Here is a 144,179-nt window from a genome sequence, read left to right as displayed (position 1 = left end):
GTGGTTTATCATTCATGTAACCAAAGTTCCAGAAGAAGAGGAGAGAGAAAGAGAAGCATCAAAAGTGTTTATAGACATACTGGCCAAAAATGAACAAGTTTTCAAATTTGTTGAAAAGTAAAACTCACAGAGACATGACCTTAATAAATCCCAAGCAGAATAAAAACCCAGGAAATGATATCAGGGTATGTCCTAACTAAATTGCTTAAAATCAGTGGTAAAGAGCACACAGATGACAGAAAAAAAACATATTATCAAAGCACACAGGTGAGAGAAAAAAACATTATATCCAAAGGAACAAAAAGAAAATGAGTGTTTAGTCTTCATTATAAACAATGCAAGAGGGAAGACAATGAATTGACCATTTTAACCTTTTTAAAGGAAGAAAAAACCATCAACCAAGAAATCTACATTCAGGGACAATATCCTTCAAAAACGAAGCCAAAATTAAGACCTTTTGAGACCAAAAAAACTGGGATAATTCATCATCAAAAGAAATATTAGAGAAGTCTTTAGGCTGAAGGTAAAATGGTATTGATAGAAACTTAAATCAATAAGAAGGAATGGCAAGGATCATAAATAGCAAATATGAGGTTAAATACAAAAGCATATGATCTAATGGTTAATTTCTTTGAAGACATTTGTTTAAAATAAAAATAATGTCAGTGTGCTGTGTGATGTATAATACACATAGAAGCCCAGTCTGTGAAAACAATTGCATGCAGCACTGAAGAGGTGGAATGCTGGAGTGTTTTTGCAGTATGAGCATTACATGAAAAATAGCACGCTATTTTTTATGTGAAGGTATACTGCAAAATATCAAACTCTAGAGCAACAAGTAAATCATTTTTTGAAATGACATGTAGCTAATAAACCAGCAGAGAGATAAAATGCATTACTAAAAATATACATTAATTCAGAGAAACCAGAAAAAGACTGAGGAAAGTAACAAATAAGACAAACTAAAAGAAACAGTAGGATGGTAGGTAAAACCCAATTTCTCTAGCTCTTTATCTACATGTTTACATAGATACAATGTAAGTCATCCAAACCGTCCAAACAAAAGCAGAGCATGAGGCTCTATCCTAGTAGAGCAGATAAGTTTATATTTTAAAATCAAATAATATAATATATTAGACTAACAGAAGAAAAAATAATATAATACTATCAAACAATAGATACAGAAAAATCATTTTATAAAATTTAATGCATTAATGATAAAAAGTAAATAATTCTGGAAATTTTAGGTATAAGAGTGATAATATTCTCCCAATTTCATTATGTTTGTATATTCATGAGAAAACATCAGACAAATCCAAAGTCTCAAAGTAGTTTACCCCCATGCTCCAAAAACATCAGGTCATCAACAGTAAGAAAGACTGAGACACTTTCGGATCCGATGGAACTAAAGAGATGACTGACTGTATGCGTGAAGTATGTAATGCTAATTGAAGCCTATTTAGAAAAGGGGGATATGTGAGGAAAATCAGGTAAATCATAACTAAGTCTCCAGGATAGTGGGTAGTAGTGTACCAAGGTTAATTTATTTTGATAAATGTATTATGGACATAAGATGATAAAATTAGAAGAAGATGGGTGAGAGATAAATAAATTTTTGCAACCATTCTGTAAATCTAAAATTATTTTTTAAATTAGAGGTGTCCAGATTGAAAAGAAAGGTAGAAACTCTTTTTTTTTTTATTTTAATCATTGTTCAAGTACAGTTTTCTCCCACTTACTCCCATTCCAGCCCACCCACCCAACCCTCCCCTCTCCCCACCATTACCCCCCACCCCTGGTTTTTGTCCATGTGTCCTCCAAATTTGTTCCTGTAAACCCTACCCATCCCCCCCTGAAATTCCCTCTTCTCTCCCCTCTGGTCACTGCCAGTCTGTCCCCTATTTCAGTGTCTTTGGTTATATTTTGCTTGTTTCTTTGTTTTGTTGTTTAGGTTCCTGTTAAAGGTGATGACATGTGGTATTTGTCTTTCACTGCCTGGCTTGTTTCACTTAGCATAATGCTTTCCAGCTCCATCCATGCTGTTGCAAAGGGTAGGAGCTCCTTCTTTCTTTCTGCTGCATAGAATTCCATTGTGTAAATGTACCATAGTTTTTTGATCCATTCATTTACTGATGGGCATCTAGGTTGCTTCCAGCACCTAGCTATTGTAAATTGTGCTGCTATGAACATCGGGGTGCAAAGGTTCTTTTGTATTGGTGTTTCAGTGTTCTTAGGATATAGTTCCAGCAGTGGAATTGCAGGGTCAAAAGGCAGATCCATTTTTAGTTTGAAAGGTAGAAACTCTTTAATCACAGATGACATGATTGACTTTGAAGAAAAACCTCAAGAATGTACAAAAAACCTTACTAGAACTAATGTGCAAAATTAGCAAGTTTGCAGGATCAATATCAATATATTAAAAGTATCTAATATAGCTGGCTGGTATGGCTTAGTGGATTGACCACCAGCCTGCAAACTAAAGGGTCACCAGATTGATTTCCAGTCAAGCTACATGCCTGGGTTGTGGGCCAGGTTTCCAGTATGGGGTGCTTGAGAGGCAGCCACACATTGATGTTTCTCTCTCTCTTATTCCCTCTCTTCTGCTCTGTAAAAATAAATAAATAAAATCTGTTTTTAAAAAGTATTTAATATATACTTGCAGTGAACAAGCTGGAATTGAAATTTAAAAATACCATTTGCAGCAGCATCAATGTGTAAAATATAGATGCATTTGATAAAAAAAATATGCAAGAACTATACAGTGAATAATACAAAACATTGCTGGAAGTAAATAAAGGAGACCCAAATAAATGCAAGGATATATACTGTTCATGAATAAAAAGACTTAATACATTAAAATGTCATTTTTCCTCAAGGTTGTCTAGAGATTCAATGTAATAATAAGCAATTCCTGGACATTTTTTATAGAAATTGACAAGCTGATTCTATTATTCATTTGAAAATGGCAAAGGATCTAGGTTAGTTAAAACAACTTTGAAAAAAATGAACAAAGTTGGAAAGGTTGCACTACATGATTTCAAGATGTAAGACATAGCTACAAAAATCAAGACAGTAAGATATTGGCATAAATTTAGATGAATAAATCAATAGAACAGAACATAAAATCCAGAAGTAGACTCACACATTATGGTTGATTGATTTTTGACAAAGGTGCAAAATGCAGTTCAGTGAAGAAAGGATAAGATTTTTAAAAAATGTGCTTTGAACAATTCTGTATCCAAAAATGCAAAAAAAACCCCACACTATATTTCTGTTATAAAATGAATGAGTCATAAGGATGTAATATACAGTATAGTGACTACTGTTAATAATACCAAATTGCATATTTTAATGTTGCTTAAAAAGTAGATCTTCAAAGTTTTTTCTTATCACAAGGGAAAAAAAGCCTGTAACTATGGATGGTGATGATGCTAACTAGATTTATAATGGTGATTAGTTTGTAAAATATGCAAATATTGAATCATCATGTAGCATATTTGAAACTAACATAATGTATGTCAGTTACATGTGTTATAAGCCATTGAGTCAGCTCTGACTCTTAGCAACCCTGTGAATGAGTGATGTCCACAATGTCCTGCTCTCAGCAGCCTGCTCAGCTCCTGTAGGCTCATGCCCATGGCTTCTTTAATGGAGTCAATTTATCTCATATTTCATCTTCCTCTTTCCCTGCTGCCTTAGATTTTCCCCAGCATGACTGTCTTTTCCAAAGAACCCTGCCTTCTCATGATGTGGCCAAAGTAAGACTGCTTCAGTTTTATCATTTCTGCTTCCAGAATGTTTCAGGCTTCATTTGCTCTAAGACTGACTTGTTTGTCTTCCTGGCAGTCCAAGCTGTCTGTAGGGCTTTCCTTACACACTATATTTCAAGTAAATGAGTTTCTTATCTACTAACCTTCTTCATTCCTAATTAAAACACTTCAATGAAATATGTCAATAAAGAATTTAATATCCAAAGAAGCAAATGATAAGCTTTGATATGCATATATTAAACTGTACAAAAATAACTCAAATAGATGACAGGCTAAATGTAAAATCAAAAAGTATAGAACTTACAAAAAGAAACATGGAAAAAAGTCTCTATGACTTTAGATTAGATAAATGTCTCTTATATGCACTGAAATCACAATCCCTAAAAATAAATTATGAAGTGGATTTTATCAAAATTAAGAATTTTCTATGAAAGATGCTTTTAGGAGAGTTAAAAGATATATATTTGCAAATTGCATATCTATTAAAAGAATTTTAACCAGAATATGTAAAGAACTCTCAAAACTAAATGATAAGAAAACAAAATACCCAATCAACAAATGGGCAAAGAAGGAGAAGGGTCATCAACAAATATGTATCGTGGCAGATACTGGCCAGCAGTATACATCTCTGCTGTGGATGCTCGTTGAAACACGAGAAAAACATACACAGAGACAACCAGGTCCTGTGGGGAAATAGAGAGAACAGCCACTCTCTCTAGTGGAGAGCGCCCCGTATCCATTCCCAAACAGATTTTTATTGAGAATACAGACTTAGTTTGTGGATTCACAGTCTGGCAGAAAAGATCATAAGAAGTAGGTGACTTACAAAGGTGCTGACAGAACCCCCACTGTGATTCTGGGCAGAGTTTGGAGTTTTTAACATATGAAAAGACTACATGGCTCAAAAGGCTAGTTTAGGTTTCCTGTCTGTGCCTTCAAATTGTAATCTAATAACATCCTCCAGCAAACAGATCTCACAGGATCTTGCATATTCTATGTCCCAGGCCTGATTACCCCGGGGGTCCACTGTCTCTGGTCTGGGCTGCACCGCCCCTGCTATTTCTGCAGGCCTAAGTCGGGAAGAGGAGACAAAGGCAGCCAGGAGACTTGGATTTCTCACATCTAAGAACAAAACTCAGGCTTTGACAAAGCCAAGGGGGTAGGGGTTGATGTCCATCACCCCTTCATTTCCATAGCCCCAAGTCTCTTCCAAGAAGCTTCCTCGTGATCATGCCTGTCTTAGGCGATTCCCTCTGAGGGAAATCTTGCCCGTCATTGGCTAACTGATCAAGCCTAGGAGGTCAGGCACAGAACAGGCAGTGTTCATGCCAGGGAAATAAGTTTTGTCTCCTTAGCGGCTCCTGGTCTGGAGGTCTTTCACTCAGCCTAAGTCATGGGGGATTACAACTTCCTGAGATCAGGCAGGGCAGTCCCCAATAATGTATAAAGGACCCAAGGACAAAGACAATAGGGTGTGGGGGAGGATTGAATGTGGGAGGTGGGGGTGGGCAGAGTGGGGAGAGTAATGGGGGGAAAATGGGCCAATTGTAATTGAACAACAATTAAAAAAGGAAAAAATATTAAAAATAAAAAAATACCAGCCAAAAAAAATGAGCCAAAGATTTCAATATATACAAATGCAGATAGGCATCCAAATGTGTTCACCATCATTAGTTATTAGAGAAATGAAAATTAAAACAACAGTGAGACACTGATAATATCTATTAGAATGTCTAAAATTAAAATGACTGGATCATACTAATTGTTGATAAAAGTGTGGAGCAACTGGAATGTTTATACGCTCCTGATGAGAGTGTAAAATGGTGCAATAAACTTGGAAAATGGTTTGGCAATTTCTTTAAACATTAAGCATACACCATCATATGACTCAGCCATTTCTCCCCTCAAATTTACCCAAGAGAACTGATGGCGTATGTTCATGTAAGGAAATGCACAGAAATGTGCACAGCGGTTTTATTTGTAACAATAAAATCCTGAAAACAAACTGTCCATCAACAGCTGAAAACAAAATTGTGTTGTACCTGTAGAACAGAACACTCTTCAACAAGAAAAAGGGACAAACTATGGCCTACATGCAGGCATGCAAAGAAAACCCAGATGAATCTCAAAATAATTATGCCTAGTGACAGAAGCCAGGTCACAGGAATGCGTAGTATTTGTACATGACTCTACTTATGCAATACAGTGGAAAACACAAACTAAGTCTAGTAATAGAAAGTAAATGTGTTGTTGCTTTTAGACAGAGGATGAGTTGGTGGGGAGGAGCAGAGGTAAGAATTACAAAACAAGATTTTGAGTGTGAAGAATATATTCATTAGATTTGTTGGGGTAATTATTTCAGTTGTGTATGTGAGTCAGCACATCAAACTGTATAATAATTAAGCTTTGGGCAGTCAAAAGTTTTATGGGGATTTTCAGCTACACAGGGCTTTGCATCCCTAACCCTTGCATTGTTCAAGGGTCAACCTCCCTGGAAATGTTTTCAACTAGCATATGTCAAATATACCTTTAAGAAGCTATAAACATGACACATAAAAAATTAGCCTAGTGGCATAGAAAAACTGTTAAAATGTCTGACTTGGAGATACTGATTGATCATCATCAGATTGCATACACACCACCTAAAACTGCACACTACACAGATGTGTGTATTTCATTAGTATCATATAATTAAAAAAAGTATTTGGATAGAAAAATGCAGGTAAAAGAAACCAGAAAAAAAGAGAAAGACTTTGGTAATTTAAAGAAAAAAATGGTGATACTTGAGCTCAATTCAGACATTATATTTCCCAAAGTGGGAAATGAAAGAAGTATATAACTTGAAAAAAATAGACACTAGACAGATTAGGGTTTTTTATGGCTTCACCATTAACCCTGTATTCAGGGAGGACAAAGTAGCCTGAGGAAATGAACAGCAGAGCCTCAGCTTCTGTGCTTGCAAAAGCTCAGCTCTGACAGTGCTCTTGAGTTTTCAGAATATTACACTGGGGCCTCATGACTATGATCATCGTCCTCATACAAATAACAGGCATTACTGTTATTCGTGCCTATTTGTGCGGAGCCAACCCTGAGTGGAGAGCATGTTGAGGACTGCACAAAATTATTCCCATGCTCTAGGGATTTACTGCTTCTGAGGAAATATATAAAGTAAAAATTGAGTAGTGTTTTCAAGAAAACACCCAGCACTGCACTAGATGTGTGGCAGTGTCTTATGTTTTCCCTGGTGCCATTAGGTCAACGTGGAGCATCGGTCCAAGACAGATTCACTGGTTTTTAACAAAATGCTGTGTTTCTGTGCATTTGGTTAGAGAACCTGCCTTCATTTTAACATTTTCTGGTTTTGCTCAGGCTTTTAGCTAGGTGTGCAAATAGCTTTTGCAATCAGCTTTGTGTTTTCTATGAATATTGAGAGTAGTGGCTGGTAAACCTGAGGCAAACCCAAGGATTTTCAGGACATTGGTAGCCTATAGATAGAGCACCTAGAGGGCTGCAACGATGACCTCTAGTACCCAGTACATTTCACCAGGGTTCATGGTGAACACTCCATAAATGAGTAAGTGGATGAATGGATGGGTGATTGAAATAAGAAAATGCTAGGTTGGCACTGATAAGAACCAAAGGAAGTGGATGCTATGAAACTGTTTATCCAGCCCTGGCTGGTGTGGCTCAGTGGATTGAGTGCCAGCCGGCGAACTGAAGGGTCACCAGTTCAATTCCCCATCTAGGGCACATGCCTGGCTTGTGGGCCAGGTTGCCAGTAGAGGGTGCACAAGAGGCAACCACACATTTGTGTTTTCCTCTCTTTCTCCCTCCCTCCCTCTAAAAATAAAAATATAATAATAATAATAATAATAATAATAATAATAATAATAATAATAGAAGGTATTTATCCAGGCTAGTGTGAGGTGTGATGAATCTCCTCCAATAGAGATTCTCTTATTAGGGACTCTCTCTGCCATAGTGGTGGACTGTCAAGTTGGCATCTTTTAGCCCAACTTTCTATACATTACTTCCTTCAACTAAAACATTCCTTCTCCAGATGAAACACACAGTCTATCACCATAGTCTCTGGGACATGCTGTGTCCCCTCCACATTGTGGGCTCCCTTTATTTTTACTCCTGGAGGACAATCTTATTTCCAAGTGTTGAGTAGATCCCTTAGTACTGCCTACAAATGATTTGTTCTAATGTTTTTAGACATCATTCTCTTCCAAAAGCAACTTAAGGTGGCTCACAACAATGCACAAAGTACCATAAGAGAATAGAAATTAGAAAAAGTGAGGGGAAATACAGGTAAAATCTAGGAAACTATCACAAAATGAGTATAAAACCAATGTTAAAAATCAATGCAACAGTAGAGACAGACTTATGGCTAGAGAGCAGGCTGACAGCTCTGGGGGGAGGGACGGGGTTGGGGAGTGGCGATCTGACTGAGCAAACAAGAAAAAGGACTCATGGACACAAACAACCATGTGGTGATTGTGGGGAGGGGGATAGAGGTGGAGGAGGGCATAAGGCAGATAAGTGATCATTTAAAAAATACAAGAAAAATCAATGCAATGGGGCATTTTAATTCTAATTTCTCTTAACAACACAAGCGATGAAGTCTACAAATAACGAACCCACTAGTGGGAGTCCCAGTCTTCCTGTCTCCTAGAGAGCAACGTCTATTCTCTACCCCGGACACAAGGTCTTTTGCTTGTTCACATAGGACGCTCCTTCTACTTAAAGGGAACACATGTTCAAAGGCCTTACCAGCTTTCCTGCCACCTCGAATTCAGACAGCCATAAGCACAGCTGTTGTCCCTCCTTCCCTTCCCAATCCAAGAAACAGAGTCAGAGAAGTGCTGGGAGAATAAAGGGACTCAGCGCTCTCTCTGTTTTCAAAGGCCCCCACCTCTGACAAAACAGTTGCTGAGGCCCTTTTTCATTTGAAAAGAATTAAGCTGAAAAAATATAAATGGCTTTGCTGTTATTCAAACAAATGCAGGCACTTCCACCTGCCTCCCTCTCCACCACCCCTCTTCCCATTTATTTTCGTGAGGACAATTTCCAGAGCTTTTCTCTTTGATTCTCTTATAATGAAATTCACTAAGGGCAGTACAGAAAGGTTTTCAAGGAGAGTTATAAGCTTGACAGGCTATGGCTGTTTAAACTATTTTAATTAAATCCTAAATGCTTCAAGAGAAGATAGCGCACCAACAACAATGATGAGGAGAAGGGACTCAGCTTTACCGCCAGCAAAATAGATAAAGCGAAGTAATGCCATTCTGTCCGGTATGAATCTTCCTTCCTTTATTTCTCCTGCTGTGCTCATAATGGGTATGTCCTGGGTGTTGTTTTGTTAGGTGGACTGCTACAGAGCTACCCGAGAAGCAGCATCTTCTTCTATTCTCTTCTTTGGGATAGGTCTTTACAGGCTGAAATGCTGTCTTCAGCATTTTTGTTGTTGCTGCTACAAAAGATAACTGTGTTTTCAGAGATGCCCAGAAATCTTACCTTGCAGGGTGAGCTGAAAGCTTCCTGGGTCCTTTGCAATTAAAACCACACAGTCTGCTCAGAGACTGCAGTGGCCTGGGGGCTACTGTTTGACATTTCACATTAACCGTTGTTCTGCTAAAGCAGCCATTATCAAAACTGTATCAGTCCCTGAAGTTTAGAAAAAATGCAAAATAGGGAATATTTTTCTGCATGATTTGTTTAAAAGCGCCCAAGCCCTTCTGAGGAGTTTTGAGATGTAGAAAAGTGTTTCTTTAATGAGCCTCAGTTTTCTTAGTAGTTTCTCAGTTTCCACATCTCAGTGGTAGCGGTTAGGCCATCACCTTATAAGACTGGGATGAGAGTTTAAAAAGAAAATAAATGTAAGGTGACATGGACAGTATGTCATACAAAGTAAGCAGTCACTTAGTAATATTTATTAATAGCCTGTTTTAAATGGTCATATATTATGCACATATTCTGATTCATGCACTGTAATCAATACTTTTTTGTGTACAATTACCTCTTCACAAGTCCTGAAAAATGGGTCTTATCAAATTTGCCTTTTTTTTATTTTATAGTAATACATACTTTGTAGAAAAATTTTCAAGTGAAGAACATATACATGAGAAAATAGAAATTATTATTCCACCACCCAGAATTAATCTTCATCTTAATTCCTACCATGCTTAATCTTTGAGTATGTTTTGTCCCACGGATTGCTCTTACGTATAAAATATGTACACTTTACAAAATTGAACTCGTGTTGCAACTAAAAGGGACTTCTTATATTCGTTGAACTCTGTAGCATGAACTTTTCTCAGAACACTCTGCATTTTTGAATTACACTAGCTACTGTATGTGCCATAAAAAGGACGCATAATAATATAACATTCTGCCAGGTAGCTGTTACTGTTCTCCATTTACAGCTGGGGAAACTAAAGCTAGAAGCTGAGGAATGTGCTGAGGTAGAAGAGTTTATGGCGAGCAGACCCAGGACTCACAACCACCTTTGTCTGGCTACAAAGTAGATACTCAGAGCCACTCCCACATGGCCTTGGCCCACCCTGTAGCTCACCTGCAGACCCCTGTACGTGCCTGTGGTTTCTTGCAACCCTGCCTGAGGGTGCGCTCTAGCCAGAGGGAATATTCTTACCTCTGCAGAGGAGGAAAAATTTTTCCTCTGCCCCTCTTAGTGTCTCCACTGGGTTCCCATAACAAAGGACAGATAGAACATCAAACACTTTTATTAACTTGTGTGTTACATATGTAACATATGGGGGTACCCAGAAATGAGTAACTCCAATTAGATGGCTTGGAACTCAGTATTATACAGTATCTTCAACGAAGAGCAACAAGTTTGTAGATAAATGACAAGGCAAAGAAAAATCGTTTTTGGCTTCCGAGGGTGGTTGACTGAGAAGGTAAATATATGGGAGGAAACTAATGGAGTAAGATTTGTTTGTAGATTCCTCTGGTATCCTCCCCGGTAAAAGAGAGCTTATACCCTGCCTTTAGGCAGAAGAGGGGGAGAGTAGAGAGTTTTTCCTGCATTTGCTGCTTGATAATTGCTTTCAAGTAAAAGTAGATTTTTTTATGTCAAAGATGTATATATTGGGGTGACATAGTCTGGTTTTCTTCAGCTTCTACATGTCAAAGCATGGGAGTGGGAGGAGTTAAGACTTCCCGTGTCATCCTCCTGGATGGGGTGGGAATTGGTGACCAAATGCCTGAACTCCCTCACCCACAGTGGACAATTCTGAGGAGGGCTGCAGTGAGTCCCTCAGAGGCTGTCCCTGGCAAAGAGCCCCTGGGGCTCACAGTGGCACAGGGCTAATTTGCATCCTTGACTGCTGTCCTTCCTCCCCGTCTCCCTTCCCCACTCCCTCACAACACTTTCCAAGTCTCTTGCCTTAGTGCATCCTTTTGGTGATATTCAAACCCAGGCAACCTCAGACATGCTCACAGCCGGCATCCCTGGGATTTGTTTGGCGATCTGCCCACTGAACGTTCCTTTGTCCTCCTTACCATTACACTGACAGAGGATCAGCTTCGTGGCGATCATAATATTTACCACAGTGATAACTTTCATGACTACAGGCTTAATGGCTTAGAAAGTTCTTTCATATGTTATTACATTTTTTAGTGTTATTCTTTATGAAAACCTATTAGGTGAGCATGTCAGTTCACATTAGGCCCATTTTAAAGATGAAGTGAAATGGCCCCACATAGGCTAGTTATATTATTCAGATTCTGAGAGAGAGAGAGAGAGAAAGAGAGAATGATTATTTCATACAATTGCCTGTGGAACCCCAGTACATGCTGACTGTCTGCGAAGTACCATGGACTGCCCCATATTTCAGTCTGGAATGAAAAGGAGCTGTGAATGACTGGCAGTTGGAGGGGAAAAAAGTAAATAATAATTAGCCAATTAAAACTAAGTAAAATGTGTAAAATCCTTAACACTCTTGAGTTTTAATAGTTTCCTCATGAATTCAATGGATTAGTAATGCAGTTTAAATAACAACGAGTTTAACCTCACCTGCTCAAAAACAATGAATAAAACATGAAAAATGAAAGGTCATGTTTTTAAAAGGTAATGATCTCTTCTTTTTTTAGGTACATTTTTTTTCTCTGCCTGACAAAGTGTCCTGGTGGAGCTAATTGGTCATCACAAGGAAATGCATGTGGGGCCAGGCCAGGCTGTCTCAAGATACCCCACAACGGAATGTTGCTTGTTTCCTATTAAAATCACACGAGAAGCAGAAGGAAGGGGTAAGAGGAACTCTCTGACTCTCCTCTGTCTCTCTAAATGCAGGAAACCAATGTCCCTGTGAGAAGGGCCCTCTCTGCTCCTGAGGACTGAAAGGGAGCCTTGTCACAGGAGTTAAAAATCCAAAGGCCTGCATAAACCCTCCTTGTCATGCCTTGACTAAGTTACTGCACAAGCCCGGACCTAGCTTCGATTCCTTTCTCATAAGCGCTCACTTTCTTTGTCCTGTCAATTTCTCATAAATTTATTGTTTCTTTCTCTAAAAAGTATAAAAAGAAGATGTCCAATTTGATCATTTCTTTGAGCCCCATTTTATGATCTGAGCACTGTGCAAGCATTATGATTCTCCCCTGAACATGTATGAAATTAGTTTCTCTCCTGTTTATCTAGTCTTCTGTCAGTTTCATTTTATTACCAATCCAGTTATGAGAACTAAAGAAAAATAGAATGAGGAATTCAACCCCTCTTCAGCATGTGCAAAAGGAACTTCATCTTCTATGAACATTTGTGTGAACTGATCATGTAGGATGGAGTTGCTTTGGGCAAAAGTCTAAACAAAGCCACACCGGAGGTGTTTACACATTTAAGAAACTACACGAGCATGTCCCCTACAAACGCAGAGCTCTCTTTTCCTCTTGAGGCTGTTTCCCAGGCTCTGTGTGCTCTCCACGTTTTTCCCATAGGTTCCCAACCTTAGAGTACCCATCATTCCCAACATTTCAACTAACCTTTTTTGTAGATCTTCCCTCGATCTAAAACTCAATGTCCCTTTTTATTCTGACTCAACCTCTGATCTTCAAGGACCCACTGGAGACTTTTATTCAGCTGTCCTAGGATGTCTTCAGCCTCAAAGTGTTCCAAGCAAAGTGCGTTCTTTCCCAGCATCACTATGTCTATATCCTCACTTACCCTAGAAATTTGCATCTCCTCTGACTCATTCTTTTTCTTTGTTTTCCAAAACCAAAAACTAATTCTTATCATTTTCCCCTCCAAAAGTGAAATCCTGTTGCCATAAAGTCAGGTAATCACACCTGCTGGAGTTACCCCAACAGCCTCCCTCAGTCCACACCGCCCACCCCCCTTCTCTGCTTGGACCGCTGCTGGGTCCAAGCACGTTCAGAGCATTTCTTGGCACCAGATCCAGGTGGAATTTCCTCTGTTGGATTCTCAGGATTCTTCCAGTCCCCATTCTGGTACAACTCTATTCTTTTTTAGTCTTTCTGTATCGGTCAGTGTTTAAAATTCCAAAGATGACTGGTCTTTCAATTCACAGGGGTTTTTTTTTCCAGGTACACAAGATAGATGCTGAAGGCAGGATTTAGTTTCTATACTCTGTTGACTACAGTTCATGGTGCAATATTAAGCACAATAAAATATGAAAAATCATTCATTGACTCATTAAGTTTAAAGTCTACAACCTTATTTTGAGAGTCTGGAGTACATGTCATAGGTGCCAATGAACAAATCTATTATATCAATATCCTAAAACTAGAGTCAGTTTTAATGTATATGAATTCACTTTCTTTGTGCTTTGGCTCTTGTAACTATTATAGCTGATACATTGCCTTGGGGCTTATCAGATGAGTGGGGTCCTTGCAGCCCACTCCCCAGGAAGAAGTACAGCATCACGTTGTTGCTCAAGTCCGGGCTGTAGCAGCCAGAGAGTACAAAGCCCAGGCTACAGTGAGTTGTTGACACAGGGTCTCGTTAGCTGCCTGCTGTCTGCCCCAGATGGCTTCACCAGATGTTGTTGGTAGAACTTTGAAGAAGAGAGGGAAACTCACTATTTTCTCTAAGGGGTAGTTGTGGGGACTACCTCCAGTCTCTTCTTTCACTCAACCAAAATCTCATCCTTTTCTTGGCTAGAGAAGAAAGAAAAAACTCATTTTGGACCTAGAAAGAGAAAAACAAATGCTGAATCAGGGCTCATTTTATAAGTTAAACCCCTTATACATGAATCAATTGTTGCTTGAATTGGACCATGTAGAAGCAAGTTCTAAAGAGTAGGGAAAGGTGAATTTAATTTCCAAGTCAGTGCTTCCCAACTCTAGCTGTTCATCAGGGCCAGGGAGGTCATGTTAAAAATTCCAATGCCGGAGCCAACAGGTAGCTCAGAAGTGTGATGCAGGCGTGTGCATGGTTTTAGAAAGCTCCCCAGGGAGTTCTGGTCATCCAGAGATGAAAAATACATTATTTTTGATGTAGCAGCACAGGGTATATGTACATTTAAGTTTCCTTCTGTCTTAGGAAGTCTACAATTTTACTGAATAAATCAAGTACTGTGTCAAAGAAGGTACTTCTGGGCTAGAAAAACACATCTCAGTAGAGAAAAATATCTTCCATAGACCATATTATTAATTTTGATTGTTCCACAGAGCAGTTCATAATACTGCCTAAGCTACATAATATGCCTAAGCTACTCTCCTTCCAAAGCTTAAAGGAGACAGACCGGTTTGGCTGATGTTGACCTTATGGAGACTGAATAGCCACCATTTATAACATCGATTGACCTCCCAACCAAGGCTAAGAAGTATTTTAAACCTAATTAGAAACATCTTCTTGAATCTTTTTTAAGTAGGAAAAGTTCAAAGTCAAGTTAACAAATAGGAAAAGTTCAAGTAGGAAATTTGTCAAGAAGAACAAATTCAATAGCTATCCACTTCAAGGAAATTGACATATTTATAAATGAAAGAAGGAGAAACCACTACTTTCTCAAAATAATGAATACCATAGGTTCCCTTTAATCCCTGAGATGTTTATCACTTTCTCCTGTGTTCCTTTCCATTCTTCTGTCCAGATAATGTTTGAATTTCAATATGAAATGTTTACATCACTAGTCCATCTACTAATAAAGGTACTAAATGGAAACATTTTGATCTTCCACAGAAAGTCTTTATGCATTTTTCCCACTCTCTTTAGGATGCTTTCAACTGAAAGCATCACTAGTAAGTTTTCACTTTGAAATAGATGTGATCATTCTTAAAATAAGAGAAAGTATTTATTTCAGAATTTAGTTGACTCTCCTGCTGGATTTGAAAGTACACGCTAATAACACTTTTAAGAGTGTTTTTTATAGACCACTTGACCAAATCAATGGAACTTTAGTGCCTTGTGGCTGTGGATGTAGGGAAGGAAAAGATACAGTTTCCACTTCAAAATAAAACCCCAAGGATCTGAAGATCCTGCACATGGAGTATTCATGCTTTGGATTAGTTTGTGGCTAAATGTTACACAGTTAACCTGTTTGTAGTCATTTATACCATAGTGTGAGCTAGTTTGTTAGCCACTTTCTGGTGTGACTGCCAGCTGCTATTTTCATTTGGATTGAAAGAATAAGATGGATACTGTCATTTCCAGGGTGTACCAAATTGATGTGGTGACCTCTGGCCACTCAGAGGAAAGGGCAGAAATTCCACTGTAGCAATTAAAGATAATCTGTCTGAGCAGTGAAGAAGGACAGCCTGAAGCCCAGAAAGCTGTTCCTCCAGCGGTATTAAGAAATGATCTGGGACACAAATGCATATACTTAGCCTCTAAGTTTCTCTGCCCCACTTTGCCACCAATTGGAAACAGAAAATTGGTCAGTTGCTGAATCCACACCTGGATGTGTGGGATTCTCTGGGTGTATTGGTAGGCCCTCCCCACCCGCTGTGCTTCATTTTCCTTTTAACCAGCCCTTAACTATACAATAGCAGTGAAGTGGGGATGGTGAGCTGTAGAGGGATTTGTCTTCAGCCTGCCCCTTACCTTGGGATGGGTTTGGACTGTGCACTCTCCCCCAGGTGTGAGTAGGAGCATCCTGAGGTCTGAGTGTCCTGAAAATCCACAGAAAGAGTCTGGGAGGCTGGGAGCAGATGACCAGACAAGTTAAAAAAGGAGAAGTGGCAACAGCCCATGCAGAATTCTCCCTCTCACTGTGGTACCCTCATTCTCCCTCTCACCCAAGTTGACCCCTTGGGAGTAATCAGATTCTTTCTTTGCATAGTCAGCCACCAAGCACAATCCATGTTCCCTGAATAGTCCTTGTGTAGCCTCTCTCCTTCCCAGCCCAACAACCCTTCTTAATCAGACATGCATCCTCTCTCACCCGGGCTTGGGCAGTTTTCATCTCCCTGATCTCTGGGCTACCACTCAGTTTCCATAAATCCATACCACAACACTATGTCCAGAATGATGCTCTAAAAGGGTCAGTGTCCTCCCTAAAACCCTTCAGAGATTGTTCCCATCACCCCTAAGAGAGTTTCCCTAACTCTGGCAGCCTTGTCACTGACAGCTCTGAAGATGCTTTTAGAGGCTGGTGGTGACATTGCTACCTCATCCAATTCCACAGCAGCAAGCCCGCTCCCTTCCCAGCTTGTCTCCCTCCTTCTAAATGAAAGGCTGGCCATATGTGCTCGAAGGCTTTCACACTCCTCGAAAACCTACTGATTTCCCTTTTTAGCCAAGAGACAGTCGGCAAAGAGCCTCTGCAGGGAAAACTATCTGGCAAGAGTTTGCTGGTGTAGTTTGTTTTTACTACTTGTTTCACCATTAGCTTATATTTATGGCACAATTCTATGGGTTATTTGTGACAGTAAATGGTAAATCAAGTTGAGGAAAACATTAAGAAGTTAAGTAAAAGATACTGCACGAATCACATCAGATGGCAATTGTGAAGGCAATACCCACCAGAGTTTAGAAAACACTGACCAGATCAGGCTACTTGCCACACCCCTTGAGGCCTCCAGGATCCGTTCCCACCTCCCTCTCCAGCCCTGTTCATTGCTCACCACCTCTTCCACCCCTTGCTGACATCTGTCACCTTGAAGTTGCCTGGAGCCCTGCCGTCCTGTCAGTCACTGTGCCTGTCCCTGGAGTGACTGCCACACTCCCCTCGCAATGACTTCTGCATTCTGTGAGGCTCAGCTCATTTTCTGCTCTTCCAAGTACTTCTCCTGCCATGCTCACTCCCCACTCATGGCCAGTGGGCCAGTTGATCTTCCTGGATTCATTTATTCTTCATCTACCATATGCCAGGCCCCCTCCTCCTGCCCAGTTCCCATGGACAGGCAGTCTGGTGGGGCTGAGACCCCTGTGTAAAGGAATGATATGATTGCACTGGGGTGCAGTAATCACAATGCTAACAGTAGTGAATATTTATTGCATGCATAGTATGTGCCAAGGACTCTCCTTATACGTAGTATCTTAAGTCTTCTTTACAATAACTAAGGAGGTACTTATCAGGATTGCCATTTTACACATGAGAAAACTGAAGCATGGAGCATAACTAACTTTCTCAAGGCCATAGAAGTGCAAACGTAGTAACTAATCACACCAGGGAAGAAGTGGAGAGGGAGACTTTTTAAATCAGAAACCTTGCATGAAGTGGGAGCCATTAATGCCCACAGTCCTGCTGTCTTCTGCCCCATCTTTGGGAGGAAGCAGCTACTGTCCTTGGGAGGGACCAAGCAGAGCAGGGCCTAGAACAGTGTGTGTGAGCGCTGCACTTGGGCGCCCAGGGGTCACAGCTGTAGAGGCAGATTACACTTTCCTCAGATTCTGCAATGGCTTTGTGATCTCTCCTGCAGCCTAAGTGCTCACTGCTTTGACACAGCGGCATGCTTTCATGCATATTATCTCCTTTCTGCCCATGTCCATCTTGTGAAATAGGCTTTCGGAGTCCCATTTTACAGTTAGGAAAACTGAGGCTCAGGAAAGGCAAGCGCTCTGTCCAAAATCGCAGAGCTGCTTAACGCTAAGAGCTGGCACTTGCATCTGAATCATTAGTTACAAAACCAATGAATGTTTCGGTGTTTTTTAATTCTATTTTTCAGTTACAGTTTACATTCAGTATTATTTTGTGTTAGTTTCAGGCATACAGCATTGTAGTTTGGCAATCGTATACTTTACAAAGTGTTCCTCCTGATATTTCCAGCACCTACCTGGCACCATACAGTTATTACAATATTTTTTACTACATTCCCTGTGCTGTACTTTACATCACCATGACTATTTTGTAATTACTAATTTGTACTGCTTCATTCCTTCACATTGCAATACTATTGACTGTATTCCCTGTATAGTACTTTATATCCCCATGACTATTTTGTAAGTACTAATTTGTAACACTTAATCCCTTCACATTTTTTACCAGTCTCCGAAGTCCCCTCCCCTGTGGCAACCATCAGTCTGTCCTCTGTATCTGTGAATCTGTTTCAATTTTGTTTGCTCATTTATTTTGTTCTTTAGATTCCACATGTAAGTAAAATCACAGGGTATTTTTCTTTCTCTGACTGACTCATTTCACTGTGCATAATACCCTCTAGGTCCATCCATACTGTTGCAAATGGTAATCTGTGACATTCTTTTTTACAGCTGAATGATATTCCATTGTATATATGTACCACAGCTTTTTATCCCCTTGTCTGTGGACAGTCACTTGGGTAGCTTGCATATCCTGGCTGCAATGGTTTTATTGCCATTGCATATCTGTTCCTCTAAGGAATAGATCAAAGTTTGGTTGTTTTGGATTCACATTACCTCTGAAAATGCCAAGCCAGCTGACTGGGGATGATTTCTAGTTTAGAATGGTATGGGGAAAGAATAGAATCATTGAAAACAAACCCTGGACTTGATATCTCCAGGAACCACCATTCAAGGAAACATCGGCTCTCTGTGGAATGTCTGTGTCCAGTTTGGCATTGCTGTGGGACGTCATCAGTGTTGTCTACAGGAGAGAGAAGGGATTTCTTCCTGCGCAAGCTGGTATCCTGTCTGCTTCATGATCCACCAGGCTCCTGTCTGAAGTTCAGCTCCTTACTGGTTTCTTTTCTGCCCTCATTTCCCATCATCAAGTTCAATCCAGACGTCTGTGCCACTTGCAGTGTGTCTAGAGTCCCAGCAGCTGGGCTCCGTGCCACTGTCCTCAGACAGTGATGCAGAAACTGAGTATTGACCATGGGCAAAAGGCTGGGGGGATAGAATACGCTTGTGTGTGGTGCATCATCTGACACTTAGCCAGTCCCTCCATTCTTCCTGTCCATCACCTCCCTAGTGGTGCTTGCATTTCCATTAAATTGAGGGAACACATGGCTCTCCTTGACCTTGACCCCACATCTCAATGCTTTAGCCACACTAGGCTCTTCCCGACTCTCAGGTCCTCAGAAGCTTCAGAAGCCCTTGGCTGAAAATGATGTGTTCTACCTTTTCCACTTGTACACGTTGCCCATCTTTGATCCTCAACTCAAACAACCATCTCTCTGAAGGAGTCATCATTGACCCCTCTCTCCCTTCACTGAAGCTCCATAGCTCCTCAGTTCTGATACCACGTATCACAGAAGTTACAAACACTGGCTATGGAGTCATATAGATCTAGACTCAAAACCCAGGTCTTCCAATAGCTAATAATAACATTGGGAAAGCTATTAATTGCTCTGAATGTCTCAACACTCATCCTAAAGTGAGAATGATAATAATAGCTTCATCAGGAAACCAGTTTGGAACTAAATGACATGGAACTACACATATACATCATGGTACCATAATATCAACAAAATATTGTGACATTTAATGCTATTTCTTTTGCTACAAATAAGATTTCCCCACTCCATACTTTGTGAACCACTTACTTGGATACATGTATGACATGTATCCAAATTTGACTGCAGCCTAAATTTCTCCAGTGGGTTCAGTCTTTGGGCCACCAGAAGGGGAAGAGTGGGGAAGGAGAGAAACAATGAGAAGATGCAGATTGAAGTCAGAATACGTTTTTATCTGCCCTCTTCTTCCCAGCAGAAGGCCGCTGCAGGCACACCAGAGCGTTCTTGTGGGCTGTGGTTATATATGCAAGAACATCCAGGAATTTGTCAGTACAACAGCTTCCTCCTAAGGCTTCTGATACTGGGAGGAATCCGAGATGCCCAGCCCCTATCCCTGCTGCCTGGGAAAACATTTGCAACTCTGGCTTTCCCACCTTATCTGTTGGAACCCCTCTCAACATCGCACCTTGGGCTTTACTTTTATGGGCCCTCATTTTAATTTCCAAGACTCAGTAAAAAATTTTAGTATCTCTCTCTATAGGTAGAAATAGCTAGTATCTACATAGAGCATATTGGGGCTAGGTATTCTTTTAAGCACTTCACAAATATTAGCCCACTTTGTTCTCATAAGGATCATAGGAAATAATCTCTATCATTATTCTCATTTTACGGATGAGAAAACTGAGACATTAAGAGGGTCATTTACCTGAGGTTGCACAGCTCACATCAGAGCTGGGATTCAAACCAGAGCAGGTGATTATAATCTCTAAGCCACATACTCTTAATGAACAGACAGATAGAAAGTCAGTTACACAGATGTAGATCTAAAGATTGATTCAAAATTTTCTCTTTGAGACTCAGCTGCAGTATCACTTCCTGTTAGAAATTTCTCCTAACACCTGCACATCCTCTCCCCCAAACTGAATCAGGTGTTCCCTTTTTCCTTCTTCTCTTATTCTGGATCCACTTCAGTCTAGACCCTTCACTAGGCTGTGGGCTCTGGAGAACTGACAACTTCTTCTATTTATCTTTGCCGCACCAGCATCCAGCACAAAGCCTGACCCAGCAAAATCTGATTACTGAATGAATAAGTGATTGAGGCTGTGTCTGTCTATTATGGGAATCAATCGATAATATTCCACTTACAGAAAGCAGGGCCTGTGCTTTGCACATTTTTATATGCCTTCAAATGCTTAGGAGCCCTCTCATAATAAAGGCTGCCTAAATGCTAGTTGACAGAGTGAACGAACAAACAACCCTTTTCTGGAACCTCCAATAAAATCTGCCTGTGCACCTCTCTCTGCTCTGAGTGTCTTTTGTCTAACGCTTTAGCCCCCACAGGCTTCGTCTGTGTAGCTTATTCATGTTTAAAAATGAAGATGACACTCTACTCTCTTAGAAATACTCTTGACTCCAATTGCTATTTTTAAAAGGGACAAGTGCAATTGTGGTTAGAGATCTATGAGAAGAACGGCGGGAATTTATCATTTGTTGGTGCTGTGGAGTAATTCTAACATTTATGGTTCATTTCTCCCCTTCTCTCCCCATCAGGTTTTCTCAGTTCCTGAGCAAGATTATGTCCTGTCCTGATACGACAAAAACAGTAAAACAATACTAATGTTGATGGTGAATCTGTGCACAGGGAGTTTGGAAAAGTAGTATCTGTCTCTTTCTCTCTTTCTCTCTCTGTCTCTCTGTCTCTCTCTCATGTACGCACACATATATACATACACACGCCTATGTGTGTGTGTGTGTGTCCTGAAAAGGGTTAACTACCCTCAATATATCATACTCAATGTAACCCAAAGCACTGTGAAGGATGCAAAAATAATAACTTATTTATATAACTCTTCTTGTCCCCTTTTCCTGGTCTTCTACATTCCCCTTGCTGATATGCAGCTGGCAGGGAAACTCAAGCCACGTGGTCTGTTGGGCTCCTTTCATGTGGTAACGCCAGCTCTGGTAGGCACTGATGTGCAACCTCCAAGGTTGTCTACCGGAGTGTCTGCTTCCTGGGAGTCACACGCTTGTGCAGTGCCCTCCACATTCTACTAGGGTCGGCCTCTGTGACCAATAGCCTTTTATGACAAATGTGATGGCATATCACTTCTGAGCTTAGGTTAAATGTCTCCTAGAACTTTTATCTTGGTGTAGATCTCTCTCTCTTTCAGATATCAGTCACTCTGGGGAAGCCGGCTGTTGGTCATAGTGTAAGCAGCCCTATGAACTTCCCTATATGGTGAGGAGCTTCAGCTTCCCTCCAACATTCTTGCAATTGGGTTCAGATGTCTAATCCAGTGCAGCATTGGGAGGACCGCAGACCCAGGGCACATCTCGACTGGAACTTGAAGAGAGACCCTTCGTGGGAACCATCAATCTCAGATGCTCCCTGATTCCTGACCCTCAGATGGGTGAGATTACCCATATTGGTTATTTCACACTGCTAAGCTTTGAGGGTTGGGGGGTGCAGATAATTGTAGAGAAGTATTTAACTAGTACAGCTTGGTAGTTAGAATGGAGAGTTGAAATCAAACAGACTGAGCTGGCATTGCCACTTGCTAGCTGCATGACCTCTTGGGTTATTTAGCTTTCTGAGCCCCAGGTTTCCCAACTAAAAAACTTCAACTTTATCTCATAAGTTCAACCTTAAAGAGATATATGCTTAAGTAGGGAAAAAAGGCATGTGGCACATTTAATCCTGGGATTGCCCAGTATTACTGATAGTTCGATGTTCATTAGTTTTTAACTTAAAGAAACACCAATATAAATCTAAATATTTTTTTAAAATACCATTTCATCTACATTTGGGGTACAACTAGTTTCTAAGGAAAGCAGTTAGAGAAAAATATATTTGTTAGTAAACATACAATGAGCAGTACGGATGACATGTGTGGGAAGCTGGTGAAAATGCTGGACATCTGGTGGTCCGGAGAGAGGCCATGGTCTGACTCATTTGCATGTTAATATGAATCCCCACAGAGAAATTTAATGGGAGGACCTGGGAGTTTTTTGCATGACAGCCCACACTCTGGTGAAATGTCCTGCTCAGGTAGACATGACCAGCATCTTTTCTCTCTTCTTAGTATATGTTATAAATTTTAAAACTGCATATTTTCCTGCCACCTCAACTGCCCTGCAAATGGGCTATGTGCACCTTGCTCAGGTGACAGGTGCACTAGTATGATACCAGGTTCACAATAGCTCATGGTTTCAAAGCGTATTTCTACAGGCAAACTTCAGGTCTTTTTCAAGGGAGAGTGCCATATTTGTTGTAGCATTTGTGTATTTCTTAACCATTCAACATTGCAAATTGTAACATTGATTTACTTCCATTACTATCTTTTTCTGTGTCTCAGATAGAATTTTTGAATGTTGCTTCCTGAATCACATTTTTTCTCATTAAGGCCTGTTGTTTTTATTGTGTAATCATGCATAAAGCCGCATAACATGGCCCTTGAGCAGAGGTCAGAAAATTATGGCCCATATGCCAAATTTGAGCCATGACCTATTTGGGGGAATATAATATTTTTGGAACACAGTCATACCCATGTGTTTATTATATATCGCTTATGATTTCTTTTGAACTCTACTGGCAGAGTTGAGTGTCCATGACAGAGATGCCACGGCCCACAAAGACTCATATATTTACTATCTGGCCCTTTGCCGGAGTTTGCTGGTGCCTCCCCTAGACCAAAAGAAACCTGGGGGATCCAAGTGAGGCTGTCTAACCAAGGTTACAAGAGTGGAGCTAAGTTTTTCAATCCAAGGTCATGAACCATTTATTCCAAGGTCATGAATCCTTCATTCTAAGGTTAAAGTCACTGATTCAAAATCAAGACATTTGCAGAAGGATGATAAAACTCCAAGTTGTCATACTGGATGCCCAATAGAAGAGCTAAATATGAGGGAAATATCACTGAAAAATATTATTAGATGTTTCTAAAAAATTAATGTATTCATCATAGAAAAAATAGAGCCTTTTTGTTGTTCCTTAAATTGTATGCATTTTTTATTATTTTAATTTGAACAGCATATGGCATGTGGAGGCAACTCTTCCATGCACAGGGTCTGTATAATCTAATTCAAGGAAGAATTGTGGCTACTGGACTAGACTTTAAAGCAGGTCATCAAAGGGTTGTCAGATCATCACAGCTGTACCTCTTGGTGCATTCCTCTTCCCAAACCACTGTCCACTTGTCAACAGACAACTTCAGAGTAAATTCCAGCCCCATCATTTTCTGCTATTTGGGGAGTTACTTAACCTTTCCCTGCTTCTATTTCTCATCTATGAATTGGAGATAATAGTAACTACTCAAGACATATTCCACATGAAGTGCTTTTCACAGTATTTGCTATGCAATTAAGAATTCAGAAAATGTTATTTTAAATTCTTATTTAAGTTTCCAATATACTTTCCCCAAAGAATATTTAGTAAAAACTGAGAGGGAACACGTAGGAGTGACATCTTTTCCAATTAGGAGGAATTAGGTTTTTTTCTCTATCAACTTTAGATCTTTGAAGTAGAAACGTGCTTCATGTCCTAGTTTGTACCCAATGGTCCTTTAATTGCTATTTTACCCATAAGAAGACAAACCACTTTTGAAAGGTTTTTAGTTCAGAAAAAAGAGAAGGGAGCCAGCACACGCACATACACTGACTTACGCACCAGGTTCAAAGTTGCACAAATGTTCTCTGTTTAAACCATTACAACAGTCGTGTAAGGTAGACGTTATTTGTGTCTCACATATGAGAAAGCCAACCTTGGGAAGGACTTTCAGCTTGCTCAAGACACATAGCTGGTCAATGGCCCTGCCGTGGCTACAAAAATTATCCTGGGTTCCTTTTGCTTTATCAGTGGTTCTCAACCAGTGTGGGTTTTGTCCTTTATGAGACATTTGGCAATATGAGGGGAGAAAGGTAGGGCCTGGGTACCACTAACATCTAGTAGATAGAGAGGACAGGGATGCTGGTAAACATCCTATGATGCAGAGAACAGACACGAATGTGTTGTCCCCAAAATAAATATGCTGCTGAGGTTGAGAGCCCTGGGCTGTATCATGCTGTTTCAGAGATTTCTTTTTCTTAAAGAAAATAAATGCAAATAAGGTTTCTAAAAGACTTGCTCAAATGGTTTCAGTTGATTATTATTCAAAGTTGCTGATAAAATGGACTCCGTTTTAAAATCTTTCAGTGGCTTTAACATCTATTTTTAACCTCTTCCACTGCTCTCTGAGACTTGTTAATATGGCTCGAAACATTTCAAGGAGAAAAGGAAATGTTACTTGGTGTTGCAAACACCATGTTGACATTGCCCTACATTAGCAGAATTCCCTTAGAAGAAAGTCAAGATGCCAGACATGATTCTCAAGGCCACTCTGAATAATGCTGTGTCAAGCAAAGAACTTAAAGAAAGTGCTCTTGGGTATTTTTTTTGAAGCTATGATTCATGTCTCTTTGGGACTGACAGATAGGAAGCAAATGCTATTGGTGCCTTATTCAAATGCTCTTTACAGGATAGGAGCACCCCATGCCCAGCTTCTGTGATCATCGCTGTTGAGAGTACACAGTTGCCCCACTCTGGGAAGTCATGCTTGATCCTATTGAGCAAAGACTCAAGACAGAAAAAAAGGGGGGTATAAAAAGCCGGTCTTCTTGCCTTAAGGAGGACCAGTTCCATGGTACACTTTGTATTCTAGAACTCCCCACTAGATCAAGCTGAAACTAGACTCCAATTAAGATTACACCCTTGCTTAGATTTCTTTCTCTGCTCTGTGAGGCCTCCTACAGTCCCCTGCTCCTGAGAGCATCCCCCGATACATCACTTTCACAAGAATGCCCACTAGGGCTCTGGGCCTAGGGAACCTGACCCAAAACACATGGCTCAACACATCCCAATGACGCTGAGCCTTCAGAGTTGCCATTCTCCCTCACCCCACTCCATCACTATTGTCCTTTAGCCAGGGGGGTAAAGGAGATGCAGGGATGATCAAAGCTCAGAAAAGTGTGGGCAGAGAGGATGCCAAGTTCTAGTCTACTGATCAGAAAACTGCTGGGAGTTTGTCTTTCCAAGCTCAAGCTTTTCCCTGAGAGGAGCAGTTTCTTGCCTTGGCTTGGAGTCAGGCCTCAAGGCAATTGCAGTGTCACCACATTTCCAGCTCCCATCAAAGTTAATGGAGAGAAATTTTTCTCACTTCACCATTTCTATTGAATTTAAACATTTAAGACTGTCAGCATAAAAGAGTCCATGAAACTTTGCATCTCTTAATAAGACTATTAATTATACCTTAAGGGAATTGATTGGTTTCTGGGTTTTTTTTCCATGGTTCTTGAAGTTCTTGAAACATATCTTGACCTATTTCTACTACTCAGTCCACAAAGACAGATTTTAGTCAGCAAATAATTAAAATGACAATTAAGACTATTTCCTAAGTATAATTTTCTAAGCAGTAGCTGGTGAATATAGAAAATTTCCCCCCAGAAATGTTAGCGGTTTTCTTAACATACAGCCATCAAGTTAAAGGGAAATTTATGATTTTTTGTACTTTGACCACACATTTCTAGAGGGATTCTTTTTGATTCAAGTGAAGACATACATTTCTGTATTAATTCCACCTGTATTTGTTTAATATCTTCCATGTGCCAAGCACCGTTTTGCCACTGAAAATACAAGGATGAACAAAACAGACAAAATCTCTCCCCTCTTGGAGCTCACTTTATAATGGGGAAACAGCTAAGAAAACAAATAACACCTCACCTTAATGAAGGGGATACTAACTTAGATAAAACTATAACAGTGTCTCTTACATCAGATGACAATTCAGCTAAGACTTGAATAAAATCAAGGAGCAAGGCACAGATATATTTGGGGAAGACCTTTTGGGTAGGGAGCAACCAGTGCCTAATCCTTGAGACTGAAATATGATTAATAAAGGAGCATCAGCGTCACTGGCAGGAGCACAGAGAACAAGGAGAAGAGCAAGGTAGGCAATAAGGCTATTGCATCTTACCAGAGGTGCTGAAGTTCTTACCAGAGGGCAAGAAGTTCTTTATAACCCCTATTCTTTCAGGACAAGTGGCTTCCTCTGGCCCCAGTTACCAAAGGCTAGTAACACCCCACTTATTATATAACCAAAAATAGGTCCTCCTCATTAAAATAGCACACAGGAAACAGAATTAGCCCCAATGGAGGATTAAGCTTTATAGCAAAAAAGTGACACGATCAGGTTAACATTGCTAAGGTCGCTGTGGCTGCTGAGAGAAAAACAGATTGAATGGGGGCAGAGCTGAAGAAGATAACGCCATGCAGAATGCTATTGCAGTGGCCCAGACGAAAGGCAATGATAGCCTGAGCTGGGAGCTCTCAGGGGAGGTGGTAAGAAGCAGCTGGTTTGGGAATATAATTTGAAAGTGGTGTTGACAGGAGGTGCTGATGTTGGTTGAGATGTGAGTGAAAGAGACATGCTGTGGGAAGCGCTAAGGTTTGCTGTTGTTACTGTCCCTGTTCAGCTTCTACGCCAGTGTTAGAAATAATGTAGACAACTACTTCATCCTTTTCTGATGACTTCTGGGTTAACACGAGTGTGTATGTGAAGCATGAGAGCTTTTCTATTTGAATGTTCCTTCTATCCCTTGTTCCTTGGCCTCCACTCTGTTGTACTGGAGAGCTGTTTTGTAAGTTGTAGGATGTGTAGCAGCACCCTGGCCTTTATCCCAACAGTATATGCAAGTAGTACCTTCCTCCTAGTGTGACAACGAAAAATGTCTCAAGACATTTTCCAATGTCTCTTGAGGAGCAAAGCCGCCACCAGTTAAGAATCACTACTCTGACAAAAGTGACAGTGAGACTGTGGTCTTTGTTCTTCCTCTAACGGAGTGACCTCGGGCAAGCCTGTGAAATTCTCTGGGTTCTATTTTTTTCCCAATGTGTTATCATACATGTAAGTAGAATGTCTGTTAACCCAACTTTGGAAACTCTAGAGATTAGTTAGCTAACTTCATTTTTCTGAGAAATTAACTTCCAATGAATTTCAAATAAATACAGTCTCAAAGACATCTTGCTAATACAAACATAAAATCAGTTTTCTCTCAGAGAGTGAAAAAATGCCTCCACCAATTATAGGACTAATATTTCTCAGTCTAGGCCATAATTTGAAGAGAAAAAAAATTTGCTAATAGGCATTCCCAGATTCTGAAATAGCTTTAGCAATTTCCCTATTTGCAGAGGACAATTGAAGAGTTACAACCACAGCTGTCTGTGTGTGGTCTTTTGTGAGCCTTACTGGGCAATTTGGTTCAGTAAAGTTAAGCTTTCAGTTGACAATATTGAATTATGGCAGGAACTGCTGGGGATTATTTTGCTACATCGAATCTGCTCCTTTGCCCAATTAGAGCTGTCCCAATCAGCTGTTGTCGAAACAGAAAAAAGAAGTCTCCCAGGATATTTGTGAAACTATTTCCTCTAAATAATGGTACCGTTTTTCTTATCCACCCCAAAATTTGACATGGAGGGAGCATTCAAAATCAAAATTATGGTACTCATTTAAATAAACTGAGGCCAACAGGAAGTAGGCTCCCCGCTCACCTCTAACCAGAGTGGAGCTGGGGCCTTGGTCTCTTCATTGTAGGTCTTGGGCTATGCTCATGGCATCTACAATGCCTGTTGCTTTGCCAGATATTGAGGAAGCAGGCCAGCAGACACATATATGGTTGGTTATGAAGGCATTTACAAAATCATGGATAAAACAGGAAGTCAACAATATTGCTATATATTTGTGTTTTGTGTTGCAAGGCGGCTAAAAGCTATTCCGTGTGTGTCTGGTGTGTATGCCCTCTATTTGGATGACCTATATGCAGCGCTTCTGCTTTATAAAACCTGTGAATGCTTTTTATTAAATGAAAAAGATAAATCAATTTTCTATATTTATCCCAGCATTCTAGCTTCACTAAGCTTGGCCACTGCCAGAGACTTTTAACAAAAGCTAAGTCAGCTGAATGTGCCAGCCCCTTCTTTGGCTTTTCCTGAATTCTAGATGGCCTGGGATTTCCTTCCTGGCCATATTCAAGGGTCAATGCTGGATGCTAAATGGTAATTGATTTGTGCTATTGATTACTTTAAATTAAACACCATATGTATAGAGTGACCCCAAGAGAGCTACAGCTGGTGATTTTGATAGGGGATACTTTGAGATGACTTTCATTATTCTAGTGACAATAAGGCAATTAAGCTTTGGGAAGACGGCAGTGATTTGTCCCACCATGCAAAAGGCCCAGGATTTTATGACCATCTCAACTTTGAAGAGCTCTGTGGAGTGGGGCTTCACCTAGAAAACTGGTTGGCTAAGAATATAGAACACAATTATGGCCTAAGGCAGATCACCAGCACACCTTAGAACCCATTATAGCTTTTTATAAGAGGGTCTAAAATTTTGATTGGCCAGAGGAATTACAAAGAAATTATTATTCATTTTATATTTTTGCTCAATAGATATTTGAGTATTTATTTTCACATAGATTAATGCTAGGCAAAAAGGGGAATGCAAAGGTCAATAGGACACAGGGCCTGCTCTTAAGAAATGTATGAAGTCATATGGGTCAGACTCTCAGAGCTATTCCTAACTCTACTACAAAAACATGGTGAAATAATAGAGGAGTGGTCAAATACTATAGAATAACAAAGAAAGTATAATTAATTCACTTATAAAAGCCCTGTATAGTAAGTATATGAATTAGGATGCTTACAACTCCAAGTAACAGAATACCTAATTAAAAGTGGCTTAAACTGGTGCTGGGGATCTTATTAAAATGAAGATTCTGATTCAGTACTTCTGGAATAGTAACCAAGATTTTGCAATTTTAACACATTGCAGGTTATTTTGATATAGTTGGTCCACTGACCACTCTTTTGAGTGGCAAACACTTTCAAAACAAGGCTTTCTTTGTATTATAACAAAAGTTTGAGGTAGGTGATTACAAGCCTCATCACAATGCAAATGACATCAGTAAGACCCAGTGTCTTTCCATTCTTTCTCTTCTCAACATGACAGCTTTTGTCTTCAGGCTTTTCCCTCATGGTCATGAATGGCTGCCATATTTCCAAGTATTATGCACAGGCATGGCAAAGTGCCTGACTAGCAGAAGAAGAAAAGTATTTTTTTCTCTTATGATTCTTTTTTAAAGGGAAAAAGGCCTTCACTAAAAAAATTACTAGTAGCAAGCTCCCCTTAGGTTCCATTGATTGGAATCATGTCTGATGCCCATACTTCACTGCAAAGGCTTCTGGGAAAGCAGGTTTTCAACCTCTATAGTGAGATATAGGCTCCATGGAAAATATTCTGGGGAGGAGAATGGTCATTTAGTTGGTTAGCCAATGGTATCTACCACAGTAGGGCCAGGGTTCTGTTGGCCATGGGCATTTCGAAGTGCTAATGATACTCCACTGAGTCAGCACAGGGAAAGGATGATTGGAATCCATCATAGTGTGGGTGCTTCAATAATGTCAGATGCCTTAATTTGCCTCATCACCATCTCCCCCTATTGGTCCATGACTTACCATCCCTTCCCCCCAACCTCCCATCTATAGTATTGATTTAGAGCACTAACATTTCTCACCTGGAGTATTGTAATAAAGTGCTAAACGATTTCACTATCTCCATCGCTGAATTTACACCACCCATTCATCTTGCATACAGCAGTCAGAGACTTCTAGCCTGCAAATGTGACTATGATATAGCTTGTTCAAGATTCTTTAATGGTCCTCCATACCGTTTGTGATAAAATATTAACTCCACAGTATAGTCTTTTAAGTCTCATTATAATTTCCTCTCTGCTACTTGTCCAGCCTCACCTCCCACTACTCCCTACCAAAGTCAAAGTCTTTGATTTAAAGAGAATGAGAGAGTAATTTTCCTAGGACTGACAGTTAAATTCTACAAGTATAAAGTAATCCATTTAAGAATTCTTTTAAATATCTTCACTGATCGTAATGAGTGATTACAAAGATTCCCCTGACTTGGAACATCTATAGTTTCTGATCTATTTCATATTGTAGATTCCCGATCATCAAGGTCATTCTCAACTATCCCAGGAGGATTTATTTTTATGTATTTTTGCCTTTTTTCTATGTTCATTTTTTAATTTTTATATTTATATGTTTATTTAGGAGGATTTAATACTGAGGTCTTGCAGGGCCTTTCCATTCACTGAGACACTGGAAGTCACTAGGAGTCCAATTTCTTATTTCCTTAATATTAACTTTAGTATGCCTTCCCTTCCATGATTTATTAAGTTCTACCCAAGAGTAGAGGACTTTCGGGCTTACTGAATTTTCAATATGCATGATTTTTTTATAGTTATATCTCTGCCCATCCTCTCATTCCTTTTATCATTGTGCCAGGTGGAGGTCAGAGATGGCCTACTTTCCCTTTCTGTCTACCACACAAAATAATAGTCATTGAGCCAGATATATATTAATAAGTGCTCAGTAAATTATTTTCCATTCTCTCCCTAACAGACCTATTGAGTACCTTTCCTCTGGTTTGGTGATAGAGTTGAAAATCCAACACAGAGTCCCAGCCTTTAAATGATCAGACCTGAGTTTACCTTGACAACGGTAGTTTTGATTATTGCCATATATTGGAAGTATGTACATAGAACATTGGGAATGAGGAGAAAATAGTCTTTAGCTTTTCCTGGTGAGTTTGGAAAGGCAATTCAGGGGCAATGTGGTGAGAGGCACCTAAACAGTGTGGAGAAGCTGGCTGCAGGAGTATAAGAGGCTGGGCAGCACCTCAGCGAGAGGCACAAGAGTGTGGTGAATTCGGGGTGAGTGTGAGCAGCTTAATTAGGCTGGACCCTAGAAGAAGGGGAAGGTGTAAGAGGCAGACAGAAGACAGAAGATTATAATGAGACTCTAGGCTGTAAAGTTAAGATGTAGCATGCACCACTAAAGAATTTTGAAGAGGGTACATCACAATCACATTTACAGGGGGTTGATAATGTGGTGTAGATGATTAGAGAGATATTCAGGAGGTAGACTTGGTGGTGCCTATGTTGAATAAGGGTGAATATGGCTTAGGGATGAATATGTAATGAGCAAAGAGGAGATTATGAGTTCCAGTTTCCTTCATCATGCAAAGACCCGCCCCCACCCTGCTGAAATTGTTGCACAGCTCATCGTGCACCAAGCTGCGTGCCAGTTATATCCGACAACCTGTAAACTGAACTCAGCCTTGATTCCTGGTAAAACTCGCTGGCAAGTGCCTCTCCTCATGCACTCTTGAGGAACTGAGTACTGTGGCTCATAAAAGCATAGCATTGACCACATGTGAATATTGCACTTTCCTCTCGAGTACGATCTCTATTTTTATTGAACAACTGTCAGTAGGCCATGTAGCATTGCCAACAACACACTGAAAATAGAAGGACGACAATTACCTCAGCAGAGATTAACACAGAAAGTAAAATTGCACTTATGTAACACTCATCTCCCAGGCATGAAGACCAGCCTTCCGTTGGTTTCTGTGTATCAGTTTCAGGGTCATGGCAAAGCAACACCATTCCTGTCCACGTTGGAGGGGCCCGCCCTCTCCTGAGTTCCCTCTTCCTGTGTTCTCTCACCCTTTGCTCAGAGCAGACACCAGCACACAGAGTTGTTCCCCGAGAGGATTTCCCTTCAAGATGCTGCAAACAGATGAGAGATAATATTAGCTAACAACATATCCACACTCTTCTGGTGTTTGGCAACTACTTGTCAGTAAACTTCAGCAAAAAAAAAAAAAAAGGCTTGCATTTGGGAGAAAGTCGGGACTGAGCAGAACTTTAGAGATGATCGAGGAAGGTCCTTTCAGTTTACAGAGGAGAACACTGAAGCCTGAGCATTAAATGGTTTGTCCATAGCTTCCTTGTCCCTCAAATTTGGAGAGAGAACTGAAAACCCCGCCTCCACTCCAACAAGGGCACTTCCTCCAGGCCGTGGCTTCTACCGTGAAACCGAGACAGGGAAAGCTTCTTTGTCACATGCCAAACAACCCCGGTAGGCGGAGAAAACTTCAATACAAAAGAAGAAAATCAACCCTATAATTACATACAGAACTGACTCCAGACCAACCGGCAGAAATACTGCGCTCCTTCCATAAGGGCCACTGAAGAAGGAAAGGGAAGCCTGCCTCAGCAACTAGACACGTAGTAGGTAGTAGGTAGATGTGGTGGGTCCGATGGAATGATACCATTTTCCTAAAACACACAAAAATAGAGAAAATGGCTAGGATGGGATGTAAAAAAAGTAATAGCAACTAATTGCTAAGGAGGACCACTGTGGCATCAATTGTTAATATCACTTTACCCTCCCCACCTCAAAAAAAATTATCTCTGGCATTGAAACTGAGCTGACTCATTGTATCTGTTAAATTGTAGTGATAAGAATATTAACTTTATTGCTTGACCTCTGACCATACCTTGTCAGGACAAATCTGACATCTGGAATTAACAGGGAAACATGGATGATAGTGGAGATCTCAGAAGGAAAGGAAATACCTGAGACACAGTGGTGATTCTGACTTATGAACCTACGTTCCTATTTTAGTAGAGAGAGAGAGACAGGGAGACAGAGAGAGACAGAGAGAGACAGAGAGAGAGAGAGAGAGACTATTCACCAGATACATTAGTGTCACATACATTATCTCAAAATATTCTGATAAACACCTTATGAGATGAGTATTTATTCCATGAGAGAGGTTCTGAACCTTCCCAAGTTTGGGCTTTCCCAAGTTTTGACCAAATTATAAAAACTGTTATCTCAAAATTGTTTTACATTTACAGAAGAATTACAAAGATGTTGCATAGCATTTTCATATACCTTTCACTCAACTTCCTCTGTTTTTAACATTTTGCATCACCATGTGGACCTAACTTTAAGAGTTTTTTTTGAGACAGAATTCACCTATTTTAAAGTGTACCTTTCAGTGGCTTTTAGTATATTCATAGATGTGAGCAACTATCACTTCAGTTAATTTTAGAACATTTTTATGACCTCAAAAAGAAACCCCATGCCATTTAGCTATCCCTTCCCTCTCCCCTCCCCCCACATCCCATCCCCATACAACCCCTCACTAATCTGCTTTATGTTTCTGTAAATCTCCTGGACATTGCATATGAACAGAATCTTATAATATGTGGGTTTTTGTAACTGAATTTTTTCACTTACCATAGTGTTTTCAAGGCCAATCCGTGCTTCAGCATGTATCAATACTTCACTTTTTCAATGGCCAAATAATATTCCACTTTATGGATATAACATATTTCATCTAACCATTTGTTAGTTGATGTAGAGTTGCATTGTATCCATCTGTTGGCTTTTAGGAATCACGTTGACCTAATCTTGGTGGAATCAAAATGTCCACTATGTTGCTGAAAACGCTGATTGAACAACATGATTTTAGAACAATAAGGACCTGAAGGGTGTCTTAATGTAGCACTTCTAAATTAAACTGACTTATTCATCCAATTGCTGACTAATGCCCTTCCCATGAGGGCAAGTCCTTAAGCACATGTCACAGGACAGTCCAAACATGCATGTCCTGTGGGCTTACCATTTCCCAGAGAGGAATGTAATAAATAATGCTCAGTTTCTTCTTTCGAACACATTGGTCTTCTCCCTCCGGAATCACAGTGAAGGGACCAGAAAGGTGATTGAGCTTGGGTTACCCTAGAAGCCAATCCTTGAGCTAAAGGTGAGAGTTTGAGTTGTTTATTTGGAAAGTTCTGGAAGAGGTCTAGAGAAGAGAGGCATGAAGGGGAAGGAAGGAAGCCAGTATAAAGCAAGTTAGTGTTGTGGGGACTTGGGGACCCCACAGAAACACCGAGGGCCTCTGGGAGACAGTGCAGAACATTCCTTGCAATCACACCAACAGAGAAGTAGTGTGTAGGGTATCTACCCATCAATCCTTATCTGTCATTGAGGGTAAGTCCCCTGGGTAGCCCTTCCAGGCTACCCCTCAAGCAACCAGGCATAGAGTAGCAGGCCCTTGCTGTGGAAGCTGTGGGACTGGGAATGGCGATGCCAAGGAGGTGTGGTGGCACCAACAGATACATGCACCAGGCAGTGTTACAATATCTCCCTATGAACAAGGCAGGAAGAAGAGGAGAAGGACTTCTATCCTGACAATGAGACTTTCCAAGGAAACATTGACTGGCAGCGGCTGGTGGTGGCACCATAGCCCTGAACTTACTCGTCTATCAAAATGAAAAGTCTGTGATCACTAAACCCTTGATAATTAGAACTGGAATCATATATGAAGCAATATTCCAGTCCAGCCCTACCCCTTTGCAGCTTAAAGAGATTTCTGTCCTTTAGAGAGAGACGGTAATATGTGATTGCAGTGTGGTAGAGAGCACACAGTGTGGAGACTGATGCCTCTGAGCTCAAATCCTGACCCCGATGTGTAGACTCTGTGTGCAAACTCTTGGAGCAAACTGTTTAATCTCTGAGAACAAGTTCTCTCAATCCACAGTTGCCTTCACTTCCACTCCACAGTCTGGTGACATAAAATGAGATGTCTGATGACCCTTATCACAGTGGCTGGCTTATGGTGTAAATTCAGTAAGTAGGAGGGGGGGTGTGTGTGTGTGTGTGTGTGTGTGTGTGTATTTCTTACTCAGAGTAAGAAAGAGATGCAACAAAAAATACATTAACTCATTCAACAAATATTTATTAAATTCCTACTATGTGCAGAATTCTCTTACAGTCATTGGCATAGAGGGGCAAAGAATTGAAATCTCTGTTCTCATGAATCCACCATTCTAGTTAATCACAATACTGGAATTCTGTTTGTACATGTCAGATCCTGTTTTCATTGTCTAGAAACACAAGGTTTAATTCGTGTCATTCGTTGGACTTTTAACTTCTCAAAATATAAGCTTCATCTCAAAATGTCCCTGAGTGCTCACTCGCCAACCTTTAATCAAACATATTCTGAGAAGCATTTCTCAAATCTTTCTTTGACATTGCATTAGTTGGAATTTGTTTGGTCCCCAGTGACAGAAGCCAAATCTGAACTATTTCAAAGAAAAAGATGAATTTATTGAAAGCAGAGGATGAATAAAAAGCTGGGGGGAAAGCAGACACAGGGCTGGCCCTCCAAACAGCTGGAACCAGGGCCTGAGACCCTTCGGAGAATCACCGTGCCTCTCGCATCTGTCCCTGCGTGGCAGCTCTATCACTCACACTGCGGTGTGGCTTCTGCCGCATGGAAGACAGCGTGCCTGCTCATGGCTCCGGCGATTTACATCTTGCAACTTCCGCCATGAAAGAGACTAACCCACCTCTCCCAGTCTTCTCATCTGCAATTCCCAGGGAACAGATTCTGATAGTCACAGCCTGAGACGGGGATTCTCTATTGGATCGTTCAGCTTTGTTATTTACACAGCGTTTCCCACACTAATTATAAGGCTGGGGGACTAGGGGTGCACTGCTAGAATCCCATAGCTACCCACACAACCTGTCAAGACAGGGAACCTCCAAAAGGCTAATTCTCCCATCATGGACACCTTTCTGGCAGGAAGCATGTATAACAGCAGCTCTGGAAGCTGAAGAAATGAACAAAACAATAGAGCTAGAAGAGGCCACATTTTATTCAGCCCACAGAGGTATCCATGAGTAGATTACTTCCTGCAAATTGGTCAAGTATATTCAAAGCAAACACATTAAAATGGATTATTCACCGTTTATGCATCAGAGAAGTAACAGTAATATTTTTATGGCACATATTAATGTTCTTGAGTGCTTCCAAAGTACTGCAGAACTTCAGAACATTTTCCAGTTTCATAGAATTAATTAGCTCCCCTGTGGAGCAGCTGAGGAGCAATATCGCTGTTTTGGAGATGAGATGGTTGAGATGGAAAGGCAAGAGATGTTGAGTTGTTCCTCTTTTTGATAGGCATTTATCAAGCACCTGCTCCATGCATGGCTCTGGGCAGATGGCTTTGGGGTTATAAATTGGTTGAAATAAAATCTCTTCTCTCATGGAACTTATAGTCTAGCAGGAAAGGAGAACTTGTCAATAGCCAGCTCTAATGCAAGTCAATATAAGACCCAGATAAGACAGATAAACATGACAAGCTAGAGGAAGCTATGGGATAGAGCTGGGAACAAAGTTAAATTGCCCAGGCCCATGAAAACCATAGGAATTTGGTCTTTAATATGTAAAGTCATCATTAAAATGTATATATATAAATTTGTTATAAATTCATTTAAATGGGTAGTTCTGTAATTATTTTTTAAATCAGTAATAAACCCACACCTCCTTCCCTCAACCCCTGCCTCTGGCAATCATCAGTCTGTACTCTGTATCTAAGAGTTTGTTGGTTTGGTTTTTAGATTCTACAAACGAGTGAGATCATATAATATTTATCTTTGTCTGACTTACTTCACTTAGCATAATGCTCTTGAAGTCCATTTATGTTGTCAAATGGTGGGATTCCTTTTTTTATGGCTGAATAACATTTCTCTGTGTGTGTATATGCCCCACATTTTCTTTATCCGTTCATCCATCCAGGGACAGTTAGGTTATTTCCATGTCTTGGCTAATGTAAATAATGCTGCAATGAACAGAGGGGTACAGACACATCATTATACATAATGACTTCATTTCCTTTGGATAAATACCCAGAAGTGGAATTGCTGGATTATATGGCAGGCCTATGTTTAATTTTTTGAAAAACCTCTATATTGGTTTCCATAGTGGCTGTACCTATTTACATTCCCAGCTACTCCTTCTATTCTTAATTAAATGATCTCAATAAGTGAAAGAAAAAATGATCTATTTGCCTAAATCACTCAAATGACTGGCTAGTTCCCTGGTTTACTTTGCCCTGTGAATTCTGGAGTAAAATGCGTAATTGTGAGTGAAGACTGGAGTGTTTATAAAATGGGCGACCATTAACTATGCAGGTTTTCATTACCCAGGGAGGGTCTGATTTCTGCTAGGGCTCTCTTTGTGAACCCCAACTTCCCTGAAGTGAGGAAATATATGAGAAGCTGTGGAGAGATGCACATGGAGAAGCCCACGTAGAGAGAAAGCGAGGTCCCTGGCCCTCAGCTCCTGTCGACTGCCGACAGTAGGCTCAGACTGCAAGGCATGCGAGCGAGCCATTTGGGAAGCAAATCCTCCAGATCTGAATTGAGTGCCCCAAGCTGACGCTGAGTGGGCCAGAAGTGAGCTCCCCTCTCTGAGCCTTGTCCAAATTCCAACCAGATTCAGGCTAATAAAAAATTGTTATAATTTGTAAGCCAAGAAGTTCTTGGGTGGTTTGGTCTTTAAAATAGTTAACTGGAACATCTTCCGTGAAGAATTCATGACAGTAGCATCTTTGTGCCTTGCTTCCATTCTTCATTAGACGGTGAGGTTTTAGAAACCCCAGCTATTCTGATTTTGGAAACAACTCGGGAGTTCAGAGGGATGCCTTTCCATTTTTCTATAGAGTTTCACAGGGAGAACGCAATTCAACACTTAAGTAATTTCCTTTACATGTGAAATTTCTAAAATATTAATTTTAAAATGATGCCCTCCTATTTCTAAAACAGGTTAAGCTAAAAACACCAATACATGGTATTTCCCTCCATGACATTTGCATCTGTAACATTTGTAATATTCATAGACAAGTGTTCACAAAATTTCCACCCCGGACCCAAAAGGGCCCCTACTGTATTTATGAAGGTCACTGAAGCTCACGCACCTTCAGGGCTGGGCTCTCTTCTCTAGTTCACTAATCAAAAGTTACAAATATAGCTTCTGATACCTCCTCTCTCCTCTTCTTTGTTATTGGCTGTCAAGACAAAGCAGGGCAGCAACCAATCAGCTCTTTATATTAAACAGTGTATTTTGCTGAGCTGGACTTGATTCCTGGTTGCTACAAAACAAATCTAAGTTTATATCAGAGGTGACAAACTCCATACCCTGTCATTTATCCTTTTTATAGCATGGGTGACACCAACAGTCAGCAAGTCTTCTAGATGACCATGTGCATCAACTAAAGCAGAAAACATCTAAGTCAACAGATTTCCTGTGTCGATTGTCAGAAATTGTACTCTTAAATAAAAAGTAAACTAAATTAAAAACAAATTCCACTGCTATTGATTACTGCACATATTTTTAAAAAGAAAGTCATAATCCCAGTACTAACAGCCATAAACACTATTAATACTAGAGTATATATTTTTCTATACGTGAGTCTAAATACACACATATGTAACCAAAAATGTGCTATATTATGAACTTACCCTTATACACTTTAATGATTGCCAAAACCCCAAAACATGTTGATATTTTATTATATAGAAAGGTACTGTACTAAGTGCTTCATAAATACTATTTCATTCAAAGCACAGCAACACTATGAGATAAAAAAAACATTAACACAATTATGCTCTGAGGTCCTGGAGGTTAAGATCACAGCTAGCAAGTAGAAATGTCTGACTCCAAACCTAGACCTGTCAACAGATTCTTACTGCTCTATTTCTCATCTTGTGCACTTGAATTTTTAAACTAAAATTATATTATAACCACCATTCATGATAATATTCTCCTGTTCGTTTACAACAATAGTCTAATGTCTGACTAGTATTTACAGGGTTTTGAAATAGTTCACCATTCTTCTCTTGTTAGTCATTTGAGTTTGGTTTTATTTGTTTTCAATTGTCTACCAGTCTAAACAACACTGCGATAAATATCCCTGCAGATCAATCTTGTTTGTACATCCTTATTATTTCCTGAGGATGAATTTCTAGAAGTTGAGTTGTTGGGACAATGGCATGCAAAAATTTTATGTTTTCAATAGTTATGCCAAATTCACCTTCAGAGAAATTATACCAAATTACCTAACTGCCATCCACATGTACCTGTGTTTGGATACTAAATCCTCATTTAAAAAAACAAATCAAAACAAAATAAAACTTTAAACCACGATCTTCCTAATCATGGAAATAGATGATATCTTAAGAGTTATTTTTTTCCAATCTCCTCCACATTATAGACCTTTTCATAGTACATCTCTGATCTAGATTATCCATCCTATATAATTAATAGGAAGTTCTGGGAACAGGGAAATTTTAAAAATTCATACTACAAAGCCCATTTTTTAAACCTCTCAGCAATAAAACACTTCCCAAGCTATCGTAAAATTCACCCAGAATAAGAGAGTATCACTGGAAATGAGGAAACTTTGGCCGGCTTTTAACATACTTAACACAAGTCACAAAATGATAAAGTTTTTTCTGTCAGTCTCCATCTTGAATGAGTTTGCTCCAGGTGTTGGCAGCTGAATCCATGTCCCTTGTTCTAGGCAGGTGAGCAACTGCTTGGTTCCTTTGCCTTTGGGAATTCAGCAAACAGAGGTGGATGGTCAGTGGGAGAAGAAGATTGCTTAGAAACAGAAATAAATGAGATCGTTTCACATTTCTAGGCCAAAGGGACTGTGAGTATACTTCTGTGAGTCCTCTCCCCACCCCAGGCTCTCAGAAAAGTCATCACCAAGTCCCTTTAATTTTAGAGACACTGAGATTCAACTCTGTTTAAAGGAGGAAACGACCTTCAACTGGTTAAGCTTTCCTTGAATGCCCATTACATACAAAACAATGCTGAATGCAGCAATGGAAACCAAAAAAAAAGAAAAAGAAAAAGGTAATAAATACTCACAGGTGAGTGAAGCAATAGAAGTCTACTTTAAAAATCTATAGATATGTAAATTCTGCAAGTGGTTGGCAAATACAACTACGACACTGAAGACAGAGGAAAGAGTAGTTCTGCATGGGGTTGGGGTGAGGTGTGTGGTTGGAAGAGGCTGTAAAAAAAAGGAGGTATTTATAATGGCCAGGAAGGACAGTTCCTTTGGCCCAAATTGGTTTTGTTTTTTGTTTTTGGCGCAAATCTGATAAATAAATTAAATCATGAAATAAGAACATTACTAAAACTAGTAATCGGCTTTAATCTGAAAACACACACTTTTCTTGTAAAGGGCCTGTGGACTCCATTTCAGCTCCACACTTCCAGTTATCCCTGGAAAGCAAGGAAAATTTGGTTGGGGTTATGGAACAGGCGTCATGACTCAACCCCGAAACTCTGGCCTTCAGGAACTTCAGGGGATCCTTCTGACATCTGACCACGGATCCTTCAGAGGGGCTATCTGGCCTTATTCATCTTCCCTCCAAATAGCCTAGTGGAGTACTTGGCACCTAGTAGGCAATCATTTGTCAAATGGATTTTAAGCATTCTCCTTTTTCTCCGTTAGAGGACAATCAACCAACCTATCACTATGCTATGCTTCTCTGCCAGCTTAATTTAGCTCTGATCTCAGTAGTTAGGAAAACAGGAGAAACAATGGGGCCATAGCATCCCTGAGAGTGAAGCTAGGCAAGAGGGTGTGAGTTAGGCAAGCGAGGGCTGCAGGGGGTGCTAAACACTCCCACCTCAGCTCCCCATCTCCGGTGGCAAAAGCTCAGCCCCCTCCCTCCCTCTCTATTTCGGACCGCACCGGGGAGGTGAGAGGGCAGCACCAGCGAGGCGGTGGCCAAGGCTCTACCACGTTCATTATTCCCTGCTGCTTTTTCCAGTCCCCAGCCTTCTCGCCCCTCCTTCCTCCTCCTCAGTCCAGGTTTGGAAGCGATTCCCCTCTAGTGACTGAGCCCCTTTGCATCTGGGTGAGAGGCGCTTCGCCTCCCTCACGTCTTTGTCTCCTCCTCCTGCGAGCTCCCGGCCCGGCGCAGGGGTTGCAGCGGCCGCTGCAGCAGCTGGAGCCGAGCCGTGCCTTGCACCGCCTCTTGGGGCCGTACTCCAGTGGTGTGAAGGCTCCGGAGGACACCAGCCGAGCCACTCACCGCCCGCCCGCATCCCGCGCTCCAGCCGCGGCGCACTAACGCCGTGGGCGCAGCGGGGGAGCCAGCCAGCCCAACCCGACCAGTCTGGAGTAGGCAGCCCGGCTAGCAGCCGCGTGTGGATAGCGGCGCTGCAGCTCTGGCAACGCGCACACCCCCCGGCATACATACCTAACGCCTTCTCCCTGCGCCACCAGGATGGAGCAACCACCCCAGTCCCGGACTGGCGCAAGGTAAGGTGCGGCCGCCTGTTGCTTTTCGCAAAGCGCGGTATCATCCCTCTGCCCAGGTGCCTAGGCCATTCCTCCACGAACAAGTAGAGGAGAACTATCGCACCACTTCTGAGCCACGTCCAAACCCCCTGCTCCCCTTAGCGCAGACCCTTGGAGAGACCACCCCTGGCCAGGGAGAGTCGACCCTATTTCCTCGCGTGCAGCCAGCTGCCACGCAATAGTCTGCAAACTTTTGTTCATCCCCTTCTCCGCGCGGTACTCACCCCGTGCCGTGCAAGTTGCACCTCTAGTTTTCGCGTGTGCCCTTCCCCCAATCCCCCTCCCTTGCCGAATACATCTGCCCATTTCTCTCTGTATTCTTGTCAGTCGACTTTTCACTCCCTGCAGCTCCCGCTAGAGAGGCGAGGGTTTGGGACCCAGCAGTACTCATCCTGCCTGTAGGGGCAGTTTGGGAGCCGAGATGGTGGAGTAGGAGAGGTGGGGAGTGGGAAAAGGCTGCGGCCACCCCTGGGGTTCTGTCCAGCGCAGCGGGAGTCGGTCCATCCTTGCGTTTGCCACCTCCAACTAGGTAACGAAACCCTTGGAGGGGCTTGCGGCTTTGCGCCTTGGGAACGCCAAGTGCAGATCCGGGTGGGTGAAGTAAGTGGTTTTGGGAGGGAAAAGCTTGCTTGGGGGTAGGGGAGGAAGCTGAGTGTCGAGGATAGATCTGATTGAGGGGGAAACCAAAAGGCTCTGCTAATGCGGGCGAGGGGCCAGTCCCGAGAAGGCTTCTGATGGGGAGGAAAAGGGATTTGAGTCCGGAGGTTGCTGGCCCGGTGTGTAAATACAGATGGGGGAGGCGCAGAGAGGAGAAATGGAGCCTTGGAATGCTGGGGCCACGGGGACCTTGGGAAGGCAGGCTTCTGGGTGACTGGGATGGGGCGATCTCCCTCTCCTGGAGAAACATACCTCCCGGTGAGATTCTGAATGCGTTGGTGTCTTGGGCGGTGACTGAGTGGTTTAGATCATGGACCAGGGATGCTTTTCCTGGCTCTAAGAGGACCTAAGTCCCCCTTCTTTCTCTGGCACCAGCTTCTGCACCCTTCCACCTCCTCGGCCAGGTTTGTAGACCTACGCCCACCTTCCCTACAGGGTGCTCTGGAGTTAAGGACGTCTCCATAGCCGCAGTGTGGGAAGGGGATTCCTGGCACCCGGGGAGGACTGTGTTCGGTAGGGGGAGACTCCCCAGCTCTGAGACAGTAGACTGGGGTCCGAACCGGTTGGAGCAGAGCGCAGGGGTGAAGGCTGCACTGGGAGCCACCACCCCCACCTCCCTCCGCAAATCGCACCTGGGCGGAGCAAGGGAGTGGGGGAGCCCCGTGCTGAGCCTGGGGAGGCTCCGGAGCGCAGAGCTGCAGGGAGTGCAGGGCGATGGGGTATGGACAGTGGATGAGGGAAGACCCAGCAGATCAGGGGCTCCGTGCGGAGGTGGGCTGTCTAGTTTGCTGCCCCAAAGTAGATCCTTCTGGTTGTTCCAGACCCTTTGGCCAATGCAGGAAGGGAAGGCTCTTTTCTCCTTTGCACCCCAGCAGTCTGGGATGGAAGAGCATTTGCGGGAGGGGGCTTAGACTGCTGTTGCAAAAAAGTGGGGCAGCCCCCGGAGCCCCATTTATCCTGGTGGGGCACACACTGAGCTGCTAAAGGCCTGGATGCACCCCGTTTAACCCTTCTCTCTTTGAGTTGGTTCACGCCCATCTCCTACCAGCGCCTTTGGCTTCGAGTTCGGTTCTCGTTCCCTACTGTACCTATGAGAGAAGAATTTGGAGGTTGCGTGGATCTGGAGACGTGTAAAACCCTCTGGTCCTCCCTGTTCAAACCTCCCACGTGCAGGCTTTTGGGGGTGCAACTGGCTCTGCACTTGCCCTGTAGACGTCTCCTGCTCTCCCGCACCAACTAGGAGAAAGCACAGCTCAACGCAGTCCCCTTTTTGGGCCCCACTCCTTGGCCAGACCCTTCCGGAAGAGACGTCGACTGGCAAGGGCTCCGGGGAGGAGTCCCGAGGTCGGCCCTCCCATCCCGGGACACCCCGGGAGCCGCGAGTTCCCTGTCGCCCAGCGGCAAGCTGCAGAGCCCCAAGGAGCGGGAACGGGGATTCCCTCCGCTCCGGCTCGGGGGCGCTGCGCTTGGGCACCAAGGCCACACCCTCACAGGCCAGGCACCGGGGAGAGAGCGTTGGCTTCTTCTGAATTACCTGGATACCTGAGGTAGGAGCCCAGAATTAAATCCCTCACTCGCAAGATTTAGTTTCCCATGTCCCGGGGTCCGCTTCTTCTTCTCCTCGCCCCCACCCCCCCATGCTTATCACCTGGATTTGTGCGCAGGTCACTTCCCATTGCACGTAGAAACAGCTTGGAACCTGTCCTTTGAGAACCCTTGAAGGAAGAAGACTTCAAATCCACACCAGGGTGTTTGTTTTGTTTTTCAGATTGCTGAACTATTCTGGGGAGACAGGTAGTAATAACAATAATCAGCGCTAGCATTTATTGAGCCCTTACCCTATGCCGGGTATTATTCTGGATGTTGTACGTGCGCTGTTTTAGTTTGAATCCTCACAACCAAGGAAAATAATTGAAGTTATTTTTCCCATTTTATTAGCGAGGAAACTAAGTCATGGAGAAATGATTTGCTCATAGTCATCCAGCCAGTAGGTGGTGGGGCAGGTTTCTCTGGTGAGCAGAGAACACTGGGTGTGTCCCACACTCCCTGCCTAGTTGGTCCTCAAGACCCTTGTCCGCAAGGAAGTGGGTGAGGCCTCCAGCCTGTTACTCCAAATCCCAGGGGCAGTACTGTAAGGGTCAGCCCTTGCCTAGGTGCCCCTGTAGCTGTGGCCCTGGGAACATCTCACTCCTCTGAGAGTCTGTTGGGGTGCATCTTGGTAGGATGGGATCCTGGTACTAGAAGCAGACTTAAGGAACTGGCTGCTGACATTGGACTTCTTTTCCCAACCTTTTGGTAGACATTCCCTTTTGAAATGTGAGCAGAAATGGAAGGAGGGATCCAAATGTGAACAGAGATTTGCTCTGAGGTCACAAACTGCAGACACTGGATTCTGCAAATGGGTCCCTTTCAAGTGATGGGATCACAGAATATTAGAGCTACAGGGACGTCAGCTATCACCCCTGTCCCTCCAGGGGTAGGGAGGAGATTCACGGACCGGCAAGGCCACTTGGTGTGTTTGTAGAGTAACTGCTGTTGGAACCTCTGTCTTCTGACCCTGGTCAAAATAAACTGTGTCCGTGCATAAATACATTATGTTCACTGCCGCTGTTTCTCAGCATCTTAAAATCAATTAGAGAAAATTAATTAACTGGTGAAAAAATTTTTGTTGAAAGTAGATCATTTTGCTAATTTTTTATAAATGCCTCAATTAGCGTAAACCAGAAAAAGTCACCACCACATAATGGATAAACCACCACAAATTGCCCGTTTTGCAGAAGATTGCAGTAGAATATTTATATTTCAAGTCAACAAAAATCAACCAACTATGCAACATTTTTAGATGATTCTAAGTAAAAACTAAATAGATTCTCAACCATTTTAGCCAAGTTCTTCCCTCAAGTTGAGTAGGTCTGTCCTGCCTGACTCCCAATTATTGTTGAAAATAAGAAAAAATGTAGTACTTCAAAGGGAAAAATCCTTTTGAATCCAATGAAATGATTTGTTATTGTTTCTTCTGGGTTTCTGACCCCGGGGTTAAACTTTAGGCCTATGTAAATACGAGGCAAAACATACTTGGGGCTCAGAAAGGGGAAAAAGTAGTGCATGGCCACTTCCTCACCCATTGAGCACCTTCACAAAGTGGAGTTTCTCCAGGAGCTTAGTGTTCCCGTGGACCCCTAGGCATTCTTATAGGGCAGAAACCTGGTTTCTGAGAACACCCCGTGCCTTTTCCCTGTAGCTGCATTACCGAGATGCCCTCCCCCTGGAGACAAACAGAGGTTTGGGCTGGGAGGTGTTATGGGAAAAAGCTGTTTATCAGAATCACATTGGGGGATAAGAAGTACAGACAGAGAGTAGACACTTGGTCCACTGATGTCACCTGGAACAAGCTTTTCACTCCTGATGCTGTGACAAGTGAGGACCAAGGCCCTCCAGCCATAATTAAGGTTGGGGGAGGAAAAGGTGAGGGTGAGGGAATAGCGCTGGTCAGGGGGCATGGGGTCAGGGAGGCGGGGCTTGGCGGATCAAGGACTTTGGTGTGACAGAAATGGCCCTGGAGAGCCTGCATGAAGAGCCACCCTCCACCCTTTCCTTCCTTTCCACCGCCTCAGTCTGCCATGGCTGGTGGGTTGGCTGATCTGAATCCCAGCATCCTCAGTTATCTCAAGGAAGGCATTCCCATTCTAGAGAACTCATTAGAAATGGACATTGTTTTTACACAAGCACGGGAAAATATGCACAGCTGTCCCGCTCCTCAGGAAGAACCACTGAACATCGTATCATCCCAGAAGGGTAACCCTCTGAGGGTGGGGATACTCATTAGTTGGATTACAGCAGTGTTAGAGGGAAAAAAGATACACCATTGAAATCAGGTGTGACAACATCTAAATGAAATGGTCTATCTTTTTAGGAACTCTACAGCAAGACAATTTTTTGCACCTTGGCATGCATCTTGATTCCCAATTCCTGGCTTTTCCAGAGGTAATAGTGGAATTAGCTGTCATCCAATTTATGGGGCCCACGCCCCCTCTGCTGATTTTACTCCTGTGTCATATAGTGTTAAAGGGCACACACAACACTGCTGGGCAAATCTTTGGGTGCACATTTACCTTAAATAAATAAATAAATATATATATACACACACACACACACACACACACACATACACACACTTATCATATGTATATATACACATACACATATTCACAGTTGAAATAACAGTTACTATCAAGCAACATGCCTTGGGGAAAAGATTATAAAAATACTGTTTTTATTTAGAACACAATGAATAAATATGTTTATGCAATACATAGTATGAATTAAAATTCTCAGTTTTGGTTAGTAGGTAAAAATGAACAAAATCAAGAACCAGAGCATCTGGATTCAATCTAGTTTTAGTAACAAGAAAAGCCAAATCATAAGTTTCTGTAAAGTTTAAAGAAGTTACCAAAGGGAAATAAATGAATAAAAAAAGATGACTAAGTAAAACCGGAGAAGATTTACCCTCATGGATTTTATTTAAAATAAATATATAATATTTTAGTCTGCTTTTAGATTTCAATAACATATGATTATGAACTTTAGCAGTTTATCCACGGATTGCCACTTCGATGAGCGTTATTCTACAAGTGGTTGGCAACCAGGATGGAAGCTTTTATGACGGATGTATATACTAGTTATAGCTATATATGCTTTATAAAAACTTAGTGAATTAAAATATCACAACATGAGACATGTAAGGCCCTTTTTATATGAGAATGCAGTCTGAAATCTTCTCAAGAGCTTAAAGACACAGAACATACTATTTTCCAAAAGGGAATACTTTGACAGTAAGGGCCGTATAATTCATTTAATAAAAGTAATTGAGTAAATATTAAAAAGAACCACACTGATAATTTTTAAGAGGATAAATGAACACATCGGCAAAGTGTATGAAATTTATGGTTTCATTTTATCCTAAGCTCTCTGAGTTGCTTTTTATGTTAACACTAGTCCAATGCACAGTCACTACACTTCAGTTTTTATAAAAAGGCTTTGTGCCTTTTATTACAAATAAAATGGTAACAAATATAAAAAAATACTGTGAGTCATTCTCACACATGAAGTAACACTTGACAAAACTGTTTTCAAGTGCAGATTCCTTTCTTCCTTCCTTCCTTTCTTTTTCTTTCTTTCTTTTCTTTCCAGGTCATTGATAGAATTTTCAGTCTGCATGTAAGTATTCAGTACCTGGCTGGGAGAGATGACTGTTTCAGGACAAATATTTCCCCCAGTGAGGGTGCTCGTATATTTGTCCAAGGCTAACTCGCAAAGGTCATGAAGTCACACTGGCTTTTTCTCTAGTCTTCCAACCTCAGCTCTGCTTAACACAAGGATTCCTTGTACAGGCCCACTACAGTGGGCTCCCCCTGGAGGCAGTGACTGAGCAGTATCCTGGCCCATTCTGTTGACCTTTCCTGCATGTCTGGTCACTGGGGGTTATCAAGAAGAAATGTTCTCCACCCTTTCTACAAATTATATTCACGCTTGAATCTGCAAAGTGACGTGACCTTCTGCCATGAGGTGTTTCATGGTTGTTTATTTGGGTGATCCATCTGTTTTTAGGTTCCTTCTCAAGAACACTTTCTAGAAACAAAATTAATACCCTACCCTAATGGAAGGGATAGTATAGACTCTTGGGGTCCTAAGTATTTGCTACAAAACTCCTGGAAAAGGGGTGGCTGGTAGCCAGCCAGGTCATGGGGGCCCAGAGAGGCAACAGAGAAGCAGCTGGGGGTGAGGTTTGGGGAAAGGGAGAGGGGGTAAGGGACATAGGCCATCAGGGAAAACAACTCAGGGAAGGGACCTAGTGATTAGCACAGGAAGATGAAGAGGTATTTGAGAGCACGCTGAAACTGAAGGATAAGAAAAAGAAAGGCATAAAAATAAGAGAAGATAAAGAAAGCTAATAGGAGTGACAAAAAAGAAGAAGCATGTAAAGCAAAATATCATATCTAAATAATTCCTCATGGTCTGAACAACTCAAAGGCAGGCCAGCACCTCAGCTAGAGGACATGGTCTCCTCTTCACATTCCCCCGTCCCTTGGTACTGTGGCTTCTTAATCTCCCGATCAGTGACTCTTAATCCCGCTAATGCCTAGGTACCCTTTGGTGGTCTGGCAAGCTTAGGGACCCCAGAATGATGTGTTTAAGTGCATAAAATGCATTATATGATTGTAGTATACATTCAGCCTCATATATATATATATAATTATATAAAACATTGTGACGTGGTCTACTGATGGGACTAATGGCTGCCATCACTTTGAAGGAGGGAGGAGCATAGATGCTGCTGTGAGGTGACTGCAGCAACTGTGTTGTGACATGAAGGTATCTGATTTACATTGTTGACAAAATCGTCGGTACTGCTCCTGCACTTGACGTGTGTGGCTTGCATTCACAATAACCTGAAATTCTAAATTGGCGCTCACTGTTAGCAAACAAATTTGTGATTGTTTTCCACCAGAGTTCATGGGTCATTTCAACTCTACTGATAGATGTTTCAGAGGAGTGTGATCCCCCTAAGAACCCTGGACTAGGGTGACCATCTAATTTACTATCTACAACTGGGGTACTTTTGAGAATGAAAAGGATTGTAGTCGTTACCCTAAGACAGCAGGTGTGAGTTGAGACAGGCCTGGGAGCAGCTTGTCTGTCTCTCTCTCTGATCTTTCTGCTCAGACCAGTTTTCTCTTCTCTGGCCCAAGGAATTGGCTTTCTTTGCCCTGTTCATGGGAATGATGGGTGTGGATACTGACTGGCGTTGGAAGTGGAGAATAGCTTTAGCTGACAGTGGGTGACGTGTCCAGGCCACAGCCAAGCTTTGGGATGCCTTTGTTAGGAATGGAAAGTGGGTTTCATCAGAGCAGAAGGATCTGACTTTGGGCTGAGTGAACATTGGCCTCCGTTTCAGTTTTTGATGCCCCCTTGGCCAGATGCCCTGTAGCCTTGGCCAATTTCACCTGAAGTGAGGTTCAGTTATCAGACGGCATTGCATTTCAGCTAAAAGTTTTAACTTCCCCTCTAACAATTTTTTTTTCAAAGCCGAGTTGCCACAATGGCTTTTAAAGCTTTACTTCCTTTCCCTGCCCACTTCCTAGTTATCAGGAAATGGCCTCGGTACAGGCAGGTGGATGGAAACCCATGGGAAAGGGCCAGGATCTAGAGAATTCTCAAACTGGACAATAAGGCCTTAAGTGACAGGGAGGGGACTGTGGTCATGCAGTGTTTCCTAAACAGATGGCTCATATTGTCCTGTGTTGGGGGAGGGTGACAGAATGTCCCAGCTCCAGGATATCACCATGTTTCTGTCTGTTCTAACTGGTGAAGTGGAACCTGCTTAGTAGATGAAAAAGATCTTTGAAGAAAAGCCTTTGACTTTGCAGGGGGAAGGCAACATCTCAGAAAACACTCTTTATGGGCACACGGAGTATTGGACTGGGAACCAGGCGACCTGGTTCTAATTCCAGTTTTGGTTCTGGCCAGGTTGGTGGCTCCGTGCTGCTGAAGCTGACTGCGCTCCACCCCACTTCCCACGTAAGAGGATAATGGGAATCTCAATGGTCCCTAAACCCCATGCCAGCCATATGTATGGTCTGTAATGTCAAAGATGTGTCTGCCATTATTTTATTTCTACTCCACATGGGGGCTTCTCTGTTTAAACTGGTTCAGACCCACATTTTGGCTCATGCCTTCCAGTCCTTACATGCCACAGGTCCTACAGTGATGGATGGACACCACAGTCTTGAGGGCCTTGACACCTGGAGCCCTCTGGGAGGCTAGAATAAGGGGATGGGAGCGGGAAGTGGAGAGAAAAATACCAGACAAAGTGATACAATAGGAAAGAAATGGAACCATTGATACATTTCCTTACAGCAATCACTGTTACTCAGAAAAGATGTAGGAAGTATGATGTTTCTAAAATTTGGACTCTTGGTCCATTTTGCATCCAACTCTTTATAACCATAAATCATGTCACTCCCTATTAATGACTTTTAAATTACTCCTGGTTGCATAGAGGAAGATTGCATCCCTAGTGTGGTTTAATAGGTCCTTTATCACCAGGCCCTGCCTGTCACTGCATCTGTCATTTTCCTTGGCATATTCCACAGCCTGGTGTGTTAATGCTGCTGCTTTAGTGCTGGTTAGTACCGGCAACTGTTCACATGTGTTCTCTCCGTCTCTGCATTCAGTAATATGATGTTGGTATCTTGAAATCAGCTATGTTGGGAGGATTTACACCACAGAAACAATCAGACACTACAAAGCAGTGCTTCCCCTGCCCCCACCCACTGAGAGTCTGTTGTTAACCTTTACCTACGCAGAGCATTGCCTCTGCCTCATCAAACAACTGGAAGTTTCTACAAGAGTAGATATGATGGAAGGTGCTCCATCACATCTCTCCCCACTTGGTTTGCCATTCTCTGTTCCTGATGGTTCACCTGTCCCTCCCCACTTTCTCTTCTTCTCTCCCTCCATCCACCCAACTCTCCATCCACCCAACCACCCATCACTCCGTCCAGAGATAGCTAGACTCTGTTCTAATTTCTCTTCTGCCACTTAATAGCTAAGTGAGTGACTCTGGGAAAATTTCCTAACCTCTAATATGTCAGTTTCCTAACCTCTCATATGCCTTAATAAAATATGTATAATAATAGGTAATTGTGAGTCTTAAATGAGTTAATTTGTATAAGGTGCTTCATACAGTCTCTGGCACATGAGAAATACTATTGAAGTCTTGTTTTTAGGAATGATTACAATATTACTGATTGTTTACCATGTGCCTAGCATTTAATATGCACGTGTGATGTGAAAAGAGGTTCGATACAACAAGCACAAGAGAATATTCAAGAGCATCGAACAAAGAAAGCTTGGTTAGTTTTTCCAGAGATACTGGAATTGACTTCACAGAGCTGGGGGCATTTGAACTGAATCCTGAAAGATTGATCCCGTATACCCTCCAAACTGGCAAGACAGGTAGCAGCGTCCCAGGAGGAGAGTCGGTCATTTGAGCACAGGCGTGGACGAGGGAACGGCACGGGCTGTTTGAGTTTTGTGTAGCTGAGCATGAGATCATGGAAGGCGAGGAAGGCGGGTCTCCAAACATATGTGGGTTACCATAAGCTCCACTGTTGCCTGCACCAGGTCACGCCAGACCCCTGGATTTTTTTTCAAAGAGTCAGAATTCCAGATTTTTATGTGGAAGTTTTTATTGTTTAATGGTAGAATTAATTCAATTAGAAACAAAACTCATCCACAGGCTCTATTTGGCCTCCTGCAGAGAGTAGAGTTTCCAAGCTGGTTTCCAAGCTTGTGTAAAGGTAAGATCAACAATCAGAATTCCTGGTTTTGAATACAATCCTGCCATTAGTTGTATGACCACAGGTAGAGTCCCTTAAGCCCTCTGAGCTCTGGTTTCTGCCAGATGGCTATCATATTTCATGTGCTATATACCTTGCTCTGAGGAGCCTTTGGGCTATGGGGATGGAAGCCCTTGCAAAGAACCAGACATGCATTAGAATTATTCGTAGGCCCTCCTTGGCAGAGACATACACTCAGTGCAGCCCCAAGCCTTACTCACTCACCCAAAGATACCCCGAATGTCCTCGCCTGCCTCTTTAATTTTAACAATAGATGGGGGAAGAGAAATGTAGGCGTATTTGTTCCCCTTCCTTCTGTTAAAAACATCACGAAGGAGCTTGACATTCCATTTTGGAAGTCTGCGTGTCAGAGATCCAGCTAAGATGGATCTAAGCTATTGATTGCTTCCGCATGGATCCAGGATCACCGGGAAAGGTGCGCGCAGCCTCTGCGTGGGGCGCGTCGTTTCTCTGAGGTGAGGGAGGATTCTGTGAGAAGCAGTCAGCCCTACCCGGTATTAGTCTAGGTCATGTTAAAATCTGCACCTGCATCTGTGCAATTTCCCTTCTTTTGATCTCTTTCCATTCCAAGCTGGCTTTGATCATGCAGGCTTTTAAGGAAATGATCAGACCTTTAAAGAGTCTAATTATTTCTAGTTGAGGGGCTGAGCTTGATGGATGTTGGCGTTCACACAGCAGAGAGGTGGCTATGCATCCAGCCAATTCCATCAGGCCTGGTCAAAAGCACTATGTAACCGCAGCTATGCAAAAAAAAAAAAAAGCAAAAAACCCCCAAGGTTATCTTAAATACATTGATTCTTGGTGCTATTCTGATTTTGTGTTGTTTTTATGTGTTTTGTTATATTTCCTGATTGAACTTGATCCTGAGAAGCTTCAAAGATGCAAGCAGGTTGCGCTGGGTAGTATGGTTCAGTTGGTTGAAGTGTCCTCCTATGCACCAAAAGGTTGCAGGTTTGATTCCCAGTCAGGACACATGCCTAGATTGCAGGTTCAATCCCTGGTTAGGGAGCCTATGAGAGGGAACTAATCAGTGTTTCTCTCTCTTTCCCCCTTACTCTCTCTCTAAAAGCAATGAAAAAAATATGGCCCTGGGTGAAGATAAATAAATATACAAACAAATAAATGCAGGCAGGCCTTGAAGTAAAGATACCTGATTTACACAAGCACGTCAGTTACAGATTTTGACCCCACTGTAGAGATCCTAACACCCCTACTTCAGGAGCCGACCTGGGCCTCAGAGTGTAGTTCATTCTCTTCCAAGCCCTAAGCCACCTGGCCCTCAGTACTGAGGCGTCTGATGCTGCTACAGCTCTCACCCCCTGTTGATGTCTGGGACCCTGTCCCCCTTATCCTCTGCAGAAGCTCCAGAGGAGCCAAGGTCCCACTACTCGGATATGGATTGGAAAATTTTGGTCTATTGAATTAACATTATAGGTGAAATAACACATTTGCTGTTAAGGAAGTGTTGAAGTCCTAACTCCTAACAGGGTGGTGTTTGGAGGCAGGGTCTTTGGGAGGCAGTTAGGTTTACATGAGTTCACCAGGGTAAGGACCTCACTTGGGATTAGAGCTGTGATAAGAAGGGACCAGAGAGCTCGCTTCCTCTCTTTCCACCTACAAACACCGAGGAAAGGCCATGTGAGGAAACAGCAAGAACACGGCCATCTGCCACCTGAGCAGAGGGCCCTCACTAGACATTGATTTGCTGGCACTTTGATCTTGGACTTCCAGTCTCAAGAACTGTGAGGAATAAATTCCTGTTCTACCAAGTCTATGAGTATGGTATTTTGTTATGGCAGCCCAAGCTGGCTGATACAGGAAATTACTGTAAGTGAGCCTGGGTTCCTAGGCACCTCATAAAACATCTCTTTGAACAAAAGTGTGCCTGTTTTTGTACGACTTTACCTATGTTCACCACCAGCCCATCACATAGTAGATACTTGTTGAAGGAATGAAGGAACACTAATGAATGGAGTGAAAATATCCAATTTATAAACAAACATTTGGGAAAAAAATTCATTCATGTGTTAGGGAGCTCATGAAATCATGGTTCAAGATGAAGAAAAAAAATTTTTTCAAGTATATTGTGTGTGTATGTATATATATCACCAAACTGTTAACAGCCTGAACTTTTTTACTAGCTTACCCCACGGAGACGTAATGATAGTAAAATAAATACAGTCAGCATGCTTTCCTATTTACTCAGCATGCTTGCAAATGATGCTGAGTTGGGCTGCTGACCTACCAAAACCTAATTAATTTAAGTTTAGCAAAAATAAAAAAGTAATGTATGTATAAGAGAAACACAGCACCTCGATATCAGAAAGGACTTCTGAGGTACCTTTCCATTTTATATCCCCCATGGGCAGGTTGCCACAGAAGGATGTGATTGTTCTGGGAAAAAAAATGGTGGCATGAGGGTTCACTCTTGTCTGTCTAAGCAATCCCTCAGACACTACAAGGAGCTTGCTCCATGGCTTTTGCCATTTGAGAATGGAGAAGCTATTTCCTCAAGATGCTATTCATCTTTATTCATATCTGGGTGCAGATGAGTTCAGAACGTGTGGGTGTGGGATTTGAAGAATCTGAAGTGCTTAGGTAACAGTTGGCGTGCCAGTTGTATAATGAAGAAAATGTATTGACAATATTAAATTGTGGGCTGAATCTTGTTTTTGGTGTTTGAAAAAAAACCAGAACAAGGTTTCTAAAAGTGACAGCGTTGTTTTATGCTGGGGCGTTTGTCAGTGTTGGGACAACAGTGCTGAGGAAGATGGGCCTCCAAGACGTGTGGCTTTCTCCTGCCGAGCCCGATTTTCCCGTGTGAGCCCCGCACGGCTTCCTTTTTCAGTGGTAGGTGCTGTAGTGTTTCTAAATATACATTTATATTGTCTTCAACTGACAGAGGGAAATAGCTTCTTCGGTAATAACAGGCAAGATTTTAATTCACTTTTCATACTGAAGGTGGAAGAGTCAACTGGTTTCTGGAAAAATTAATGGTAACGTATTGAGTTACTAGGAAATTAGTGCTTGCTTTCGAAGCTTCAGAATCTCTAAGTCATGATCCACTTCAGGGTCTTTCGCATGTGAAATTGTGCACCACGAATTCTTTTTTTAACTCACCTCCCTTTCTCCACGTGCGTGTGTGTGTGTGTGTGTGTGGTGACAATAGAGGAGGAATACAGAGAGACCTTCCCACATGGTTGTGTGTGGAGTGGGAAGTGTGAGCATGACTGTGACCGGCGCACGGTCACGTGTGTGGAGCCACATGTAGCAGGTGTCTCTAGTTAAAAACACGTGGCTACTCAGGGCCCTACATCAGTAAGGTAATGCCTGGGTTAGGAGGCGTTATTTAACCACTTTTCCTTTTGGCAGTCTAGGGATACCTATCTACCCCTCCTTAATGTAAAAATTAAAAAATGTAAATTTTGTTTAAATAAAATGGAAAAATATTTTAAATGTAATAATTTAAGTACATAGGATTATAAAAACAAAAACAGGAAGATAAAAAATACATAAAACATATTGATTCTCATAAAACTTACATTTTGCATGACCTGTATCTCTGCCTAATCTGTCAAAAATACTTTTAAAAATTACTTTTGATAACACACTTCAGTAGTTAACTTACCCATTGGAGGTGTTTGAACTTGCCTTGTCTAGACTTGTAACCCACACGCCTATTAGATTTCAAAAGACAATGATAACTTAGGAGAATTAAAATGTCTCACTTGAACTGTTCAGTTTTACAAAACTATAACAGATCATATAAATGACTGACTTCTTTTCATGTATCCATAAAGAACAAACAAGTGTCGACAGGGAAAACCATAAAGCATCTTAGGGGTCTGGTTCACTATGAGAAGATGCACCTGTCTACTTTTGTGACTGCCGGATGAGAACTTGAGCAATAGTTGTCTCTGTATATTATGAGGGCTATCATCAGAAGAATTAACCATAATGGTCTTACAGTCATGGTGTGCATAAATGGTATTCAGAATTTCTGGAATAACTGTATTTTCCTATGAAAAAAAACTGTGGTTTTTATTGGTGAGATGATGGGCACTGATAATAGTAGTGTAGTCTGTTGTTTGCCTTTAAAATGAAAGGAAATATCAAATTCCTGTTGGAGATCAATGGAAAAAAATCAGAAAAGATGTTCTACACTTGTGGGTTCCCTGCATTACAGCTGCGGCCACACAGGAGGACCATGGACCTGAGTTACAAACCCCTGTCTCAGTGTGTGCATCTACACCTGATAACGTGGCAAATTACAACAAAAGCAGTTTTCAGACACATGAGATTCATAGAAGGTATTATAAAAGAATGTCATTTTCTGTTTGGTAGTTTATATAAGAAACACGCCAGAATTCAACTTAGAGAGTGTGATAGGCTTCAAAACTGACCTTTTAGGAGAGAGATGCTATTGCCTTTATTCAAAATAGTATTGAATCTTTTTTTGACAGGGAGTAATAAAATGTTTTGACTATTCTCATCAATGTTAATTCTCCAACCATTTTGGGGTGGGCCTGCTGTTTTTAAATAAGCCAAAGTCATTTGAAGTAAGGCTGCCAAATGATGAGGGCGATCGAGGAGTATAAGCACCAGACTGGGACTTGAAAATCCCCAGGCTCCTTTTTGGAAGGGGGCTCATCAGCTACCCTGAAGGCTGCTCCATAGTTGGTGGAGGGGAGAGGGGATGAGACCCTGAAAAGACCGCATTTCCAGAATGAGTGCGTCCTTGGAATCAGCCGATAGCCCCCTGAAGTGACAACAGAGGGGCCCTCATTTCCTTCTATAAAGTAACAACCCAAGATAATTTCAAAATATTTAGTGACAACACTCAATAGTCACATTTTAAATGTTCTTAAATAGGATTTGCCAATGGAAATATGATGCTAGTTCTTTATGTAATTTAAAATTTTCCAATAGCCACATTAAAAGTATAAAAAAAGAAAAAGATGAAATTAATTTTAGTAATACGTGTTACTTAACCTAATATATCCAAGATTATCACTTTAACAGAGTCAAATACAATTTATTGAATTTTTTTCTCATATCGAGTCTTTAAAATCCAGTGTGTATTTTACACTTACAGCATATTGCACTTGGGCACTGAATTTTCATTAGGAACACTTGCCCTCTATTTAGAATTCATAAAATTTACAGTTCAAAAAGTACATTTACATATCCAAGTTGTTTGAACTGTACTTAAATGTTTTCCAGGCACTGGATTGAGGATTAATTTTTAGATTCAAACTCATATGATTCACAAAGAAAATCAAACATTTAGCTCTTCAGTGTCACTAGCCACATTTCCAGCGCTGCATCTCCGCGTGTGCCCAGCGGCTACCCTATTCGTGGTGCAAACCCAGATTACATGGGGACACTCCTGGAGAGGATCCACAGGCACAGGGAGACAGTTACACTCTGGAAAAATTGGGGAAAGCTGCCTGTCTTCCAGGTTATTTTGTCCTTTCTGTGAATCAGTTCTTCGACTGGGTCAATTCAGTATTTTTCCAAAAGTTTCCTCTCTTCTCCTTAGAACAGCTTTAGATGATCCCCTAATAGGTCTTTCCTTCATCATTTTGGTATTCATCATTTACATCCAGGGCCGCCATAGGCTCCCCACTTTGTAGAAGGAAAATTCAGGGATGAGTTTATATGATTAGATGAAGACAGGAAGGCAATGCCACTGCCCCAGGTTCTTATGACTAAACGGTTGAACCAGGGGAGTGAGTTAGTTTCCTGACTGTCAGCCCCACTGAACACCCACCACTCTCAAAGCACCTCTGATTCTGAAGATCTGGCTGAGGCCCAGGAAACTACATTTTTATCAAATCTTCCTTTCTTTCCCTGCCTCCCCCACCGTGTGATTCAGAACAGCCTAATTTAAGAATCGGTGCCCTAAGCAGTGTGTTCTGCGGACCCCCTCCATCAGAACACTGTGTCTTGTTAAACTGAAGAGTTCTAAGTGCTGAAGCAGCTAACTCAGAATATCAGAAATATCTACATATTCACAGAATATCTGTGGCACTAGGAAATTGCATTTTTAATAAGCTCCCTAGTAACTCAGTAGACTTTTAAAACTTTAAACTCTGTGCAGACCCTTCAGCTTAGAAAACTGGAATTTTTCACTCCCACACTTTCCCATTCATCCTCTCGCCCAGTGTTTGACATTTAGAAATCCACAGTGCCACAGTTATTCTGCCTCCTCTGTGTTCAGGTCATTTAACAAGCATGCATTTGCTCCAGCGACGGGATACAAAGGGATAGATCATGAGATCTTGTCTCTGGTTTCAGACAGCTGGCAGACACAGGAGGGAGAGGCATCTGTGGAAAACTGAGTTCATAAAGCATTTCGGGTCGAGGGCTGCACGTGCGTGCTAAGTGCAGCGAGGACATGAGGAAGAGGAGGCATATCCCCCCGGGTAGTGTGCTGGTGAGAATGGTTTGAAAGGACTTCTGAGACCCTGAGTTGATTTAGGGAAGATAAAATTGATATTCCATTAGAGACGAGGAGAAAGACACCTGGAAACCTAGCGTGAATTAGGTTGTGAACAGGGAAGCAGAGCCAATGAGAATGACATGGAATAATGGATTTCCTGTAGGAGTCAGACCTTGCAAAGTTGTGGGAGCCGCTTGGGCTGTGGAGGTCTAGTGGGAAACAGGTGGAGGTCTAGTGGGGCACAGGTGGAGGTCTAGTGGGAAACAGGTGGAGGTCTAGTGGGGCACAGGTGGAGGAGCAGAGAAAGATCACTGATGAAGGCCCATGAAGGAAGCTGATGAGGAGGTCAGCAGAAGGCATCACCTCTGCTGCTGCTCGTGGGCCCGATGTTGCTCTAGGTCAGCAGGGTTAAAAGGGGGAAAACAGGACTGAAGTGAGGGGAAGCAAGGGTACACTGGCACCTGGGAGAATGAACTAAAATCCTGGCCTATAGAAGCAGCTGGCGCCCTTTTCCCAGGAGCTGCACAAGCAAACTCAGAAACTCAGGGTGGAAAGGCAGCGGGAGCTGGGTGAGATAGGAGTCCACCTCTGCCCTCACCTGGGAGGTAAGTTAGACAATCAGCGACAAGGTATGGGAGCTGCTACACTGCCTTTCACATGTAATACTGAAGTTTCACTTCTGCTTCCCAATTTCACACAGATTTCTACTGTGGCCAGCCTTAACTTGAACCCCATAGGAAAGGGGAGTCCAGGAAACTTGGTCCAAATGGAAGGAAGTCAACACAATATAAAACCACTAGTTGACTTGGGGAACCTAGGCTGGGGGTGGCTGGATGGGACATGGGCACAGCGTGTGTTGGGGCGGGTAGTGAGGCAGTAAGACAGGTGACAGCCCTTGTGAGGAGATAAAGCTGCAGTGGATGATGGCCTTGAGGGCCTTGATCAACAGCAGGGACTTTATCTTCGTGTAGCAGTGGTTTATAAATGGAGAAATAATGTTATAAAATGAGTTCACTTTAAGAAAATAATACAAGCAGTGGTTCTCAGACTTTCTGGTGTCAGAAACCTTTTGGTGCTCAGCAATTATTGAGGATCCCAAGGAGTTTTTGTTTATGTGGGTTATATTATCCATATGTACCATATTAGAAGTAAAAACATGGTAAAGAAGTAAAAACAAGTAAAAAAAAGAAATTTAAAACATGGTTACTAATTCATTAAGTATCACAATAACCCCATTACATGTTAACATAAAAGCACATTTTTATAGGAAAAATAGTTTTTTTTCCAAAACAAAAATTCCGTGAGAAGAGTGATGTCATTTTACATTTTTGCACATCTCCTTAATGCCTGGCTTCATAGAAGACAGGCTGATTCTCTTGTCTGCATCTGCATTCACTCTGTTGTGATAGCCCATGTCAGAAAGACTTTGGAAAATGCCTCTGTACACTGGTGATCGAATAAGAGTAGCAAAGGCCACTCATATCTTTAGTATTATGACATAATACTATGGAATAGCCTATATCATGTCTATAGTCAGATCATGCCTCCAATGTTATAGCTATCGTCTTGTCCTCATGGATCCCCTGTAAGGATTTCGGGGACCTCCAGGAGTCCCTGCACTACCCTTTAAAAGTCATTAATGTAGAGGGTGGCTTGGCAGGCAGGCAGTGCTCATGGATATGGGAAGGAGATCTTGTAACAGTGTTCAGAAGAAAGCGAGGGCCTGCACCAAGGCGTATGAGCCAGCAAAGAGAAGCAAGGATGGAGAGAGATGCTCAGGACACAGATGCCACAGAACTTAATAACCAGTTAGATGTGGGGACCAAAAAGAGGGGAGAGTCTCCGAGAACATCCGGGGCCAATGAGTAGCTGAATATCTACCAGTAGCCAGTGCAGGTGTGGCGTGTTCTCAACTCACCCCTGAGCCAAACTTGTATTTCGAAGAGTTTGACCTGAGGTGGAAAGGGGGTGATAGGCCCCGTCCTAGAATAATTATCGGGGGGTCTAACTCTGACTGTTTACAGTATGCTCATGCATTGGTAGAACCTAGGGTGGCCAGAGTTACTAAAAGCATTCAAGTGTGGGCTGGGTCAGGCTGCACAGTTCATACATGCAGGAACACAGAGAAAGGTGGCCTTTTGGTGAGCAGCAAAGATGACAAGGGTGAGGACTGGAGAAGGATCTCTTTGGGGCTGGACATATTTGTGGTTGAAAGAGAATTTAGGATGGACTCAGGAAGCTAGAATTTTTTTACATATATACATGTGTGTGAGCGTGTATGGATATGTATGGATGTGGTTATATGTATGTGTGTATAACTATGGTTTTATATATGTATGTGGTGTACATGTATAGGTGGTTTTGTATAGAAATAGCTATATAAGCTCAGGCTTCAGCCTGGGGAGTAGAATGAACTGAAGGTCCAAGCATCTGAAGTTGCAGATGAAGTTCCTGATTTGCCACGAACTGGCAGTATGAGCTTGGACAATGCACTCAGCATTCCTGGACCGTGGTCTCCTGGGAAATGTAGAGGCTGTGAAATATCAGGAATCCTGTGATCCAATACGCATATTTTGCAGGCCACAAAGACCGATCTTCCGGAAGACACGGTGGTTTCCTCAGCGTCAGAGTTTGCCTGAAAAGCATTTTCCTGAGCCTTGTTTTCCCTCTTGCCTGTTCAGGGGGTTGGGAAATGAATGGAGAAGCAATCGATCTGACATCTGGGGACTATACATAGAAGCACCATCTCTCAAGTTCCAGGTTTTGTCATTTGTTTCGATGGTGTCCTCGGCTTGGCCTGCCAACCTTGGCACCTTCTTGTTTCCTTAGTTCCCGAGAAGGCAGGCCTTTCCTGCCAACTCTGTCTAAACACACGCCACCGCCCCCAGCCCCCAATTTGACCACACTCTGCTCAGAGTTTCCCTAAGTACTATTCTCTATTGTGGTGTGGGAGGTAGTTGTACCAAGGGGGGCCCAAAAAGCTCCTGAAATTTATTTATAAAATATTGTGTATTTATTCATACATGTTTAAACTTCAGACATCTTCAAAATACTCTCCATTTGATGCAATATACCTATCGCGATGTTTTCTCCACTGCCCAAAACGGTTTTTGAGCTTGTTGATTTTGATGCCTTTTAGTGCTTCTGCTATTTTTTGTTCACCTCTTCCACATCAGCAAAACATTTCCCTCTGAGGAATTTTTTCATCTGGGGATACAAAAAAAAGTTGCTGAGGGCAAGATCGGGTGAATGGGGGAGGTGGGGCGTGGGGGTCATGCTGACTTGGGTCAAAAACTGCTGAACACTCAGTGCTGTGTGGGCAAGTGTGCTTGTAAATCACCCACCATGAAATGGGCAAACACGTTGAAAGAGTCTTCAAAAAAATTCACTAAATCAGAATGCAACCTCTTACAACAACACCAGCTGGTGCACTGATACAGATGGGGTCTTAAAACACTGGACTAGTGGGTGCAGCCTGTACTCCCAGGGACTGCCCTCCAGAAGATAATTTTTGGGATTTTTTAGTTCCCCCCTTATAAATGTGCACAAATATTTTTTGATATTTATGTATACTTGGTAAACATTGGAAAAATATACTAAGCAGAGCAAAACCATTAATATCAGTATTGTTTCTTAGGATAAGAAATAGTTTAAATAAGTCAAGTGAACTAAAGTAAAAGATTGCATAAATGCTTATACAAGTAGAACTCCAATGCAGCAAAATCCTTGAAGGGAGTATGTGAGTGACTAATGTGTGGGAAGCACTAACTTAATTGCATTACAAAGATTTTAACAAATTCAGGAATGGTCTGATCAGGTGGTACCTGATACCTATGTCAGAGTGTTTTATTCTTCATTGGTCTGGTACTTCAGCCTAAAAATTTCTTTCGGAAATGTGGGTTATTTCACATCCACTTTATTTTGGTTATGTGAGATGCTTTGAATGTGAGACTTTAACCACATATAATTACAGGAAATAAGCAAATTAAATTGAAGGGAAAATCTGTAAAACAGCTGGACTCTATAAAAATCTCAATGTCATACAGGACCAAAACAAACAAACAAACAAACAAACAAAACCCAAAAGACCATGTCTGGGGAACCATTCTAGAGAAAAAGGAGATTAAAGAGATGTGACAGTTAAATATAATGTGTGATCCTTAACTGGACCCTGGATAAAATATAAGTTATAAAGGACACTTGGGTACACTTAAGGAAATGTGAAAACGAACTGCATATTAGAAGATAGTGTACTAAATTTTAAATTGCTTGAATGTCATGATTATAGTCTGGGCCTCGGCCTTAGTAGTAGATTGATGCTGAAATATTTATGGATGACATACATCAATCTCTGCAACTAACTTTCAAATAGTTTAAGCTAAAATATACATACATGCACACACACTCACATGTACACGTAAGGCCCATATAAACACACTGAGATATATACATGCAGATAACACACATAGGCACATACATATATACAGACACATAGGCATGTGTATCCACATACATCAGCACAAGCCCCAGATAAATGTACAGAGAGAGAAAGCAAATGTGGCAGAATATTAGTAGTTGGTTAACCCAGAGTGTTCACTGTGCAATCCTTGCACCCTTTCTGTAGACTCAGACTGAAACTTTTTCCAAAAAAGCCCTGTAAGAAAATATTATACTTTTTGAGATAGGTTGCAGAGATAACCTCAGAATTTCATTGTGTGAGGGGGATATGAGGAGGTTAAATGGTAATGGAAAAAAATACATTAAGAATTTTTTTAAAAAGAATTTCATTGTGTAAATCAAGAAGTAGGTGTTCAGACCCTGGCTCGTGTGGCTCACTGGGTTGAGTACAGGCCTGCAAACCAATGGGCCACTGGTTTGATTCCTGGTTAGGGTACATGTCTGCATTGTGGGCCAGGTCTCCAGTAGGGGGCACACAAGAGGCAACCACACACTGATGTTTTTCTCCCCCTCTTTCTCCCTCCCTTCCCCCTCTCTAAAAGTAAATAAATAAAATCTTTTTAAAAAGTAGTAGGTGTTCAGGAATTGGATAACAATTAAAATGTTTTACTATTATTTTTATTCTTTAGTATACCCCATTAGAAAATTTTGTTCTTGTTTTTATTTCACCCACCCCACTTCCCCTTTAGCATCTGTCAGCTTATTCTCTGTATTTGTGGATCTTTCTCTGTTTGATTTTGTTTATTCATTATCTTTTAGATTCCACATATGAGTAAGATTATACAGTATTTATCTTTTTCTGTCTGACTGATTTCACTTCGCACAATACCCTCTCGGTCCCTCCATGTTGTTGCAAATAGCAAGATTTTATTCTTTTTATTGCTGTATAATATTCCATTGTATATGTGTACCACCTCTTCTTTATCCATTCATCTATCAATGGACACCTATGTTGCCTTCATATCTTGGCTATTCTGAATAATGCCACAATGAACATAAGGACCCATATGTCTTTTTAAATTAGTATTTGTTTTCCTTAAATAAATACCCAGAAGTGGAATTGCCAGCTTATAGAGTAACTCTATGTTTTTTGTTTTTTGATGAATCCCCATACTGTTTTCCATATTGGCTGCATCAATTTACAATTGATTTGCATTTTCCTAATGATTTGTGATGTTCAACATCTTTTCCTATGTCTGTTGGTCATCTGTATGTCCTCTTTAGCGAAATGTCTATTCAGGTCTCCCGCCCATTAAACAAAATTTTTTTATGTTAAGTTACAGAAGTTCCTTATACAGTTTGGATAGTAATCCTTTATCAGATGTATCATTTACAAATGTCTTCTCCCATTCAGTAGGTTGTCTTTTTGTTTTGTTGATGGTTTGGGATAACATTTTTCTTGACCTGTTAAGGAGCATGCCAAGACCCACAATAGCTCCACAGCTCTTCCACCACGAATCTTCTCTCTGCTAAGTAACCATTAGACATAAAGCCAGTCTCTGGTCAGCAGAACCCAGGACAGACAGTTCCTGGTGACTGCCTGGACTCTAGCCCACAACTCATAAAACAATACTGTTACAGAATAGCCTCTGCTCTGGTGTAATGAGATTTTTTTTGTGAATTCAAAAGTCCTTTAATAAATATTTATTTATTGTTGACTATGTTCCTGGCATTGTTCCTCGAGGCAAAGGAAGATGGTTAAGCTCCTGCTTCTTATGGAGATTACATTCTGGAGTGGGAAGGGTAGAAGTAGTCAAACAAGTAATGAGATGAATTGGAATATGAAAATTTACTAAGTCTTGTTAAAAAAAAAAAAAGAAAAAAAAAACATGAGGGTAACCTAACAGGGAGTGATGAAGCAGGGTGGTTGTGGAAGGCCTCTCCAAGGAGATGATCGATCGTTGTTGAGATCACAAGGAAGAGTTCTTCTATTTTAAATGTTTCCTGCTGTCTATTCCTAATTCTCATGGCCTTTGAGCTTGTCCCTGATGTCAAGGTCAAGGAGCTTCTGAAACCTGACTGTTCTGCCGGGCTGCCACAGCGGCAGTGTTGCTGGTGTATTTCACACCAAGCGACACTACAGAGTGGCGCCAGCACATGGGTGTGCTCTTGTTCGCCTGTTCTCTCATTGATGAATGCAGGTGTTCTCTGTACACTTTTTATCTTTGTGACGGACTTTTAAGGAAGTTTAATTTAAAAACCACACAAAGCTCATCATTTGCTCATACTGACACATGGTGATGAAAGTGAGTTATTGTTCCTGAATAATGCTGCAAGGAAGCCTTCCAACCGGCAATTTTCAATAATGCCACATTGGCACCCCTCTGAATTACTATCTGCTTTGGCTAATTTAATATGACAGGTTTCTAAAGCAATTTGAGTTCATGTGAAAGCAATGACAGAGAGAGTATTCAAACTTGCTTAAAGGAGGGTGGGGGAAAGAACTTACATTGCAATCTCCTTGTAACACAGATCAAGATCTATTTGGACTCATTTCCTGGAGGCATTAAATATGTTTAATTTTTTCTTTTCTCTTCACCTTTTTAGTTACATCTGATAATTGTATTCTATCTGCTCTGCTTCAGTTTACCCCAGATTGTAGAATCTATCAGCTGATTCTCCAGCCGAGAGGCCACCAAGGACAGGAAGTGGAAACACTATTTCTTAGCATTAGAGAAATTACAATTTTTAAAAATCAGGTCAACATATGCCCTTCATATAAAATCACTCGCGAGATAGGCCGGCAGATAAAAAAGATCCCATGTAGGATTCTGCATATCAATGTTGCTTCTCTTTCCTCTGTTTCCACCTGGGTGAACCAAAGCTGTTCTTCCAGATGGCAGGGTGTGGGCCAGGCAGCATGGTGTAGTAGAAAACTAAAGGATTTAGAGTCAGAGAACCTGGATGGAGGCCCAGCCCTGCCACCTATGACTGTGAACTTGGCTCAAGGCCTGGCTCATTGTAAACATTCAACAAATATGAGCCTCATTTCCTCCTTCTCCTCCATCTTCTTTCTTTATGCATGGTCACACACGCTCAGGTAGGGAGGTCCCTACCATTCTGTCCCTCAGCTGCAGTCAGTCACGCTGGCCTTCTTTCTGTCTGCAGAACACGCCAAGCATATTCCTGCATCTAAGCTGCTGAACTGACACTTCCTCCTGCTTGACATGCCCTTCCCACAGATCACCCCATGGCGTTCTACCCACTTTTCGCTCTCAGCTCCAATGTCACCACTCAGAGCAGCCTTCCCACCCTTGGTCACTCTCTAACATATTACCCTGAGGGGTTTTCTTCATGGCTCCTCTCACTGTGTTAAGTTACCTTGACGATCTATTTGTCTGTTTTCATTATCTGTCTCCCCTTTCAACCCTGAGCTCTATGGGAGTAGAGGCCTTGACTGTTGTGAGGATACCAGCTGCTGGTACGTATTAGGTGCTCAATAAAAATTTGTTGCATGGAAGGTATTGGGACCTCCACGAGAGACGGAAGAGGCTTGTAGGGCTGTTCTGAAGGTCAGACGACACAGGTTTCAGAGGGTCATTTGGAAATTATCAAACACTTACTATCAGGCCTTCTCTGCCATGGTGCACCCCTTCCCTCTGCCCCAGCCTAAAGTGTCCTTTCTCATTCTTGCGGCATTTTCTATAAAGGTCTCACATTTCTGACACATAATTTAACTGCTTTCATTGGCAGGGATTTCAAATGAAACTTGGAGGAATTTGAAGCAAGATGAAAAATTCTCCAGCTTGGAAACTGGTGCTCAGCAAACAGGTTACAGATGTAAGTACACAGAGCAGGCAGCATTTAAACAATGCCCAGCCTCCGAGGCAGACTGTGTGAAGAACTCGAGCTACACACAGCTTCCATGTGCCAAGTTAGGCCTAAAGAAAATGGCATCGTGGGCTTGGCCTGGGGGAGGCAGGAAACAAATGCAGAGGGTTCAGCTTGGAGGCAGGCACAGTGGTGCCATGGCCATGGCCATGGCCATGGACTATTTTTGTTCCTTGTGTTCCTTCAAGATAGCTCTGTGATGAAGGACAGTGGTGCCAATGAGCTGTTGGGGACATCTTGTCCATGGGCAGGAGGATTATTTTTTTCATCTACCTACCGTTGTGGAAACGTTTCAACCCTTACTATTTATAACCGCTTCAGTCTTCAATCAAGATGTAGTATGTTGGATTTGAAAGAGCTTGATTTAAATTGTGGAGGGAAAGGAAGGGTGGGAGTTGCAGAAATCTCAATTCATTATTCATGACGTTTAGAGGGATGTGTTTTTTTAATAAGTGAGCAAATCACCCTGATAGTGACTGAATCAGGCAGCGGATCACATTGATTCCAGAGGGCGAAAGCCCTTGCTCTCCGCCACCTTGTAGAGACACTACTGAACGGTGCTGTGCCCTCTCCCCTCCCCATGCCCAGTTTTTCCAGGAAGTTAAAATGGGTTAAGTGTCGGCGGAAATTGAAATTTGTAGTTTAAGAAAGTGAAACCAAAATTTGAATTTGGGGAAAATGACTTCACCTATGGCTCTCAAAATGTATCATCTCCCTCTATTTCAAAGTATAAGAATTTTGGTAAACTGAGTCAGAAAAGGAGAGTGCGTAGCCAACCTGATTTCTCCTCTCCCGTCTCCAGAGGACCAGAATCCTGCCCATATGTCCTAGGACATGGGGTATTTTTGTTGAACTTCCAAGAGAAACTCTCATAAATATGCTCATATCTCCCAAAAATATATATATATCACAAGGGCTTTGATGCACGAATATTTAAATTATAGTATTTTTAACTTGAGTGACTTAAAAAACAGTTATAATACCAAATTTGTAATATGGACTATGCCTTAAAATGAGTACATTATCTATAATAAAGATAAATATACTGATTGCCTAGCATCTTAAACTTACATTGCTCCCTTAAGACAACTCAAAAATAAGAACAGGCATTTTTCTGTTTTGGAGAACTGAAGTTTTTTTGTACAGAGTTCTGTTTGAAGAGGAGAGGTGATTTAATTAGCACAGGAGAAATCACAAATTAAGTGCAGCCCTGAAATACAGCTTATTCAGAGGATTTAAACATAGCTTTTTTTTTCCTGGAGCTTCTTGTGTTTTCAAGAAAACAATTAGAAATAGAAGATGGATCTTAAATTCCTAAAGGTATCCAAGGGTTTCATATTGATCATCTCATTGATGGCCAGGTTGCTCCTGGTAGAACCAACCACGAGACAAAATTTTCTTGGAACATCACATAAGTGATTCTTTCACTTGTTTTCTTGTTTTTGAAGACAAAAAAGCTTCCACTGGCTTCTGTGAAGAAACTAATGTTTGAACTTGAAGGTTCAGAGAGGATGCCCAGCCCCCCTCTGACTTCTCTGTACTATTGCTTTGGAAGTTTTAGTTCAGAACATGTCATCTTTAGTCCAGAGCACCACGCCAACCAACTAAGAGAATTTTCCCAGATGCTGGTTCTGTGACAGTTTTCCCCAGGCCCTTCTCTTCATATTCCCCAAATTAAAAAAAAAAATAAAGTCAGACTCAGAGTTTTAATTTTATGGTCTTTGACCTATGTCCATGCATTCCCATTACATTTGAAGGAGAATTTCCTCAGTACACGTCGCTATCAATTTATGCCTGCTCTCAGATTTGCTTGTTCTTTACCTTCTCCCTCTACCTCAGTGCTTGCTTCATATTACCAACAGATTCATTTTCCTAAAATACCGCTTTGCATTGGTTATTTCCTTGCTTAAAGTGTTGGGTGACTTTCAGCTATGGATTGTACATCCCTCGGCCCGGCATTCAAGGTCCACCATGGCCTCCTTCTCCTTCTCCTAATGTATTTTGTGGTGCATCTCAGTGCGCACTCTGGACATCATCCACACTACTGATGGACTTGGAATGTACTCTACATTTTCTAGGCCCTGATGTAGTCTCCACTGAAGACTTTCTCCCTCCTCTTCCTTTCAACTTCTCCAGTGCTATTGCCTCCTTTCCAAGTGAAGGTCAAGTATGAATGCAGAAGTTTTCCTTGACCATCTCTTATTCAAGTAACCCCCACCCCTTTTAAATAAGCTTTTTTTTCTCTTAAATTTATTTGCTCTATTTTTTTTTTATTTTGCCTTCTATAAGCTGTGTCCAAGACTAAATGTCTTATGGTCCAAGACCATGTCTCATAACTTTGTATACCTCTATTCACTGCCTGGTTTCCCATCTTGCACGTGACAGGTATTCCACAAATATCTGTTCCTTGTTCTCAAAAGTGAAGTAAGCCTCTTCTAATGAATAGGAAAGCTAGGCAGCTCCCATACCTTTTAGAAAATTTTTGTATTAAATTTATTGGGGGGTAACATTGGTTAATAAAATTATATAGTTTGAAGTGTACAGTTCTATGATATATCATCTGCATATTGTATTGTGTGCTCACCACCCAAAATCATGTCTTCTTCCATCATCACCTACTTGACCACCTTTACCCTTTCCTGCCCCCAACCCCTTTTTCCTCCAGTAACTGCCATTCTGTCGTCTGCGACTGGGAGTTTTTGTTTGTTTACTTGTTTGTTTGTCTCGCTTATTCATTTGTTGCTTTCAGCTTTATATCCCATATGAGTGAAATCACATGGTTCTTGAGTTTTTCTGACTTATGAGTCAAATAAGCTTTTCTGTTGAGCCTCAGAAACCATGTCAGATCACTTTACTTCCAGAATATGGGCTGTTGTATCCAGAGTCTCAACAGTCCATGAAAGAGTGTGTGAAACATATTTGGAAGTGGGAGCATGTTAGATCTGGAAACGAAGAGAGAGGGGCCACTCAGCTCCCCCACCAAGCAGTATATCAGGGTGGGGCAGTGGAAGTGGCATGTCATGGGGGCAGGCAGTAAACAGGCACACAGAGAATTTAAAACTCTCATGAAACCAACTACGAGTTGTTCTGCTTCTTATCACCAAACACTAGCGTATCTAAACAAATGTCAGTAATATACTTTTTCCTCCTCAGAATATGCATTTCTGTTACTGTTAAATTTTAGTAACATAAGTAAGCTCCAAAGCATGTTATTGTTATTATTGAGTGCTGTATTCTACATGGAAGTTAATTTGGGGAAGTCCTGGTAATACAGACTGGTGCCCATGGCCTCAGTTGCCTACTGAATGAGGAGGATAAATGATCTCAGACCCTCCTCTTGCTCAGGCACTGCTCATGGCTCCTGGTCTGTGGTACCATGTACTCTGGCATTTCAAAAGTAGATTTGGAACAACCTGTGGAGCACAATGATTATAAAAATAGATAGACCTTGAGTTCCATTAATTCTGCTATTCTCTGTGACCACTTATGACTTCGGTTTTTGCTTAACTTTTGGATGGTTCCAAGTGTATGATTTTGTTTGATGTGTGCACATTTTAGTTTATACATGAGCTATATTTGTTCTATTTCGTGATTATCATGGAAAATAATTTCTTCCATATGGAGGTGGGGTCTATTAAAAATGATTTACTCCTAGAGGCATTTATAGTAGGAATTCCCGAGCATCCGATGTGCTTGTTTTACTGAAGAACAATTTCTGAAGTCTCCAGACACGGCTCTACACAAATGTAAATGCCACCTTATTAGAGAAGCTTCCTCTGATCACCATTTGAGATATGTGACCTCGCCCCTTCCCCCCCGACCCCCCTCTTTGTCATTGTTATCCAAGTTTGATTTTCTACACAGCACTTAGCACCCCTGACATACTATCCAGGAGCTTACACATGTGTGTGTTCAGTTGTTAGTATTTGTCTCTTCTGCTCAGCTTAGCTCCCACAGGGTCAGGAAATTTGCTGTATCAGTGCTGTATCCTGGAGACCTATAAGGTAGTCTAACATGGAATCTGTGCTCAATAAATACTTGTGGAGCGAATGAATGAATGAGAGAAGTGTCGTAATATATCCCACAGACACCTTTCATTTATTTTCTTCTCTCAGGGGCCCGTCTAAACAAACCTTCATGTGGATTATAGAAGTCCCTTATTGCCCATCCTAACAAACATGGTTTTCTTGAAATAGATGGAAAATTGCCCCAACATCCTTACTGATCAATTCTGCCTGGAAAGCTAACTCAAAAGGTGGCAGCATAGAAAAAATAACCATATATTGAGAGATTAGGCTCTTTAATATGTATGACCTCAGTGCATTCTCAGAAAGGCTATTTTATAGATGAGAAAATGACAACACTCCTGTGATCACCTAAGCCTGTCCTGGCCCCGGGGGGACTGGGAAGGAAGGACAGCTGGGGACTGCGAAGAAGAGCCCCACCCATTGAAGCATTCTCTCCATTTCTCACAGCCTCTGCTGCTTTGGCACCTGCTTCTCCCAGCATCTGCTGCCGGGAAGTGTGTGGTGTCATTGCACAGCTGTGAAGTGGGGCAGAACAGAGAAGCAAATGGAATAGCATAGAGGAGCCAGGGAACTAAATCCAAGGCTGCAGAGAGGTAAGAGAACAGGAGCAGCTCAAGTTCTGCAAGAATAAAGTTCCTCTGAGGGGAGGGTGTGTAGGAATCCTTTAATCCAAAGAGGACATGTCGTTTCAAATGTCCACGTACAAAGTGTGCCTCTGCAAAGGTACTCATTATTTTCTCTCAGACTTTGAATGACTCACCCACAGCCCTACCTTTAAAAAATAATCCATAGATGCTTGTGGACTTTAAGATAACATTTTTTAAAAGAGTGTACTTTTTACTTAAAAGTTGAAAATGCAACAAACACAGTCATAACAACACCAAGGGAAGTCAATAAAGCATCTTCCTAAATTTTATGATACTATAAAACATTTTCAATTTTTTCTGGGTTCTTGCCTTCCAGTTCTGATCCATATGCACACACATTTTTATTGCGGCATAAGTCTGCATCTTTAATGTGCTAGAATCTGTTTCTGGAAGGAGTTGTTTTCACTGCTCTCAGGGCAAGGCATTGCCAGGGTCCAAGAGGAGGTGAAGGGGTGACAGCACCCCTGGTAGATTCATGGTTAGGAAGAGGTCACCCCCAAACAAGAGGCTGAGTTTATGAAAAAAAAAAAAAAAAGAATGGACAAGATGTCAGTGGACATACTAGCAAGACAGAACAAAAATGCCTCAAAGACTGGCACTTACGGAAGTGCCAAAAAATGGAAGAGACACAGGTGAGGAAAGGGAAAATGAAGAAGAAGAAGATATTAGTGGGAATTAATGAAAGGAAAATGACTTGCATCTCTCTGACATTAAATTTGGCTGACTTGTCTTATATCGGGATGGTTTCTCCCTGAAATCTAGAATTTCTGTCATTTTTCTACAGGCAGAATAACAAAGATGGCAGAAAAGCTGATTTGAAATGTACATGTAAATTAAGAAATTGGTCTATCATTAATAATGTTTTAGGAGGAACTGGCATTTCATTTCTCACCAATTTAAGCCTCAGGGAGGCCGAGAGTGGTGGAGTATAAAACAAAACCTGGAAACTATCAGAAAGAAGAACCAACAGAAAATAAAACTGACTGTGTCCTTTAAATAACAGTAAGATAATCTGAAGTCTAGCAGAGATTTGAGAACTCTTGATCATGGTGGGTTTACTAGGCCCTTAAATCATTTTTCTGATTACAACTCAGAACCAGGTGTTAGAGTTTACTATGACCTATAATGCTACCCTTTTAAATGCTCTCTTGTTTGTTTTTGAGAACAGATTGTACCACGTTTGTGTCAGGAGGTATTAGGCACAGTCATTCTGAAAGACGCCATCTTGAAAACAGTGGTTCATCTGATTGGTGGCATTTAGTTTATAAAGACATGAACTGCACCTTGCGGACACTGGAGGAATTTATAGTGTCCATACCTGGTGACACCAGATGACTTGTTTTGTTTTGTTTTGTTTTGTTTTGTGTTCTCATGTCTAAGTAACAACCTAAAATAGCCTGCAGGATACATTTCCTAGGTGCAGAGGCAGTCCAAAGTCTGGCTGAATTTACTGTGATGCTTTCCCATTCCTGGTGGTCTGTTCATAATAACCTGGGCAATTATGTGACAGCATTTTTATCACGATGGAAAATCCATCAGAGATCTGGATATGTCAGAATAAGACCATGTCGGGCTTAGCAAGCCCAGGCCCAGATCTGTTCGGAATGCTCAATTGGTTTTTTGAGTTGTTTTCCCACTGCCATTCCACCTGTACCAAGGTGAATAAACATAAACAACGGACTGCCCAAAGCAGGGGCCCAGGGAAGGTCATAAATGTCTCTAGTGATGGATTCCCGAATCCTGCTGCATACTCGAGACTCTTGGAAAGTGTCTAAAATCCTCCAAAGCCCAGGCTGTACTCTATACACATTAAACAAAAATGTCTAAGGTGGAGCTAAAGCATCAATTATTTTAAAAATCTCTCAGGAGGTTTTGATACACAACTATAAAATAAAGTAAAGTATAATGAATGCTAAAAGGAAATGCGGTTATGCTCTAGGAGCACTTCAGAGATGAGAGAAACAGCAAAGACTTTTTCAGCAGGGGGTAAGGAGGTTGATCTAGACAGAAGGACAACATAGGCAAAAGCAGAGATAAGAAGGTAGGTGGTAAGACAACACAAAGTTCTTCCTGGCCGTAGCCTGGAGGCATAAAGGAACAGAGAGAATATCAGGGAGGGTCAGAATGTGCTATGAAGTGGCTGGATGCCCAGCTGCTAACGTGGCGTGTGTAGTTTCAGAGGCAAAGGCAACCATTGGACAGAGAAGGTGTTTTGTTTGTGTTTTTGTTTTTAATGAACATAGTGCCAGTGTGTAAAAAGTGCCAAGAATAAAGCAAAAACCGACATCATATTAGGAGGCTAATGTTGCTTTAAAATGACATTTCCTAGCTTTAGTTACTGCCTACATCTTTATGGTTTTTATTACGTGTACCGTTTCCTAGAAATGGACTTATTTATTTTTACTGAAATAGATCTGTGTAGAATATATGCCTATCTGCCTATCTATCTACTTATCAAATATTTCTATGACATCCTCAGTGGAAAACTAGTGTCACGTATAAATAAAAATTTAGTCTTAGGAAATAATACTACAAAAATAAAACCAAGTTGTTTCTTGTTAGATACTCTTACCTGTCAGCTCCCTCTCAGAAATTCCGAGTTCGAGGCCTAGGCCAAGGGAACTCCCGAGTTCCCTTCAGGAAAAGGGAAGATTTGCAAGTGGCGTTAAAGACAGAGTAGCACTATGCCAGGGGGTGGCCATGAGGATGGAGAAGAAGGAATGGAGATGAGATAGCTCAGAGGCAGATGCACCCAGACTTTGGCCAGTGGTCCTTGTTGGCTCTGCAGGAGGTGATGAGCATTTTTGTCAGTGTTATCCCAGAGAATGGATTCACGGTCTGCCATGTGTCAGCATGTGTCAGCTTGAATGCTAAAATACAAGCAAGGGACGTGGGGAGAATCACAGTAAAAATTGCAACAGCGAATCTTTGGAGGTGCTTTCGGATCTAATCATATCCTTTTACTCTGCCTGCAGAAAAGGCAGCTCCCGATGGTTTGATAATCGCAGGAAGGATGTACGTGCTCTTAGTGTGAATAAATTTAACTGGTAACATAGAATGTCAATACATATACTTGAACTTAGAGATTGTCATTTTTTAAAATGCAGTATTGAATAACATGAGAATTTGGAATGGCATGGAGTTTAAAAACAGTGTACTGCATGGCTATGGTTTTATATGGGCACCTTTTATTTTGGTGATGGTTTGATTAGATGTGAAGCAATGGGAGCCCTGTGGTGTCCACGTGTGTGCCGATTTGTCTGCATTACATTCACTAAGCACTACAGTAAAGGGGAAATTTCCAAAGTCAAGTTTTAAAATGACAAGGCAAAGATGGTAAGGAAGGAAATAAGCCTGTAGGCATAGAGCAAACATTATGACCCTATCCTAGAGCCAGTGAACAACAGAAAAGAAAATGTAACTCTTTGTAACCCTCTGGAGCTCTCTGAAAGCCTCTTAGAAGCATACTAATGTCTGTGTCTTGAGTTACATGCTGCTTTGTTTATGCAGACTGTTGGTAAAATCCAATCGAGAGCCTCTGCGATGGTGTGACTGATGCATTCGCTGATAAGTACAACTTACTCGGCGGGTTGACCAGGGATTATTAGTAAAATCCAGTCATGCTGGAGACAAATACACTTCTGTTCATTTCACTAATTCATTTCTGCTGGTTGCATCAACAGCACTTACCTTTATCTTTTTAATTGTCATAGCTCTTCTTCCACAGCTCTGTCCTCTTTCGAATATCAAATGAAGAAGATCTCACGTCTCTACTCCATGACCGACCACCCATATGACCTGCAGCTACACTCAAGCTGTGTTGTGGTGACAGAAGAGGTCCATGGGGCACATGCACACTAAATAATATCAATAATGCCTGGCATTTACCAAGTACCCTTTATATAGCAGGGTCTGTGCCAAACATGTCATATAAGTTGTGATGTGGCTTAAAATGCACCATAACATAATCACCACTTATTATCACCATTTTATAGACGAGGAAACCAAGACTCTGAGAGGCTAAGGGACCAGCCAGAATTTGCACAGCTAATAAATGATAGAGTCGGACTTCAAACTGAGGTTTGTTCACAAAACCTGGTCTCATCTACTTCTCTACACTGCTTCCAAATGGCTGTGTCTGATTGCTCACCTCTGCAGGTCATTTTGACTCAATGATTTATGAGTGTCCTAAAGAATCACTGCAGGGGTGGATCTGATAGTCTCTGTGAAGCAGAGCAAGGGGTGTGTGGCTGCTGCTGTTTCCCCAAACGGTTGGTATGCAGGGCTGCCAAGATCGTCTAAGTACTAAAACAAATGGACCCAAACATGCCATGACTCAGCACAACAAACGTTTATTTCTCGATCGTATGATTGTGCAGGACAATTTGAGGTTGGTGGTAAGGTGGAAGGGGAGAGTGACTTTGATCCATACGGTCACTCAGGGACCTAGGCTGACTGTGGCTCTATTATCATCAATACATGACTTCCAAGGGTGTCACTGTTGTCACCATTCCAGTTAGAAGAGCAAGAGGCTTAGAAGACTGTGCACGTGATACTTCTATGAACCAAGCCTTAGAGAAGGCATGAATCCCTTGTACTCTCATTCCGTTCACCAGACTTCAGTCACATGCCTGCACCAAATTGCAAGGAAAGCAATAAAATATAGTCAAGCCAGGTATCCAAGAAGATTAGGAAATGAATCTGAGAGTACTCACATCAGGAGAGCAGAGGAAAGCTCCCAAGCCCAGGAATCCAAAGATTGGGGTTTCAATCCTGGTGACCCTTTTGCTAGAGCCGCTGGACAAGTTTCTTATCTGCAAGTCAGAATCGCCGGCCCGCACTGCTTTCTACTTCACAAGACAATCTAAGGTCAAGATCAGAGTGAAATAGGTGTGTGGATATTCTTGGCAAGCAATTTAGGACTAAGCATGGAAGAGCAGACAAAGACCTAGATGGGTATATGGAATCCAAGTTCCAATTCTTTTTTTCTGCCCTTTCATGGCCATGCAAGCATGACTCACTTACTCAGTCCTCTGAGCTGCAGAGCCTTTTTTGTTAAGTCAAGAGGAAAAACGCTTCCTTTACCTTCTTGATAGGGACCCAGAGTACATACAAATCACTAGCCGATGCATAAGTGTGTGAAAACCATCAAATGTCAAAGAGATATTAAAATGGGTGGTTTTGGTGATCACCAGTCCTGCTGTTTAAGGACCCATCTCCTGGACAGTGCTTTCTAAACCCCAAACTCCCAGCCTGACCCCTCTCTCCTCACAAAAATGAAGTAGACTATTTATGCATGAAAATACCATACCGTGAATAAGTGCAGATTCCTGAGGGAACAGCCTGAATCACCTGCATGTTTGACATTCCCACCACACTAGGTAGATACTTGCTGACCGGTTGATACTTACTGAATTATATTCAATTTTAAAATATACTGTCTTGCCGAAGACGAAGTGACCAAGGGGCTGGCACAGTTGTGGTTTGTGACTAACCCCTCTGAGCTATAACCTGGAGCTCTGGCAGCTGCTATCTCTCTCTGAGGGTAGGGCTCATCCTGAGGGATTACATTACAATGTTTTTACCTGCTAGGTCACTTTCCTGAATGGATGGCGTTAGTCATTTAAACAGACTCAGACTTTCTTTCAGGCATTGAGTAGTTCCAGAGTTAGAGTGATTCATTGAGTTACTCTCCCTCCCCACCCCCCCCCCAGCCCCCCCCACCCCCGACTTTTTTAACTAGTTGGGAGACTCTGAAACTTCTTCATTCCAGCCAAGATGCTTATTCCTCTCCAGGTTGCCTTCCGAGCCCAGTTTTGCAGAGGGATGATTGTCTGGCCTGGCTTTTCATTCATTTCTGGGCTCATCCAGCTATGAACCCAAGCCTGCTCATCTAATTATGGAGTGTGATGACTCATCCTTGTGTTTTCCTGGGTTGTGGCAGGTGAGGCCACATCTGCTTTTTCCAGCTTTAATAAGTAAATAACAAGAGACATTAGAGAAAATCAGCAAGAGGCTGGCTGCTTTTAGTTCTAGGATGGTTGCTGAAGTGTATCCTAGTTCTGACCGTCAAATTCAGGCTAATCTTGACTTTACCCAGCCACTGAACAACTAGCCACTTATTCCCTTCTAGCAAAAGGGAAATGGCAAATAAACCGCCTGCAGAGAGGTGGCCCTGGGCTGCTCCAACTTTTGTGTGCACTGGAACCTGGGATCTTCCTGAAATGCAAATGCTGATACAGTAGGCCTGAAGGGGGGCCTGGGATCCGATATTTCCCACAAGCTCCCCAGGTCCTGCTGGTACTGGTCCAGTGGCCACACGCTGAGAAGGGAAGAGCTGGGGTGAGGAAGTGCCTGTTCTTACCAAGGCCTCATTCTTCACGCAAAACAGTTTCAGGTGATTTGCTGTCTGTGATAAGGAGTAAATACTAGGCTGTACTTGTGGAAATAGGTAAAAAAATTGCCATCCGCAGGAAAGGGGGATCTTTCATGTTTTTTTCAAGCTGCAGTATTTTACCAAGTGCTTCCTCCAGGTCATTGTGAGTTTGCATAACTGAGGCAGCATGGCTCCTAAGGTCGCATCTATGGTGACAAGAAATGGGAAGATACCAGATCCCATTCCATCTGAGCGATGGGATGGGCATGCCTATAATCAATTACCTTACAGAAGGGACAGTTAGCTGTAATTGTGAGGTGTATTAGGATCCACAGACAATTAAGTCTCTGGGTTGGTGTCACACGCTAACTTGCTAGTGATTTTGCTCAGCACGTTGAAAATTTTCGTAGATATAAGTATAAAAATTGGAAACATGTCTTCACAAACATCATTTTATATTTAAAAGGGGAGGTGGAACCAAATATTTATATGTATGTTAATAATAACAGCCACGTGGGTGGTGCTTACAAGGTGCTAAGCATTTTGTGAATATTAACTCATTTTATCCTTACAACTACCCTATGAAATAGGTACTATTATTATCTCTACTTTATAAATAAAGAAACTGAGTCATAGAAAGGTTCATTTCTTACACTGCCCAGATCAGCAGAGCCTAGATTTTGAGCCCGGGCAGGCTGGCTGCTGAGTACGCTCTCTTACCATGCTTTTCCTGGATTCACATGTGACAAGTACATGTGAGTTCAGGTTCAGATTCCACAATTTGCCTTTGTTCTTTAATAAATCCTCTAGTTGCTCCGTCTCAGTTCCATCATCTAAGAAATGAGCCTAATAATGCCCTGGCAACCTGTCGGAATTGTTGGGAAGTCAAAATAAGGTAATGCATATGAAATTTTATGGATTATATACAACCATGCAGACAGATTCTTTGGATTAGAAGGAAGCATTTGATTATCATTGAGATATTTGATTTGATTTGATTTTAATCCTCACCCAAGAATTTGTTTATTGATTTTAGAGAGAAAGGAAGAGAGAGACATCATTGTGAGAGAGAAACATTGATTTATTGCCTCCTGTATGTGCCCCAGCTGGGGATCAAACCTGTAACCTAGGTATATGCCCTGACCTGGGATCAAATCTACCACCTTTTGGTATATGGGGTTACACCCCAACCAAGTCACCCTGCCAGGACTGAGATATTTTCAGTAATATTGTATAAATAGCCACCTTATAGAGCTGGCTGGCGTAGCTCAGCAGATTGAGCTCGGGCTGCGAACCCAAGTGTTGCAGGTTCAATTCCCAGTCAGGGCATATGCCTGGGTTGCAGGCCATGGCCAACAACCACGCATTGATGTCTCTCTCTCTCTCTCTCTCTCTCTCTCTTTCTCCCTCCCTTCCCTCTCTAAAAATAAATAAATAAAATCTGAAAAAATAAAAATAAAAATAAAAATAAATAAATAAATAGCCAGCTTATTTTTTTAGTCTATATTTCTATATATTTGCTGCTTCCTCAGGGAGAACTTGTTTTGCCTGAACTCTTCAAAAAAATTCTTTTCAGATTTAATTTCTTTAGGTTTTCTGAAAATAGAATGTTCCGTGGGGGCTAAAAACCAATAGAAGACCCATCAGTTGATTTCATTCATTCCCGTTTTGTGAAATATTATTCCCTGTAGGTTCTTCTTGTCAGTGTCAGCCCACCTGAAACAAAATGATACTCTGGCTCCTCTTGCATTTGGCTCTTCATTTGGAAAGGTGTTTCATCATGAAATCAGTTTCACCACAGAATTTTACATCAGATTTTGCCCATGATTTCTCTTGTTGCCATGTCTCATTCCAACATATTTCTCAGTCTGCGAAAACCCTTACTTTTTTAGAATCTTTATGTTCCAGCAGTACACACTTTTCTTCCTCTAAATTTTAGTGGGAGATAAAACAGGTCTCATCATTGTGTATTAGTACATTGCTTCTCAGCCTAAGAATTCAGGCAACTTGAGAAGAGGGAACTATAAGGAAAAAGAATTTATTGGGGTTTTGCTTGTGTTGCTTGGGCCAAGATTTCTGTGACTTTAGTTCCTGAATGTATGTGGTGGAAGTCCCTCTTGATTATTCAACTAAAAAGTTATAATTAGAGATTAATTTTTCTTGTCTCTTTGTCAGAAAGCCATAGTAGTGAAGCAAGTGAGTTTTAAACCAGAACTTTATTTTATTCCATTTCATTTAGCCAGATCAGAATTTGTCTTCTTATAGGCAAAAGATCATGGCTTAAGTCTTTCAGATTACATGTTAGAGTTAGACACAATTATCTTTTTAAATAAAGTAGCAAATTCAAAACAGGACAAAGATGGAATGAATTTTATGCATGCAAATAGGTAACACTTTCAAGATGATTTAATAAAAGGAGAACCGTCAAACAACTACATCATTTTTTCTTTAACTGTTGGCTTCTAAGATAGGGTTCATTTAGGTTTTGGATGTGGCCAGTGTAAGAAACTAGTCGTTAAGAGGTATCTGTGTCTTCCTGTGCATCACTCACCTTCTCTGGTTTGTTCTAGAGCAAAATTCATAGAGAAGGATGGTCTCTGAGGCCTACTGGCTGCTGAGGTATCTAGGTGTGTGTTTCTGGTGTCAAAGATGCAGATGATATGGAATAGTGGTCAAAGATGCAGAACTTGAAGTCTGAAAGTACTCGGTTCAATTCCTGCCTTTTCCATTTCTTAGCTGCAAGACCCTCAGTGAGTTACCTATTTTGCCTTAGCCTCTGTTTCCTCATCCTTACAATGGAGACGATAAGTGTACTGACCTCATGGGGTTGTGATGGGTATTATACTGTCATAATGTCAGCATAGTATATATTTCTTTAAAAAATAAAAACTCTTCAGTTAATTTTAGGATAATTTCATCTTTGACTTACTATTATTAAGCCATGTGTAATCTTAATAGCTTCAATAGTTTTTTTTTCTTCTTTTTTTATTTTCTATTTTTGGGTATTTGAATAATATCAAAAATATCCTGAATGGATTATGGGTGCCTTTCAAACCAGTCCATGCACATGCTGACTCTGCATGTGTGTGCGCCTTTAATTGAAATCCCCTCACTAGCCACCCCCCCCACACACACATCAACATTGCAGTGGTCTTTGTTTATGGGAACATCTTGTGTGAAGAGAATAAAAAGTGTTATGGCTTCAATTTGGGACCAAATGGGTAATTCGTATCTGGAGACCACATTTACTACCTACAGAATCCTGTAAGCAGTGTAAGTGCCCACAGTTTATCCAAAGCACGCTGGTTTGTTCTATTCATTTGTTAAAATAAACTGGAAAGATATTAATAAATTAGAGGATAAGGAAATGCCACTCAAAATCTTAATCCCCACACCCAAGTGCTATTAATGTTTGGTGACTTTTAGGTCTTTATGCATTTTGTTATAGTTAACTATAATCATACTATACAGCTAATTATATTATATACTCCCTTTTTACTATATTGCAAGATTTAGCATTATGATAAAGGTTTTTTTTAAGTTTTATTTATTTATTTTTAGAGAGGAAGGGAGGGAGAAAGAGAGGGAGAGAAACATCAGTGTGTGGTTGACTTTCACACTCCCCCTGCTGGTGACCTGGCCCACAACCTAGGCATATGCCCTGACTGGGAGTCGAACCAGCGACCCTTTGCTTCACAGGCTGGCATTCAGTCCACTGAGCCACACCAGCCAGGCCTATGATAGGGTTTTTATAAACATCATTTTAATGGCTGTGTAACATCACAGTGAATGCCTGTGTTGTAGTCTGTCCAGACAACGAGCTGTCATAAACACTGCTGTCATGGACATGTCTGTGCACACTAACACTGCAGCATTCGTGAAAATGAACCCTCATGTCCCGCACGTGTGGGATCTGTGAAAATCATCAGAGTTGGAACTGGGTTGACGCAACTTCTTGCACTGAGTTTTCTGATTTTCTTAGCTTCCTCCAGCCCAAGCCCAAAGCCCAAAGTTGGTCTCTGACAGTACTGTGTCTTGCAAAGGCTGGAAGGTCAGGAAAGTGCAGGTAGATCCATAATGGAGAGTGTACTCAGTCTGCATGGAGAGCTTGCCCTGGTGACTGTGTCCTCCACACGATGGGTTCCGATCTCTGTGAGCCCTCAGAAACTCCAAGCTGAGGCTTTGCTGAGAAATGCTGTTGCCCTTAATATATCACCCCAGCATTTACTTATTGCTTCCAGAAAACTGGTCATGTCAACCTTACCATTCAAAAAAATATGAATTTCAGATCTTATTTCCTTGAGCCTGCTCTTGGGTTAGATAATTGTCATTTCTTCTGGCTATTAATGCTGGACTGCCCTGTCATTTTTGTTTTCTAGGTCCTTGTGGTCAGTGCAATTCATTACTGTCCTTAGACTCTCTTCATGCCCTACTTGGGCTCCACATTCTGGGATTTGGAGAGTTTAATACAAGAAAAATATTCTTGTTTGCTAAACCAATATTCATCTGATATGCCTGGTGCTAGCAGGCTGGTTGTTAAAATATTTAAATGCATTAGGACTGATTAATAAATAGTTACTATCACTGTGTCCCCTTAAGGGACTGCCATTTAGCTCCCAACTGCCTCCCATTTCCATTACACCCTGTCAGCACTAGACCCTCCTCTGAAATCTCTCCACCATCCAGCCCCTCAGCTCTGCTGTATCTATGGCATTGCTCCTGCTGGTTGGTTTCTGTCCATGTCTCCAGAAGGTAGATAGAGATATGTGTGTGTGTGTTTAACACTGTACTCTGCTTTATTCAAACTGGGACGTGAGTCTGTAACTATACATTTCTTGGAGAGAGTGCAGCCCTTGGTGGTGGAGCTGTCTCTTGATTCCCACCACTACCTCTTGTGCTTACCATCCCAGCCTGCCCCTCTAGCAGACAGTCTTTTCTCTGATTATGATGACAGGATGAGACCCATTGATGTTTTTGTTATTTTTGGGAAAGTCTGAAACTGGTCTTTCCTCACGGTATTTCTCTCATTTTGATACCAAGGAGTTGGCGGCAAATGGAGTAGAGGGAAAGGAGAGAGGTGAGCATGTGCATCTGTGTTACTCGGGGAGGTCTTTCTAAGAATCAAGAGACTGAACCCTTGGGCGGAAGGGGAACGGAATTCTTGTGGTGGCACTGCCATTCTGTCACTTTTGCTACTTATGTCTCAGGAGCAAGAAGGTGAGACTAGATTGGGTTGTACTTTAGGCCCCTCCAGACTCCAAGACACCAGTAAAAAACCTCTTCCAAACCATTTCCAAAGGCATTCCCCTTTTTTTGTAGGCATCTTTAGGCTTTGTCAAGGGAGTTTAGTACAAGGAAAACATTCTTGTTTGCTAGGACTGGTATTCATCTGATATGCCTGGTACCAGCAGACCCATTGTTGAAATATTGAAATGCTTTAGTACTGATTAATATATAGTTCTGCCTGATTAATAAATGAAGTTCTGTACTGATTAATAAATCATGTTCTGTCTTTGGAAAAGGGGCACATTTAATGGGGATATTTATATACCAGAGTTAGGAGTTATCTTTGTTTCTGTCCAAAGAGTGATTTGTAGAATTTATTTTGTAGTGTGACTTGCTGACAGCTCCCATTGCTTATGTTTTTGTCTCTCCCACATAACAGACACACACGCATCTTCATTTTACTGTTCGTTCTTTTAGTAAGCTTTCGCATGTCCGTGTCTAATTTTCTCCTGACTTAGAATTGTATTAATTAAGAAAGAATGAAAAATTTCATTAACTTTCCTTTGAAAGTAATCATGCCTAACTCGTGTGTAACTGAAAGGGCTGATCGACGGTGCCTGGTGTTTTTGCTGATTTAAGTTAACTTAATTCATTACTGTTCTTAGACTCCTTCCGTACTGCATGCTCTGAGATTCAGAGAATTTAATATAAGAAAAACAAATCTTGTTTTCTAGAACTGTTATTCATGCATGGTACCAGCAGACCAGATGTTGAAATATTGAAATGCACTGGTGCTGATTAATAAATACTTTCTGCCACTATGTTCCCTTTTGGGGCCCCCATTTAGCCCTTAACTTCCTCCCATCTCCCTTATATCCCAGCAACCCTAGCCCCTCTGCATCTGTGGCAATTCCGTATCAGTGCCAATCAAAACTGCCTTGTGTCTCTCAGGCCCCACGAAGTTTTCTATTGACCGTTGATCTAGAATATTAATTGTGTCTGGCTTTCCTAAGGTAGGGGAGCAATTCCTAGCATGACTGTTTGGGTTCTCACTCTGAACTAGCAAATGGAAATGATTGTGACTCAAAGTTAATTTTTCCACACGAGCATGAAAACCTGGATTTGGCCTTGCCTAATTCCTCCCTCTCATTCAGGGCTACGTTTCTTTGGTCAAAGCCAATTTCACATCCTAAATATTTCTTGGGTTCCATATGCTCCTCTAGTTGAGGCCCTTGTTATGTCTCGCTTAGATGAGTCTTTGACTTGGTCTCCCTGCTGACGGAATTGCTCCTCTTAATTCAGCCAGGAGGATTTTTCTAAGCACTTCTGAACATGTTGCTCTCATGCTTAAAACTCATCAGTGGATACTCATCATCCACACTGTAAAGCCCACGCAGCTTAGCAGGATATAAACTTGCTCATTTTTTCGAGTTCATCACCTGCCTATCTGCAATTTCCACTTGATACCACATGAGCACCAAATGATGCGTGGCTTTTCTCTGTTCCTAGTGTCCACATTTTAGTTCATGGTTTTGGCTGAAATATTTTCTTCACTTTTCATAACCCAACTCATGAATTCTTGTCCACACTTCAGCAGTTAGGTTGGCCTATTGTTGCCTCTTTAAAGGATTTTGGTAAAAATGTTTTCTTAGCACTGTTGAGATTTTCAGTAGTGTTAAATTGACAATATGCATTCATGTATCTCACCACTATGGCCACTGGCTCTGAGTTTTTTGAAATCAGAAAGAGTCTTATTTATCTTGTTATGGCCAGCCTCTGGAATATACAGGGCCTGTGACACTGAACTTTTCACTGAAAGAGGTATTTTTGGTTTAGTCCCCTAGAAACAGATTCTTAGCTGCAGATCTATGTTAGATGATTTATTAGGATGTGGTCCTAGGGCAGTGAGACAGGGCAGTGAAGGGGAGGAGGCCAAGTGAGGTTGTGCATCAAGAGAGTGCCACAGAGGGTCATTTTGCTTCAGTTCTACAGGGCCGTTTTGGAGACAGTTTGGGTTCCACCTCTGATTTGTCCCCACCAGGGTGAAGCAGCCAGGGTGTTGATATTCCCACATTTATTGGCATGGGCTAAATGCTGCCTCTTCCCAAAAATATAATCTCCCAGCCACTTGGCTTTCCCCTTGTGGTCAGTGAGGCTAAAATTGAGCATGGTTCAGGATCAAGTAGAGGGCTTATTAAAATGCAGGTTGCTGAGCCCTATCTCTAGAGTTTCTGATTCCGTAGGTCTGGGGTAGGGCCCACAAATTTGCATTTCTAATGAGTCCCTAGTTGACACTGAATCTCCTGGTCTGTGGATCATACTTTGAAAAGAATTGGATTAAGCAAAATGGGTTCCAGCACCATGAGGGTCATCTTACAATGAAGGCATGAGTGTAGGTTGCAGGGAGTAAGAGCACACCAGAAGCTGGAGGACTTAAGACCATCAAGGGATCCCTGGTGATGAGGGTAGAGCATCTGCTTCCGGGGCTTGGGTCCTGACTAATGCCCGAGAGGGTCTGAACTGCCCAGAGCGGAATGCCGCTGGCCCCATTTGTAATCCAAGGCCCAGCTGGGATTTGGAGGGCTGACTTACCTGAGTAATTAACTTCTAAGTCAGATTTCCCTTTGCCGTGATTAAAAATCGCATGCACTCAACTATTTCTTCTTACCATCTTTTTTTCTTTTCTTGTATTCTTCATTCTGTTCTGCTAAAAGAAATCTATTTCCTAGAAGCACCACTGCTTTGTCTTATTGATGTGTTTTTCTTCCCAGCTGACTCATTGTGTTCTCTTTTATCATAATTTACCAAAACAAACTTCAAAATGTTATCTGTTAGAAAAGAGTGCAATTTATTGCTGATAACTACAGAAGAGAGAATTGAGGCCACAGATGATAAAAGTACATGGTATAAGAAATCTATAACCAGACACTAAAATTGGCTGAATGAGCAAGAAAGAACCTAGAATTTAAAAAAAAAACAGTGTGCAATTTGCCAGACACTCTTTGGAAATAAGTGAGGAATCTTTTGGCAATTTGGATTCTGGTCAAATATTAGGTACGCTTTTATTTTACTATAAGAGGGTTTCCATCACTGTTTTCATCCTGGTGGTTTGACAGAGTTCATGAAGCTCCCAGAGGCATCTGATGTTCACAAGAGTAACTCATGTACTAGAAAATCTGTCTAACTTGGGACTCTGAAATAAATATGAGAGAGATAAAAGTTTAGTGTTGTAATTAAATCTGACATCATGCTGAAATGTTTGCAAAGGTAATAAATCATTCAAGAATCCTGAAACAATTCTTCCACTGTAGTCCAAGTTTATTCATTTAAATCAATCTAACAGAAACATACTGTGAACCTACCCTGTGTGAAACCTGGGGAGTGGAAAGGGAAGGGAGAACCAGGGAGAAGAGAGGACTTTTGTTGTTAAGAAGCTTATTATGGGATGCCTTTGTGAGGACACTTCATATGATTTAGATCCTAAATCCAGTGATATGTGTGGCCTTTAGAAAGACAGCAGAGAGAAAAGATTTCAAGGAAGAATAAGAAGTAACTGAGGAAAAGCTGACAACAAATAGATCATTGATGGTAGAAAAGAAAAGAGCAGGAAGACATCCTCGAATTTATGAAAGTTTATGATAATAAAATAAGTTTTTCAGCCATGCCAAGACAGAAGTACGTGTCAAAGAATTTATCAGAAAACAAAGGCATTGGTGGGATTTAAGGGTTCACTTGGAAGGAAGGATATTGCCATTTATTGGATGCCTTGGACAAGCCCTTGGCTTTATACCTATTATCTCAGCCAATTCTTTCAACCACTTGCCAATACATATTGCCATTTTTAAATAAATAATTTAAAATTTAGAATGGTTTTAGGTGCACAAAAGAGGCTGCAGAGGTAGAACAGAGAGTTTCCGTGCACCCTCCCCCAGTTTCTAATTGCTCACACCTTATATTGGCTTGGTTTGTCACAATTAGAACTCCAGCCCTACTGCAGGCTTTATCTGGATGTCACCATTGTTTCTACCACAGTGCTTCCCCCCTGCCCCCATGATCCAATTCAGGACCCACATCACCCTGAGCTGATGCTTCCTTATCTTCTCTGGTCTGTGTCAATCTCTCATTCCTTCCTTGTTTTGCCTGACCACGACAGTTTTGAGGAGTATTGGTTTGGTATTTTGTAGGATGGAAATTGCTATTTTTATACTTTAGAACTATATCAATTATAACATTTTTTACAAACATAGGAATTGAAGCTGAAAAGAGAACTATCACTAACAACTTTTGCCAGCAACAATGTTAAAACTAAGAATGAATGTGAACTGTTTTATAATGAAGCCTGGGCTCCTTGAATTCTGAGAACTCTCCTTCTGTAATTTTTTTCACTGTTGGTAAAGGTTTCCTTTCAAAGAAAAAAAGAAAAAAGAAACTCAGTTTAGACAGGTATACTCAACCCCATGGTCTTCCAGTCTCTGGGAGAATGATGAGAATGCTAACTTTCCAAATGAGTTGCTAAGTAACCTAATACATGGTATTTACCTAGTGACCTTAGTGCATTGCTAATTTTATTAAGGGTTCTAATTATGTATTCTGCTAAAATGTCTGGTTATCATACAAAATTTCATATATCCTTTAAGATTAGTTTGGATGACAAGTATAGAGATCTTAAAAAAGAAATCGTCCTACAAACACAGAGACAAATATTTATCCTTTTGTCACCTGGAAACAACCCAGAGTAGGCAATCTAGAACTGGAATGAGAGCTATAGAAATTATTCATTCAGGGACCTAATCCCTTCCAATTCACTCTTCTGTCATTTCTAGAGCATCCTTATGGTCCAGAAGGGCTCATAAAACTCCATCATTCATCACATCCACATTCCATGCAACAGGATGGAGCAAGAGCATGTGTGCCTTCTCTCTGACGAGATCTGAAGTACAGCACAACACAACACATGCTCTTTATCTCCTTGACCAAAACTTGGTTGCATGGACACTCCTAACTACAAAAGAGGCTGTGGTGCATGATTTTTATTTCAGGTGGACAGGTTCCAAGCAAACACTGACTGAACATTGGGAGACAAATAGTGGTCAGTACCATACTCAGTGCTGTTGTACATCCCTGCTGCATATATAAACACAGATACTTGGGTTACTATCAGTTTTCAGTACACCATCAGTGTTGAGTTTTGGGACTCAACATTGTTTTAGACCTCTCACTAATTTTTGCATAGTGTTTTGGACCTATATTTTTCAAATAACCAGGTGATGGAAGCATATCTAGATTTCAGTTAAATCCTTTAAAAATAGGGTTACTTTCTTTTTAACCTATCTTGGGATGTGTGGAATAGTGAACCTATCCTTTTTCCTACATGAGCCCTATTAAAAGAACTGGGGAATCTTTGTTCCAGAGGATATGTTCTGGGAAAAGACTAGACTCCCAAGAAGTAGCAAGCAAGATGGCTCCCAAGAGTCATGACAGATCCAGAGTTGGTTACTAAGCAGAAAGGTTAGAGATGAGGCAGGATCAGAAAGCCGTGTGGCATGAAATTACCCTACAGGTCAATGGGGGAGCCATTGAAGGACTTAGGCAGGGGCAAGACAGGATTACTTTTGCAATGAAAAATTATTTTTGCCACAAACTTTGGTTCTGTAGTATATGTTGTGGTAGTAGAGTACACATTTAGATTTCCATAGTTTTCGATATCACTTGAAGGAATGGGTCCCCAGGAGAGACTGAGAGCAGATACTAGGGACATTTTCCAAGAATCTGGGCTTGCAAGTTTACAGAGGACTGCTAGGGCCTCCCTGATGTTGTGGCACAGAGACCTTTGGTTAAGTGTTTGTGTTTGGCTTTTTTTGTTGTTTGTTTTTTTCCTGTGAAAGGAACAAATCATTATTGTTGAATAATTGGAAAATACAGAAAAGCAAATAAACCTCCCGAAACTATTCTAAGCCAGCAATGCATACTGTTACCATTTCAGTGTATAATTCTCTGGCTCTTTTTCAATGCATATAGGCTGCAAATTTTTGCAGGGCAACGTGCTGGAATTCCTTCTAAAAGCCTATTTTTATACCATGGAGTCTTTAGTAGAAAGAAAAGGTGTAGTAGTTCCCATCTAGCAGCTAAAGATTCCTGGGGCACCACAGATTGCTTATAAGCGTTCTCAAAGCCATCCATTTATCAACATCATCTGTAGATTGAACAATTTAATGTCACACATATACACGTTCAACCATTGGGTAAATATACAAAGATGCTATTTATTGAGATTAATAAATGCAAATTCATTCAAAAGCACTGCTGAAGTGAGAGTACCTTGCTGCAATTAGTTTTTTTTTTCAGTCAATGAATATTAAAAAATTCAACTATTTTATGGTAGGTTCACAGAGGCACTGGTGTTCCCAAGAGGTCCTTGTGCTTGTGAGTGTGGAACAAAAATTGGATGAGGGGATGAGGTACTTGCAGAGTCATTGCTGCTTCCACCACGTCCCACTGCAGCATGTCAGTCTCATGCTTCTAGAACCACCACCTTTGCCTTTGATTCCGCATTCATTTTATTTCACGAAGGTGAAGCAAATTGCTACTGTAGTTGGGTGATTCTTCTTCCATAGTTGCATTGACAACCCTCAGCTGCCTTAACTAGATTCAGAAAATGAAAGATTTGATTATTGAAGCCAAAATGTTGTTTAATATTTTATGTTAAAAATATTAAAAAATAAAACAGTATCTATAAAAGAAGGAGATGGTGATTGTTACCTTTTTACCCCATTATGACCCCAACAGTCATGGAGTTGAACCCCAACTTTTACTAATTGCTCCTTTTTTAGTTTTTCAGATTTATTCTCTTCATTAAGTCTGTCTTACTTGAACAGAGCAAACCAGTAACTCAGAAAATAAAAGAGGTTTCTTCTTTGACATTCTAAAGAAAAAATTATTACACACTTTATTGCTTTTCATTCCCCAAAGTTGTATCTTACTAAAAGTCATATGGCTGCTGGTGAAAGTTGATTCCTTGGATTTTCCATAAGCAGAATTAAGTGTTAACAGATACCCCTTCCAAACCAAGTATTTCAGTTTATTTTGTTTGGGTTCAGCTCCGTTACTTGGCGGGCGGGGACTGGCTGCCAGGTGAAAGATCAAGCCTCCTCATCCTTCCATTATATTCCAACTTTAATCACTTTTCCATGAGCTTAATAAAAGGCTTTTCCTCCCCCTACACACTGCTTAGCTTTCTTTAAGTTATTTGAATTAATATTGCCTTCATGTCTGTACTTGATTGAGTTTGCTATCAGTTTAGCAGCTCATTGTAATCATTTCTCTCCTGTGTCCCATTCATTTTTATCCTGTGTGTGCTGTTAATTAATCCATTACTTTCATCACAGGAGAAGAGGTTGGCGGGGGGGAGGTCAGGAAAGGATGTACATTTCCTGGTAGATGCTCAGTTCCAAAAAGAAATCATTTCATCACTTTGTTTTTTAGATAAGAGACATGAATCAGTCTCCTAGAATACAGACAGACCTATTAGTAGTGTATCTCCCAAAATAACTAGGGATTTGATTTTGAGTCCTGTCCCCTCCCTCCTAGCTCATTGCTTATTTGAAAGTCACTATGGGTGATACAAGAGCCCATTCATTGTATTTTTATTCTGAAATCTTGAATTCTTGTTCACTCTGTCACTTGTATCTTGTTTCTTCTTTCTGAGCTTTGGGTTTTTTAATTTATAAAATGGAGCTTATGAGAGTCCCAGGTTGGTTGGTTGCAAATCCCATGAAATGTGCTATAAGAATATTAGCTATATTAGCTACATGTGCTATATAAGACTATTAGGAATTATCATGGCATCAAAGCTTTTATAATAAACTGAAAGGCAAAAGTCATTTTTTGAAGGAGATAATGAGTATGAATTCCCAGTCCTACTGCTAACTATGTGACCTCGAGCAAATTGTTTGATCACTTTGTGTCTCAGTTTCCCCAAGCATAAAATAGAGATAATCATACTTGCTACCTCATTAGGTTAAGAAATGGAAAGCAATAAATTACATAAGTAGTTCAGTATGATGTTGGGAACATAATAGAAGCTGAATAATCATTAATGTCTTCATTATTACATAGAAAGAGCTAGCTAGAGAATTCTGATATTTCAGTTCTTTCATTGAATGTGCCTTCTATGTGTACCCTGCAAATTCCATCACAGTGTGCTTAGTATGGGGAGAGGTGGACCCAGTCCTCTTTGCATGTGTCTTACAAAAATAATGCCTACATTTAGAGTATCAAGACTAGCCTCACCTTACAGATAGAGAAATGGAGGCTCAGGGATGTGAAGCAAATTATTTTAACCAGGATCACATCCTGGGCTTCAAGTTTTTGCCCTAAAACATTTTCTTCTATATTTGCAAATGTGTGCTTCACATCCTTCCCTAACAGAAAGGCCAAGAAATAAAATGTTGTGGGCTTTAAAAACGAGAAAGTGGTAACAGGAAAATGGAGACAACTGTACTTGAACAATAATTTTTAAAAAAGGAAAAATAAGATTTAAAAATAAATACATACAAAAATAAAAAATAAAAATAATTAAACTTTGAGAACCACTAAAAAATAAAAATAAATAAATAAAAACAAGATCTATTTTCCTGCCAGAAAGTTGAAAACCCAATAAAGTAACAAGAACTCATTGTTAAAACTCATTTTATAGATCTTTCAAAAACATGGTCACTCTGCACTCTCCCTCTCCCCAGCTCTAAGCTTCAACCCATTGAAATAAATTGGTGCCCACTAACCAAGATGTTCATCCCAACGAAACAACTGTGGCTAAACAACTATGTCATTCTGTATGTTTTAATTTACAGAAAAAATATTAAATATAGAGTAGCCAGATTAGGATATTTAAAAGTGGTTTTTGGTACATACAAAAGCCCCAGAGAGGGCTTGTTGGTGTATCTTGTGAACATCTGACAGGAGTCGTATTGTAGATCAATGTTGGTGCCCAGGGGACCAGATTTTGTACCTGTGAGCCAGTGGACCCTCAAAGCCCCATGCTAAGCATAATGCTGGTTTTTGAAGCTTATTCTGGCAGGAAGGTTGGGAAAACACCATAATCAGAGGACATAAAATCATACATTCATTGAAACAAAAGTAAAAATGACTTTGGAGGTCATCCAGTACCCAACCCACAGTCTGTTGAGGCTTAGCATGGGAGCCTTTGAGAATAACAAAGGAAGAGCTTTCTAGGGGGAAGTGTTAGAAATTTCTTTCATATACTTAAGTTTCATTTGTGAGAAAAAAAGGTGTATAATGAAGTGAAAACTTGACTTCCTCTAGGAAGCTTAGATCTTCCAGGAATATTTGAGTGGACTTCCTGTTGACATGTCTATTGTCCTATTGCAAATCCATATAGATTTGATGAGAAAAGATCTTAATGAATGATATAACATACAGTCTTTTGCCTTGGGCAGGCAAAATCTTGACTACTAGAACCATTTGTTCATTCATGGATACATTCAGTTATTCATTCAGTCATCAAATACTTGAACAGGGAGTACAAAATCCTCAAGGATGGACAAGATATGGTGGTGTAGGTGCTTCTGCAGGAGAGGTGATGGCAGGTGGTGTGGGTGTGGTCATAACAGCCAGAGTTATCCTTTCAAGGTAGACATCAGACCATCTTGCTTCTCTGCTTACAATCCTCCACTAGCTTCTCATCATGTTTGAAATAGAACCCAAACCCTCTACCATAGTCTTTGAGAACCTCTATGGTCTGGCCTCTGTTGTCCTACCCAAACCTATCTGTACCATTGTGCCCCTGCCTGCTTTGTTTCAGCTGCACTGAACTTTTTATGTGTCCTCAAAGAAGCTGAGGGTGTCTCAGGGTCCTAGCACATGCTGTTCCTTCTGCCTGAACAGTGTTCCCCCCACTATCTTCATAGATTATTTCTTCACTTCAGTCAGTTCTCTGCTGAAAAGTTACCATCTTGGAGAGCTTTCCCAATCCTCCTATCTTAAATAGCACTGTCATGCACCAACAGGCTTCATTCTTCTATTTTGCTTTATTATTATTTATAGGAGCTGTTGCTCCTAACTTTCAACAGTTTATTTGCCTCTCTTTTGCCCCACCCTCCTCCACCTGAATGTGAAGCTTTATGGGAGCAGAGACCTGGTCTGTCATGTTCACTGCTTTATCTTCAACTTGGGGAGCAGTGCCTGGAACATGGGAAGCTCATAAGAAAATATTTGTGAAAAAGGGCAAATGAATGAATAAAAGGGAAGCAATACAAGCACTGACCTGTGGAAAAAGCAAAGGAATGTCACATGAAGGAGAGTAGGAATCCCTTAGTTTCATTTTCTCCATTAGCCTATCCCCTACAGTGATTACTTGCTTTGTTCCTTCAGTCTGCAGAGGTGGCCCAGGCAGAGAGAATCAGACTTCCTTGTGCAACACATTACCTGGGTCTTGTGAAAATGCAGGTCCTTGTACAGTAGGTCTCAAGTGGAACCTGAGACTCTGTATTTCTAAGAGTGTAAGTGTTGCTGGTCCATAGACCAGGGAAGGACAAGGGCAACAAAGCCACCCTAGGATGCAGGAGTCTCCCTCTCCCTGCCCTCGTGGTTCCACACACCTGCTGTCTACACCTTTGGGTCTCAGGTGAGATGGACTAATGATGGGTAAAAGGCAAAGGTTCAGGTGTGAATCAGCTTCTCACTCCAGAGAAACTAAGAAAAATGGCCTGTGAATTAGTTGTCCTGGGTATCTAATTTCATGCTACTTTTGATTTTTAAGAAAGTTACTAAAGGTCATGGAAACTATAAAAGAACAAAAACCCAGGTTACTTGGAATTCTGGGACATGCTTTTTAAAATTATTTTTATTTTTAAAAATAGCCTTGTTTTCCCAGGTGTTGTTCTGTATTTCAAGGGGAAAGAAAAAAAATTGTCCTGGGTCTTTCTTCATTCTTAAAATGATAACATTTAAATTTCCATGTGTCTCATTGTTACTGAAGAGCCAAAATAACATCAGAGTTTTTTTATTTGGATAGCTCCTTAATGCTTTTGGGTATCAATGTATAAAGAGTTATTTCGCCTTTTCACTCTGTTTCTACTGATAGTAGAGAAAGACTCCTGCTGGGCCAATCTGGTTAGGAATTTGGTATAGGGTTAGCATGACTGGATAATTTCTTGAACAGCCCAGAGTCCTGGGGTGGCTGGTGAAATAGGATGTTGAGTCATCTTTTCCTCTAGGAAATGAGAACTGCATGTTGGACAGCATTAAGAATCCTATATCTGTAGTGTTAAACATTCTATATTGATTGTCCTGAAGATTTTCTTGCCAGAACAGGAAAGTATCTTCTCTCTGTATTTTATTTAGAATTAACAGGTGAAGACTAAATAAGATACATGAGAGACCATATGGTCTTCCTTGCATTTTCTAAGTACATTCACAGAACCTCAGAACTCTGAAGTCATCTACTCAGAATCACTCTGCTGAGCTGGGACTCTACATCCATGAGCCTTGAGCTCTTTCTTGCCTCCCATGATGCCAAAGGTTTAGATGTAGAAACCATTTGTCAAATAGGGAGGTGGTGCCCATCTTGCTTGTGGGAAGACTAGTCTTGTGAAGGAGTGCTTTGTGCTGTTATATTTATTTCTACAGCTCCTTAGTCGGTGCCTGGCACATAATAGGCTCCCAATACAAAGTTGTTGAATAAATGGATGCCATTACTGTTTGCTAAGATGAATATTTCATTTTATGGGGAACTGTCCTGGACTCTGGGATATAGCAACACCTGTGCTAAGAGTGGGTGGGATGCTCTGTGGTTGTATTTTACTCGTCACATTCTTCCTCTCCAGTAGCATTCCACATCCTCCTTGTCTTCTAAAGGTGTATTCTCTTCTGCACCCAAAACTCAAGAGACACAGAGGCATCCCTGGCATCCTCACCCAGAATCCCTTACTTGAAACCTCAGACGCTTCCTCTCCCACTGCCACTCCCCACCCAGAGACCTGGAGGAGAAGCGAGGCCCATCCAGAGGCATGCTTTATGAAGGAGGGCTGGGATTAAGAAACCAGACACCAGTTTACCACCCACCCACCATGATTCGGCACAGAAAGCCATCCTTTTAGAACTTCAAGGGTATATTATTAGACTAATATATTAATTAATATATCCATGTAACATCCATGATATATTTGGCAGGATGCAAAAGAAAATAGCTGCCCTGAAGTTCCATTTCACTGCAAATTGTGTTGTTGTTATTATTATTATAAGTAGTAGTAGTATTACTTAGTCTATGAGAGGGACTTTCTGAGCACTACCTGTGCAAGAATATCAAAAGTTTCCTGGCCTGCATGAGATTCACTTCCATTTCACCTACAGACTTGGGTCACAGGTCCTTGCTATTCTACCTAAGAGTCAGAGAATTAGTAGAATGACAGTGGAAACAGATAAGTAAATCTTAAGGTTGAGACAGTTGTCCCTATTTTGCAGAAAAGAAAACCAAGGTACAGAGAGGTTAAAATAATTTGCTGAAAGTTACATAGTTGATCATTTAAAGATTCTAGCTTAGAATAACTATTTTGTTTTTAAGAAGAAATATCAAATGTACTTGAGACATTGAAAATAGGATGCATGGAGCTTTAGTATTAACTGAAATTACTGAGAGATCTCAGGAAATTTTCCACAGGAATCTGAATCTCCTGGTTCTTGCTAGGGAGAAATTGTTCCTTCTTATGTTAATTCAAAGATATCCATAAATAATGATTATTGTCCCAAGGTCTCAAAAAATTTCCCAATAAAAATAGCTACTGGTAAAGAAAATTGTATGCACAGATGCTCTGCTTGAACTGCCTATGTTTCAGATTCCTGCTAAGTTGCACTTTTGAGAAATATATCTCATTGATCTACTTAAGAATCGACTATGTGTTTGTTTCACAAATAAAATTTTTTTAAGTTTTGATGGCATTTCTTCTAGGTGAGGTCTAATGCCAGGGACAGAGACTGTAAACTTCCTGATGGGTCTGGGAATTAGGATTTTTCATCTCACCCATTGGTTGGAAGGGTAGGTAGCCCAGTAATGTCACACATAAGACACTGCTTCAGTTTCCTGTAGCCTCTCCGTCACTCCATGTCACAAACCTACAGTTCCTACTTGGCAGCCCAGAACTGTTCAAACAGTTGACCTTTTGTTTGTTTGGTCAGAATGCCAAAAACCCATGTAAAATTATTTGGGTGTTGCATTTGGTAAAGGAAACTGTAGCCGGTTCCTCCTTCTTTGTCTCTAAGATCTCTTGTTCCATTGTCACCAAAAGAATTAAAGCATGGTCCAGCCCAAAAGGTGAGACCTATTTTGGTATATCTTAAAACACAGGTTTCCAAATATTTCAGCTTTATCTGTCTTATTCTGTTATTAACTATAGAATTTTCCTTTGAAAGCTACATCCCAAAGGTAACATTGAACCAAGAAGAGAAAACCTAGCCTTTTGTTCTCTCACATATTTTTGTCACGTACCACACAAGACAAGTTAAGTAATGTGGTCTGGATTAGGCTTTTAAATATAATAGCTTTAGAGGATGTGAGAAAGAATTAGGAGAAGGTTAGAAAGTGAGGTAATTAATACAGAGTTCCTGTTCTCATTGACATTTGCTTGTCCTTTTTATTTTTCTTTTGTGCACATGGACATTTTTTAGACAGTGATTACCTAATGTCAGTCCTTTGGGATTGCACTAAATTGTGTTAACAAAAAATATATAGGTGTAGAATTTTTGGTTAATATAGTGTAATGTTTAGATGTGGTTAGATAGGGAAATCCATTTGAAAACCACAGCTAAACTTGTAGCACCTGAAACTTTCTTCTTCACAGTCCGATAGAGAAGAGTTGACATAAATCCATTACTTCTGCACAGCAAGAGATAATATTCCCTAAGATGTAAGAGCTCAGGCTGTGCAGTCAGCATCTCTGGGTCTGCCACTGACTCGAGCCAACTTCTCTGAGCTTTGATTTCCTCATCTGTAAACGGGACCGATAGCAGTTCCCACCTTTCCAGATAGCACTGAGGGTGGAATAGGATGAGCTGATGTGTATAAAGCATAGAGTCCAAAATAAGGGCTAGTAAATATCACCCACTGTAATTATCAAAGCCATTGTTATCACTATGTTTTCATTGATGTCAATCACTGTCTGGAACTGAGATGGTTGATAAACCTGGTATGAAGGAAAGTATTTCTGAAACGGGCAAAGGCTCTTGAATTGAAAATTTAGATGAAACAATCCACTTAATAAATTAGCATGCACAGGCCGTACCAGATTTTGCAGTTAACCAGAGGCATTTTACACCGTAGTCGTAGTCTCGTTGTACGGTTAACCCTCAATCTTTTCTCGCCCAGGATGTGGCAACAGCTCTGCCGCCAGCCCCTCCTCTCTGTCCTACCCACTCATTTCATGCTGATGTTGTTTTTCTTACACATTGCCTAGGATTTAGATCTCCTCAACGTGTAATCTGGGTTGCATTATTGCCATTTTCCCTTACAAATTTTCAAGTTTACTCCCTCTTTCTGCTTTGCTCCCCGCCCACCCTCACCCCTGCATACACACATTGTCCCCTGCAGAAGAGAACTTCTCTGGCTGCTCTCTAGTCACCTGGTTCCCTGTGTAACTACATTGCCTTGTGCTTTTGTTCCTGGTGGGAAGAGCTATTTATTTTCCCTCAGGAAGTCCTGTCACTGAGATGGAAAAATAGGCTTCCTGGCCAGATGCCACCAGAGAGACAGACCCCAGCCTGGAAAAAATCAAATGTTCTCTTTGGTGGTGGAATTGTTCATTTGAAAGCCACACTGGCCTTCTGTGAGGCCCCCTTACTTCAGGGTTCTCACACGGGGGTGTCATTACCCCTGTGGGCTGGTTCTTTGCCTTCCCATTGAGTACTGCATGTAATGTTCAGCCAAAGAACATTAGCATCAAAAGATTTCTGTTTTTCTTTCTTCTACATCAATTAACTCTCTATTTTTTATTTCACTTTTCCATTGTGTTTACCCAACACAACGCCCGATCTGCGATTTCCTAATTTACACGCTGTGTCTCTACACAGGCATACTGCAGTGTGTATTAAAAGTGACATGCAAAAACAATCTGTCGTCATTTTTATTATACCAGTTAAACCCCAGCAACTCAATCTTGAGATCTTTTATCTTCTAATCATGCTTAGCCCCAAGGCATGCTGAGACTTCAGCCATACCTTTTGGAAATGGAAGGAGGTCAAGAGAGGTCAGGATCTAAGGAAGGGAAATGCATGAGACTCTAGGGTTTCCCTTGCTCCATCCAGGTAGGAGACAGCAGTTCAGATCACACCTATAGGGGCATGGCAAGCACTGGCTTGATATGGAATGGAATTAACATTGCAGTCATCTCATGTGTTCAGTAAATTGCAGCAGCAGCGTCTGTAATCTCCAAATGTTGGCAAAGCCAGATTTGAGCAGTTGCGGCACCCACAGTTTTTTCCTGGGGTCCCATTGCTTAGACCCAATGAAGAAGGGATTGTCAAGGTTACACAGGGGGTTGGATTTCCCAAGCAGCAGAGTCATGGTAGGGCCCCACCAAGGGCTATAGGGTGCAGATCAGGAGTGGAAGCACAGCCATTTTTGAAGGTCTAGTATGTAAGGGCTGTGGCTATGTGGACCCATAGGTGCCGGAGGTTTCTACCCTATTGAAGTACTGAAACCAGTCAGACTCCATTCCTAAAACACTGCCTGCCAGGAGCAGGACAGCTTCCACCACGCTGCAGCCCACTAGTTATCAGTTCTGGCTCCAGGAGCAGCCTGGCCAGGCTTCCATTTTGTATTCCTCTGCTTGTTTATGCAGAGCTGGGACATCCACTTTTCCTAAATCACCTGCAGCAGAATTTCTCATGACTAAACCTCTATTCTTACTTTCCAGCAATTCACCAGGCAAATCTCGGAGCCAGCTCTTTGGGCTCTTCTGAGCCTAAGGCATGGTAATGTCTGACACTGGCTGATCCTAAGTCTACTGGCTTATTCCTTTCGATATTGTCTCAGGATGCTCCGGCTGAACTGTCTGCTGTGGATCAGTCCCGTTTCTGCTGGTGGATCAGCCGGTGTAGATGGCTTGTTGATTATCAGTCAGAATCACAGCAGGGTGAACATTCCCTTGGTATCTTTTTTTTTCTCTCTCTCTCTTTTTAAAAATAAAGTTGGGAAAGTTCCAGCACTCTCTGGGAAGGCTTTGCATTTTCTGATAGTGGCCAAGGACCCAAAGGTGAAAGCAGATTGCATGGGACTGGCTCGTACAGCTAGTTCCCATGAAATCAAGTCAGAGACTCAATCTGTACAGCATTGAAAGGACCGTGTAGCATCAGGAATTGGGCAGGTTGGTAGGAAAATCTTGATGATGTCTTGGCCTTGACCATAACACATGCTGCATCTATGCTTACACTCTTCTATCTTTTCTCTGACAGTTTCTGGTCCTTTGCCCTACTTCTTTTAATAACTTTCTATATTTCTTAAGCTCACAATGAACTCCTTATTCACATGGCATTCGGCATTGTGGTTTTACCCTGGTCAGCATCTCAGTGTTCACACACATACTGGATATTTGCACTTGCTCAAATGTACTTTCTTGCCTTCTTGACTTTGCTCAAGTTGTCCTTTTTTTCTAAAAGGATTCTTGACCCTCAGTATCTGCTGCCAAAGGGCTTTCCATCTTACTAGTACGTGGAAGGAGGTTAAGCAACTGTAATGGTGAGGATGGGCTTGGTGATGCTGCAGCAGTAACTAAGCTCCGTTTCAGTGGCATAAAAAGGCAAAGAAGTTTATTTCTTATTTGCACTACCTGTCCACATGAGTCAGTGAGGGTATCTGCTTTTCCCAGCTACACACTGATCCAGGAAGGTGGAAGGGAGTGAGATGTGAAGTCGGCAGGGGGTGGGGGGGAGACTTAAAAATTACCTAAGTTCTGCTCAGAATTCATTTGCCAAAGGGATCACATGACCACACCTAACTTCAAAGAGGATGGAGAAGGACAATCCTGCTAGTTCCTAGAAGGAGCACTGAAAATTCTGCAAAGCACTATAATGACAGCCACACCTCTGTAAAACATATGGTAAACCCTAAGACATCACCCAGATGTTACGTGGTGTCGCTATACTTCCTCCTCGCAAAGGACAGCTTCATTGTGTTGATCAGACAGAGCAGTTCCAATTCTGGCTGAGCCACTTGCTAACTCTGTGACCGTGGGCACGTTCACTAATTTCTCTGTGCTTCGATTTCTTCACCTGGAAAATGGAGCCTGTATTTGTAAATTTCTTAAAAGGTGGTTATATGTGCTCAATGAGTTAGTAATTGTGAAATTATCTGATGTAGTTTCTGATGACATATATGTATTTGCTGGTTAAAATGGAATTATACTGCCATGCACACTGTTCTACAACTGGCTTTTTTTTTCCTTTTAATATTAGGGTGTGGTAGACTTTACATATGTGCCTACCTGTATGCATGTGTGTGTGTGTGTGTGTGTGTGTGTTTTCACCTTTTAAAACAACTAGCTGCATATTATTCTATTGTTTGGCTCTATCTTAAATTTCTTAGGCAGTTCAGTTGATGGAAAACTCCTGTAAGACAATTCAGGAAGATCTTGGTTTCACGAATCTGCCTTGATTGAGCTGTATCCTGCTTTACTCCTCCCAGATGTAGGGTCTAAAAGCTGTGTCTAATGACATTTAGTGGGGGAGTGTGCCCAGATCAATCAATAATTCAGTCCAGTCTCTCTGCTATTGATGTCTTCATCTGGTGGCAAACATTCTCTAAGATTGTACTGCAAGCAGTTCCCCCCAATAGAAAATGTCACGTTCCTTGGCTTAGCCAAAGAGGTTCCTTTCTCATTAATGGGTTGAGCTACAGTAGGGGATTCACACAGACTGTGCCCCTTACCTTTCCCAGGCAAACACCATGTTTTCCCACTCACTGTTTTCCTCCCAATACTTGGACCTGATATGGGTGCCATAAACACTTCTTGACTGATATAGTTGGGACTTTTTGGTGCTCCATGTTCCTTATGGTCACTTCAATACCGATTCTTTTAATAAGTGTGAAGCCAAATGTCTTTATTCTATTTCCATTCGTCTCATTGAAAGTGTTTTTCTCACTGGCATTTCCCACCCAACCCCCAACTTGTATTTCTTCTTTGACTGGTTTCATAGTGTCTCTTCTTACATATACCAACAGCATACACAAATGTGAATCTTCAGCTCAAAAAAAGTGATAAGTTATACATCCCAGGCAGGATGAGAAAGCAGTAGTGATTACTGTATATTGAGCTTGTAAGGGAGAAGACTCTGGAGATCAGATTCCACATGCAAGAGGCTTATTAAGAGGAACCCCTGAGATCAACATTTATGGATAGGATGGGATGGGATGGATTAGATACAGGGTGAAGTCAAGCTGTGATGCAGGCCCAATGGTAGCCTCAGTCAATGCCACAGGCAGCCCTGGATCTAGAATGACCCTTCAGAGCTGACCCACATTAGGCCAAGATGATCAGGCCTTTGTCTTCCTATGTTAGTCAGCCATTGGGTGTGGTCAGTCATTTGGCTGGAAGGCAAAGTAAATCTGTCATGGACACATGCCCCAAAGCATCTGGTAGCTGGAAGTTCTCTGCCACCAGCATTCCCACCAGCTAGGATAAGCCCTTCATGGCAGGGGCCGCTGGGTGGCACATCTCAGTGTCTACCACAGAGCAGGACAGGATGTTGGTAACCCTAGTCCAACCCCTAGCTCTGTCATAAACTTAGGAGGACATTTGCTTTTGCTCAGGGGTTCCATCCTCCCCCTGCCATATTATCTGTGTTGGCAAGAGTGGGTTTAAATGTCTTAATGTAGTTTTCTCTCTTTTTGTTATTCTTTAAGGTTTGGAGACAGTCTTTGCTTGTTTCTGCTTTTGCTGTCCTTGGCACACTCTTTTAAGAATACTTTCTCTTTTTCTTTGTGCTGCTATGACAATCAGTGCATCCTCTGCATTATAATTGCTCTAAATACGGTCTCAGCATCGCTGTTCCTCTAGTTCTGAGGGGATAAGATGCTTCCAAACAGGAGTTTGTTTAATACAATTTGGACTAATCTGTGTGGCGTGCTGCCACTGAGCATATAATTCCCTTTCCTATTCTTTGAAGAAGCTACTGTTAGAGGGAGCTCCCCCCCCCTTTCTTCTTTCATCCCACAGATCATTTCCATGCAGCCCACTCGATATTGCCTGGCAGCAGGGGGGACAAGAATAGCATGAAGAACTGAAACCCACAGAAGAGCTGCAGCTGCCTCCCCCTTGTATACTTGTGAGCTGAGCTGCTAACAAGTGGCAGGAGAGATTCATTTGAATTTTGTTTCCCTTTATCTCCTCTGCCTTCCCTCTGGTGCTGGCGCTAACAAGCAGTGAAAACGACCCAGGATGCAGGAGGCAGTTGGAATGGGGAGAGAATTCAGGGGTTGAGATAACCCATAGTTTGAATAATCCAGAATTAGCCCTGGCTCCTTCATCTCCCATGGCTTTAGTTCATGTGGCCACTGGACAGTGCCACCAAACAAGAAGACATTCCACAAGTGGCCTCTGGGAAGATTTCCATCAGTCTTCCTTTTGCTGACACAGTAAAAGCACCTCATGGAAGCTTTCAATCTTGGTCATCTCAGAAAAGGCTCAGGTGTTCCAGGTGTACATGGGAAGACAAACATGGAAATTTTACAATGACTGATTAATAGGGAAGGGATGAACCTTCAAAAATATTTTCCTACCTGGACACCCAGGCCTCTGTCCTTCTCTGGCCAGGAGATAAGTCATCCTCTCCTGCAGAAAACAGGCATCCATTTTGGATAAAGGGCCACGGGAATAATAGTCCTCCTGGTTCTTTGTTCCAGGGGCGTAAGTCCAGCCTACTTGGGGAATATTTGCCAGCACCAGCAGAGAATAATGACCATTTCCTTCTCACCCCCATAATTACTACCTGGAGTACACTTCTCTGTCACTTCTCCTAGCTCTGACTGTACAAGAGCAGGGTAGTCTCTCTGCTCCATATAATTAGTGGTCAGTTTGAACAGACCCACCTGAGTCCCCCAAACTGACAAGAATCTATAACCTGGATAGTAAAAAAATCAGTGCTTTGTGTGGCCAAGGCTGTGGTTTCCCCATCATGGGATGAGTGTCATCTGTTTCTGCAGCTGGAGAGAACTTGGTGTCCGCGGCCCTGTCAGAGTTGCCTCTGCTCCAGGGAGTTCCCAGCAGCTGAGCACACAGAGGCTGTGTAGACTCTCAGACGCCCCACGTCCCTCAGGGTTGCAGATGCAGACTTACCTTCTAGAGCGGAGACACAGTAGAGGCAAAGAGGGAAATGCTACAAATTTAAAGTGAAACATTCACTTGGTGCAAATTCAGCCTCTCTCTGCCACTTGCTCCCTATAAATTCTTTACCTTCATGTTTTAACTATATGTCTCTGAAACTCATGGGCCAAGCCAGTGTCACGGACTCAATGACAGTATATCTGGGACACCAGGACCCATCCCCTTGTGAATAATAGCAAGCCATCTCAGAGCATGGTCTCCTGTGACCAAGGCCATCCCTGGGTGGCTTGTGGAGAGCAGAGACATCCTCCTCCTCATCTTGCTGGATGCCCGTTTTTATGGTTTGGATGCTGCCTTCTTCATTTCCCCAGTGTGAGAGGCTCTCTGTTTTTATTTTGAACCTGATTGCACAAGAAGCAGCTCACAATTAGCGGCTCTCTTTCCACCCCCATTTCCATGGGAACTGCCATGCAGATGGGGTAGAGTGTGGAAGTCTGCACTGGTGAGGGGAGGGTGGGTCCCTTCCAGGACCTCAGCCCCCACCCCTTCAGACTCTTAGGTTCTTGAGAAGCTTTTGCTGTGTTTTCAGCCATGTGATCTTTCGTTGAGCATGTACAATGCTGTCCGTCCCAAGGTAGCTGGGGGGGATGCCTGTGGACCACTCAGCTGGTCCGCAGGCTTACCCACACACGGATGTTCTGCCATGTCCTGTCCAACCCTCCCATCTGTGACTTTAGAAGTTGCTGAAGTAGAAAGAGAGAAAGGGCAAGAAGTGCTGGGGTGAGTAGTGATGGTCTTCTCTTTAAAAATTGTGCAAGCATTTAGAGACTGGGGTTTATGTATCTTTATCCAGAAATGGCTCTCTCTCCTCTGCTTGACTTTCTTAGCTTTGCCTGGATGGAGTCTTACTCTTTGCTGCTCTCCACCTGGCCGGTTGGTTCACTGAGCTACAGTAAATACTAGGATGGAGAATGCCAGTTTAGTTTTATTTAACCTGGTGTATCATGTCTGAGCAAGGAGATAGAGGAAGACCTACTGCATCCTGCAGACAATTAAATGAGTTTGGAAAGTTGTATTTGGTTTGTTGTTGACACAAGCTAAGTCCCTGGGTAGCTGTTAATTTTTCCGGGTGATTCCCAGAGGTAAATCAAGCCTCACATTTCCCTGTAGGACTTCACTGAATGACACTGTATGGAAAAGATAAACCATTTTCTAGTTCTGACTTCATTTTTTGTTTTGTGCAGTTTCTTTCTTTACTATGAAAGGAAGAATTTTTAAAAAATATTTGGGATAAGCCAATGTTTAACTGTGAAGGTAGAGGGCTCAGGGAGAGAATAGGAAAAGACAAGAGTATTTCTAGACTATATCCGATCCATTCATCTAACCAGGGCTACCTCATTCATCCATTAGTGTAGTTAGGTAAACAGAAGGCCGCCTGTCTGATGATCCTCCTGGTAGAATTGAATCGGTTATACCCAGGTGAGTTGTTTGTATGACTATTGTTCTGTGTATATTGGTTGGTTTTTCCATTCTGTCTTCATGTTTAAGGAGGATGCACATTTGGGGAAAAATATTTGTCACAGGAAAAATGAGGTAAACTTTGATCTTACAGGATCCCCCATGTGATCATTGAGAAGATGAAATTCAAAAGTGCTTAACACAATAAAGAATCTAAATGTGAAATCAAGAGCAAGTTATGTAAAGATTGGGGATGATTTATATACCCCTTGTTTTCTGTTAACAAATTGTAGGGGTAGCAAATCTCTACTTGGTTTGATAGATAGGGGTTCTGGGAAGGAAAATAATGAGGTTCTACAAGGAAGGATAATATGAATGCAAATAAGTTGTCTATTCACCTTTAATTGAAATCTGGGTCCACATGCCAGCCTTGGGTCATCAGCCAAATTATCTGGTGCGAATTTATGTGAAAGCACAGGTCTGACAAGCTTGTTGATGGGTGAGTGGCCAAAATGAAATTGGAGAAAGCAGTCGCTTGGGTTTCTACCCTTTGTGCCTGTATCATGGACAGTGGTTTCATTTAATGGAATCTTTTGCAGACAAAACAATAGGTGCACACCTATAAGTATTAGACATGCTGGCCATAGATCCTGAATTAATATAATCTTATTTATTTCAGTTTGTTTCATCACAATTGCTGAGGCACGACATTTAAATTCTTCACAGAATCTCTAGAAACTCTGCTTGCTCTACAGTCGTCTCTTTGATGTTTGTCTTAGTGTTTGCAGGAGAGCTTCTGAAAGCCTGAGGGAACCAGCAAGCATCAGGGGTGGCTGCACACATGTGCCCTGAACTTCTGCACAGGCTCTGTGTCCTGGAGTACAATTAAAACAAAAGTCACTCAATGGAGAGAAATACCCAACATGTATTGTGCACTGAGTATGGGCCAGGTACTAATCTAAGTAATTTACCTGAGGAATCTCACTTAATACTTACTACAAATGAAAAAAGTAAGCAAGGCTGTTATCCTGCTTTGCAGATAAGGAAACTGAGGCAAGGCAAAGGGGTTGAAGGAAGAGGGATTCAGACTCAGAAAGTCTAACACCTGAGGCCTTGCTCCTAACCACTGGGCCACACTGAGAGAGCACTGCCTCCACACTGGGCACAGTGCTAGGCACCAGGGATATAGGAGCAAGCAATAATTAAAGGTATTATTCAGATTTGACCTTAGAATTGGTTGGATATCTTTAATCTGTGTATCAGTTTTTCTGAGTCACTTGGAGGTTGCCATAACAATTTGGAACATTATTAACTATCATGGTCAGCAAATAGAATTAAATAACTTTCTTTCTTATGATAATGTAACTGCTAATGTCTTTCAACATTAAGCAATTACAACATTCTTGAATGAGATCTCTATTATACTTTTATTAAGAAGCATCCTGTTCTATTTGTTGTTAGTGTATATATGTTAAACAAATATTAATATGCTTTGGCATAAGCAGCATAAATATATCAACTATTTTAGAAACATAAATATATCAACTTTTTAAATTGTTCAGATAGTCATGTGTATCTGCTGGCTTTTGCTCCATAACCAGTATCCCCCAGCTCGGTGGCATTTATTATTGTTCACAGATTCATGAGTCATTGGGTGGTTCTCCTGGTCTTGGCTGAGCTCACTCTTGACTCTGTTGTCACATGCAAGTCAGAGAGTTGACTCTGATGATCTAGGCTGGGTTTTCTCACATGTTTGGAGTATGGCTGGCTCTAGGCTGGCTGCCTTTGCTGGGACAACTGGCCTCTCCTTTATATGATCACTCATCATCCCGCAGGCTAGCCAGGGATTTTTCACATGGTAGCTGGGGGAAGGGGCAATTCCAAGAGCAAAAGCAAGAGTATGCATGGCCTATTAGAAAGACCTAGGCTTGAAACTGGCATAATGTCATTTCTGCCTTATTGTGGTCAAAGCAACTCCCAAAGACAGCCCAGATTCAAGGGGTGAGGGTGTAGACTCTACCTCTTCATGGGAGGAGCTTGCAGGTTACATTGCAAAAGAGAATGGATAATACAGGATCAGGAATAGTGGAAGTCATTTTTTAAAAACAATCCACCATACTATGTGAAATAAGAATTACTCTGACCATTGGAGATAAAAAAATCGAGTCCAGTGTTAAGTAACATTCCCTAAAAATCATGAAAATAGTAAGTAATGGGTTATTTGAACTAATTAGTAACTAGAAAGTGGTTGAATGACAAAGTTAGACAAACTTAGGTATGTCTAACACCATACACCAAGTCCTTTGAGACACCACTCCAAGGTTTTCAAGGCCTTAAGGGAGCATGTCATTAATGGCCTTTTCAAACATGAATGTAGTTTCTGAGGATGAGGAAGTCGGAGATGGTAAAATTCAAACATAATTCCAACCCATTCTTTTTCATTTACTGAGAGGCATGAATAGCTTTAATCAAGGGGCATTTCTTTAATTTAACAAAATGATCCTCAGTGATAGCTGCCAGTGATTAACTTTTTTGGTGCTGAGTGTTTTTCTTTGGTAATATTACAAAGCCTAAGACCGTCCAGTGCAAATAGAACTTTTATTCACAAAGCTTGTCATCTCCAGAATATCTGAGTAAAGTAAGAGTGTAGTAGTAGGAGTAGTAGTAAATGTGGTTTAATTCAATCTGATTAGCAAATATCATATGCCGTGAGTGGTCATGCTGTAAAATAATGGAGCATGGGGAGGCCTTTGGGCAGGAGGACTTTTAGGAAATACTTTGCTGTAAATGTTTAGAACCTTTAGAAGCCTGATGCCCATTGTGATAATCAAAGAGTGCATTTGTCCGACTTATGTGACTTCACAATATTCACTTGGTAAAATTCTCAGATACATAGTATTCCACAGGACCCTTAGAAAATCTGAACTTGATTCTAATGTCTTTAAAGGTATAGGTCTCGTTGATAGTACGTGTGTAACATGTGCTATGATGTAGGCACTATCAGAATCACATCAGAAACCCATGAAGTAAGTGTTATTCAGATTTATAGATGAGGAAACTGAGCAGTTAATCCACTTGCCCAAGATCCCCCAGTGGTGCCATTACTGAGACACCTGCTCAGATTCACAGAGTCTCAATGACTGCCCAGGGAGATTCAGCTGGTTCAAAAACACAGCATCTCTTGTATATTTTGTGATCATTATAACGCCTAATAGAAAATGGGTTATCAGTCAATGCCTACTGGCTAATCCCTTTCTTGATTACCCAGTTATTATGATGATCATACTTATGGCCAAACATTACAATAGTAGAAAAGGGTATAAGATAACAATTAAAAATTGTTCTTCATACCATCAACTCTAGAACCATCTTCGAGAGGTAAGATTACTCTCAATTTTGTTGTTCTTCCATAATTTTAAAACTATTTGTGTATATAGATAGTTCTGTTTTGTTTTACATAAATGTGATCATACATGGACACTTTTCACCTGATATATATTTGGGGTCTTTTTTAAATCAAGATTTGTAGATTGCTTCTTTCTTTTGTACCAATGTACTAATGTACATATTTAATTTTTATGATAGACTAATGGATTTTTAGGGTACAGTTTATTTTTTAATCTTTGTTTTTTCCTTTTGCTATGATAAACAGGGCCTCAGTGAAGAAACAATCTTACATATTTATCTTTGCACAGTTATGTTTTAAATGAAAAACAAAAAATATACAGGGCACTATTTTTCCCCATGACTAATTTCCCCATTTTAAGAAAAATAGTGGGCTATTGCCAAGAAAATGTTATAGGAGCTGTAAATAAACAGATTTTTTAAATACCAATTTTGGCCAAAAATAGTATCCTGCTTCTCTGGTCTGCTATGCTCTGACCAGGGAGAAAACGGACTGAGCCAGCTGTTCTTAAGGTGCCATATGACCAAGATCCACAATGGATGACACGGGGCTGGGGGGGGGGCGGGGAGACTCCACCTCCTGGAGCTGCCACCTGCCCTGTGGAATGACTCTGCATCATTTGGTTTTGACACTATGGACACAGATTCCATATAAACTGGACAGGAAAAACAACTCGGTCATTTTAAAGACATTGCCCATCATGGTATGCAATGGTCCTTTCGATGACACACCAGGGGTGTCCAACCCGTGGGCTGCAGGCTGCATGCAGCCCAGGATGGTTATGAATGCAGCCCAACACAAAGTTGTAAATTTACTCAAAACCTTTTTTTTTTGCTCATCAGTTTTCGTTAGTGTTTGTGTATTTAATGTGTGGCCCAAGACAACTCTTCTTCTTTCAGTGTGGCCCAGAGATGCCAAAAAGTTGGACACCCCTGATTGTAGAAAGAACATGAACAGACTTCAGGTGAGAAGTTGAGAATCCTTTGACACAGGTGATCTCACCTCTCAGAATTTATCTTAAAATAATCTGACAGGGAAAATTTATTGACTCAAAACATGCATTTCAATTTCACATTATTTATGGTAAATTATCAGCCAAATTGGGAGAAGACCAAAATATCTAATGAAAGAATAATGTTTAAATAGATCTAATATATAATTTCATTCGCTGGGGCATTATGTAGGTATTAAAATGATAAATGCCATGACAATTTAGAACCTCGAAAAAGAAAAAAACTTGTTACCTATGCTAAAATGGCAATTATAAAGTGAGATGTGTTGTGTGCATATTTTATAAGTCCTGGAAGAATAATATATTTGACTTGTTAGATGTTTGAATTCTGGGTAGCCTTTTTAATTTATAAAAATTATATCTGTTTTATAATATTATTTGTAAAATTAAAAGTTAGTAGTCCACAGAAGATAATTTATGCTGATATCTAGGAAGACTGTGAGCCCTGAACAAAAATTGATTTAGTCTTAGTCAGGGACTGACACATTCCTTAGAAATGGCATTCTGCAGATTTGGCTAGGCTCTCTCCTAACTCTTAAAGATGTTGTGTATGGTAATAGGATCTTGTGTCTCATTTTGTCTGGAACAGTTTCTGTTTGAGCCTGTTGTCCCAGTACTGCTTTTCATTGTCAGTGTCTTTGTTTGTACAATAAATTTTATGAACCCCCCCTCCCCGAACACACACATTATAGGGGGCATGATAATTATTCTATCTCTGTTTTATTATGCATCTACAGTATACATAATCCCTAGATGGTCATTTAGCTTCTTATGACTTAGAAAGTCTTTCACAGAGCAGTGATTTCACCTTATGCCTAAAGCCAAAGGAGAATAGAGATGCATCATCAGTGAAAATTTAAAGATATTGTTGTCCCTTAAGTTGTATGGTAGCCCTTTCACAGGACCTTTTAAAAATTCTGAAAACTTGAAAAAGTTTCACTCTGCTAATAATGAATACTTTTTATTATATTAGATAATGACCATTTTATAATCTGATATTCTTGTCTTCTTCCTTTGGCTGCCAAGAGGCTCTGAGCTAAGCCAGGCATTTAGTTGCCACAGAAGTCCTTGACCCTGGGTAATGGGAAGTTAGCTAGAACGGACTTTGAGTTCCCTTCCCTCACTTATGACTTAGCTCATTTTCTATGGCTGCTGTAACAAATTACCACAAACCTTGTGGCCTAAAATAACACACATCTATTGTCTTCCAGTTCTGAATTCCAGAAGTTTGAAATCAGTGTCATCAGACCAAGATCAGTTTGTCAGCAGGGCCATTCCCTCCAGAGGCCCTAGAGAAGTTATCTCTGTCTGCTTCCAGCTTCTTGTGGCTGCCAGCATGTCTTGGCTTGTGGCCACATCACCTCAATGTCCACTTCAGTAGTCATACTACCTCATTCTCTTCTGTGTTGACTATTCCAATTATCCTTCATGTAAGGGTATTTGTAATTACATTTAGGGCTTACCCAGATGATCCAGGAAAATCCCTTCATCTCAAAATCCCTTCTCACACTTCAAAAGTCTCTTTTACCATAAAATGCTACATTTATGGGTTCTAGTGACAAGGACTTTGATATATTGGGGGACATTTTTTAGCCTGCTATAATCAACTCTCTGGCCCCCAAAGATTCACATTCATCCCCATGGAAAATATGTTCATCATATCCCAACATCCCCAAAAGTCTTAACCCTTTATAACCCATGTTGCTATAACCCATTATGGCAACAACTCGAAATTCAAAATCTCATCTAACTCTCATATGCTCAAAGTCCCAAATCTCATCATCTAAGTCATCTAAAGCAGATATGAGGAGACTCTGGGGGAAAAAACTCCTTTTTCCATCTTAAAATTAAAGCATTTGGTCAAGTGCCTCGCACACAATAGATGCCCAGGGAATTGTAGCCACCATCAGAATTATTCCCATTATTGGAATAAAAGGGAACATAGCCCTTCCTAGACCCCACGTTGATGATGAGGATGATGATGGTGATATCAGTAATAGAAGTAATACAAATAATAATAATAATAATAATAGCAACTCTTGCTGAGAGTTTATCATGTAACAAAAGATTTTCTAAGTGTTTATATGTGCTTTCTTGACTAATTCTTATAAAACCCCTTTATGGAGAAAGCTATTATTACTTTCTATGCTCAACTGAGAAAAGTTTTGGATAGAGAGTTTACATGATTAGTAAGTAGCCAAGCCATGCATTCCATGCAGCCCAATTAAAAGCAGGTCCACACAGATGTGCTATGTCAATGTGCCAGCCTTTTTTGTAGACTCAGCATGCAATGCAATTTTTTTTAAATGCTCATTTTTACCTTGGGTTTCCATTTTGTATCACTACAAGGATATAGGCCACACTCTGACTAACACTCCAAAAATGGGATTTCTCCTCCTCTTGAAGTTCAGTTTTGTTGTTGTTTATTGTTAAGCACAGACTCTCCCCTCCTCCCAATTTTCATTTTAAAAACTCAAGACTTTCAGACATGTTAAAAAATTGCTACGTAAATGAACACTTTTCTATATGTCACTTTTCATTTACCAATTGTTAATTCTTTGCCACATTTGCCTCTCTTTTCACCTATCCGTATAGTTTTGTTTTTGCTGGATGACAGAAAAGTTGCAGTTGTCATTTCACTTTACCCCAAAATCTTTCAGTGTGTACCTCCTAAAAACAAACAAGTTGTCCTTCCTACTCATATGATAAAGCTCAAGAAATTTAAATTTGATGTAATAGTTAACATATAGTTTATATTTAATATTTTACCCAATTGTTCCAATAATGACCTTTTCCAGCATTCTCTAAATTCCAGAGCCCATTTGCATGGCCTTTAGTGGTCACATCTCTTTTTCCTTTCATCTAGAACACCTCCACAGCCTGTTTTGTTTTCTCTTATTTCCCTCCTATGACCCTTGAAAAGCCCTAGTCACCCTGTACAATGTCTCAAGTTTGGGATTGGTCAGTTCCTTTCCTATCCATGAGATTCACGTTAAATGTATTTTGGCATGAATACTGTATAGCAGGGGTCCCCACACTCTCTCCTTCCTCTCCCTGGACGCTGCCAGCATTACCGCCTGAGCTCTGCCTCCTGTCTCCATCCCTCAGTAACATCAACACCACCCTATCCCCTACCGAAAAACTGTCTTCCACAAAACCAGTCCCTGGTGCCAAAAAGGTTGGGGACCACTGCGCAAGAATCATTTCCTAGTTGATTATGCTTAAGAAAAAGAATATGAGGCTCTAGAATGAGAATGACCTGACATTTTAGGAAACAACTAAATACTGAAACCCATAATAAAATATCATCTTTGAATGATCATTGATGGTCTCGGAAACACATCTCACATATATTTATTTCATTTTATCATTGTAACTGTGAGACCAATGAGGCAAATATTACTAGTCATAGTCCTTGGGCAGCTAAGGCATGGATGTGTGAGTATTCACTCAATTCCTGGAATTTATTCCTCAGAAGGCTTGAATCTAGTTTCTAGACCCTGGTTTTGGATGTCAATTCTATACCCTTCTGACCCAGTCAATGGATAGGGTTAAGCAGGACCTGTATTTTAATAATGGTAACAGTTATTCATCCTACTCAGAAATACAACAGAGTTCAGCCTAAATAAGTGCTTTCTAAAAGCAGCTTTCTAGTTGCCTCTGGTCCCTGATGAGTCTTTGGGATCTACATTTATGTAGATTATGTGTTAAGAGTTTGCAGAGCTATCACTGTTGTTAATGCCATAGGCACTTGCTGGGGAATAAGAATAGAATAGCAGAAAGGAACTGAGATGTGTGAGTTCCCACACAGTCTCTATAAACTTGCAGCATGTTGAATAATAAATACAGATGTTAGCAAAGACATAGTCTTATATTTATTCTATGTTTGGTACCCACAGTGAGATAGATTGTGAGTCCAAAAAAAGTAATTTTTGTTTGTTGGTTGTTTTTCCAGTGTGTTCCTGGTGGGAAGAACTTTTAAAGCCACCCTGAAGATCTATGGGTATCAGATCATGTAGGAAGGAGGCAATACGTTCATAAGAGTTTTTTTCCCCCTAATACATTGAGGGTTCACTTAAATGTTTATTTTATTAAATAGGTTTCAAAGCGTGAAAGTCAGGGCTGGAAACTGAGATCTGGAACACAAAATATTCTCCATTGGGGATCTCATTCCTCAACATGGCCATATCGGACCTATAGAGAATAGGTTCCCTTCCCTTGTTTGATAAACTCTGGGAGTAAAGGCTCACCCCAACATGGAAATATCACCCACCTCCCTCACCAAACAATAAATCAACCTGGTTCTTGTTTTAGGACATTTTGCCCCCCAGCTCCCAGGGTCATGTAATAACTCTCTCCTCTTCTTGGGGAGGTGACAGGATAGGTGTGTCTTGATGCATTTTGCTCTCAAAGTGGACAAGGAGATGTTGGACTCACAGAACATGTAGCAACCAACCTTCACATGGCAACTTGACACCTCAGTTTGGATTTCTATATCCATTGAACCAGGAACCCAGTCAGAATTTCAAGTTTACCATCCCGTTAAATGAGGTCATCACATAATTAATACCCGGCATGTCATAAATGTGAAATTAATGACAACTGTTTTATGATCAAATGAGAATGGGTCCTAATTCATTTTAATAATAAGTATTTATTAAATCCTTACCATGGGCAATGTGAGAATAGAAAAATGTGTAAGAAATGGAACTTGCCCTCTGAAGTCTCATGGTCTGGCAGGAAAAATTAACAGATGCCTTTAATTTGAGTAGAAAATGATAAATAATAGCATAGGCTAGAATATTAGAGAAGGGAGCATTTGGAGGTTCAGGGAGCTCCCTGCCTTAAACAATTCTGAATCTGCAAGCAGATTATACTCTTTTAAGTATAAAGATCCTCAATATCCCCCTGTATCTGTTTGCCTTACAGTTCGTGTCCTTAACTGAGTGACCATACTGCTGTTAGGAATGGGCCACCTAAATGACTCATGGGCCAGATCGTCACAGTCGGATCTGAAGCCAGGAAAGCTATTCCAAGCTGTAGAGCTCTTCACTGAGGATGGCTCCTGACAAATCTCATATTTCAAGTGCTATTTCAGCTTTCTGGTCACTGATTTATGTTACTGAGCTCAGGTTTCTGTGCTGGGTAAGGAAGTGTGGTGGGAGATAGGATTGGAAAAGAAGGATTGCTATGGGCAACAGGGCGTCAGTACAGCTTTCTGACCAGCGGGAATGCATGATTAGAGTGTTCCTTTACCCTGACATTAGAGGGGAATGGGACCAGGGCGAGACTGCAGGTGGGCAGTCTGGAAAGGAGGTTCTTTTGTTTTCATTCAGAATGCTGTGATGGAGGTTTGGATGGGAAAGAGGCAATGTTAATATAAAGGATAGGAGAGATAGAAGGGAAACTAAAAATAAAAACTAAGAAAGTCAGGAGGGAAGAACAAGTGATTTATGGTGGAGGAGAAAGGTAACTGGGAGGAGAAAGGTAACTGGGTAGAGATGAAGGGTGGAAATGATTTTACTTTTAGGTATGCCCAGGTTGTACCCCTGGAGAAATCTTCTGGTGAGAGGTGGTTGTGAATAGACATGTAGAACTAAAATTCATGGCTGAGCAGAACTAAAATTCACACAGGCCTTAGTACTTAAGATGTGAAGGAAGGAGACGTATGTATGAACATGACCTCAAAGAGCAGCAATGGCGAAAATTACTTGTACTGTTTGTTCATCTGAATTATTCAGGCCCCAAGCCTCCCTAAATTTCTGGTCAGGAATTACACACATTGATGGCTCATGCAACCCATACTTAGTTTATTTTTAAAAATCTGAGCATATTAAAAAATAAGTGTATAATTTCTGTTGTGGGTTATAAAGCTAATTTGGGAAATATTGCACTGAAAATATCACATACTCAAACTTTAGTGTTTGTGAAAATAAACAAACACTACCCAAAGGAGAACAAGCAAAGGCCATTTTTTCCAAGCTTTTTATAGCAAGGGACTTAACCATGATCCCTTGCATTTGGCAGAGAATCAAATGCGGGAAGGAAAGTGTAAAAGCTTTAGAGTGGGAAAAACCAAAAGCCTTCAGTATGCCCTGATGGAGGCTTTTGGCACGGGGAGGCTGGCAGTGGGCTAATTAGAACCAGAGCATCCTCCGGGATTTGTCAGGGGGGCAGATGTGGCGGTCCCTGGTTATTCTGAAGTTGGAAACAGGCACAAAAATTAGGAAAGCTGGCAGTTATCACCGATCAAGACCTGGCTAATTTGGGCTGGTTGCTGCTGGAGGTTGTGAGTTAGACTTTTATTTTTATATGTAGCCTCACGAATGTCTGTGGGTGTACACGGTCTATCGTGTGGAAACACATTCAGCTTTTAAAATTCCATTGTCTTCTCACTTGCCTGACTCTCTTGGCCACCACTGCCCCAACTCTTTTTTAATTTTAATTTTATTGTATCATTTTTCATTTTCAATTACAGTTGACATACATTAGTTTCAGGTATACATCCAAGTGACTGAACATTACATAAATTACTGTTATGTAATAACAAAAAAATCTCATACCCATCTGACACTGTACATAGTTATTACAATATTATTGACTATATTCCCCATGCTGCCCTTTACATCCCAATGACTATTCTGTAACTACTAGTCTGTACTTCTTAATCTCTTCACATTTTTCACCCAACCCCACACCCCCCAACCCTCTCCCATCTGGCCACCATCAAAAAGTTCTCAGTATCTATGAGTCTGCTCTGCCTGTTCATTTAATTTTCTTTTTTATTTAATTGTTGATAAATACGTATTTATTGTCATTTTATCAACGTTTCATGTACTCAAACATGGCTTTCTGAGGTATATATTTGGATTGGTTTTCCAGCTAATCCCATGTCCTTTTGATTTAAATCTTTTAAAGCTTTATTGTAAAACAAAAACAAAACACCTTTGTACCATAAGGAGTTAAAACCATACAGAGGGTGTAAAATAAAAAGACAATTCCTTTTCCCTTGCCACCCCCAAGTGCTTCCCCTCAGAATTAACCACTATTCATAGGTTCTTATACATCCATTAGAAATGGTCTATGCATATGTAAACATGGAAATGATATACCTACAGTTCATATTTATCTTCTCTTTTTAAACTTTTTATACAGCTGGGATTAGGCTGTAAGAACCCTTTTTAAAATATATTTTATTGATTATGCTATTATAGTTGTACCAATTTTCCCCCTTTGCCCTCTCTGCCTGGTACCCACCTTCCCTCCAGCAATCACCTCCCTTAGTTCATGTCCATGGGTCATGTATATAAGTTCTTCAGCTACTCCACTTCCTATACTGTTCTTAACAACCCCCTGTCTATTCTGTGCCTATCAATTTGTACTTCTTAATCCCAGCACCTTTTCCCCTATTCTTCCCCCTTCCCCATCCCAACTGATAACCCTCCAACTGATCTCAATATCTATGATTCTGGTTCTGTTATGCTTGTTTGCTTAGTTTTTTTAGATTCAACTGTTGACAGTTATGAATTTATTGCCACTTTAACATTCATAGTTTTGATCTTCTATTTCTTAAATAAGTCCCTTCAACATTTTATATAAGGGCTTGGTGATGATGAACTCCTTTAGCTTTACCTTGTCTGGGAAGCACATTATATGTCCTTCAATTCTGAATGATAGCTTTGCTGGATAGAGTAATCTAGGTTGTAGGTCCTTGCTTTTGATCACTTTGAATACTTCTTGTCAGTCCCTTCTAGGCTCAAAATTTCTTTTGAGAAATCAGCTAACAGTATTATGGGAACACCTTTGTAGGTAATTGTCTGCTTTTCTCTCACTGCTTTTAAGATTCTCTCTTTACCTTTACCCTTTGGCATTTAATTATGATGTGTCTTGGTGTTATCCTCTTTGTGTCCATTTTGTTTGGGACTCTCTGTACTTCCTGGACTTGTATGTCTATTTCCTTCACCAAATTAGGGCAGTTTTCTTTCATTATTTTTTCAAATAAGTTTTTAATTTCTTCCTCTTTCACTTCTCCTTCCAGCACCCCTATGATTTGGATGTTGGTACATTTGGAGATATTCCAGAGGCTCTTTATACTATTCTTTTTTCTTCTTGCTATCCTGATTGAATTTTTTTTCTTCCTTATGTTCCAAACCATTGATTTGATTCTTGGTTTCATCCCTTCCACTGCTGGTTTTTCCCCTCCCTGTAAATTTTTCATTATTTCACTTAGTGTAGCCTTCATATCTGCCTGGGTCTTTTTATGCTGTTTAAGTACCCAATTAGTTCCTTGAACATCCTAATAACCAGTGTTTTGAAATCTGCATCTGGTAAATTGCTTATTTCCATTTTGCTTACTTCTTTTTCTGGAGTTTTGTTCTGTTCTTTCACCTGGGCCATATTTCTTTGTCTCCTCATTTTGGCAGCCTCCCTGTGTTTGTTTCTGTGTGTTTGGTAGAGCTGTTTTGACTCCTGTCTTAGTAATGTGGCCTGTCTAGATGAATGTGGCTTCTATCATTCTTTGGTTGTTGGACTTTCTTCATACAGCTCAATTTTCTGATAGTTCAGGGTGATATTTGTTTTGTAGTCTAGTTATAATTTTTGCTATGGTTGCACAAAGAGCCTCTTTTTTTGCAAACTGCTTTTTGTGGTTATCTTTGGAGAACTTTACATCAGTACAAGTCAGTCTATCTTGTTCTTAAATTTTAAATCATGGACAGATGTTCTTAAATTGATTATACAGAAAGAGTGCCCCAACTTATCCCCTCATCAAGTGGTTGAGGGTACTTCATTCTTCCCACTTTTATTGACATTTTCCAAATTTAAACCAAGATGATAGGTACTTTAACATAAATTTAGTTTAATCTCAGTGAGATCAAGAATCTTTTCTTCTGATTTATTGGTGGTTTTTCTGTCTATCCATTGGATCAGTTCCTTATTCCTTTGTAAGAACCTCTTTATGTTAAAGAAATCTTTTTTAAATCATCTTTTTTAATCATCTTTCACTTTATGTATGATCTGACTTTTTGTCATACAGAAGTTTTAATTTTAACTTTAAATTTATGAGTTTTTTTCTCATTGACCTGAATTGTATGTCTTCAATTGAAAGACCTTCTCTTTTGCTTTTTTTTTAAAAAAAATTCTCTTGTTTGGTAGCAGAATTACATAGGATGTAATTGGAAGAAATCAGAGTGTCTGGTATTTCTCTCTGAATTGATGCACTCTGTTATCTCATAAAAGTTAATGAAAGCTTGGGGGTTAGAAACCCTGAGAATCTCCTAATGATAAGAAGAAAGAAATAGAAAGGAAAACAGAGTTGTTATTCAACCAATGAAAGAAAAGCCTTCTGTCAGTCTGTTAATGGCCCCATTTTTTTTTCTTCTGGAAATAGTATTTGGTGGTTTACACCCAATCCCAGCATTAATTCCTATAGCTCAGAAGCATAGATGACAGGACAATATAAGCAAGATATGGGACCATGGATAAAATGGCCATCCTTGGAGGAACATCTCATCCCTGGACACCACATCCAGAAACACTGTAGCTTCCTGATTGCCCCAGATATATTAGAAGGAGATGAGGGGATAAGGATAGAGTAATCTAATGAGTTGAGAATTGCAGATGGGGAGTTAAGAAGTAGAAAAGATGCTGTTGGATTTGGTCTGTCCCTTTATGGGTCCTGTTCCTTATCAGAAGGACAGGCAGTGACTGCTGCTTCTATTGTTGCCCAAACCAGTGGGACCTCAAGCCTTTTCTATGTTCTACCCATTCTTTGTTTGCGACTTTGGGTTTGTGGGTAGACCTGACTGGAAACAGAGCAGAAGGGAAGTTGAGTTTTTCAGGCTGCTCTTTAGCTCTGGACTCTGCTGCACAATAACTAATATCAGGAGAATACTCAGAAAACTGTACTGGAACAACAATTAAGATTAAAAAATAATTTTAAAAAATAATTTTCTCAAAAAAGAATACTCACTTTTTTTACTCTGAGGCACATTTCCCCATGTTTTCCCATTCCAAGAACCACTGCTGTCCTATCCAGTAATTTAGGACAGTAACAATATGGCAATCCCTTTGTAAAATAGTATATAAGCATAATAGAGTGAAGAGGCAGCTCTTCCATCCTCCCTGCTGAAGATGACCTTGCTCGATACCTTTGGCCTTACTGTCTGCCTAATAGACATCCAAGGGCTTAGCTCTCTACATCCCGCATCTCTTGTCTCTTTGTCCTGGCTGAGGGTGGAAGGTCTAGAGGCTGAGTCATAGCTCCCAGAAATCTAGGCATCCCAAAAGCTTTTCTGTTTCTTTATGAAACATCATAGGAAGGAGAACGAAATACTGAGTTTGAGTCCAGCCTTTTTGAATGCAAGGGATACTCTGAATTTGTGCTCCTAATAGGCATTCCATCTAGTGTGTAGGCAAACTATTTGGGTATGAAGGATGCCATTTCAACAGGGATTGCACTTTGATATGGAAAATTCAAGATACGCCCTAACCATTTCTTGTCTGTGACTGTGACCACTGGATTGACCATTCTGGAGAGACCATGATTAAGTCTAGAGGAGCCTACTAAAAAAGAATTCCATTCTGCCTTTCATCAACCAGGAGCCTGCACTTGGGACTTTTTCTAAAACCATCATGTTGAGATGTAAAACCAAGAGACATTTCATGGGCCAATATTTATGTTAAAAATAATAAAAGTAATTACCATAAGGAAGAAAAAGCACAGCTAGATGCTTCAGTACTTCATTGGAATTCATACAATAGGTATTTAGCCCTTACTACATGTCAAGCACGGTGCTAGGAATTTCAACTCCTGTCTAGTGTGTCTAGTGTGTCTAGGATAATAATAGTAACTATAGCTAATAATTATTGAGTTCTGTACAACCTATTAAGAATTGTGCTAAGTGCTTCACATGGATTATCTCATAAAATGCTCCCATCAACATTGTAATTAGGTGCTTTTTAAATCTTTACATGAAGATAAGGGAAGCGAGGTTTAGTGAGGTTCAACAACTTGCTCAGCAACACATTGCTAATAAAGATCAAAGCTGGAATGCAAACCCAGTGTATTTTCTGCTTTTTGTTTACTATTGTTTCTGTATAAGGCAAAACAAGTCCCTGCCTTCCTGAAACTAGTAGTCTAAATTAGAACGCACACTTCTTCAGAGAGGTTCTTAATTTGTCTCTGGAGAGATGTGGAGTGTCCAGCAGGAGAGGCACCTGTCAGCAGGATTTAGGCTAGCCATATGCACTCAGTTGATGGAAGTTGCTTAATGACATGGACGCTCTTGATTTTGTCTAATCTTACTCATTTCCCCCATCTCCTATGTCCTTCTCTTGGCACCCTCTGCCTTGTCCTTCTGCCACCCTCTTTCTTCTGAGTGTCCTCCCCTCCATACCTGTTAATTTCTCCCATTTAGACAATTCTTATACTCCCTAAATGCCACTTTTGAAGGACAACATGGAAGGAAGAGAAAATTTCACTGCAAGTGAAATGAGCTATTGATGGATGGCTTAGGAAGCCTAGGGGTCCTTCTTTAGCATTCTCTGGCATTTAAGGGACCCAGGATTCCAAAAGCACATCCACACAAGTCTGCTGTCACTAATCTCATTTTTTCCATGATTAACAATCCAGTTCATTATGTTTTCAGCTCACATTAATCTTCTCTTCTGTGAGTTTGGTGACATTTGGAGTCATTTCCCTCTGTATTTATCCATCTGGGATCTTTAGAAAAGATAAGTGTGCAGAGAGTCATTTTTTGCTCATGCTGAAATTCTGCAAGAGAGCTGAAGGTTTGGTCGTCACTGCTGTAAGAGGGCTGGAGGTTTCTCCAGTCCTGAGAGACAATCCTCTAAAGTCAGGCATGGATTCCCTACACAAGGCCGAGAGCCCTCTCCATGGAGCTCCACTGTGGGGCCTCCATTTGGGATTGAGCTGCAACATAACTGCATCAGAAATCACATTAAGCAATGCTCCCTGGATCCTGACTGTCCTCCTGGAACAGATGGATTTGGGACAGAGCTGTGAAGGTAGCAGAAAGAGTTGCGAGATTAATGAGTCAGAACAAAGTCTTTGGCCTGAGTCCTTTCTTTACCACCTACACACTATTTGACCTTGGACAAGTCACATAATCTCTCCCAGATCCATTTGCCTGCTCTGCAAACTGGCTGCAAAGACGCCTCTCCTCTCTACATGAGAGGGTTTTGAAGGTTAACTTATATTCTCATCTCTGTTTTTGAGTAAGCTCATAACCTTGCTCATATTCCTTGATTTTTTCAATTTCTGAGGTCCCTTCACACACTAATAGTATAAAGGTGGGGCAAAAGTAGGTTTACAGTTGTTCATATGGAAAATAGTACAATAAATAATAATGTAAGAATGAACTCTTTCGAATACCTACAACTGTAAACCTACTTTTGCCCCACACTGTATTTATGACTGGAAAGAAATAATAGGCTATTGGGGAAATCTTAGAGCCTATTATTCCTTATTTCTCATCTTATATTTTTAAAAGTCTTGGAGAGGCCCTGGCTGGGCAGCTCAGCTAGTGAGAGCATCATGCCACTATGCCAAGGTTGTAGGTTGGATCTCTGGTGAGGGTACATACAAGAAGTAACCAATGAATGCATAAATGAGTGGAACAACAGATCTCTCTCTCTCTCTCTCTCTTTCCTTCTCTCTCTCCCCCCTCTGTAAAAATTAATTTAAAAAAAATTTTTTAAAGCTTGGAGGTATGTGTCATATTTAAAGATCTGTTGGGGAAGAGATATGTCATTTAGAAAACAGAGAGAGAATCCTTTGGAAATTCAGTTAAGGGCATTCTCCCAGGAATAATGTAATCTCAGTAGGCCACAGGGGAGGCAATTCTTTTGGAGATTCTGAGCTGACAGTCACTAGCAACATTTTGTTGTGAAGGTTGGAATGTACACATGCATTTCTTATTTCAAGTAAGAGAAAATATGCAAAATTGGAATGTCAGAAGCCATGACAGATACTGCTATCTCTAATCATTACCTGTGAAATATTATTGTTATTTTTCCTTGCAGCCAAAATGCAGGGCTAACTCACATTAATGCATGTTATTGTAGGGAGGAAGGTGTGATTAAAATGTATCAATGTAGAAGTCAGAACAGGTTCAGGAAAAGAACCAGTAGAGACAAGAGAAATCCGGACTGTTTGCTCTAATTCTGTGTAACTAAAAACAAGGCAACATAATTCAGAAATGTTTTCATTTATTGACAGTTTTCTCCCACAGCAACTGGGATTTGAACTGGAGATTCCCATTACGCAGATAACTCCCAGTGGTGTTCATGGAAATTACCTGCATAACCAACTCTCCTGGCCACATAGAATGCCAGGTGCCTGAGAGTACTTTTAATTGCAATGCACTTCCCTTTGCAAAAGCGCTAATGGCATCTGCTTCTCTTTCTTTTAGGTATCCAAGCAAGAACAAGAATAATGGAGAGACACGTGTGTTAGTGGCAGCCTTTTGAACCACGCAAGAAGGAAATCAGCGGTGTGGACAGGGCTGGAACCGTTGTCATGCTTGTTTGTTGGAGTAAATGAGGAATGGGCTTGTGATTATGCTGACATTCCAGCATGAATCTGGTAGACCTGTGGTTGACCCGTTCCCTCTCCATGTGTCTCCTCCTACAAAGTTTTGTTCTTATGATACTGTGCTTTCATTCTGCCAGTATGTGTCCCAAGGGCTGTCTTTGTTCTTCCTCTGGGGGCTTAAATGTCACCTGCAGCAATGCAAATCTCAAGGAAATACCTAGAGATCTTCCTCCTGAAACAGTCTTATTGTATCTGGACTCCAATCAGATCACATCAATTCCCAATGAGATTTTTAAGGACCTCCATCAACTGAGAGTTCTCAACCTGTCCAAAAATGGCATTGAGTTTATCGATGAGCATGCCTTCAAAGGAGTAGCTGAAACTTTGCAGACTCTGGACTTGTCTGACAACCGGATTCAAAGTGTGCACAAAAACGCCTTCAATAACCTGAAGGCCAGGGCCAGAATTGCCAACAACCCCTGGCACTGCGACTGTACTCTACAGCAAGTTCTGCGGAGCATGGCATCCAATCACGAGACAGCCCACAACGTGATCTGTAAGACTTCCGTGTTGGATGAACATGCGGGGAGACCATTTCTCAATGCTGCCAATGATGCTGACCTTTGTAACCTCCCTAAAAAAACTACCGATTATGCCATGCTGGTCACCATGTTTGGCTGGTTCACCATGGTGATCTCATACGTGGTATATTACGTGAGGCAAAATCAGGAGGATGCCCGCAGACACCTTGAATACTTGAAATCCCTGCCAAGCAGGCAAAAGAAAGCAGATGAACCCGACGACATTAGCACTGTGGTATAGTGTCCAAACTGACTGGCATTGAGAAAGAAATGTGTGTGCAATTACAGTAGAATAAGTGGTTTACTTCTCTCATCAGTTGTAAACATTTAAAACTTTGTATATCAGTTTCTTTTGAATTATGCCACTGTTGAACTTTTAACAGACATGACAACATAACAAATGATTTTAGTTTAGGTGATCCACCCCTCCGTTGTACCCCCACCCCCCCGGTGGTATATCCCTGAGTCAGCTACTATCTGAACATTATTTAGCTCCATCTCACTATTTAATAATGAAATTTATTTTTTTAATTTAAAACCAAATAAAAGCTTAACTTTGAACCATGGAAAACAGAGTGACTTATTGGTCAAGAAAACAGTAGAGTTATATACCATTTGTAGAGGAGAGGGAAACAGACAACCCTGGTGAACCTAAAGAGCTAGCAGAGTGAAAGATGTGTTATTAAACCCTACTGTACACTGGGGAGCCGTAGCCAAATTATTTACCAAGTAAAGTATCTGTCAGACTTTAGAATACCGAGCCTTGGTGAACCCAGGTGATAACAGCGCGGTGTCCTACAGAGGCTTAGTCAATTGAGATGCCTCTAAATGTTTGTTATCTGAAAGTTGGTGTGCATAGCAATAAAGAGATACAACTTCTACTTTTTTCTAGAAACACAGAAAAGAAAAAGGCTACCTATAATCTGTTCCTAACATTACCTTCTAGTGGACAGGGGTATGTGACCAATGTAGAAATAGCAAGGCTAAAAAAAAGGTCCTAATAGTCATGTAGGATCAGCTGTGTGCAAGCACTGTGCAAGGCATTCTTATAGTAGTACATCTGTAAGCCCTCACTGGAACAGGAAAGGTGACAACTGTACCTCATTTACATAAGAGGAAACTGAGGGTGAAAGCGGTTCAACGACCTGCCAGGTAGAAAGCATCAGAACTTACCCAAGTCTTCCTCTCTCCAAAGATTGAGGTCTTCTCATTATGTTCCTACTGGGATGGTTTAAAGAGGTATAATCTGCATATTTAAAAATGCACCCATATTAAGTGTACAGTTCAATAAGTTTTAACAAATGTATACACCTCAAGATATTATGTCCCTGATATTGTTCAGAAATAGAGGAAAGATCATTTAGTTCTTAAAGTAGGGAATTGTAGGGATTGCGGGGGGCATTAAGGTATCATTACAGTTAATCCTTGAAATCTGGGTGGGATCTCATCAGATGGTGATGTAGCCAAGGAAGGTAGAGGAAGCAGAGGGAGCAAAGGGATAAAAGTGTAAGGAGGTATTTGGGGTGAAGGAGTCTATGTAGGGTGAAATGAGAGACAAATTGGAGCCATACCATGGGGATCTGGGTTCCAGACTCAGGAATAAGAGTCACTGATTGCATTTATGGAACACTTACTATGCCCCAAGTACTTTTTTGAGATTGTCTTAATCCACACAATTACCCTAGGAGATAGTCTTTTGTGAATGAGGAATCAGAGACACAGGAATTTAAGTAATGAATTCAGGACCCTGGCACTTATAATACAGAATGCAGATAAGGAAACCCCTTCAGCCAACTCCAGAACATATAGTCTTCTGAACCACTGAACTGTGTTACTTCACAGTCATAGACTTACTACAGAAAGTTGCTGGTTTCCCAGACCGAGAGGTTTTCAGACTCCTAAGTGATGGTTTCATTTAAAAATAACAGGAAAAATAGCCCTTTGTGAGCTTAAGTAGGAAGGAGGTATTCTTTGCCATTTTGACCCACCTCGCCATCTGCAGTCCATATTAGGTTACCTTTGGGCTTCCAGGAATTACATTTCTGCCTTTAGAAGGCACTGTGGTTTTTAAACACACCAATTGTCTCTAACATGGTTACCAGCATGGACCATGAGAGTCAGCCAGCCCAAGACCTGTTAGGGCTTTCAGAGCATTGTGGCCAGGCTACACTGGTGCTCACACCCCAAGGCACGGGCTTTTCATGCCCACCCTAGTTTTTCTAAAAAGTATACAACTTACTCTGAAGGCTGAGATGTGAAATTCAGGATGTGGGCCCCAGAACTCCTGCATTCCAGTGAGAAGAAAGCTGGACTGTCTGCTTTTGCTAACTGGATTTGAAGGCCTACGATGAATCTGGAGCTTTGCTGAAGACTTAACGCCCCCTGGAGGACATTATTATAATAGATCTCTGTAAGTACTGCCATAAAAAGATGCCTACCTGAATACAGCCCCCACTCTTTTCTCCCTAAAGAACAGGAAAATCAAGCCTTTGCTAAGATAACCCTTTAAATTTTTAAATAAATTGTATCTGTTTGAGTGTGTGAGTCACATTCATTTTTGCAAAGCTTTCACAAATTGCATAATCCATTCCAGGTTGCTCCTCTAAAATTTTTACTAGTAAGAGCTTATTTTGCTAATGACCAATTAGTCAAGTGTAAGTCTTATATATAGGAAAAAATCTCTGAGGAGTGTTATAGTATAGTTGTATTCTCGCTCAGATATGGCACAGTTAAATTCCAATGTTTTAGTTTGTAATTCTCTGCATACAAAGAGTTAAGAGGTGCCTCCTAGGTTAAAAATTATCCCCTTGCTTGATTTTTACATGTAGATTTTTAGTGAAGGGTGCCATAAATGCAAGTGCTTTTTTCAAAATAATAAGATTCATTTCACTGTTTAATAAAATCTATGTTTTAATTTAAAACCAGCTGGAGGAGAAAATACTTTATTTCTTGAGTAAATAACAGGCTATCGGACTCCTTCATGGCTGTGTTGAAGGGAAATGCTCTTCCCCTCATTTGTAAGGATGCTGCGCCCCACTGGGCCAGCAGCTCACGATGCCAGCGAGTGGGGACAGCTGACGGAGGTCCGAGGCTGTTCAGAAAAAGGCCCCATGTGGATGCTCCGATTTTGATCCCAACAGGCTTCTCAATTTTTCAAACCTTTGCAGGTGTCTGTGTCCATAGAGAGCTACCTATTTTAGGACTGCAAGGTTTTCAAAATTAACTCTAATCTCATTATCTAAGGCACATACCTCCTTTCTAAATATCTTAAGTAGCAGCTTCTTTGCTCAACCTTCTCCTTCCACATCACCACCTCAACCTTTTAAGTTAAAAAACACCTGGGGATCTCAATCTAATCACTGACAATGTGCTAATCTCCGCAGCAAGGGAAATCATAAAATATGCCAACCCAACTGGAACATTTTTAAGAAAGGAATAAAAAGTTATGTAATGGAAGATTTAACTTTCAAGAGCACCCTGGCAAATTGTAACACACTGATATACGAATTCTGCCAGGTACACGCTGTTCTTTTTCAGGTCCTCCTCTGATTACCCACAGTAATTCTTGTTCTGACATCAACAAGCATAAGGCAGTCTGGGATGTGAGTAGGTTTTCCTTATTGGCTTGAGACTTTCAATTCATACAGTAAGTTCTCTCGTGTATCCGGAACAGTTAGAGAAAGAAAAAGTGTGCTTAGCTAGATGTTCAGGGTACCAGAGATAGGCAAAGTCCTGACATTTCAGGACTGGAAGAATCCTGGAGATAATCTCACCCACTGATTTTACAGGTGTTGACACTGAAACCCTTGCAGGCTTGGGGACTGACACTCCTGGTCTCCAGCCAGTGTCCTTTCCAATAAGCGCTTTCCCATCTTCAAAGAAACAGATCAGCATAATAATATGCACCAGGAAAATGCCACTGCCCATTGGCAGTCATTTCTTTGCGGATTCAGAAGACATTTAAAGTTCCTGCATTGTCAGAGTTGTAATAAAGAATATCCATGGTTCTTAAAAGCTTCTTATTTCTTCCAGATATAATGAGAGAATCTGTTTCCCTTTCACAAATGGCCCCAGATAACATGCTCAACGCTGTGCATGAGCTGGTTTTCCAGGGGAGATATGGAGAAAATGATCTTAGTGCCACTTCCGGGGAAGGAAGCGTTGATTAGCATCTGTTACCTTGAGTAGCAACATAAACCCTGAGTGGCCAAGTGCAGCTCTGCTGGCAGGTGGGAAGCGAGTGCCCTGAAACAAGCTCCTTCTCCATTTCCAGAGCTCTTGTCAACCTGGCTTCCCAAAGCGGTATCATTGATTGATTCATCAGATTGGCTGGGTCTGACCCAGACAAAGCAAACCAGAGGCAAACCGATTCACAACACATTTGAAAGTGCCTCCCTGAGCCCTCTCCCAAAGCCAGATAGGTGAATCGGAACACAGGGAAAAGGAAGACCTGAATTCCTCATGCCCCATTTGCCCACACTTGTTATATGGATGGTCATAAATGCACCAAATGAATTAATGGGTCACAGAGACACAGCAGGGGAGATTCCTCAAGGTCCAAGACCTCTTCCTTCCAGCGCAGGGAAGAGCAGAGATGACAGCAAAAGGAAATCTACTTGTATTTATATGGCTCTAACTCCTTCAGCATTGAAAGAACCAGAGCTAGTATGAATCATTTAAGTGTGTGTGTGTGTATGTGTGTGTGTGTCCATGTGCACCTGGCAGTGACATGGAGAACTGGGTCCTGAGAGCATCAGGAAAAGAGACAGTAAGAACACTGAAAACAAAATCTGCTTGTCAGTAGTTTGGTTTAGGGAGGGCCCGGGTTTCAATTTCCTAGGGAAATTACCGATGTACTTTCAAGGCTGTCTCCCAGTTCATTGAAAACATTTATGCCTCTTACTAACTGCAACTGAGTTTACCAAGTTTGTGAACTATGCTCCTTCTTTGGCTGATAAATGTTCCAAATGTTGTTCATTATTTTAAAAAGGAATCAATACATTTACTTTCTTTGCCTGTGGATGCATGAGCATCCAACTGGCAACAGTTTTCCAGATCTGACCTTCAAAGCAAGGCTGCAAAAGGATATATTGTGAGTCTTTCTGGAGTTGGGACCAACATTCTATATTTTGCTTCAATATTTCATTTATATTTTATTCTCAGAGAAGTGTTTGTAAAATAGAAGGCAATCTGAAATCTGCCTGTTGGTCTTAAGATTAACAAGCCAGCTGTTGAACTAATAGCGTTGATTATTGAATAGATTATTTTTTTTAATTATCCATAGGAAGTAGAATGGGTCTACTCCAGCTTCCTTAGGGTTGCCACATTTCCTCAGTAAGAAAAATGTATGTGAGATGCTGGTTCACTCTCCAAGTCTTTCATCCCCACAGCCTTGCCAATTCCCTGTCTCCGAGGAGCCAGCTACAGTAACAAGAGGAGAATGTGAAATGAGAAAGGAAGAACAAAAACTTGGGAACGTGCTACCTAGAAGCAAGGCAGTAGGGGAAGAAACAGGACTGACTTACACTGACACTGCCAGCCCTTCACCATTGACAAGACCTGTCTTCACGCTGACACATGAACTGAAGCCGTCCTCTATATAAATCAAAGATTAAAAATGAAACCTTTACAAACCAAAGGATCTTTTGTCAAATAATTTCACCTCTCTCTATCCAAAGTTATCATTCACTTGTCATAGTGTTCCTTCCGTCTGTTCCTGCTTTCCCTGGTTCTCACAGAAGTCCCGCCAAGGAGGCATCCTCATAGTTCCCATTTTACAGATGAGAAAACTAAGACCCCAAAGATATTCTGCCCGACATCACACAGCTGATGTGCAATAGTGGAGCCAGATCCTGGTACCTGCAAAGTCATTTTTTCCACCTAAGCCACACTTCCTAGTTATGCATCATCCTTTAGTCTTGTGAAGTCTCATTTTAGGCCTATGATAATAAATGGAAGAGGATAGGGCAAGACATTTTTCTTAATTTGCTCAATAGAGAAATGAGGTTCAAAAGGAAAAAGCAATGGCTTACTCAGCTAGTTAGCAGAGCCTGGTATTTGGAGACCACAATTGTTCATCCTCTCGTCACATCCACCCCTCTGTACCCAGCCCTGAAATCCCACATGTGCAGGCAGTAAACCATGCTCTTAGAAAGGGCAGACATGAATATAGCTCTCAATCAAGGAAACAGTCCCCCTTGGTTCCTCTATTAGTCCTGGGATGGTGGCGAGGGTGGTGTCCAATGCATCACTTTGTGGTAGCCACATCTACCCTAACTCCTACAACTGCATGTCCACCAGCCAAATTCCAGTTAGTACCCCCACACGGATTTGCATGAGGATTTTCTCTGGCCAGCAGAGCACACTTTGCCACTTACAAAGAAAGCTGAGGATGCTAGGGAGTTGCCACCCTCTGGGAGCAGCCCTCAAGAGATGACTACTGGGGACTTGGTGTGTAAACACCCTGTTCCTTTGCCCTTAGAAGCACGCATCCTACTCCGTCTTACAGAGTTTCCCCAGCACGATGAAGCTCCCTTGCCTGTCATGGTAACGGGCTTGCTGGGGCACTGTTTTGGAGGTCTTTTCTTCCTTGTCTCATTTCCATATTAACCTATTAGTGTCTCCTTCATCTCCCAAATAAACTCTTTTTTTTAAGATTTTATTTATTTATTTTTAGAGAGAGAAGGGAGGGGGAGAGAGAGAGAGAGAGAGAGAGAGAGAGAGAGAGAGAGAGAAACATCAATGTGCGGTTGCTGGGGGTCGTGGCCTGCAACCCAGGCATGTACCCTGACTGGGAATTGAACCTGTGACACTTTGGTTCACAGCCCGCACTCAATCCACTGAGCTACGCCAGCCAGGGACCCAAATAAACTCTTAATACTCTAAATTCTTGTCTCGGTGTCTGCTAATTGGAAGAACCCAAACTACGATATCTGAGGATACCCTATATCAATGCTTTCCAGGCCTGGCTAATGATCTGACAGCCCGAGACAGCTTTTGAAAGATAAATACCTATGCCTTACCCAGGCCTCCTGAACTGGAGCCCCTGGAGGCTGGGCTCAGGCCTCTGCGTGTTCTGTTGGCTCCTCCCTTCCCTGGAGATCTAGGGTGATCAGTCAGTGATCTGATCAGTCAGCGACCACTGCCCAGTAGGATATCCTGTACTGAGAATTTCTCCTCACACATGGCGCCGGATGAAACTTAGCTACCTTAAAAAATGAATCCACAATCCCATCATGAAGAGTGAGTGTCGTGTGAATGCATGATAAAGTTTCTCTTTTGCCTCACATGCCAGGAAATGAAGAGAAAACAAAAAAGAAATCTGTGCTTCTAATTTAGTAACTTTATATCATCTTACAGTCCATTGAGCTACAGTTTAATTTCTCCTGCTTACTGTCTGCTGCAACATGCACAGCATCAGTTATTCTGATTTTTTAATTTGTTATTTGTCTTTTTCTCTTTTATAAGTATGTCTGTAAGACCCCTCAAACCCTTTGTATAATGAGAAAAAAATTTATGTTTATTTCCTGCCTTTTACATTTTCCTCAAATGTATAGATTAATCCATATTCATTTCCTGTTCTGTATTGCCTAAGTTCTGACTTCTTATAATTTGCTCCACCTTGCTTCCATGTTCCAAAACAGTTTGATACCCAGTCATCCTTTTCTATACAGCTATGCCTGAATCACCAAGATTTAGGATCAAACACAAGTTCAAGCCTCACAATCCCATAGCTCCAATAGCTATTTATCATGATTCTCCCACCCACTTTGGCAGGAAGGAGATAGAGGGTATGATAACATCATTTCCCAAATGAGGGAACTGAGATTCAGTGATGCTAAGTGACCCAGCCAAGGTATCTCCAGGTAACCAGCGAGTGAGCTGGGACTTGGAGGGCTCTGTTGACAACCAAGCTCTCTCGCTCTATCCACTTCTCATCTATGAGTCATGAATGCCTTTGGAGAAGCCTCAGGGAATATTAGAGAAAACAGTAATGATCTGGTTCAAGAGAACACTCTGTTTTGGGGGGGCGAAAAAAGTTCACATTTATCTCTATTCCAAGTTGGCAGAGTACATTGTCATTGTTCCTGATATTATAAGGCAACAGCAATAGTTAGTACTTTATTGTTTTCTTTTCCATTTACTCTTTGCAACTGGTGTCACATGTTGTAAGCTGAACTGTGTCCCTCTCAAAAGTTGTATGTTGAATTCCTAACACCCAGTGTCTCAGAGTGGGACTGTATTTAGAGATAGAGCCTTTAAAAGAGATAATTAAGTTAAAACAAGTCCTTTAGAGTAGGCACAAACCCAACATGACTGGTGTCCTTATAAGAAAAGAAGATTAGGACATACCAGGGATGTGTGTGTCAGAAAGGACACATAAGGATGCAACAAGAAGGTGGCCATCTGCAAGGAGAGGCCTCAGAAGAAATCAAGCCTGCTGACATCCTGATCTTGGACATTCAGAACTATGAAAAAATAAATTTCTATTGTTAAAGCCACCTAATCCGTGGTAGTTTATTATGACAGGGTTAACAAATACATCACATTAACCCTTGATTTCCAGTGAGTATTTTGCAGGAAACACGATGAATACCTTCACATATCTGGATTTTTTGTGTTCCCCTTAGTTTTTACAGACAACTTTGCTTTTGAAATGGATCTGCCTTTCAGCATGGAAATGCCCCCATGCTGAAAAATAAGTGTGATAGTTCTGAGACATGTGAGCATCCATGAAGATATATGAGAGCAAAAAGACAAAATGAGTAAGTGATAGGATTGCGCTGGCTTCTTTTCCAGATTGGCCACAGGTGATAAAGCATCTTAATTGAAAGAATGATATAATTATCTGTGTGCCCCACATTTAATTACACCCAAATAACATCCAAAATCCTACTCCACCTCCTGTCCCAGCTTCATTAGGAATTTTCCTCAGAGCTAAAAATCCCAACAACTCCATTAAAACAGTTGTCCTTAAGAGCAGGGGGCTTTACAATGGGAAGGGTTTTAATCAGTTTCTTTCCAGCAGTTTTCATAGCAGATTAGCTCTGTTTACAATGTCAGTGATCAATTCTTTGATTAGGGGCTTTGAAAACACTGACTGGGGTGGTAAAGGATGGCTCTAGCCTCTCATTTTCATAAAGCAATAAAACATTGTAATTAGAACTGGCTCACCATTTGGTCAATGACACACTATCAGTGACTACAGTTCAGCTACTTAAGAGACCCAAAAGACTTCTACAGGCAAGACACTTAGAAGCCAGAGACAATGGGAAGCCTGTATAAGAAAACAGCAGCACAACTTACAATAACCAAGTGCTAGAAGCAACCCATCAGTAAATGAATGGATCAAAACTATGGTGCATTTACACAATGGAATTCTACGCAACTGAAAGAAAGGAGCTCCTGCACTTTGCAACAGCATGGATGGAACTGGAGAGCATTATGCTAAATAAAATAAGTCAGGCAATAAGGGAAAAATACCATATGATCTCACCTTTAACTGGAACCTAATCAACAAAAGAAAAAAACAAGCAAAATATAACCAGAGACATTGAAATTAAGAACAATCTGACAGTAATCAGAAGGGAGGTGGGAGGAGGTAATGGAGGGAAGGGTTATCAGGAACAACTACAAAGGACACAGGGACAAAACCAAGGGGTGGGGTGAAAGCAAGGGAGGGAGGTGGGTTTGGCTGGGGTGGAAGGTAAATGCAGATGACTGTAATTGAACAACAATGAAATAATTAAAAAAAAAACAACAGCTTGTTAGGCCACAGATTTGACTACTCTAAGTGCCTCAAGTACATAAAGGCCCAATTAGCCCTGTGTTTTAATTTGGCTTGTGGTATGATAAGAAAGAGGACAGGACTTGTTTTATTATGCTTGCAAAATGAAAATAACTTCAATGTTTAAAAATCTGAGACTATAGAATCATGTAGAAAATGAGAATAATATCAAAGAACATGTAGAAGAAAGTATATATTACTCCAAGTCCCGCTACTCAGAAATAACTACTCTTAGTATTTTGAACTCTTTTCTGGGCCTCTCTCTGTATATACACATATATAAAATTTTATGTAAAAAATGTACTGTGCATATTGTTCAGAGACATTAGATGGCACCCGATTTCACCCTCAGTAATGTCCAGGCCAAACTCCTTAATGCTAACATGGCCTTCCCTGATCAGTCTGGTTCAGTTTTCCAGAATGATCCCTTGCCTCGACCCCCCAGGCCCATGAGGTTCCTGCCTTTCCCATCTTGAACTCCTGGCAACTCATGGGAGAAGAATGGGATCAACTTTACATTTTGCGAAGCTACTGGCAGCAGTAGACAGAGACCATTGTCAGGCAGGGGGGCGATGACTGAAGACGTAGAGCCCAGGTATTTGCTGCACTAAATTCAAGTGGAAAAAGCTAGTAGCCTGTGCAGGAATTGTGATGGTGGAGTCAGAAAGTATGTGAGTTTGAGAGCTGTTTGGGAGATGCAATCAGTCATGGGGTAGATGCTGCTCTTGTTATATTCATCATCACTGTCATCGTTATCATCATCATCATCATCATAATTTTATTGTTGTGGTCGTGTTCTGGCCCTAAAGTTAAATGGTTATATGTGGAAATAATAGAATCAATCAAATACTTGGAATCAATGAGGCTTCATAAAACCAGACTAATTATTCTAGCTAGGCAACATGGTTTCACTGTCAGGTTTAACTGGAGGTAGCCAAAAATGGACATGATTTAAACTTCATCAGAGATTAAATGGTCTTAAATCTGGCTGTCAGAGAAGGATGAAGTTCATTCTATTTGAATGACCTCTTTTAATGAAGGCTTTAAATCAGAAACCATACCCGCTTGTCACCTTGCAGGGAAATGACTGAGCTCGTGTTAATGCACTTTATTAAATTTCTTGTCTAATCCTTGATCTGAGAGTCATAATCAGCTGGAATCTCTGTCCTTCTGGCTCTCCCACATCTTCATGCACCTCTTTCTTAGGTGGCCTGGGCCATCTCTGAGCTTTTCTTCAGGAGACTAGGATACCAGATGCTTGTGCCTTGAGCTCACAAAAAGAGATGTTTTTTAAGAGTGGGTGGAAACAACTGGAATATTCTTTTCCATGCCACTGAAGTCTCAGCTCATACAATCTAAAAGGCCAGTTAAACTGTTATAAAGCGTTGAAGTTTGGCTACCAAAAAAAAATAAAATGAAGTGCATCATTTTTAACAATCAATAAAATAAAATGCTCTCTGGGACCCTTTTGTGTTGCAGAAATTTAACATGTACTACAAAATAATTAAAATAATTATTTTTAGTTGGTAACATTTGTTAAGTAGTTACTGTGTGCCAGGCATCACCTCAGCACTTTTCATGCCATTCTTAGTCACTCTTTACAGTAACTTTCTAAGATAGACACTATTATTATGTTTCACATTTCACAGAGGAGGGAACTAAAGCAGAGAGAGGTAATTAACTCACCTGAGGTCACACCCTGTCCAAGGTACAGCAGAGATTTCAGTGCCAGCAACCTAACTCCGGAGGCCACAACACTGAACTGCAGCTTCACGGTGCTGCTCCTTGCCAGGAAACCACAGGTCTGCGTGTTTCATCATCATAATATGTAACACCTGTGTTAATTCATTTAAACTTGAGAACACTGTGCATCCTTATCATCCTCATTCTGTAAGTAGGGAGCTATACCAGAAACCTTTAGCAACTCCCCAGAGTCCCTGAGCTAATAAGGCAGACAGAACAGGCACTGCAACCTGAATCTTCTGCTGCATGAAATTTTGTGCTGCATTTCCTATGTCAACATCATGTATCCCATCTCAAATCAGGCAGTCCCTTTTCAAGTTGGCTACCACCTGTCATGGGGAAGCATAGCTGGGAATTTTGTAAATTAAGGGACATTGAACTTCATCAAAGTTAATCACTTGTATGTCTTATCTGAGCTGCCATGACTTACTAACTGTTGTTTATTGTAAGTAATAAACTATACAATTTGATAACTACATGAATGTTTTGTTTTCACCTATACTACATTACCTGCCAGTACTGAGATTCTATAGTCAAGGTAAAAGGTCTTGCTTAAGAAAATAAACTACAATGATCACATTTGCGGTACATGCTGGATCCTAATTGCTCTTCTCTACCACAGAGTGGGTGCGTTAGCCATAACATACACTCTTTTCTTTGGAAAAGTATGCAGTAAATTTTGTCTCTGATTTTTCCTAACAAAGATATCTCCCAAACACAACTTAGCTTTTAATCTGAAAAAATCAAAAATAAGGAAAATAGCAGCTTTGGGCATATAGTAATCTCTTTATAATTTCATCTGCTCTTTCATAGAGTTTTAGCCCTACCTAAATTAAACAACATTTTTAAATGGCTTTTCATATATATAGTGTGGGAGTCAGAAGGCCCCATGTAAAAAGCCAATAGGAGGAAAACAATACCCCTGAAGGGATTGGACCACGATCCCATGTCCTGTGGCTTATAGTACCTCTTCCTGTAAAGGAGTAACAGTGTGCCAGTTCAGAGTCCAGGACTTAAGAGACATCAAATGCTTCCACTCACCTTCCTGTGCTCCTGCCATTCATCATGAGAAAAACGTACCTTAGGTAGACACTGGCCTAAGGAGAATAAGACACCCATGGAACAGACGGGATTTCCTGAAATAATTCCTGAACTTCCTGAAATAAATCATCCGATAGTTTAAAGCAGAATCAGCCCTGCTGACCTTCAGAACTGTAAGCAAGAAAAATAAATGTTTCCTCATTGTCTTAGTCTGTATGGATTTTTATAACAAAAATACCATAGACTGAGTGGCTTAAATAACAAACAAACTCTCACAGTTCTGGAAGATGGGAAACCCAAGATCAAGACGCTAGCCGATGCCATGTCTGGTGAGAGCCCACGTCCTGGATCACAGTGGCCATCTTCTCATCAGTCCTCACATGGCAGATAGCAGTCAGTCACGAGCTCTCTCGGGACCCTTGTGACAGCACTCAGCCCATTCATGAGGCCTTTGCCCTTATGGCCTCAGCTAATCCTAATCGCCTCCCAAAGGCCCAGCCTCCTAATGCCATCACATTAAGGGTTAGGATTTCAACATTCAGATATTAAGGGGACACAATTCAGTCCATAACATTTTTTAATCCTCACTTGAGGATAGGTTTATTGATTTTAGAGAGATAGGATGTGTGATAGATAGTAAGAGAGAGAAAGAGAGAGAGAAACATCGATATGAGAGAAAAACATCCATTGGTTGTCTTCAACCCACAAGGTAGGTGTGTGCCCTGACGGGAATCAAACTCACAACTTTTTGGTGTATGGGATGATGCTCCATACAACTGAACCACTCAGCAAGGCAGTCCATAACATTTTTTAAAACCATTGAGATGTTTAGGTTTCTTGTTATGAGGTATTATGGCAACAATAGCTGACTATTACAATCCATAAGAAATAACCATAAAAGTTAATCTAAAGCTGCCTGAGCTGGTGTGACTCAGTGGATTGAGTACAGGCCTGCAAACCTGACTGGTTTGATTCCTAGTCAGGGCCCATGCCTGGGTTGTGGCCCAGGTTCCCAGTAGGGGGTGCATGAGAGGCAATCACACATTGATGTTTCTCTCCCTCTCTTTCTCCCTCCCTTCCCCTCTCTCTAAAATAAATAAACTCTTTGAAAAGCATTCATCTAAAGCTAACAGTATGAACAAAAGAGTTCAAGAATTTTGGGTACTGCTTTAATTGAATAGTCCCCAACATAAATAGGGAGAAAAAGACTAATGTTTCTTCATTCTATACCTGGAGGACACCCTTTATTATAAGGAGGTATATACTATGTATATGATGTGCACAGAAACAATCCAAGTTCTTCCCTTGTACAATTCCTTGGGTGAAAACATCAACACAAAATGTCACTTTAGTGTGTTTTTCACACACAAAGCAAATTACTGTAGTCATAAGTATCAGCAAATGTTTAGCTCCTTTCCAAAATCACCATACATAAGTTGATTAGAAGCATTCCAAACTATAGGTCTACAATTTATCCAAACTATCTCTCTGAGACTGCCCAAAAACTTCAAAAAACTCAAAGGACACTTAATCCATGGGGACGGAATATGTTGAGGTTTTGCAAAATAATTAGCACTTTGTTTAAGGACCAAAGTACTCACTGTACCCCAGGGCTTCCCATCTGTGGAGCTGCAGCTCATCGAGAAGATACTAAGTAGGTGGCAGGAACATCGAGAATTTTCACCTCACTTCCTCATTCACATCTTGGTGACAAAACACATTGTTAATCTAAAGGGTGGCCCGGTGTGATTTGCCAAGAACCCCTCACAAGCTGTGTCACTACATATGTCACCGTCACACAGTGAGACAGAGCTAGCCTTGGATTCTGGATTTTCCATTTCCTGGGAAGTCACCTGGGGTGATTTAAATTCTATGAAATTGAGTTTTGGGACTGTAAAGTAAGAAATAATAATAACTATCTACTGGAGTAATTATGAGGTTTAAATGAAATATCATGTGTCAAATGCACAGTATAAGGCTTAGATACCAGACCTCAGATTCAGGTTCAGTATTGTGCACTGCTTTGACACCTGGTGAAATTGGAAAGGGTGTGAATGGCCCACATGATCATTTTTTCCTTTGAGCACTATGTCCCTGTGGATAAAAGCTCCCAGCCAAACAATCCTCCTTTATCATGAGGACCAGGCACAGTACTTGATTATCCCTGAGTAATGGGCTTCAGTTTCCTGCCAGCCACAGAATTAGTCAAATAAGTCAATCACTTCCACCCGTGGGAGTCAGAGGGCCCCTGCCCACAGCCCCTGATGTTTCCTTCTGTCTCTAAGTGCAACCCCTGTGTGACCTTGCATAGCATGTGCAGTGTTCTCCTGCCCTGGGCTGGGAGTATATGTGACTAATAACAGCTGTCAATCTTTCTGCCCAGTGTTGAATGTCTTGTGTTTGGCCATCTCTATAGGGCAGGAATCTCTTTCTTAACAGTGTGGTAATCAGAGGATGATCACAACAATTACCTAATATGATGCTAAAAATAAATGGTAAATAATGTCACAGTGTAAAAAAACAAACCCTAATATCGTTCTCCAGCCTCTTAGAAACCCCTTTAAGTTGCTTTTTCCAAACTGGAGAGGTGGTCATCCTCTGTCTTTTGACACCCAAGAGCTGACATTTAGATACTAGAAGCAGGGGAAAGGAGTAAGGACCCCAAATGGGGAGAGACCAAAGGGCCTTTGGCCTCTATGCTTCTCACTCCATGTGGCCCACAGTGTAAAGGAAACAGAAATAAAAAGCCAGGCTCCACAGTCATCACAATTCTCTGGACATAGCCAGGGTATCTTTCCTCACTGTGATCCTGTGGGACCATCCGAGCGATGTGTCAGAGCATCCTGGCTCTGTTGTTGGCTGTGTCCCAGCATCCTGGGGGTTTCCTGGCCTGGTAGCCTGGGCATGCAGGCACCACCCCAGGTGGATGAGGAGAAGCTGGAGTGCAAAATGGACCTCTGTGGGGTTTTAAGAGGCTAGAAAGGAAGACAGCACATCATCAATTGCTGGCTGCTGCTATACTGCCCAAGGAACAAGTCTTTTTGAAGGTTCAGTCATTACACTGAATAAAACATAGTGACTGTGCTGTTCCCTTTTGCCTTCATAGCACTTAGTGTGATGCCTCATACTTAGAGGGCTCTCAACAAACATGGATTATTGATTGAATGAATGCAAAAGTGAAACAAAATTACTGTGCACCTAGCAGTGTAAGAGTGTAAGATTTTAAAAACATGGTCCCTGAACTTAAGGAGACAAAAGTCAAGAACACGGGGAACTCACTGTGGGAAGAGTAAGTGGAGGCTCCTTGAAGAAGGTGGGAAATTGAGTCTGAAAAGATCTGAAAAGAGAATGAGGATAAAACAGGAGTCAGCAGGGAACAGAACATGGTGAACAAATGTCTGTGCGTTCCCGTGGGAGAATATCCTATATGTTTCTCGTGCCCTATTTCCAGAGGAAGAAAGCAAAAATGGAGATGAATGGGCACATGATGTCCTGCAGGAAATGCTTGTGAGCCTCTAAAACAAATTACCTTCTATGCATCATACGGGATGTATGCAAATTAAATCGAAGGAGATCTTGCGACAACAGACAACGGTTTTGTCCCATTTAGCTTTCTTTCGAACAGCAGCATTATTAATTTTAAATGCTCTCAACTGTGAAGTTTGGTGTACCCAGTGTGACACTGGAATACCACTGATACAATGTAAAGGAATCCCTACCCCAGGATAAACTCATGAAAAGTGTCAGTTTTCCCTCAATGGTCTTTTTCGTTATGTGCAGAATAAAAAGGAAGCCATGGCACAATGAGGGCTTGACAAAGTGACATTGAGGTGACAAATATCTGAGGCATAGAAGTTGAAATGTGGTAAAAATACAATCACTAAAGGAAAATAATGGCACCTTTCAAACTTTCCAAAAAAATCTCATTATAGAATTAGGAAACCAGGAGTTATGCCTTCAGGAAAAGACCTAAAGCCAATTCTTTCTCTTCTACTCTGCTGGTACGGCTCTGTGTCAAAATATTAGAATTAGAAGTTGGAATATAGTCTTAAAAGCCTGGATTAATGGACAAAATCACATTAGAAACTTAAAAAGAGTCGGTAACCTTCAGCATAAAAACATTGTTACGTCTTGAGAAATTATTCCAGTGCCATTGTAGGTAGAAAAGGTGCGGAAAAGATTACAGATATTTTTTAAATGTTTTATGGCTGATGTAAAATAGCATCTGAGTATCAATTTTTAACCTAAACACAAACAGCCATACCATATTCTCTAGTTATTATTTTGGAATAGAGATTTCATTTTAAAGCAAGCTGACAATTTCATCTGATTTTGTCTGAGGAATTTGTCTCAATATCTCACAATTTCCAAATAAACCAAAATGTATAATTCCTTCCTTTAGTCAGAAACTCTCCATTTTAGTCAGAAACTAACATTGTGTGTTGTTGACTAAGCTTATTTCAGGGATTAGGGGTTTGTGATTTGGGTTTAGAGAGTCTCATTGTCATGGTAATGTGAGATGTTTTTGATGTAACTCAGAGAAAGTGTGAATGCTTTTTCCGGTTATTTTAATACCAAGTAGTTTTAGTTCCTAAGAAGGAAAGTCAAAGTTAAATAAATATGAGGGATAGTTTTTTCAAGGTATCCAGACTTGAGAATCCAGGAAGAAAATTAAACCTTGCAATAGTGTGATGTGCAGAGACACCTTAGCACATAACCCATATATAATTTTAGAGAAATATGGGTTTTTTTCCTGAATTTTCAAGGCAACAGTTTCTTTTCATGCAATCACATCTCCTTTCTTTGCAACAACACGTGGTATTTGGGTTACAGGATGCTTCAAGACTTCTCAGCTTTGTTGGATCTGCAGATGAAGGGGAAGAATGGAAACTGGTGACTGGCAGGAAGTTTTCTATTTTTAGCTGTGAAGCTTCCAGTCCACAGCTCTGCTTGTAGATGATTTTTATCACTTTAAAAGTTTCAAGAGGACAAAGATCTACTCATTTCTTTTCTATAGAAGAAAGAATTCCAAAGCAATTGTGAAAATCTTGTAGAACTAATAATGCCCTTTCGAAGACAAGTGGCTTCCACTGGAGAGGTTTCTGGAATTCTACAAGCATTCTTCTAGGAAAATTGTTATAACTCAACTAAAAGCCATCTGCCAGGGAAAAAAGCAATCAGCTCCATGAAGACCCATGTCTTAGCCAAGAGCTATAGCTCAATTCAGGGTCAAGATACAGCCAATCATCCTTTTATGTAGAGCTATCCAGGAAGGAATTATTCTAGTCAATTAAATATGTTGACTGGCTTACTCTAAGTGCTACACACTAGTTTTACACCTGCACTTGCTGTTACCATAGGTAGTTAGCTAGATATTAATAAAGAAAGGAAGCAAAGGGAATCAGACATTATTAAGTATAATCAACTGGGGGGCAAAAGCCTGCTTGCTTCACCAGGAAGTCACAGGTTCTCACACTCCATGGGGATGCACCTGTCTGTTTCCTGCAGCTCACTGGGGGGAGGGATAAAACAGGGAAGATGGAGGTCAGCATATGCACAGAAGTCAAAATTACTCAGGGGAAACGCTTTTATGAGGCATGTGCAATAGGAGCCAAGATGGCAGCCATAGAGGCCTGTCACTCTAGCCTGGAAAGGAAATAGATTTGTTAGGGTCTGCAGCCATCACCAGCCTGTGATAGCTTGGAAAGTTGATTGGTTATTTTGAAAAAACACCTGGTCATTCCCAAGCACAAGATAATATAATCCCAGGAAACAAATCCTTTCTCTCTCTTGCCAATAACACATGCTCACCCTGTTCATTCACATGTTTTCTGTGTGGCAGCCACACGGGACTAGAGGCCACCTGGGACCTGCAGCAGAACATGTGGGCTCCAAAGGACTAAGCTTTAATATGAAACAGAAACTCGACACCAGCCTTTGTTTTGGCCCTGATAAAGGCACGATTGGACTTTTTCCATGGTGGAATGGATGGAGATGGACATTGGGAACCCAGGGGAACTCCTTTGATTTTCATCTGTCACTACAAATAAATTTCATCACCAGGCCTTATCCTCCCTTGTGGCTCTCCTGGAATGCTTTCTTTGAGACACCACAAAACCCTACTTCCACTGGCAACATTACCACATTGTCTCTACACTTTTTCTCTCCCCTTCAGAGAGCTATTTACCACTTGAAATCGAAGACTTCTTTTGCAACTGCCCCCCTCAAGACTCTTAAGGAAGTGCTTTATAAATGTATGAGTGATTTATAAATGTGTATTGATGGGGTTTTTCCCACCATTTTCCCTGACAAGGATGCATGTCCTCATTGACAACAAGAAACCAGAAGGAAAAAGAACACACCCAGACTCTTCTGAGTTGCCATGGCTGCTATGGCAACTTACCCTATGACATATCTGTTCCACAATATCTAGAGTCAAAATTCTTCCTGATTTCTGAATTGCAGAACTGAGATAAATGCAATGCTGCACTGCACTGAAGATAGAATCTTTCAGTGTGGGGCAGTAACAAGTCACCATTTCACAGAGATGCCACAGAACCCTTATGGATCTGGCAGGGGTCAAGGGTACCCACGGTCCATGTAATGTTTAGTATTTACCTTCCATCCTGGCAAAAGCATACAATGCCAGATACATGCCTTTACATGTTCAGTAAATACTTTACTTTTAGGGGGGATTTACTCCAAAAGAGGGAAACAACATTTATGGCGAATGTACTGTAAATTGCTTTACTCAACACAGATTCTAGCTTGCTTTCCTAAGCTATATCTGTCAAACTACAAGTTACATTTTAAAACTGTCAAGAAGGGAGAAATCCACAGGGAAACTATTTCACCACAAAGATATAATTCCTCATGTCTTAAAAGTCAAGGGAGAAAATGGAAGCAGTGCCCACATCGGAAAAACCCAGTTTTTGGCCAGAAGATATATGACTATTGTGCACCATAGGGACCATTCTAAGGTCTAGTCCTTGGCATCACATTGCTGACTGGTAGGTGGTAGAGAACTCCCTGGTATGTTTTGATCCACTAGGCTGCATTGCTCTGCACTGAGTGACATCTAAGCCTGAGTCCCCGTTTAATGCTAAACACCATCTCATATCTCTGTATGATTAATAGCCATAGTGGATTCTGTTGTCAGTGACTAACAACCTCCACCAAGAGTACTCCATCGTGGCATTCTCATGGAAATGGAAAAGAACCACTGCATTCAGATTTGACCAAACATTTAGAAAAGGTATAAAGAGGTGATTTTTTGTTAAATAATATAAATTAGATCTATAAAAGTAAGTATAATTAGTTCTATGTAATATCTCTAATATTATAAAGTTGAGAGAGAATTAGGGTTCTTTTTTCTATTATTGGAATCAATGTAGTGCTCTATGTATGAAAGCTGATGTAGTCAGAAAGGATTTTGAGGGAAGAGTAAAGTCTATGCTCCCTTAATATTTCCAAACTTTTCTTCTAAAGCTGTTTCTTCACATTAAGAACAGCACTTACCTGCCAACAGTTAATGAGGATATTTTCATCAGTGTTAGAAAAGACTCCTAATTTGCAAACACAGATATTTTTAAATTATGTCTTATAAAATTAAATAGTGTTCACCATAATTTCCCTTCTGGGGACTTTCCACTGGAGGACATTTAGTTTTTCAGGTCCAAGGTCTTGAGGTACTACATGTAAATCATGGCTTGAGTCTTGAAAGAAATTTGAGAGGCAGAGACACTGGTATTTATTTTAGACAAGAGAGCCCGCCAAAGGTCATTGTAGCAACTGGTTCCTGCCTCATTCAAGAAGGGCGGGGGGGGGGGCGGGGAGGGAGGGAAGGGAAAGAAAGAAAGAGAAAGCAAGTCCTCACACTACTTTTTAGTTCCAGAAGTTGCATAATTGTCCCATTTCTTTTAAATTAGACCCCTGTTTTATTTTTGTTTGAATTCTCCAAACTGTAGTCCATCTGTAAACCTTCAAATTTTTCTGGGAAACTGTAATCTGTGGGAAAAAAGTCAAAGATGACCTTCCAATCTGCCCAGGGAAAATGCTTGTTAATCTGTGGCAGGGGCTGCTATATATTCACCACAAATTTTCTCCACTTTGTGGTTCAAAGAATGAGCCTCCAGCCCTGCTGAGATGTTCAAGATGTCTACAACCTAATTTCTAAAACCTGTGAATATGTGATCTAACATAGAAAAAACAAAATTTCAAGATGCGATTAAGTTAAGAATCTTGGGACAGGAAGACTATCCTCGATTATCTGGGTAGGCCAAATGTAATCACAAGGGTCCATAGAAGAAGAAAGCAGTAGGGTCAGAGTAACAGCAGGTGATATGACGACAGATTTTAAGACTTTGACCTCCAGAACTGTAGATAAACTAAGTTGTATTTTAATTTTCCAAATGTGTGATAGTTTGTTAGAACAGCAAGAGGATACACACATACATTTCTCTGGGACACACAACTGAGCTACATTT

At 41.1% G+C, this 144,179-nt stretch overlaps 1 protein-coding gene and 1 long non-coding RNA gene across 6 annotated transcripts; one reads left to right on the top strand and one right to left on the bottom strand.

The window, feature by feature from the left end:
• Nucleotides 1-36,167: 36,167 nt before the first annotated feature.
• Nucleotides 36,168-37,135, bottom strand: LOC123830822. The gene is made up of 2 exons (XR_006787815.1): nt 36,980-37,135; nt 36,168-36,589 (listed from the first exon to the last, which is right to left on the bottom strand). It is a non-coding gene; the product is annotated as an uncharacterized LOC123830822 (long non-coding RNA).
• Nucleotides 37,136-41,122: 3,987 nt separating this feature from the next.
• Nucleotides 41,123-123,659, top strand: LRRC3B (leucine rich repeat containing 3B). 5 transcript variants are annotated; one of them, XM_045857138.1, is made up of 3 exons: nt 41,123-41,654; nt 66,369-66,455; nt 122,420-123,659. In XM_045857138.1, the coding sequence occupies exon 3, from the start codon at nt 122,584-122,586 to the stop codon at nt 123,361-123,363; it is 780 nt and encodes a 259-aa protein (XP_045713094.1). In that variant the 5' UTR covers nt 41,123-41,654; nt 66,369-66,455; nt 122,420-122,583; the 3' UTR covers nt 123,364-123,659. The 5 variants fall into 5 exon arrangements, with proteins under 5 accessions (XP_045713094.1, XP_045713097.1, XP_045713096.1 ...); XM_045857140.1 differs by lacking the exon at nt 41,123-41,654 and adding an exon at nt 42,246-42,284; XM_045857139.1 differs by lacking the exon at nt 41,123-41,654 and adding an exon at nt 43,733-43,897.
• The last annotated feature ends 20,520 nt before the right edge of the window (nt 123,660-144,179 follow it).

Source organism: Phyllostomus hastatus, unplaced genomic scaffold (genome assembly GCF_019186645.2).
Source record: "Phyllostomus hastatus isolate PE091 unplaced genomic scaffold, TTU_PhHast_1.1 phas_scaffold_129, whole genome shotgun sequence".
Lineage (NCBI taxonomy): Eukaryota > Metazoa > Chordata > Mammalia > Chiroptera > Phyllostomidae > Phyllostomus > Phyllostomus hastatus.
This window is presented reverse-complemented; position numbering and strand designations above follow the sequence as displayed.

Bases quoted from the DNA above. Each gene is read 5' to 3' on its own strand.
- LRRC3B (XM_045857141.1), top strand. From the start codon at position 122,584: ATGAATCTGGTAGACCTGTGGTTGACCCGTTCCCTCTCCATGTGTCTC.